The following is a 137,244-nucleotide window of genomic DNA, read 5'->3' as shown; positions in this document are numbered from 1 at the left end:
GTCTGTGAGTAGATATTGATGGGTTGTCCTCCGTTGTTTATAGATGAGTTATGAGACACAGGCGTCCCCCATGCACCTGGATGATTTGTATGGGGCGAGTGGTGAGCGACATGGGGGGATCGGTGATGAATGATCGCCCCGAGTTGAAGGTCTTCCCGTCCCGGTTTCACGTCCTGCTGCTCCAGGGGACTATTCGCCAGCGACGCTGTCCAAGGGCTTCCCTCAGATAAGCTGGTCACCCACTGGTGCCCGACTGGGTGTCCATTGCTCTGGACTCCCTGTAGGTATTCACTTTGGAGGAGTTTCTGGTGATTCCTAAAAGGACTCCCTTGTTGCATGACCGACGCGTCTGCATGAACCATGGAGTTGGAGCTGATAATGCTGTAGGGATTCGAGGCAGCTGTGGCCATGCTTACTGTAGATCCCCTACTAGTTATAATGTGGCAAAGGGAACAGCTTCAGCCTTTGACATCTACCAGACTCTGGAGCCAAATTAGCAGCCTGGTAATGACAGGCAGTCTCAGTAGCCAATCACATAGAAGCTCGTACACGTTGGTACTATGTCACAGCCAATCCTAAAGCAGGAGGCTGCAACGCTGATGCTTAAATTGGATACCCCAAAATTTCCAGAGTTAAAGCGACACAAAACAGGAAGTGAATCTATACATTGGCCGTTTGCCATGAAGAGAAATTGTCTACTTTGTAGATCATATTTATTAACTACTCTCTTAAGCATTGTTATTAAGTTTTTTCCCCATTCACACTCTCATATCAACACGGCAAATTTGTCTTCATTTGTCTGCTTAGTCAAGTTAATGATTCATATGAGAAATAAATTGTAATCTTTAGTAATAACACATGGTGTGTTGTGAATTCGGCTCTTCAGAAGAAAAATCGCAGTGCAGTATTTGTTCCATCAGCTTTAGTCGCTTAACTAAATTACACTTGCTGTTCGGGCAAAATGAACAACTTCCCTGTCAAACAGCAGTCAAATTAATAATGTTGGCTAAATCTGAGGACAAAATACTTCATCATCGAATATTACAAGTTTATAAACAGCTTCACACTTTAAAGATAATTTGTACTAGATACTTTTTTGTTTATTTTATTTAACATGTGAAATATTACTTTGGATTCAGATGCTTTTACAACCGCCGGTAATGTGCACTGTTTTAAAACATACCAAGTACACAAAAAGAATCTTTGTGGCTCTTGTCAACACTGAGCAATCTTGCACGTAGGTCTTTAAGAATCTCGACAGGTCTTCACCGAGTTGAAAAAATACGTATCTGCATATTTCAGAGGTTACCTAGCTGCGTAATTATATTTGCCATTAGAAGACTGCATCAGAGTCCCCTTATTGGTTTGAAATTCCATTAAATATATTGCAAGAGCTCCCAGGTTAAGCTTGATTTAAATTTGCATACATTTTCATACATTTAGCAGAAATAAAAGAAGGCTACCAGCCACCAGAAAGTCATTAAAGACTGCAGTTTCTCTAAGGAGAGTGATCACGAGGAAATTGTGAGGAAGCTCAGCCACGAACAGGTGAGCTATCTATGATCTTACAAAAAGATAGTGTAGATTTTCGGTTACATCGATATGTCATAAGGCGGGAATGGGAGGAGAACTTAGCGACACTTGAATTTCATTTCATTGGCTATGTTATAAGCTGTTTTCGTCCAGGGAAACCCGCGAGCCTACATTACGTTACATTTTCGGTTACCAGGAATAAAAGTGGTGGCAACCACTCTTATTTTTACAAGAAATTACTTTGTAGACCTTAAGGAAATGACCGTTTTATATATCCTTGGAAATTTCATTGTAATGTTTTTATGTAATGTTTTTATCACAGCACTTTAAAATATATTGCTAAGAAGGAAATGTTCATTTGTTTTCTCATCTCAGTCAAAAGTGATATTTGCAGAGTACTCTTTTACTAATGGCATCAGACTACTGTTTTCAAAAGTACAAACAATATTAATCTATTACGTCTTCATAAAAATGTAGTCAAAATACCTTTACAACTATCTGAAATCATTGCGGAGATTTTATTTTTCAGCCTAATTTAAGACACTGTTCAATTTCAGGAAAACATATTTTAATTTCTAGGCTGGCATTATCGAAAGCAATGTGCAAAATAAAGTGCTGTATATGTTCTGACATTTTGAATATATAGCTCAGTGGCCCAGCGGGTAGATGGATGGAGAACTTCTTTAGTTGTAGGCTAAATGCTGTTATATTGCAACATACTGTATTTTTAAAAATTGTAAATATGAGAAATACAGCTATCCGAGACGTGGGATTAGAGGAGAGGGAGCTATTTCTGTCGTCTCCTCTCCATAGTCTAAGTTTCCAAGTGTAACAGATGCTTCTCTCAAGCCGTTCCTTGTGCCGATTCCCTTTATTCAGACGCACATTTTTCTCCTCACGATCCTCGTTTCCATAGAGAGCCGAATAAAAGGTGGCCACGGCCACAAATCCCCGTCCCAACCAGAATAAAGGGACTCTTTCAAAAGAGGGCCCATGCTGGACGCTGAAGAAAATAAGACCGCCCCAACGCCTCATGCTACTGTTACAAGAGACGATATTTGGGGGAACGATAGGAGTATTAATCTTATAATAATAAGCAACAATACGAAGAGGCTACGTTTTAGGTTATCGTCTCTGCTCGACGTACACTTCCGCGCTACTTTATTTGAAAAACGCATTTCTTTCGACTCCCTGGTCTGCTAAAAATGTAATTTATAGCCAGTTGAAAGTCTGTAGTAGATTTCTAAGTATTTATAGTCGAAATACAGAATTAAATGCTTTTGAAACGCTTATCTTCTGAAATGTATCCACCAATAGGCTTATCTAAACACTTAGCATAATGATCACTAGGATAAACAAACGCTACCCCGTGCGTCTTCTTGCTATTTGTGTCTACTGTTCAGGCCTACATATATTTAATAACAAAACAAAGCAAAACAAAACGAAACAAAAGAACACCGTAAATACCCAGTTAAAATGAATATCGTCTGTAGCCTCTTAAGTAAAAATAAGTTGTAAACTATTGTTAGAATCTGGGTAAAAATTCAAAAAGAAATATTGAGTATAAACATAGACTATGCGGACAAACTAGCCCTAGAGGTGCGCTGTTAATAACAACTAAAAAAAAAAAAACATCCGACAGTACACAATCCTGTACAATATGAGTACAATATGACAGGCTTGTATAGTTTTAGCACTACTGTTTTTCATTCTAGCATGGCAGTTGTGATGGTGTTTGTATCGCTGTCTCAGTGTTCCAAGATACATTTGGCTTGCGAGCTGAAACAGCATGACGCCCGGGGCAGGACCTGTCATTCGCGTGTCATGACCTCTTTAACATTACGGTAAACTCACACTGCTTGCATGGGTTCAAGACCCCGCTGGTCCTACAACTAACCATTTAGATATCCCTTCTAAAATAAAAAAAAAAAAAGAAAAGTGAAATAAATGATAAAAACAAGCCCAGCACATTTATCACGCGTCATTATTCCTGGATAGCTACCATAGTTGTACATTTAGTTTTTTGCATAACTTGTTATTGACCTAACTACTTTTACCTTTAAATCAGGGTCATACATATGGTCATTAATAGGCCGACCTCTTAAAGGCAATTTTTCCAATGTTTTTGAAACATCTCGAATGACTCTGGCCGTATATCGGAGGGCATATAGGTTAAGTGTTTTCTTTACTAAAAGATGTTTTGAAAAAGTTTAGTAGCTTGCTCGACTTGTCTTTAATATACCGTAGTTTATACATTTTTTATCTAGTAATATAACTCGAATTGCTCATTTATAAAAAAAAAAAAAAAAAAGATTTCCCATAGTTATAAAAATAACGTGTCAACGAATTAACCCTTTATTTAATATTAGCCCATTTTATGTGAACACAAATGAAATATTTAAAATACAACAACAACAATAACAACAAAACAACAACAACAGTAATAATAATAACTTATATAATACATTTATTATAACAGTTTCATATGAAACTATGCTACTCTTCACAGAAACCGCAGATTCTGTTGCTTAATTCTGGTATTAGTTTTTTGCTAATTAAAATAGCTTTAGGGAGTATAATATGCGGTTGCACGCTTGCTTCACCTTAAACACACACACACACACACACACACACACACACACACACACACACACACACACACACACACACACAAACACATTATAAGTGCAAACAGTGCAAACAGAGTCGACTTGGTGCTTTTAGCCCAATGAAATGAGACCTCAAAGCAGTTTTGGCATGGATGCCATGGTGGAAGAAATGCATTAGTAACGCCAAAGCAAAGAGGATGTAGGACACATACTGGGGAGAGCACCAACGCTCCATCGGGCCATTTTTATATGTTTCATCGCCAATAGAATATATGGTGCTAAATGAAGGTACATCCATAATTTATGAAGTATCTGCTCTTTGTTTTGTCTCCAACTTAAGTCCTGGGGGCTCTGTGTTGGAGAATCACCATGATACATCACTATGATGCGCCACGCGGGTTTTACTGGGCAGGGTCGAATTCCCTCGTCCTTTTGCATAATAATGTTTCACTACAACAACGACAATGCATTTTCTAACTCTATGTCATTTAAATAGATACAAACTTGTTCCACTTTTTAGATTTACTTCAAATTGTACCAATACTACTACTACTACTACTACTACTACTACTACTACTACTACTACTACTAATAATAATAATAATAATAAATCTAGGCCTTAATCAAATAAATAATGAATAAATTAGTCTATGCATGGAGTCCGAGTTCTATGTTATTCATGCTCACTTCGAGTGTACAAAGGTTGGTGAGTTTAATCCTGCAACCACAAAATCGGTAATTTCTCTTTTTCTTCTTGCTGAATTGCCACTTCTATTTCCACGGGCCTATCTGAATTTCCAGTGTAGGTGTAATGTACATTAAGGCACTGCCCTAGTTCCCTTTCCAGAGTGAACTTTAAAGCATTTCAGGCACTCTCCCCATTTATGCTGCGGGCCCAATGGAAGAAGTATATTGTCAGGCTTTTTCTGTTACCAAATGACAAGTCCATGCTAGATTTATTCCACAACAATTTTGCACTTTAACATGCAGATGTTAGATAAATCTCTATTTGCCGTTAACGTATATGGAGTAAATTACTTAATGGGTGAGTACAACAAACTAAGCAAGTGGTTGAGTATGACGTAGTAGACTAATCTTTTCCTTGTCACTTAACGAAGCTTCATGATCACTGTAAAAGCACCCTTTTCGATTTAATGCTTCGGGTGAAAAGCGTTTTGACAAATTAATTATTTGAGCTGGAACTTGGGAACTAAAGCGTTTTTGACATAATTATAATTACTCATATAACAGTTAACCTATTTTATCAGAACATGCAGCAAAATAACAATTCTATTTACGCCTTGAATGTCCCGTAAGTGATTTAGTCGGGAACAGAGAATCTAGTCGGAATACATACATACATACATACATACATATATATATATATATATATATATATATATATATATATATATATATATATATATATATATATACATATATATATATATATATACATATATATATATAAAGAATTTATATTTACATAGACTCATAGAAGTACGATGCAACACATTGTAATACCTACCGTAGGATAATATTGTAAAAAAACAAAAATGTTGTTACTATAAAAGAAGACCATTGTTATAAGCAGAACAGTGCTATAACGATTAATACGCAGTTGTTACAACACACCAGTTCATATCAGCATATCAGCAGCCTTTCATTAGTAGAATTACAGCAAATATATCGTGCAAACAACTGAAAGTAAAAGTTTTTATAGTTTTCTAAAAAGTAAGATCATTTTTTACTTGCTTAATTAATATGCGGTGTTGTGCACGATTGCCAATATAAAAAAGTTTAAATCATCAACTTATAAATAAATGACTAAAGCATTATGAAATGCTATAATTTGTCGTTATCAGTTTGTTTCAGTAATTAAACAGCGGAGTTTAGCTTTAGAAAATTCATTAAAAGCTTTTATTATTCATATGGTGTTCCAAAATCTGTCAAAGGTAAAACTCATAAAATTCGATAGCCTTTACGAAAATCCTAAAAATACAACATTTCATCGATATATATACTTCCAGAACGAATGATCTGTTCAGTCATCAATTCAGCTGCTTAGGCATGGTCTAGGAAACCTTATACGATAAACCAGTTCAGGAAACAGCCACACGTGTCATTACGCCAAACTTAAAATATTACCATGCAAGGTGTGAGTACCAGGCACCTTTCACACAACAGACATTATGAACATGGCATATTAAATGCTAAATGTTAAATGCTGCTTTAAACTACATGGTAAAAACAGCAAGCCAAAAGAGACTGACATTCTTCTGCTGGTGAAACTAATAAAACGTATATTCATAACACTGTGCATGAAATGCCAGTGTGAAAACAGATATAGACCAAACATGGTATGGATCATCCAGTTTAGACTTTAGATTTTCTAGACTTTGTTTGCAGTGTAGGTGTTTGCTAAAGATTTCCTCTCAGTGTAAGGAGCACTGATGCTCTGATGACTCAACTGATTAATCACTTTAAGTTATGGCACACTGAATAAACTTTTGCTTCATTTCCAAACATTTTCTAAATAATCATGCTTCTTTTGCAAACTCTCCATGCAAGTTTCTACAGCTGCATGCCTTTAAGGTGCGGTGTCTCCTCACACTCGTACATATGTCCATTTGCTGGGGGAAAAAAAAGTGCTGAAATGCACTAAATTTAATCAGATGATCTGCTCTTATTCTTGAAACCCAAATGTATATCTAAAACGAAATCTCCAAGTGTTGTTTTTGTTGTCATTTTATCATTAAGAGAGCGTGAGTGTGTGTGTGTGTGTGTGTGTGTGTGTATGCATGCTAAAGAGAGGAAGAGAGACAGAGAGAGAGAGAGAGAGAGAGAGAGAGAGAGAGAGAGAGAGAGTTTATTTAAAAAACCAAGCCTCTGCCATGTCTTCTCCTCTGAGTGTCCCCGCCACTCTCTGTATGAGCTCATGGAAGTGTGGGAGTTTCTGATGTGCTCCACAACTCTGAAGCGTATTATCATGCCTTTAACTTCAAACAAACTCTTCATGCCTTTCCTCTCCATCCAGATACAAAGGACAAGAGGCCTGAGAGGAACCGCTCTGTAATGGATCTCCTTCCTTAGAACCTCTCAGGCAAACACTCTGAGCAGTGCTAAGGACTAGGGTCCAAACCCGGGGCCAGGAGGTGACAACCAAACAAGAGTTTTGCACCTGCAGTGGTTTGTTTGTGTGTGTGTGCTCCCCCCCCCCCCCGCCTTATATGTCTGAGAGAGCTGTGAGATAGGTAGTAAAAGAAGGATACAGAGAAAAAGCATACATGCTTTTTTTTGAGTGTGAGCTTAAGCTTTCTTGTTTTAGGACTGTTGCTCACACAGACATGCAGACATACCTATCCACTTTAACAAGGGTCCAACCACGAGTACATTTATTTTTGTTTAAGGAAGTTTGATGAATTCTGTGATTGCAGGCCTCTTTCCGAGTAAAGGCAGCAGTTCTACCTGTAACCGGCTTTACACATCCAAGGAGAAAGTAAACATTTGTAGAAGTTATTCATGTCCTCATCAGGAAACTTCAGCCAGCTCAAAGTCACTCTTCACAAATTCAAGTTCAAGGAGAAATTCTGGCTTTATGAAAGGGTGTGCGCTATGATGCAGTATTTGCATTTAGTGTAGGTGTATATAACCCACAGTCTTTCTTGACCTCTGCGTCTTAGTCATGATTTATTCATCAGCTCAAGCTGAACGCACCATCGAAAAGATAGGCCAGTGCAAGGTGAATGAAAAAAGTCTGGCACAGAATCGTCCAGCGCTTAGGAGTGACACATTAACGCAAAGCTATTCGACCGCAATAGGACACTAAACACGCAGGATTTTGATTTAACTTATCTTTAGCTTCAACCTCACTTCAGTTTCGCAATATGACGATTACAGCACTGCTAACAGTTCGAGTATAGAACTATTCTCCACATTACAGAAATAAACTGCACAAACAACCGAGGAATAGAGGACAGATGACCTAAACGTTACAATTCATTGAACTGCATTTTTTAAACATTATTTGACAGTGAGTTTCTCAGTCAGTTCATAATTATAGCTTCGTTTACAAACATTATCCGACATTTTGAAAAGGTATTGTAGCCTCTCTAGGTTCAACCGGATGTTTAACTCGCAGGCTCGTGCGAAATGACCAATGCAATAAAGGTTTGTCACGTAATTCTAGAATTGTCGATGAACTTGTAAATATGATAGTTGCCTATAAGAAATGATTTGGTGCGACTGCTGCATATATAACATATTACGTGACTAATATTCCAGTTACGCTTCTGTAATTGCGCCCTACTCTTCCTATTTGCGTGTTAGTTAAAATAATTCTGAATTTCGATCCAGAAATCTATCCTTATTTAATAGGCTTATACAACAAAAGCTTAATTGTTATATCACCCTCTTTATATTGATTTAGATAACTTATATAGCTCATATAAGTTATTTTTGTTTTTGTTCTTTCTTTTGAGTATGCGCGTTTTTAACAGACCGTTTTAATTTTAGTGAATATGTTTGTTTTTGTGTACTCCTGTTATCTTTTCATCTTTTTTTTTCCAGTTCAGGCTCATTCAGAAGACACATATATTACTTATCACAGTAGCATGGGCTAGCAAAAGCCATGTATTTGACTGCCTGTGCAATAACTTTAAAACAACGGGCTAAACAACGGGCTATTTGTGTCTCTTCTTCACACACTTAGGCATAGCAACTTCTGTATACGTGCACAGTTGCCTGGAGTAGTTGGTCTACACGTTCCAGTCAAAATTTCACCCACGATCCATCCCCCACCATTCAAACTCACTATCCTGTTCCTGAACTGATCCATTTGATCCTCTCTCCCCCATTTCCCCTGGCTGAATCAACCTCTCTTCCCTGCAGTTCTAGAGAGTGAGAAACTTCAAAGTGGGTTCAGGTAATTAGCGGCTGAGGGGAATCTAATCTAAACCATCAGCCTTGCTTTGCACCCAGGTCTACTACCCAAGCCTGCTAACATGGGAGCCCCGATTCCCTGTAGCTTCCAAATCTGCTTCCTCTGAAGCACCATGCCAAGCCTGCAGTTATCACATCTGCATTTCAAACACACAGTCTCTGGCATTAATTATTAATTAGCCTACAGTCACCCTCGAGGACTCAGGACCAGGGATTCAGCCCACACATACTTATTTGGTGACCTCTACCTTGGACCCCAATACCACACCCCTCCCTTCCTTCTTGGGAAACCCCTTTCTAGAAGGTCTAAGGAGGTCTAAGAACAGAAATGCTTTTGCTCACAAGCACAGATTCATCGCCTTGACACAATTCAAGACAATTGCGTCATGTCATGAACTGTACTTGCATCATTCTTTCAGATGCGTGAAATGTGGTTTATTCAAAAGTGCCTAATCTCAGACTGCTTTTTGAATACATTTCTCCTTGTAGTTCCCTGCACTAGGTTGATCTCCACGCTGGGCACACTTTGGTGGGTATGGTGTAATAGCTTAAGGCTTCTAAGGAATACATAATACCCACAGTTACTGATAAGCATGGGCACCTGCGCTCAGGCTAGTTCTCTGATGTTACTGCTTTTTGTAAACGCACGCTCGCATGCATGCACTCACGCACACACGTATGCATGCACGCTCGCATGCTCATACGCTCACATGCAGGTATGGTCTCGGCGCAGAAGGAGCAGGGAGCCTGCCTGGGCTGATGCCTTCATGACTCCTGAGGGTGGCTGGAGAGTGAGCAAGATAAAAGGTGCTTTGGGGGAAGGAAGAGGAGGAGGAAGAAGGGGGGGTGAGCAGCTCAGGAGCCCTGGGACCCCAGCTCCTAGCTGGCCCACGCACTGTACGTTTACGCAGCACACACATGCGTCTTCGCCTGTCCCACATGGCTGGTCTCATGTCAGAGGAGAGGAAACGGGACTTTCCAATGCCGTTCAGGCTGGGGCCGGTGGGGTCACGCCCCGTGTTCTGTTTCTGGCAGCCGGCCGGGTTCCTCCTGCTGCATGTGAGGCGAGAGGCTCAGCTGCCAAGAGCAAGGGCAGTCCTCCACAGAACACCTGTTACATTCAGTAGGTCCACCGCACGGCCCTGTGCCCTGCTTTTTCAGGCCTGCACTGAAATTGTGGATAATAAGCATTTTCCCATTCACGTCAATGAGCAAAATGCATTATCTTCAGGCAAGGTTGTAGGTATGCTTATTGAATCACACTGTCATTTTGCAGCTGATCTTATTTGCGGTCCTCTACACTTTGATACACTACGAATGTACTTTTGTTGAGGAATGATTTGTTGTTAATGACTAAATGCTTATAATTTAGTTATGCATAAAATGTTGGCTTCTGTATTTGATAACTGAGCTGCAGTGAAGCACTGCATATTCTGTGAAGTTAGTGTAACAGTCAGTTTCTAAGAATGATCAGTTGTTGACTATAATTTATTATGTTGATGTATTTATTATACTACTGCACTGTGTGGAGAAATAAAATCTATATGCTGGATATTTTGTGTCCGAGTCCTGTGTGAATATTAACCATAGTTAGCTCTTTGGTTCTTGGCACCTTCTATGTCTTGACACACATTGACTCTGTATTAAACTTAGGGTGCAGCTTGCCCTTCAGCCTCTGGTTTAGTGGTGGCAAAACATCTGAGGCAAGGCAGCCTTCTCTTCCCTGCCCCCTCACACTAACATGATGGACTAGAACAAGGCAGCGGACTCCTGCTATGGCTCACACCCTCCTGGCCGCATCTTTTCCAGCCTCCTCTCTGGTGGGGCGGCACGGCGAAATTTCTCACTTGATTGCTGATTCAAATGAAGTCGGCGGGATCGCGCGGGTGGGCTGGGCGCTGCCTCTGTGCCCAGACCTCATTAGTTCGTGCCAAGCAACAGCGACTACTTCCCCACCACTAAGCGTATGGACCTGTAAATCACCGGCAGAAAAAGCAGGAGACATGTTTCTTTTTTATATATACATATTAATCAGCAGAGAGATGGAGAGAGAGATGGAAGGAGAGACAGAGAGAGAGCGTATGAGGGAGAGTGAGAGAGTAAAAACAAAAACAAACGGATGCGAGCCCCCAGGGAGGTGGTGGGAGAGCGAGAAAGACTTCTCATTAAAATAAGTAGCAGTATCTAAAACAACTTGCGCTCACACGAGCGAGCCGTCAAACCATTAACACCAGCAACCTTGCCACGCGGATGTGTACGTGTATGTGTGCGTGCGTGTGTGTGTGTTGGTGGTGGGGGGTGTGGGGTGGGTTGGGCATTTGGCTGCAGCTTGATGGCCAGGTGTGATGCTTGTGCTTTCGCCTTCACTGTTCCTCTGTGCATTTCGCATGCAAGCAGTTCAAAAGCCATCTTGCACAAACACTGATTATGCATTTCAGATGTCTCCAGGGTCTCGAGGGAAAGCAACAACAACAACAGCAAGACAGAAAGAGGACACTTTGTCCACCGGACTGACAATGCAATTGTTTAGGATTGCTTAAGATTTCATGAGGGATGTGTCTTCGAGATAAATTATTTACCTTGCTTATATCAACAGGGAAAAGGCACAATAAATGTAGTTTTGAAAAGTGTCCTCTTTCTATTGGAAGCCTAGTAGCATATCCATTCGTTTAGCAGTATAATATGCAGAGTGAAAGACTCAGCTTGATGAGCTTCACTTTGAAGTTTTGCAAAAGGTCTCTCAGCCATAGACTGAGCGCAGGAGATGCGAGCAATGTGGTCCCTTGAGTTGTGATGAGGCCCTTATAGAATTTGGATGCCTGGGAGTAATTTGCACTGTGATTAGGGAGTTGTTCCAGTTTCAATTGACCTGCACATAAAAAGACACCATCATCAGACTGTGGTGTATCTTATTTTGACTCCTGAATGTCAGTTTCTGCTACTGAACCGTCAGACCTAATGCCACTATTATGTCAAGAGCATGATAACAGTAGGAATACCCTTTTGTTTTTCTGATGAGTTGCCTTTACTGCATACAAGGCACATCAACTATGAACTGCTCTAAACCAGCAGTGTGGTTAAATTGCAATTATGGTAAATTGAATATTATTGCACCTCCCAGGATGTAGTGGTACATGGAAAGCTAATATGCTAATTTTCTGTTCTTGTTTAGGTTGAACATTTTCTCTCTCTCTCTCTCTCTCTCTCTCTCTCTCTCTCTCTCTCTCTGTCTGTCTTGCTCACTTGCTCTCTCTCTCTCTCTCTCTCTCTCTCTCTCTCTCTCTCTCTCTCTCTCTCTCTCTGTGTGTGCCTGCTATCCCTGTGTGCGAGCATTTGTGTGTGTGTTCATGCATGCGTGTTGGTTTAGCTGTCCTGGTTGTTTTTACATAACACAGATAATCATCTTTTCATCGAGCTGGAATATCGCGGTATCTTTGACATTAGTCATAATTTTAGCTGTCATGTGCCCTGTAATGATATCTGGAAACAACACAGTCTGATACTGCAATGGAGTCCAGTTTAGTCCAATCCAAGTAACAGGAACACATTTGACAGTACTACAATCTATCCTCTACAGTAACGTAATTTGCAATGTCAGTATGACAGAACTGTCAGAAATATCCACCTCCCCTTAAGGAAAAACATACCTTATGGCTAGTATATGTCCAGGCGATATGTAATAGATGACTACTGTGAAAATTGCTGTAGAAAATTAAGGCTCTGAAAAGTTTTTGCTTGATATGAATAACTTGTGCATTACAGAGTAACTTACTTCACTTTTTTCCCCTTTAGCTAAAATTAGCCTTCAGCTTACAGAGACACGTTACCACTCTGTGTCCTACTTCAGTTGCCTCTCAATCCATCTAATTAGAGCCATGGCAGAGCTATAAGTCTAGGCTAGTCAACTGAGCCCTCGAATAGCTATTCCTTGTCTTCGGCTAACTCCTGACAGTTTAAAGGCTTTTCCCCTGAGTGTTTTCCTGTGGGGCCATGCCTTTCTGCAGAAGCCTGATGGGCTACCAACCCCATAAGCATGAGCTGTGCATCGTGTAAAGCTGCTGAACAGAAGGTAACCCGTATTGCTCTAACCTGTAGCCAGCCTGGGCTATGAGCCTTTCACCTCAAGGGCTATGTTGATTCCCATGAAGTGCCTTCTGCATATCGCCTCAGCCAAATACTATGATAATGTATGCTTCAAGGTGATGGCAATTGTGAGGTGAAGCACAATTAGCACTTTATCGACCCATGCTAGCCCTCTCTGTCAGGACATGGATGGTCACTGAAGGTTCTGATATTGCAACGACTTTTGGACAGATCGGCTGAGACCGGCCTGAAGTCACTCTTGCAAGACCTGCACAGTGTGAACAATGGAACACAACTTTGCTGTTTTTTCTGTCCATGAGCTCTGTCCATGAGCAGAATTTTCTACAAACCCCCACCTCCATTAAAATGTATTCTTAAATAATAAAGGCATTATCTGCAGGCCTCTTTGCATTGGCTAAGCTGTGTAGTCTTTGAATAAGCACCGTTAAACAATCAGGGATGAGTTTCCTGCAGCACCACTATAGCAATTATATCACCTTAGGCATGAGGTAACATTCATAATGTAGCTTTGTCTTCCTTATTATGATCTTGGGTGTCTTATCAAAACACACTCGAGGCTGGTAGTCTAGCTGCTCTTGAGGAACTAGTACATCCCATCCCCATTTGAACCATTTAGTTATACATCTAACTCAGCAGCTGCGTGTGGGAAAAACTGCGAAAATCATACTTTTACAGGCTTGAGAAACTTTAATAACAAACTAAACCGAGTTTGCCAAAAGGGTCGCAGGGTTATCTTAACTGTTAGAGAAAGTGGTCAAAAGTAATGTTTGGGTTTAGCTCCCATGATGGTCTTTGTTCAATAACATGCTGGGGTGGGGGTAGGAGACTCAACCCGGCACGTCCTGCTGCCCGGCCACTCTTGGTGCCACCACACCAGACGCACTGCTACATCTCTCCTGCTGTATATCCCAGCCTCGCCAGGTCCCAGAGAATGAGCCCAGTCACTTACTTCCTCATGCAACAGCGCATGTGCTGTTATAAGTGAAGATGGCGGTGTATGGGGCTGCTCCTATGCTCTCTACCTCCCCACTCCTCTGTAGCTAAACACCGGGCCCTATCTTTTATTCATTATCAGCTGTCCGCGCTCCCGCACTCTCGCACTCTCACCACCCCGCCCCCAACAACTCCCCCCGACACCCCCCGCCCCACCGCCTCGTGCGCTTATGAAATCAATACAGGAGCTGTTTCAGGCAGGCTCTATGTGAAGGCTTCCTCACTTCCCTCCCCATGGCGAAGGGAGGCAGCAGCTGGCAGCACGGCGCGGCACACTGAGGCCCATTGTGCTCCAGGTCCGATAGCTGCTCATCACGGGGGCAAGCGAGCGCTTCCTCTGGGCCCGGACGCTCGCCCCCGGCTCCTCCTGCTTCCCCGACCCCTCTGCGCCTGGCTCTCCTCTCCTCCTTTGCCCATGCTTTATTTCTCTCTCTCTCTCTCCATTCCCTGGGCAGTTTTTCCAGAGACCTGGAAGGTCTCTGACTCAGCCCCTCCCCTTGGCAGACAGCCGACGCAGTGGTGCGACTGCGGCGGGATCCTATTAATCCGACGTTTCCGTGATGGTATCGAGGGGGTGCCGGGGGAGTTTAGCAGAGAATTAATTTGACTCGACAACGTGATGCTTGCGAGATCGTAACCTGAGGATGTTCAGTGCACAGCTCTCGGAGGCAAATTGTGAAGAAAGAGAGGGAGAAAGACTGATTGGCAGGCTTGCTGGCTGGCATCACAAGACGGCCATTTTAGAGGCAGAATCCAAGTGAAGGCAATAGCTACTGGAATATTCACGCAGGTTAGCTATACTTGAAAAGTTCCCGCTAACCTCTAAAACTGCCCAAATGCTAACTGTAGTGTGCCTGCTCGCTTAGTGTCCTCGGGCCAGTCTCTTAACAGCTGTATTGTTTTTTGGAGTGGCAGCATGAGGGAGTGAGAACCATTCTGGCGCTGGCTTTTTCACACGCGTGGAGTGTGCTCTGTAACGAGCGCGGCTGTGGTGGCCCACCGCTGGGCTGATCAGCGTGCGCACGCCTCTCCGCCGGGCTTGTTTTTCGTGGAAGACATGCCGCACGCTGGCTCGATTGTGAAACAATTAATCAAGGAGGGAGATAGAATGAAAGCTAGAGCCGTTTTCCTTTTTAAAATATCTCTTAATTGTGCACGCACGTGCTCGTGCCACGCGTGTTTTTGTGTACCGCTTTTGTTTATAGTGAAAAAGGAGAAACCCACAATGCCATAGCACTCCGATGTTAAATTACAAGCTCAGTGCTTTGGGTGAACAGCACTTTGAGAGGCTCGAGTTTGGCTTCAATTCTCAATTGAAAATAAAGTGCGTTCTCATGGGAGATATCCTACTTCATTTTTATGAATCTTGTGTTTTAAGGCCATGAGTTCACGAGGTCTGGTCATTACCTGTTTTCCTGCCTTTTTCCCAGCAGAGGTTTGTTTGTTACAGATCCATGAGGGCTGAGAACCTGATGTGAGCTGGACAAGTCTACTTTTTGGCTCTTACAGGAGGATGAATGCTTTGCAATGCAGAGTCTCAGCAGTCTGGCAAATCGAGTGGGGGTTTCTCATGTTATTATGAACCCAGTCCCATCTCTGGAGGCGGCCTTCAAAGCAAAAAACAACAAATAGGGGGAAACATTTAATCCAGCATAATATGTTTGCTCAGAGATCTGTGGAGAGGCCTCAGAACGAGGCACCGTTCTGATGTGGGATAGCGGACGTGCTTGTCTGTGGGCCCCGTGTTTGACTTGGATGTGCCCGGAGTGCAGGAGAATCTCAGTGACCCTTAGGGGGCCAGGAACTGGCGGGCTTGGGGGGTGGGCAGAGGAAGTCAGGGCCGACAGTTTTGAGTTTCAGCTGGTGGTGGGAGAGAGTGGGGTGAAGTGTGAGTGAGAGAACCCCGGGAGACCTGTCTACACCCTCTGAGATGTGAGGAGCTGCAGACTCACGCAGCGGTAGAGAGGAGCAGGGTGAGTTTACCCAAGCCAGAGAAGCACGTTGCAGTTTCCAGCCTGGCTTTGCTAAAGTTCCCTTTCAGTGGCGAGTGAGGCCGAAATGAAGCAAGGTATACCCTGGGAAATGTATGCCAGATGCCATGTGAGGGAAAGTAATCTTTCACAGTCAGCTATAGGTCACTGTTTCAGTTCAGCATCTTCACATTGCTAAACTTGTTTAAACTTGTAGGGTGTGATCCTTGTGTGTTGTGAGGGCTTACAACACTCATTATGAGAACTGCTTTTAATTTGTGTATTAATCAATATATCCCTTCCAGCCAGCTGTAAATGCATAGAATTTTCTGCAGTTTTTAGTTTTTATTTATTTATTGAAAACTTTTTTCCTAGCCTGAAAAAAAAGAAAAAAAGAAGAATATATATATATATATATATATATATATATATATATATATATATATATATATATATATATATATATATATATATATATATATATGTGTGTGTGTGTGTGTGTGTGTGTGTGTGTGTTTTTCCATGTAATACATAGCTGAGTTCCTGGACTCTCTGCATTGATGTGCCCTACAAAGCAAAGCAATTAGTATCCCCTAATATTTTTTAAATACTGCTTTCTATACACACAGTATAACTGACTTATCAAAAAGAGCTTTTAACTTTTTCAAAATAAGCTGATTTCTTAAAAAAGAACTATAAATTAATGGGATGCGTTCTGTCATGCTATCTGTGTTTTCTTATGTTTCATGTGTTGCCAAAATGAGCTACAGGTGGCAGGAGTGGTGGCAGTTTATTTGAGAGGCATAGTGTTCTAACTGAGCCACTCTGTGCTGGCCGGTGCTGAGACACCTTTCGTCATGAGAGGGTTTGATGTAGTGTGAGTGCTAGTCTGAGACTCATGCATACAGATGTTATCAAGTGCAAGGCATGTCTGCAGAGTCTTGCTGTCACCGTAGGGCTCTCTGTCACACTTCTGAGGATTGTACAGAATGCACATGCACTAAGCCTTGTAGGACACTCACTCCCAGGCAGAATAGCAACAGTTCTGAAATTCTTCCATTTGCAAACTGTCTATCTGACTATGGACTCATGAAGTCTTCAGAAATTCTTTTGTAACCTCTTCCATATTGCACCATGTTGAACATGATATTGCAGCAGAATTCTGTTGTGAAGAGTAGATAACCTTTTCTGAAATTTCTTTATTTAGGCATGTCTGGTTAAACCCACATCTTAATTGATTGGAACAACTGACTTCAAATACCCTCTTTTGAGGAGACCATTTTCTAAGAGGTTCACATACTTTTCCAATCAAACCTGGATGGTTTAAAACATATTTTTGGTAAAGCTATAGTAATGTATAATGCTGCATATGAGGTTTGTTCAGTAAAACTGTAATTTATTATTACAGGGACTTAGAATAAGATCAGATGACATTTTAGGACCCTTTCATACAGGAGGTCCAAGCAACTAAAAGGGTTAAAACTGTGTTTATTTAGTACACCATAATCCTAAACATTATCTTAATGGAAAAAAAAAAAAATAGCAGAGAAAATTATTCCACATTCATGTGCATTGATTAAATGTTATACCTTAAAGGAATTTCAACGGAGAGTTTTACTGAACATTGTTACATGCTGGAGCTAGGCTTAATCTGGGTCAAACAAACCATTCCAGAGAACCATAGTCCTCCAGAGGTCTTCTGCCTATGCTCTGTGGTGATAGGCCTATAAAAAAAAATGTTCCCCCTCAAAATACTTTTCATAAAAAACAGCTAAATATAAGTAATCGTACAGGAGCCACCCTTAATTTTCAAATAGGGACTGGATATATTACCGTTCATTCTGCAGCCAGTATTCTAGAGCTCTGGCTCCTAAGGGAATGGCGTGTGGGTTATTCCATTAGAGGCAGTCTGGCTGTACGTGTGCTCCCCCCACCCATCGCCCAGCCTCCTGCTGTGTCGCCCCGTAATGAGCCCTTCCTCCTGTTCCGCCCCTCCATTACTTTGCAGCCTGTTCTATGATGGGGAGTCAGGTATGGAGAGAAGGTGACAAGGACCACCATAAAAAACCCCAACCACCCCCTTCCCCCCCAGATGTAATTGCACAATTAGAATCTACCTCGCCCCAAGGCCGGGTCATCTATAGGTTAATCAAAGGAAGCAGGCCTTAAAATGCATCCCTTTACACATGGAGAATATTTAGCCTGAGTGCCTTCAGTATCAGAGTATTCCAGTGTGCTACAGTTTACATTTTAATTTTTATGGACCTTCTTGATCTATTTGGAACATTTCCTTAAACTAGAAAGGAAATGATGTCAGGAGCAAGAGCACATCCCTCAAACAGGACCTGAGCTCAGTGGAGTATTGATTGATTTTATTACCTAAATTATCATGTGATCTAAGTACCATGTGACTACTGTGAGTAATTATGCTGTGGACAGTAAGTTCATGTGAGTCACGTTTCCAGGACCATGGACAGAGCTCTGTTTTCTGTAGGCATACAAGAGGATGATGCTGTACTATACATTTGAGCAAAACAAATATAATCCTTGTCAGAATTCTTGAACACGGATTCTGTATTTACTCTGATTTATATTCTTATGTTCAACCTTTCCCTTTGGTTTCATATCTCATTTACCAACATAGACATACACCTGGTATAATTTTCCAATAATTTTATTTATTTACTTTTTTAAATGTCAAATTTTCATAGAAGTAAGTATAATGTGATGGTGATGAGCTACGTGGTGATGAGAAGTGAATCCTTCTGTATAGAACTTTATTGTAAACGTGTCTTTTCCAGCCTGTCGGGAATATCTAGGAACTTTCAGGCAAAAATGTATAAATACATTTTATACATTTCAGTGTACCCTAACCCCACCCTCTGGGGCCATAATAATTACTCTGAATAGCAAAATATCCTGGTATTATTACAATATGGTAGTTCCTGCCCTTCTCATGAGACTTGGGTGCAGAGATTGGATGGAGAATATAGCCCAGGGTGGATGTGGTGACCGCTGCGACACACGTAGGACACACTGAAAGCAATGCGTGTAGTGACCACGTACACCAGGAAACAAACAAAGCTGGAGCAGACCACCGTGTGAGAGAGCTTGAGAAGTCTACCTTTATTACAAGATGCTATATCAATGTTATTTTTTAAAGCAAACAATGGTTTTTTTTTTTATCTAACAATGGTTTGTAAAGCAAAATGCTTAAGTGTCTTTGTTTCATGTGATTTTGTTAATCAGAAGATCTGTAATGTTTGTTTGAGAGCACTTGCATCTGATAAATTTGCTTCTGTCTATTCTGTTCAAGTTATGCACAAAGCTGCAATTACAATGATCTATTATTTCAAAATAAAAACAAACAAAAAAATAATAATAATTTACCACCACCAAACTGTAAATTAGTCAAAATCAACCTAACATGTGCTATTGATAAGTTGGATTACTTCAATATTGTCCAACTCTAATGGTCAATGACCTGACTGATTATGACATATTAAATGACCAGTGTCACTGTGTCAAAGCTGTGATTCCAGATGCATGGAATACAAGTGTTTTCAGTGAAAACGGGAAACATGGAGAAGACTACAGCACTACTGCAAGTTGGATGTCACAGAAGTTGACAGAGCCTGAAGATATTTCCTGTGAAGAATTAAAAACACCTGACAGGCTGATGAGCTTCTGTGTACCAGCCACATACATAAGCTGGCTAAACACCAGGTAGTTTACTAGCTAAATCAGAGATAAATGGCTAGCCACAATGACTAGGAAACCCTAGCCAGATTGTCCTATAACTGCATACTCAGCAATGTAATCAGATCCCCTAATGCATGCAGTCTTGCAAAGAATTCACAGGTCAGATACTTCAGGCATGAGAAAAGCTACAACTGCTAAATCGACCTTTGGGCCTAATATTTTCTGTTCATAACTATTCATATTCGTTTTCTCATGTGAATTCTTGTTCTTAACATTTCTGCAGTTTTTTTTAAAAACATTTATTATTTCTTTTCATACATTTTTGCATTTTTGTGGTAGTTCTTGTCTTCTGACTGGAATACTTGTGCTATGCAAAGCTATGCACCAGTGGAGGTCTAGCAATGCTGTCAGTGGATGTTCTGTAAATGTTTAGTGAGAGGTGCAATATCCAGCACTCCCCATATCACCTGTTCTCAGAGTGCCTACTGTAAGTTATCTGAGACTGCTACACACGGTAATTGCGTAAATGATTGATTGGCTGTGATCTAGTGCCTGTAACCACTGCAACTGTATCATATCATTTTTAAAAGCTCAAAATCCTGTTCTCCACCTCTGCATGTAATCCCAGATTTATGCCTTCATGGGGAACCAATAAAACTGGTCACAGATCAGTGATACGCTGCAGTGAGCTGCAGTATGTCTGTCTCTCTATGTCTCTTTTTTAAAACTTTTTTTAGCTCATGCACTGTGTCAGAGATCCATAGCTTGGGCTGGTGTGAGCCAGGCCCCGGGGGTGGCGGTGGGGGGATTGGTTAAGGTATGGTGCGCTCAAAGCCGTGCGTGGGCATGCTGCCAGGCCAGTGAGCACAGGGTACAGACGCGCCTGGCTTTGCACCAGGCTACTGGGCACACTGCCCAGGCACTAGCACACTGTCATGCCGTGTCCTTTAGGACATCCACATGTCTGGGGTGAGGACTAGACTAGACCGACTGGGACACACAAAAAGCCGCCTTCTGAAACAATACTTAAGGAATGCTGTAGTTTTGGCAATATTTCCCTACAGAAATTTTTTTACACATATTATATAATCCCCAAATCCTTTTTATATTATGTTGAAAAAAGTGTACTGCTTGTGGATGTTGTGTTTTGCCTCCATAGCATCCAGCTCCGCACCAAATCAGGCGATTTTTTCAAGCTGCTTGAAACCCAAGGTAAGCCCATCCATGTTCAGAGATGGCGTACTCTCTGCTTTTCCTTTACTCCCTTTCTTTGTCCTCTCTTCAGTGACATCTGCATCAGCGAATAACACTGAGCTTCTCAAACCCCTCTTCTAGTTAACAGCCATCATCAGAACAACATTCACACTTTATGATTTTGGACGACATACTGGCCTCTAAGCAGCACCTACTGGGGGGAAAACAGGACTTGAAGGGGCACATAGCCCCAGGGAGCCTGCCAGTCTGAGCCGCCCCTTCCAACTCACTGCTTCGTTCCCTGAGTTTCGGGGTTAGGTACCTGCGTTCACTGGCTAACAATGGGTGGCGTGAGTTTATGTTTTCCTATCGGGCTGAAGCCCCTGCCTCTCGTGCTCCATCGCTGCTTGGGTCTTGGTGCTCCTACCCTGCTGGTCACAGTTCGCTAGATAACTGATCTTTTCCCCCCATGGGACTCGCACATTAGTATTCTGCTCGGGGTCTCTTAGCATAATAGCTTTAAAGCCAGACTCTGACCCCGTTGTCATGGAGGCAGCACAATGCGAGTGCATACGCACGCACACATACACGCGTACACATACACGTGCACACACACACACACACACACACACACACACACACATACACACACACACACACACACACACACACACACACACACACACACACACACATGCACGCACACACACACACACACATACACACACACACACACACACAAACACACACACACAACGACCAGCTGCCTGCTTATATGTCAGACTCCTGTGTGGTGTGCATGTGTTGCGTGAGTTAGGGAGATGCTGCCATAATGCCTTCTGAGGAAGTTGGTCTCCCATAATGTCATCTCAGTGCTTTATTCACAATTAGAATGCATCTGTATTTGCTATATATAAACCCATGTGACTAATCCTTAGATTCTAATGTAAGCAGTCAATGGTGTGGTGTAGAGCAGGCGGACATTTGGCGAACCTCTTAGTAAGTTGTACACCAAAGACCTCAGCCAGAATCTAAAGGGTCAATCATTGACACACACACACACACACACACACACACACACACACACACACACACACACACACACACACACAGTCAGTGAATTGATTTTACATGTTTCTTCCTACAACTCTACTAATCACCTCCCCCTTTATGTTCATTCCTGGAAGATATTTCCTGTTTCTAGAAGTCTCCATGCCTTCTGCCACATGAAGAATGCTTTATGCAATATGGAAACGTGGACATAGGTGACCATAGCTGGCCTAGCAAGTGTGTCTTTTTAGCTAAACACACTTTTACACTATCTGCCCACTGTACTGTCTGGTGTACACATAGAACACTTCTTCCTCTCCATGTGGGGACTTTTGATAGATGACTGGAAAATGTGTTGAAAAGTGGAATCCCATTACTGAAGCTAATCTGTCACAGTTCTCGTCATTCCAGATTAGTCACCCCCGCAGAACTGCATGGGCATGAGGACCGCACGCTTTCCGGTATCCAGGTTTCCGTTGGCACCCATGACGCCAACTTCCTTGGATCCATAGGTGATGCTAATGTGCTAATGCTAATGAGAGGCAGTAGTATGAAAAATGTAGCAGCACCAGATCTGCAGATTTCATTCTTTGATCAGTATTGCAGCAGGCATGTCTGGCCTGCATGGATTTGCCAGCAGTAATTTGTCTGAGGGTGCTATGGCTGCCTCTCTCTCTCTTGCTCTCTCTCTCTTTCTCTCTCTCCCCTGTTTCTCTCGCTCTCATTCTTTCCCTCTCAGTCTATCACGTTTGCTTTACTCTCTTGCTGTTTTTTCCTCTTCCTCTCACACTCACTCTCATCTCTTTCACTCCAACTCCCCCCTTCTCTCTCTCTCTCTCTCTCTCTCTCTCTCTCTCTCTCTCTCTCTCTCTCTCTCTCTCTCGGGCTGTGAGAAAAAGGAGGGAGCGTGGTGAAAAGGGAGATTGTGTGGAGCCGGGGTGCTGAAGATGTCAGCTGTCTCGGGGCTCAAGGGCGTCCAGAACAAAGGCTCTTTTCACCCCCTCCGACACCTCCCTGAGCCCGGGCTCCCCTGTGCCATTCAGACCCAGCGCTCGGCAGCAAAAAATCATACCTCCATTCAGCCCTGCAAATCAATTTCCTGATAAGCAGGGGCAGAGGAGGGGGGAGCAGCCGGGTTTGGTGCTCTGCATTGGGTGGCAGGGGGTGGGGGATGATGGTGGGGCACGTCGGGGCCTCAGTTAATTGGGGAGCAGGGAGCAGATTGGGTATTTGTGGCCGTCTTTGTGCACGTTTGTCAATTGGCTGAAGGGTGGGCTGGGGGATGGGGGGGGGGTTGCTAGGAGTGGTAAGTGACAGCGGCCAGATAACCAGTCAAAGGGCCAGAATAATACAGGAAGCCGCCCCTGTGCGGTGGGAAAAAAAAAAGAGCACATCCGATAGGCCTCCTCAGAAACCCCACAGGAAGGGCCCGGCTCAAAGGGAAGGGTTGTTCAACAAAAAAAAAAAAAAAAAATGAAAAGAAAAAATAGACATGACTTCAGATGGCTGAGGGAGGTACGGCCTGCTTCTCAGCTCAAGTCTTTCTGGGTTTCTTTTTTTTTGAGGGGAGAGTGTATGGTGACCTGGGTGGACTCAGAAAAAGCCAGTCAGCAGAAAATTAGCATGCGGAGATGACCAGATAGTGTGTGTGTGTGTGTGTGTGTGTGTGTGTGTGTGTGCGCGTGTGTGTGTGTGTGTGAGAGAGAGATGGATAGAGAAAGCGAGAGAGAGAAAATATGACTGACTGCGTGTTTGCAAAGCAGGGAGCAAGTACATGCATACACAGGAGCAGGAGCAGAGAGTAAAAGAAGAGAGAAGGAGAGAGAGTGAGAGAGAGTGAGAGCAACAGAGACTGGGAGAGAGAGTGAGCTCACACTTAGTAACCCGCCTGCTGAAAAATCCCTTGGTGCCACAATATCAATTACAATTCCTGCACGTAAATGTGATGCAAGGCTACGGGGCCCAAGATTAAAATTCAATTTGTTATCGGCCAATAACAGGGTCTTGCAAGCGCTTCCCGCCTTTGCAGCAATCAGGTGCCACGGACTGAGCAAAGTATTGTGTGGCGAGATAATCTCGCTGCTAACACATAGGCCCTCGCCTGCCTCTCAGCTGCTCCACAATATGAATTACTGTCAGTTAGGAGCCTGATTGATACAAACGCGTGCTTTCCTGGCATTTTAGGTTGGGAGAGGGAGAGAGGTCGCTCATGCAGTTTGCTGCGTTTGAAGGTGCTCTGAACTCTTTCTGTCATGGAATCAGGGTGGGAGAGGGAAGAAAATGCAGCATAGCATCATGCCTTCTGCATGCATGGAAACAAGGCAGGGATGGGAGTATGTATTGCATAATAGTTTGGGCATAGTGTTTGCATTGGGTTTGGGGTTTGAGTAGTGGAGATGCAGTGAGATGGTCAAGATAGGAATCTGCTTGTGTGTGTGTGTGTGTGTTTGTGTTGGTGTATTTGTGAAGGGTTAGTGGGTGTTGGCACAGGGGCAGCAGCTGGGACATAAAGCTCAGATGGGGGAGAAGAGAGAGGGGGAAGAGAGAAAGTGAGGCAGAGAAAGAGAGATTGACAGAAAGAGAAAGAGAGAGAGAGAGAAAGGGAGAGGGAGAGAGAGAAGCCTGGCTTGCTTGCCCCACTCTAGCGGAGGGAGCACAGTCAAGCATAGCAAACAGGATCCACCTTTCTGCTTGGCTAATTTTCCCTATTAAAACAGCACAGCAGGAGACCCAGCAGGAGAGGGGGCTGAAACAAGGGTTATTTTAAAATGTGTGTCTGTCTGTCTGTCTGGTGGGAGGGGGGATTTTGTCTGGGGGTCATGTTTTGAGCTAGACTGATGCCCGCTGATATTAATTTCCCAGCTGCGCTTGCTTTGTATCGGGATCGCCCTTTTCACTGTGGGCCGATTTGTTTCTTTTCATTATCTGTGATATTATTTGTGTCTTTCATTTGTTTGCTGAGTCATCTTTTTTTCCCCTTGACTAATTTCATCAGATTCCAATTCCTCTCTGTCTGAATTGTGCCATCACTTAATCCCCACTCTGATATCTCTGACGAGAAAATCCAGCTTCTTAATGCAGGAACACTCTGCTCTGCTTTCTCTTTCTCTCTCCCTCGTTCCCTCTCTCTCACTTTCTGTTTAGACTACCCCCCCCCCCCCTTTAGTGCTCACTACTTTCAGGCTACCTGAGCATAACCCCTCCCTTCTCTCTCTCTCTCTCTCTCTCTCTCTCTCTCTCTCTCTCTCTCTCTAGCTGTTTCTGGCCATCCATGAGCATCTCGTATATAATGTTTGTACATGTGGCTTTGCTAGCTGGGTGGCTAAGAAATCAGAGGGCCACAATCATGGGTTCTACTAAAAAAATAAATAAATAACATGAATAAATATTGTTTTAAGAACAGATTAGAATGCATGGAGTGTGTAGTTCAGTTCTGATTTGGTACAGGGTGTGTGCCCTGCATATATTCTCTAAAAAGTGACAACTGTTCATGGCCTGCAAAAACCAGCTGCACATCTGTCCCAAGCATTCAGTAAATAATAACTGAATTCTTTTCAGATGAATCTGATTTTAGTGTAGCACAACAGTAACACAGGATCACTGCATCACGTACCTCTCCGATTTGCCGTAAATGTGGTTAATCAAAAAGCTGTTATAAATGAAACTGTATATCCTTGAAAATAGATGGCGTTATGGTGTTGCCTCCGGTATTGGTCTATGTATGTGAACGATGTGTTCTCACTACAACAAGATGTAGGATTCGGCCGTATAGCTTGATTCCATAAAAGTACTGCAATGCCATATCGCAGGTGTGTGCTGTCGAAATACGGAGCGAGACCATTGCTTAATCGAGTAGATGAATATTTCGCATACACTTTCACATGAGAACAGTTTAATATCGTTCCCTGCTATATGCCGTGAAGGTGTCTTTCTTTGTTTTATTCATTTTTATGGATTCGGTGTTAAAGAGGCTCTGAGGTAATAGATATATGCAAAGACGACATGAGAAACTAATCTATGAAGATAAGTAAGAACAAGAATGCATACCCACCACCCAAAATTGCAAGCTGGTGGCTTTCTTGAAAACACATAACGCACAGCGCGTATGTCCACACGCATGCACGCGCACATGCACACGCACACCACACCTCTGACTAATGAGGGGAAAAAAAATACATGACACAACCACAAACTCCTAGGCACTTTCTGGCTTACGCTGCGGAAAAAATAATAAAATTCGCTTAATCTGTTTTTAAATAAAGCTAACTTTTTGTAATCAATCCTATACTTAGAAGGCTGTCATTGATATATGACTTGTGTGCTTTCGCACACCTCTCGAGCTGCTGCGTCGGTTTTCATCCCGCCAGCTGAGCAGAATACTAATCGGGGGATAGAATTTATGTCGAGGCGTTATCGGAGACCGGGTCTCTGGAGAAGCCGCGGAACACTGGTCCTGTGCAGCAGGTTGGGGGTGGGATTGTGTGTGTGTGTGTGTGTGTGTGTGTGTGTGTGTGTGTGTGTGGTGGGTGCGTGTCGGGGAGGCAATGCAGTTGCAGAATAAGAGGGATCGTAGGGATTACATTTAATAATTTATTTACATGGCGGGAGCATCTGTCATTTGTATGCATGGCTTAAAAAGCACGGGGCGGGAGCGACGCAAGCTCGCACAGCTGAGGTTCTTTAATGTGTGGACTTCGCGGATGTCACGCGTGACGCTGCCTTACATTCTCAACTTTTTTTTTAGTTTTTCATAACTGTGTTTTGTGCGCGTTGACCCTAAGTACAAAGTAACATGTATATACGACGTCTTTAATAAAGATTTAAGTAAGGATTTTTAGCCGTTTTGCCTTTTGGTTGTGAGCTCTGTGTTGACTTTAGTGTTGCAGACCTCAAAAACTTTCATTTTACTTTAAGGAATGAAATATTGTCTTCGTCTGTTTCTTTGCTGTGTATGTTTGCTTATGTCCTTTCTCCCTGAATGCATAGTCATCGGTTACCTCTAGTCTACTCGCGGTTGTTATTGATTGGCTGACCTTGTAGGGCACATAGGAAGGGGCAGCCATGAAATCCACTTTTCATTTCAACTGTGGACCTCGCTCTGCTATAGCACCTTGTCGTCTTCCACAGTTGTGGAAGAACGCTGTTTTTAATCAATTTAAGGTATGCTCACGCCAGTATGAAACAATAAGAAGTAGACGAGATTTTTACGATGAAGATTATGCCTTCACCTTGAAAATAAGGATTTGCAAAATAGCAAAAATGTCAAAATGTCAAATCATCCTGCTCATGTGCGCCTCGTTCTCCTCATCCCAGAAATCATTAAATTACGGGAGATTATCCCAGTGAGTCTTAAAAATGCATTCATAAATTGTCAAAGGAAAACATCACAGTTTTTGTTAGGTCATGGTAGGTTACTTTGACTCAAACAGGTTAGTTTTCAATAAGAAAACTTTACAGTTACTGGAAAAAAGGAAAGAAAAAAAATGCTGCATTTCTTTAAGGCCAGAAACTAGTTGCAACATCTGTAATGGCATAATTGTTTGTAGCTATCATTAGGTTTAACTTATTGATTAATGGTTTCCACTTTGAGGTTGAATGGAATAGAAAACCTGGATAAGGTTACAATTCTTAGGACACAGTCCACTGTGGATGGGGGGATGGCAGTCAACCATCACAACCTGTCAGTCACATCACCAGCACCCGAGCCATAGATGCAAATGAGTGGCTTGATTTGATTCCTCAGATGGTGTGTGTGTGGGTGTGTGTCTACTCCGGGCCCTTTTTGAGGTGTCAGCCTCGCTCTTTGCACTCTCTGATGCCTGATGGGTCCCAGCGTCTCCATCAGACGGCAGAACGCTCGCAGCTCCGCTTGTTGTCACTTCAGTTTACGGCGACGTTCACATCCCAGCAGTGTGTGTGTGTGTGTGTGTGTGTGTGTGTGAGGGTCTGGCCTGGCCCGAGCACACCAAACTGTCAAAGAGCTGACGCCTCTCCACTGAAACAAGAGGCCTGTATCCTCCCCCGAGCAGCTGGGACTCATTGCGTTGGCTTTTGCCTCCTTGCAATCCCGTCTGGGCTGAACTGAATTAGCATAGCCATACCTGCGTCCAAGCAAAAGCACTGACCTGAGAAAACACCTCTGTGCAGAGCAGTGGGATTTTGGCACAGAACACCAGCTCTGTGTGGGCTAATATTGCTGCAATGAATTAGACTACAGCTGGTTCTCGCAGGCTTTTACTGTTCAAATCGGGACCTTATTACCAAGCTGAACAATATCAAAGTGGCTCCTCAATTACTGTTGACAGCTGCATTCATTATGTGGTACTGAGAGCATTACAAGCTATTCTATATAACTACATATATATTATATATACAGTGCTGTATGTATATATAGACAATTGTGCTACAATAGTGGGAAAAGGTTGTGAAACCTTGTATTTTTTTGGATTTCTACACAAATGGCTCCCAAAATATGATCTTCTTTATTAACAAACAACACATAGAGTATTTTACATTGTAATAACATTATGACTTAAACAAAGTCACTGAAAAGTATGTGAACCTTCTTTAAAGTGAAATCAAGGTAATTGGATTCAGATGTTCCAGTAAGTCAGGTGCATGTTTGACCTCCTCTAGTACTAGAGAAAAACAAACAAACAAACAAACAAAACCCCCCACAAATCTTTGGTTACCTGCTCTTCACAACAGAATTCTTTTGCATTATGTGCAATGTGATGTAATATGAGCCAATAACTGCAATCTTTGGCCAGAGCAAAAAAATTCAGATGATCTCAGATTTTCAGTGATTTCAGAAGAAAAAATTATGAAACATTCGTGAAACTGGAAAATGTTTAGGATTTCTACTGCTATGTAGAAGCTTATCAGTCTACAGCCAACACCGATGCTTCTGTCTCTAGCTGTGGGTGTCCTGAGATCATCAGTGCAAGGCACATTCTGGAACTCTTAAAAGTAACAGCCTTTGCCTTTCTCAATCATGTTCCACATTACTGGAACAATGTTCTATGGACAGAAAAAAGTTTAACTTTTTGGCAAATCTAAGACTCAGAATTGATTACACCATGCAACAATAATCTCAAATACAGGAATAAATCAACCACAAACAAAAACATCCATGTTTTAGAAGAGTCATATCAGACCTCAGTCCCCTCTGAATGTTGTGGCATGATCTAAAGCAAGCCATCCTCTAAACCAAAAACTGAACTAGTTTTGTATAGAGGAATGGGAGATATTACTAATTGCTGCAAAGAACTGCTCAACAGTTATAGTCTACATAATTGCCAGTAAAGGAGGTTCTACAAGTTACTAAATATTAGGTTTCATATATTTTATTCTACATAAATGACCTTGTATATTTAAATAGTTTGTTCAGTAAAGATATAATAAAATGTATGATGTAGAATAAGACTTTATTCAAATCACATTTAGGACCACTTTATATAGAAATCTAGATTCCAAGGGCTTACAAACTTGTCAAAGTTTGTATGAAGGCATGATATTGAGCAAGCCAGGTCACTCTGTAAATTGCTATAATTAGCTAAAACAAAACAAGGGAGGAGTCAGTTTGTGAATACTGACTTATGACCATGGAAGATATAAAAACTTTTGAGATGATTTTGCCCTGCCGACCCATTACCGAAAAAATGTTCCCCCACCTTAAATTCTATGGTAGTCCACTAGACAGCAGTTCTGTAGAGTATAAAAACTGAAAGACACTAACTAGATTCAAAGGCAGTCTCTGGTATTCCATACATTTGAATATGACGAATCTTACGGTCAGTGAAACCAAATTTTGCAAACAAGCAGTTTTAGGTTTTGCTGGCACTAGTGTTACTGAAGAATACTTCTAGATCTTTGGTCCAACTTATAGTCCTCCCTAATGGTCCCCCCATCAGCATAATTAAGAATGTGAGTTTTGTTAAAAGTTTAGCCTCCACTTCAGACATCAAGGTTTCTGTTTTCTTCCTATCAGAGGGTCAGCCTTCTATAGGGTCTTCTTTGTCAGGCAAGGCACTAGGCAGGAAGGAAGGAACCTCACCAGAGTCATTTATTGCTTCCCAGTGTATTTCCCCATAATAGGCACATTGATGTACCTGTAATTAGTGAAAGCTCAACTCATATGGGATTGAAGTGATAAGCATGAGCTGGCTCATCCTTTCAAGCAGAGGCTGTTGTAGGTATGGGGCATCCTTGGCAGTTTAATGAGCATATTCTAATAAAGAAAAATTTTTCCTAACTGAGATTGCTACTTGTTTCTTTCTTTCAGTAAAGCAAAGGTACTGAGTTATAGTTTCCAGTTTTTCTAGACAAGCTGAGCAGTTATTTAGTCAGAAGAAAAGCTGTATATATTTCATGAGTTTCCCAAGTCATGTGCTGACGCCTTGTTGTAATCCAGGATGAGAACCATTCCTCTTACCCATCAAAGGTAGAGGTCAGAGGTCAGACATCAAAGATATTAGCAGTCCTTTTATGAAGTAAGTATCCAAGATGAGGTTGGATGCATTTCATTTTACACATATTGGAAACTCTGTAGACGTTGCATGAAAGTGTATGCAGAATCCAGTGGTTTTAAACACTGTGCTGTGGACTGTTAGTTTTTGCTATTATCATAGCAATGACTTATTATCACTGATGGCAATGTAATAAAACTTTAAAGGAGTGTGATTTGACTATGTCTCACAATGGGGATAAACTTCTTTAAAACGTATTCTTCATTGTTTGGTTTCAGTCATCTTCAGTAGATCCAGTGAATATCTCTGTACAGTTCCTTTATACAATTCAATGATGAACTATGGTTGATAATGACAACCAGAAGCCCTGGTAAAACAAGGATGATGGCTGATCCAGTCACCTTGAATGGATTCTGCCCAGAGTCCAGCTATGACCCCAAAGCATTTTGAACAGCTGAGGGGCAGACTGAAAATGAGTGAAATGAAAGCATAATCATTTCAGTATGACTATACAAAAAAGCTCATATTTGTACTGTTGCGAGAGGAGAATTAGAGTTCACTAGAAAGTGTGTACATTTTTTTTTTGTAACGGAAAAGATAAAAGGGCAATCCCATAACCAATGTGATTAAAGTAGTGGCATAACTTACACATGAAATGTCTACCAATAGGACTCAAAATGTCCCAATGCCAAACAACCCCAATATTTTCCATGATCTTTTAGAAATTGATTAGGTATATCCAAAATTGCCCCACTGGTAACCAGTATGAACTGCTGCCAACTGCATAGCCATGAAAGTCCACATGCAGGACTGAAGTCCTTAACACTGCTGTCATTCAACATATCCCAGCTTCCCAGTCCAGTCCCATTAACCATTCCCTCCTTCAATCCAGTTCCAGCCCTGTCTGGCCTTCACTTCCTTCTTCTTGACCACACGCTGAAGCAATTATCACCAGGGGAGAAATATTCAAAACACAATATAAAAATGATTGATGGTGCTGTCAATAAGGCAAACATGTTTTAACATCTGAATAATTTACGTGCAAATATATTACATCCAGTGGATGAGGATTAAGTAATTAGTAATGGTACACCTACTTGTTTTGGTAGTAGTGGTGAAGAGTGGGAGGGGTGAATGGAGCATAATGGTCTCCATTGGTTAATTTTTTAAATGAAGGGAAGCCCTAGGATTAGCAAGATTTAGCTTGTATCTTTGTGATACATATTACAGTTATTATTATTAAGTTCATTTTTAGATCATTTTCCAAATTCCCTTTGTCCCTGTGTTCTACATACATTAATTTAATATTTGCTTCAGCAGGGAAAGATTAGAAAAGGCTGATGTTTAAACATTATTGAACTGCTCAAGCTTCTCTTACCATCAAACAAGTGCCTCACTAACACACAGTAATTAAAACCGTGATAAGACACAAAGTTGTTTCTGTGTTTCAGGTTCAAATGCATTCTAAATCAGCTCACTATTTAAACCAAAATTCATGTTTAAATATGTCTCATGCTGGCTATGTTGTTTTAGTTTAGGTTTGTTTGGGGATTTTTGGGCAGGAAAGCTGGGGTTTATTGAGGGAGTCTTTTTGGCCTGAAGAATCATGTGAAAGCCTTTCCATGTTTTTCGTTTGTCTTCTAGTGGAGCAGACGAAAGCATACAGTACACAATACTGCATTCAGAAGCTTCTTCCACCTTAATCCCCTTTACAAATTGGCGATCAGAAGACTGCCAGTACAATACCTGCCCTAAATTAAAGGAGAATGCCTCTGAACAGAATGGATGCCTCTTGTATTCCCATTTTGACAGAGATTTCTAATCATGCAAGGCAGCGGCAACAGTCTTGGAGGATTTGTGGGTATTTTGCTATTGTCTGTTGGCATGTGGCTTCAAGATTAATTTGGGCATATAATAAACAAAAGCAAAAACATTACTAGTGCAGTGGAGGAGACAAAGGGTTAAAAAAGCATGTTGATTTCACAGATTCAATTAAGAAAATGTGTCCTGTCTGACTTTAAGAAAATATTTAAGAAAATCTTAAAGTACTACAAATGTTCTCATCCCCCCCCACACACACACACACCCAGGTGTCAAATCGAGTTGAATAAAAGCTGGATATTTTTCTCATTTCTGAAACAATATATCTGCACTTCTCTTCCCAGAAATCCAGGGATAAATCCAGGGATAAAAAGCAGAAAGGTAAAGAGAGTTCATGGAAAACAATTGTTTTTCCTCATAGTGACACATCACATGTCAACTTTGTGAGTACAAATAAGATAAATCCGTTTATTTATTGAGGAGTGAAATTTCTTTTTAGAGAAAATGCGCACAATGGGAGTTGCATAGAACATAAAGCAGAGGTTACGATTAAGAATCAAAGAGAAATGAGAGATGGTTTACATTTTGATTGTAATATAGCCAAGAACAGTCAGTGCTATACACAATTACATAAAAGGTGTAACAAAATATCCTGCTAAACATTTGCATTTTTTCAAATATATACATATATGCATTTACAACGAATATATCACTGTTTATTTGGACACGTTTTATTTTTTGAATGAATATGAACTAGTTTCTCAAGTATGGTGTTGATTTTCATGGTAAGGACACATTGCTGCATTTCCTTCAGTATTGATGTCAATCACTTACCAGCTACAGCAGTTGTCTTGTGGGACTTCCAGTCACATACAGTAATTAACCAGGTAAACCTTCCATCAGAACGAACACTTTAGAGTTCTGTTTAAAAAGTTAAACAGTTGTATTCCAGAGAATCAAGTCAAAATGAGGTTGGTGAACAAGGAATTTGGACATTGTAAATCCTAAAAAATGAACCTTTATGTTACAAATGTGACGAGATATATTTCGACTTTTCAGAAAAGGTTGCTGTGCTTATCTCACATATATGTGAGCTAAGAACCAAAGAGCCCAAATTACAGAAGCTTGTAGTACATAAATCTACAAGAGTTTTATGGTTCCATTTATCATGCAAATAATTTCACAAATAATCACACAAATCATCATACATAATAATTGCATATTTCATGCACAAGATTTTTCTTAACAAAAACAGTCGTGGACTTATTTGATGCACTGCAAATTTGTGAGGCATGAAGAGCATTTGTTAAACTTCTGTTCACTGTTCTTTATGTGGAAAAACACAACCTGCATTCATTTTGTGAAGTTAGGCTAGATTCAAACCCCTTAGTGTTGGTACCTGTGGTATCCCCTTCATCTTCATAGATACATACCGTGTACAACTTGGGAAGCTTAACATATCCATTGATGCTGCCTCCCATCAACATTAGCAAATAATACATTAACAGGGCTTCATAGATAGTTTTAACACTCCCCAGTTTTAAACTTATTAAACTTTATATGTAAATGTTTTTTAACCTTTAGACACAAATCTCAAGAAGAACTCAACACTGATCCAGTACCACATGCTTAACTTGGATTTCCATTAGTTAATATCAGTGTCTTATTTCAGTATCCTTTCATCATAAGATAAACATTAATGCTCAGCAAATGCTGATGTGAAATATTATTAAAAGCCAACCACCAGCATACTGGTATAGAAGAGCTCTGAGATAAGTAAGCCAGAATACCAGGTGCCATCTATCTGCTTTTGGGCTCATTATTTGATGAAAGATGAAAGCTATTTTGTAACAGTCTTTACCAAATAACTTGTATAGTAGTATAGTGCAGTACTTATTGACAGACCACCATGTAGATGTAAAAAATCTGGATTGGATGATCTGATAACATAACATAAATAATATAAATAAACTCTCTCTCTCTCTCTCTCTCTCTCTCTCTCTCTATATATATATATATATATATATATATATATATATATATATATATATATATATATATATATATATATATATATAGACACACACACACACACACACACACACACACACATAAACTGTTTTGACATTTTAAATGGTGATGAGGTAAGCTTATTTACGAGGACAGATGTGCAACTGATACTGTAATTCAAAAAACAAATAGGCTACAAAATCGAATTTCATATATTACGTCTCTGTCATGCCAGTAGGTCATTCCAATTATAATAGCAAAACTTCCCTGTAAAAATGAAAAAAAAACAACTCCCATCCACATTGCATTGAATCAAGCATACAGTAAAATGTGCTTACTGTCACCACCCAGTCAGAAACCAAAAATGCCTCAGAGGTGTGTATTTTGTATTTTGGTTTGGAAACAATCCCACTTCTCAACACTGGAATATTTGCAGTTTGAAAGAATCTGAGCTGTAACAGTGGCTCTTGGGTGTTGTGGTAAACTATTTCTGGCCTTGTATTACCCATTTTCTTTCCCCCCTTTCTACATACACATGCACGCAGACACATGGGGAACAGATCTATCAACATGTCAGCATAGAGTGAGACATTCAGCTTGTCAGGGGAGACGGTTGTTAGGCTGAGTTATTGCTGAGTCGTTGAGAAGCGGCCCTTGCCAGATGTAAAGGACATCTGCAGAGAGGAAGTGGTTTAGAGTGACTTCAAAACAAGCAAGCGAACGTAGAAGACCGTGTGTATGTGTGTGTGTGTATGTGCATGTGTGTGTGTGTGTGTGTGTGTATTAGGGGAGTCGGGAGGAGGGTGGACTTGAGTTTTCAACTCTTTAAGGTGCTTGTGGCTGGTGATGACACAAGGCCAGGGCTTTAAGTCAAGCATCTCTCAGTCCTTCCAAATCGCCTGATGATCACGAAAGAACCATATTTCTGTCTGCTCCAGGCCTGCTTTGATTAAGATTATCTGCACCGCGTCTTCCTGGCGCACGCCGTCATCTGTCGTTCCAGCAATAGCAGATTAATTTTAATGTGCCATTCCTTTTCATCATGCCCATCAAATTCCTTGGCGGGAAAAGCGTTATGCACAGCAGAAAAGTTTGTACCTGCAGCCTTGCGTGTGCCCGTGCGGGTCCAAACGTGCATATTTGGATGCGGCACTGTGGGGGAGGGTGAATGGCATGTGGGGGTATTGGAGTGCACATGTATTAAGCATGTGACCCAGTCAGAATAGCCTTTCTCTATAGCCAGATGGGGGCTTTGAAATAACATAGCAGTATTCAATCTGATTAAGGTATATGGGTGCATCCTGACTAGTTGATACTCATAGTAAATTATTTCTATCCTTCAGAGACTCCACTGAGCTACTTGCTGCTGAACCGAGTGGCACAATTTTCCTTTCTTTTCTGCTCACACTGAAAGCCACTGCAAGCATTGCAAATATTACAACTCCAAAGCATCTGTAGCATTTTCTGCCATATTCTGTAAGTGACCAAATGCTCTTTGTAAGGTTAGCATGTCTGCTATGTGAAACCGACATGTTCCATGCCAACTTGTTCCTCCATTCCCTTTGAGTAGGTGAGAAAGTTTTCCTGAACAAGCCCTGGTACTCTTATGCTCCCTTTCTTCCTTTTTTCCATGCTCAACGCATGGGTTTTCTCCTCCACCACGACTCTCTATTGAGTGGGCCTTTCTGCATCATTAGCTGGGCACAAAGCGCAGAAACAGTAGCGGCGGGCGGCGGGCGGGAGCACCGCGGCCGCCAGTGGGCGGGAAGGACAGGGGGCGGGGCCAATGCGAGGTGGGAGGAGGTTAGTGAGTGAGCACTGTTCTGTTGTTTTTTGAAGGAAAACAGGGCCAACTGGCAGGAGAGAGGCGGGCCAAGCGGGAAAAGCTTTTGGATCTGTCACTTCTTGGGGCAGGGCAGGGCACTGAAAGAGGTCATGGATGGATGAATCCTTTTTGGGTGAAGGTTTTTGCCATAGCATCACTGTGAGAGTAAAGTTTAGAAAAGGTATATCACAGCCCATCACTGTTACCTCCAAGCACTTTTAACAAGGAAAGATTAAGAATGGGATTAAAACAATATTATCAACAGAAGCCTGTAAACTTGAACTCTGCAGCAATGTTTTAAAAGTCTTCTGCTGTAGGAGGAATGTCAGGTCATCATATGGCCTTAAAGGGGTTGCATTCATGCTGCAAAATGACCTCATCAGATTCCTCCCACACTGAGTCCATCTTTGATATTGCTATGCAGGATGTAAGCTTTTTTTAAAGAGAAGTTTCTAGAAGAACAATAGTACAGAGGCAGTACATAAACAACAGAGTTGCTCTTTGCTTGTATGCTTGCATTGTAAGTTGTGTAAGTTAATGGTGATCGTTTGCCACCTGCCAGATGCTCACTGTACAGCTTCCTGTCACTGTAATATCAATGTAACCCCCCCCCCCACTCCCCAACTACAACTTCCTCTGCCCAGCTCCCATTACTGATCTTTCTGCTTCTTCTCAGCTTTGATGCCCTCTCCCTCCACTCTTCCCTCCTACTCTGCCTCCTCCCTCTGTGGCGCAGATCAGCTGCATCCCTCACAAAGACGCATTCATCTCCACGTTGATAATTCCCCCTCTAGTGGCCACTTGGTTTGAAAGCTTACAGCCCCCGAAGACGCCCTCACCAAAACAATGAAGCCAATCGCGTGTACGCTGCAACAAAGTCTTTATCTGAATACCGCATATTACATTCATTTAATTAGCATGTTGGCATTTTGAACCCAAATACGATTACTTCATTATCCGTGTCCCAAGCGTCCAGAATAGCAGGTTACAACTGCCATTTTTTCTCTTGTTTTTCCTCTGCCTTTACTGCTGTATAATCTAGCTACAGTAAAATATCATTATTTAAACTGCAGGGTATATTAAAGACTGGAACAGATACTACTTTGTACATATGACTGTATTAATTGTGCTATACCTTGTAATAAACTGAGGCACCAGTGATACAAAGCAGTAGTTTGGGTTTAGTTTGGGTTCTTCTGTACTGTATTCTTAAGTATTAATACTTTAACCTACTGGATTATTTACACTTTTGGAGGTTTTGGAGTTTAAATGCACTCAATACCATGAAGATTTACTCTCATTAAAAATCAGAAAGACTTAAAATGATACATAACCAGAAAAACTCATCAAAACACTTAAAAACTCAGCACCTATCGCCTTTAATAAACAAATAACAACAATGAAAATGCAGTAAAAGTACATTTAAAAAGTGTTTAAACAATATAGATACTGGAAACTAGGCTTTTAATATTGTTCTCGTTTTAAAGTGTCTGTGTTTGTTTCCCATCACTGTAAAGGTGGTAGACAAAAGCAACTGATTTTGTAAGTATAAGGTAAACATCATGCTTCCCTGAAGGCAAGGTACTTCACAAAAGTGCAACCTAGTTTAGGACCTTGTTCACTACCACACAACTGATTGTTCAGCTGACTAAGTTTATAAGTTTATATGACAATTTACTACAAACATACAAATTGTCAGTCAGTGTTTAAAAAAGGTTTAAAAAACCAGTTGTGCTACTTGGCAAAAACAAAAACGTAATTACATACCATATGTTGTATACAGTAAACTTAAAAACACCACCTACGAACAATATCTCAAATAGCTAGAAAAACTAATTAAAACTAGGCAGTTTGGACTAAAGTTACGTTCTCCATGGTAATGCGTTTGTTTTCTTTCAGAGCACACATTTTAATTAAAAATCATTTGACCCCTTATATTTAGAAGGAAAACGACGAGAAAGTGACCTAAACAGACCCGGCGGTAGTCTGCTTCACCAATAAAACCATAGCACGTTGCGAAGCACTTTAGTAAAAGGTTGTTTCTTTTTAGGCAAATTAGCCATCCTATAATCTCACCGAGAGGCGGATGAATTGTGTGCCCTTGTGCTGAGCAGGCGAACGCGTGCTCTACACGATGTAAAACATTTACATGAAAGTACTCGACTTTGAAATGCACCGACATGAAAGGCCCCTTGCACCATCTATCAATGTAATTATTAGGGCAATTTTACCGCACATTAATCAACAGAGTACTGTGTGAGCGTGGTGCGCTGGCGACGCCTGCCTATTGCAGGTGGCTGATGGCACAGAAGAATGGGCTGAGGGGTGCGCTGCCTCCAGCCGAACCCCACTTTCAACAGCGTGCTCTTCAATGCAGTCTACGTAACAGCTGTGGGAGTGACATGACGACTGGGAGAAGATGGCCGCCTATGTTGCCATAGCTTTGATCTTCTATTAGCCTGAAGAAATATCATTGTTGAAGAGTCACAGTTGAACGTAGATGTTTTTGAGTGTAAACGGTGTGCAGTCAATAGTGTGTTGGAATGTCAAAGGCAAATTACATCAATATTTAGAAGAAATAAAATTTCACTGATTGTCAGTTGCTAGGTATTTATATCTGTGTACATACGGGGATTATCTCAGTGTCCTCTTTCCAAGTGCCATGGGTAGGCATTTTAATAGGCTGGTCTCTATGTGTCCAGGACTGCATCAGATCAATCATGCTGCCATTACTGAACTCATTCATAACCATTGATTACCCTTTAACAAGCTTTATTACTGGCAAATTTGTGCCTTAAAATTAGTAATTAATTAAGATTTTCCATTCAATTATAATGGTTATATTAGGATTGGCAATTTAGATGCCTGGGCTTGCAGACTCATCTAATGGCCTTATCGCTAATGAGGTGGAGTCAGAATGTAGTGTTTGATACCATGCTAATTGTCCATTTAGCAGCGGCCACTGGCTACCAGCTGGTCTCCAGCAGTGCTGAGCAGGCGAGCCTAATCTCCTGGATGCTCTGAAGGAAAACGTGGCTCGGGGGGAGAGGTGACTTTGCTATGTGGGGTCACAGGAAGCCAACAGTGACCCACTGCTTCAATGATGAGGACTCCAAATGAATCTTTTAGCGTCCACCCAGATCGGGGGTGGGGTGGGGGTCACATGACGCTCTGGCTCCTCATTCATTGGCAGAGAGCCCTGAACACAGTGGAATGACTCAGCATGGGGCAGCCATATTGTGTTTCTCATGGAGGGTGGGGGTTTTGTTAATGAACTTGCTCTCTCCTAATAGGAAGGAGAGTCATTTGGCACACAGTTTTGTGGCAGTGTGCTTTGTTTCCCCTGGTTGTATTAATGATGTTGGTTTTCTCTGTGGGCTCTCAAAGGGACGCAGCAAGTGCTGTGATAAACAGTGTGGCATAATTGGATATCTGATAGTGGCTGACAACACAAGAATTCCCTCCACCCTTTGTCCCACAGTGATGAGTCATGTGACCCCAAAGACAGCCAAGGACCATGTCATCAGGGGACTATTAGTTGAGAGGTGGCATGGAGGTTTACATAGTGATAGATCCTGTCGAAAGGACTGGATATTGATCTGATTGTTTGCTATTATAATCCCACCTGACAGGGGTTACCCTTTTAAATCAAGAATGATACATTTTAGATGCTTGTATTAAGTCTGGTTAACATATCCAAGGTCCAGATTACATCCAACTCTATCACTAGATCATATCAGATCATTTTAAGGGAACTTACAGTAACATTGAGTATGGTCAGTTAAAAAAAAACACCCTTTATCCCATCCTTCCTTCTCAGATACACATGCATGCATTTCTCTCACAGTTTTGTTCCCCTCAAGCTAACTAATTCTTTGTTCATTCGTGTGCCTAGCTCTCACAGGCCTGCTCCCAGTGCCATCAGCTGGCCTCCATGGCGTGCTGATGGGGAGGTGGTACTGGGTGCCGGTAGCCTGCCTGGTGTGCCTCTCACAGATGTGACTCCTGCGTGACATTGCTACCCTGGTGAAGGGGTGGTGGGCGGCTGAGAGCGCATCAGCAGGCTGTGCACGTGACTATGTGGAGGCAGAGGAGCGGCGGTCTCCTGGAGGAGTGGAGAATCCCCGCCGGCTCCGCACTGAGTAATTAGGCTGGCCTCCTGAATGTCACTCGCAGCTTGTTTATTCTCATTATTTTATCATTTTAAAAAGCCTCTAGGTGATGAGACATGCAGTATAATTACTGTTATTAGCATACTAATTGGACGTCAAAATAGGCCAAGTTACAAGGTAGCCAACTGCAACATTTTCACTTTAATCAAAAGGCAGGTCATGGGCAGGGTGATCTTGTGCTGGGCCACTAATTGGGAGTAATTCTTTAACCCCTTTACCTGATCCTAAGGTTTCAGGGTATGAAAGTTTAACTTAGTTGTGTTGGTGCACATAAGATATGGGCATAAAATGGTTAACACCTAAAAACTATAAACTGAGTTCTGAACGTCAGAGGAAATATTCTTCTATAAATCAGTAAAGGGTCATGGAAGCTGTTATAGATGAATTAAGAAGAATTACATATGGGTACAACTCAGTTTCCCCACAATGTGAAGTGTGACAGCTCCAGATTGTCTGGGCTAGGCCTCAGCCTGTGCTGTTTGTAATGCACAAAGGGAATTCTCTTGGGGTTTGAAGGGGCATGATCCAATGGGCATGGGGTTGCTGATAGGAAACTGATAGGACCAGCTTTGTCTCTTCTGGAGAGTGGCCACAAACCTCTCTTTTATGAAAACACGTTTTCTTTTTCCCCACCACGTAATTTGCATATGAAAGCCCAGGACAGAGCTAGACCCACTGGTCTCAATGGGGCCAACTTAAGACAGTGTCAACACTGAGACAGGAACAAAACAAAGGGGGATTTCACCCCCCCCCACTCCCCCTGGCCAGTCTCATTGTCTGTTCTCTGTCAGTTCTGCATCTGAGCTCTCCTTTACTCTCTCCCAATTGGCTTAAATCTTTTGAATAAAAACGAGCTTTTGAATCACTGTTTAAGAAAGAGATTGACAGGTAGAACAGCACAACATGATTTCATAATTTTTACTTCTTATCATTTGGAAGAATTAAAGATCATGGCACCATGGTATACTGGTTCTGACATTTCCTCTGTCAGTCATACTTGATTACTAACAAAGACCCGAAATTCCTAGGAGTGACCAAGACACAGTGATTCTTCAACTAATTATGGTGAAGCGTTACACTCTTCTTTCATTTAATAGAGTTCAAATTAAGGACTGTGTATTTCTTTTTGTCCCAGTCTTTACCAAATGTTCAGCCTCTTAAAAGACATAGCCATTACAGTAATTTGCAGCACATGCACCTAATTGACTCACTTAGGCTGAATACCTCTGTGTAGTTCAGTATTCAAACATGTGCAGAGAGTCAGCACACATGCAGTGGTATAATGTAGCCAGTGAGAAGCATGAGAGAACTTCAAAGGCCTAGTACACTTCATATGCCCCAGTGGGGTCCAGGTGAAGTTAGTGTAGATTTGTGCGTGTCAGCAGGGGAGCCTGTCTTTCATGTACAGTATGGGATAAAAAGTGGAGTGATGTCCACTTTATGTGTATGTGTGTGAATACAGTAAAACAGAATCATCAAAGCCAAGCTTCTATCAGTGAAAACAGTGAGGAACTAGTCCATTATGGAAGACAGATGTCTGTCACTCATGATTGATGACAATTACAAACAGGAACATTAAAAATGAGCATTGCTCGCTAACCTTTTAAATACACAGATGAACACAAACACACACACACACACACACACACACACACACACACACACACACACACACACACACACACACACATACATACATACATACAGAGAGAGACAGAGAGAGAGAGAGAGAGAGAGAGAAAGAGAGAAAGAAAGTATATTGAGTTCACAACCTAGCTCCAGCAAAGCTGTTGCTTTTTTGTGTTTTACTAGTTTTTAACTTGTGGAGTTGTAACATCTTCTATTCATGCTGATAAGCTAAAAAAAAAAAGCCTTGTCACATTCTTCAAGTCAGTCAGTATTCCCATCTAGAGTGGTGCCACTGACAACAGCTGATCCCATTTGATACTATCTGTTGTATTTTTGGATCTTGTTTGACTGGTTGTATTGACATCTAGCACACACTCAGCGAGTGGACTCTGCACTAGGAAACAACACTGTAATGTTATCCAGGCAAACGCATTAACTTGAACAGTAGTCATGGAAACAACCCATGTCCCCTCCCCTCAATCATATTTTCCACCTTTGCTTCTTGGTGTCAAGAATAGAACCAGATGCTTCTTGCTCTCTATTGATTTGTCTTACTGCACACTGCAATTCAGCAAAGGGTCAGGCAGCCAGAACCTTGGCAAGTGGATGTGCTGATAAGAATAGATTGTGTTGGTGGGTAGGTGGGGTGGAGGAGTGGGTGGGTAACAGGTGCTAGAAGCCCACACACTGCTCTCAGCGCTCAGGTCACATGTACAGCCAGGTGGCAGTCATGCGTCCGGCAGTATGAAAGCCAACATGATTGACAGGGGATAGCAGTCGGAAGACAGATCCAGGGTCAGGGACTCAAGGGAACACTGCATGCCTCTATTAGCAAAGATTTACAGTGGAGAGAGAGAGAAAGAAAATCAAGGAGAAAACCCGATTAATGTATGCAGAATCATGCACACGGCTCATGGCAGAAGACATTTTCTTTTCTTTTTTTTTCAGTTTCAAGCTTCAAAATATGTCCTGTTAATCCGCTTTCAGATTCATTTGAGAAGTAACATATTTTTCAGTGTCATCAAGTCTGGAATTTGCCTCTTATCTATTTGGTTTCTTTTTTCCCCCTATTATTTCAAGTAAATATGGGTTCAAATAAAATCTCATTTGTTTTACATAGGCTATGCAAAAGGGATATTTTGCACATTATGGCCCAGTGGTATCCAGGTTCTCAGTTTAGTAACATTACTAATATACTATCACTACATTTGAATCACTACTACATGTAACTAGAAACTAGAAATAGAGCTATAAATACTCTGGAGAACTAACAATACCCTGGAGAACTAACAATGTTTAGTCATATATATATATATATATATATATATATATATATATATATATATATATATATATATATATATATATATAATATTGCATATATAACTTACTTTTGCTTACCAGGATCGATTTATTTGGGAATTTGTTTTATACTTAAAATGTAACTGCTTACTTCTGTATTGTGCTAGTGGTTTCCTCCTATTTTCCCTAAAAGGCTAAACTTTTCACATTAAAAATATCCAATACTTTTCACAGAGAGATAGTGTTAGCTAGCTAGGTAGCTAAGTCAGCCAAGTCAATTTTACTAAATATCAAATACTGAGAATATCTGGTCTATATTTTACTAAATATTCAAGTATTTCAAAGGGAACCAAACCAAACTTGTGGTTAGTGAATAATTATCAATATGTTATTCCAAAAAATAATTAGCAATGTAACTTCTAACTGGTCATGTTTTGGTACAGTTTGATTTACACCCCGCTGCAAAACAACATTATTTCTCAGATAGCATGGCATGGCAGCATAAATTGGTCAGGATTGGTCAGTAACATTTCAGGGTGGCCCTGCAAAGGTTAAATTGTGGAATACTGTTACAGTGAAATGCTCTCAAGACCATTCAGGACTGCTGTAAGGCTTTCCACTTTTCCAGCACTCTTCCACCTATCTGAGCAAATAAAATGTAATGCTGCATGGTTGTGAACTAGGCCATAAACTACAAGGTTTCTCTTGATGACAACCCTTACTTCCAATATACTAGCCTTGAATGGCAGTTAGGAATGAACCATTATAGAATCAGAAATAACACTTTTGACCACAGCCAAAGTTTAAAATATAGCATTCTCCTGGAAAGGAATTGCAGCATAGTGTTGACAATTGCCTACAGTATCTATAACATGGACAACTGTTACTTTGTGTATACTGGTGATATTGTGGTGAACTCTAGAACTTAACATCAGGAATGCCCAGAAAATAGATTTATTTAATTGCATGTTTTATTCTTGAATATGGAAAAAAAAAAAATTTAGTAGAAGTTACTATTTTTTTCTGATATTTGGATATTAGCCATTATTCATTAAATTGTCCACTAACTATCTATAACTGTTCTAAACTGTGCCTGACACTCTTAGTTCCTGGCACAAGTTAACCCTCTATTGCATAACATTGCCCCTGGATAACAAACTCATTTTTCTCCCTGTACCAACACATAATATACACTGCCTGGCCAAAAAAAAAAGGTCACCACCTGGATATAACTAAGCAAATAGGTAAGAGCCTCCCATTAGATAATTACTGCATGGGTGATTATGTTTCGGCTGGCAACAAGTTATTTAACATATGCAGTTATTTAACTGATGCAGTGAGTAGCTTCTCATATGTTAAATAACCATGTCAAAATACACATTCTGTGGTCGTGGAAAAGATGTTAATCTGTTTGAGAAGAGTCAAATTATTGGCATGCATAATGCAGAGAAAACATCTAAGGAGATTGCTGAAACTACTAAAATTGGGTTAAGAATTGTCCAACGCATTATTAAAAAGTAGAAGGACAGTTGGGAAACATCATCTTTGAGGAAGGAATGTGGTCAGAAAAAAAAATCTTGAATGATCGTGATCGGTGATCACTTAAACGTGTGGTGAAATCAAATCGTAGAAAAACAACAGTAGAACTCAGGGATATGTTTAATAGTGAAAGTAAGAACATTTCCACATGCACAATGCAAAGGGAACTCAAGGGATTGGGACTAAACAGCTGTGCAGCCTTAAGAAAACCACTTGTCAGTGAGGCTAACCGACAAAAATGGCTTCAATTTGCTAGGGAGCATAAAGATTGGATCTGGAGCAATGGAAGAAGGTCATTTGGTCTGATATGACCAGATTTCAGACCAGATTTACCCTGTTCCAGAGTGATGGGCGCATTAGGGTAAGAAGAGAGGCGGCTGAAGTGATGCACCCATCATGCCTAGTGCCTACCGTACAAGCCTGTGGGGGTAGTGCTATGATCTGGGGTTGCTGCAGTTGGTCAGGTCTAGGTTCAGCATCGTTATGTGCCCAAAGAATGAGGTCAGCTGACTACCTGAATATACTAAACGACCAGGTTATTCCATCAGTGGATTTTTTCTTTCCTGATGGCACGAGCATATTCCAAGATGACAATGCCAGAATTCCTCAGCCTCATATCGTGAAAGAGTGGTTCACATGGATTGGCCACCACAGAGTCCAGACTTGAACCCCATTGAGAATCTTTGGGATGTGCTGGAGAAGACTTTGCGCAGTGGTCCAAATCTTCCAGTATCAATACAGGATCTTGGGGAAAAATGAATGCAACTCTGGACAGAAATAAATGTTGTGACATTGCAGAAGCTTGTGGAAATGATGCCACAGGGAATGTGTGCCATAATCAAAGCTAAAGGCGGTCTAACGAAATATTACGTGTGACCTTTTTTTGGGCCAGGCAGTGTATATTTATTTACAACAAAAGTGTTAATAATGAAGAGAAGAACTGGAATTAACCAAGAAATGAGACTTTTCTTGGTCACACCATTTCCTTGGTTCTATTTTTAAACAAATTTCTGGGATTACACAGCTTGTGAATGATATACCTTTCTGCTTCAGACAAGGCCCTCAGAAAAGCTATATTTTTATATATGAAAAATACAATTCACATGTACTGGTGTTCAAAGTTTAAATTCAAAATTGAAAACACTTTTAAATTCAGTATAATATAAAGTAATATCTGAGAAAACAGATATTGTGGAACAATGTGATGGATATAGCCTAGAGGAGCAGGCAAAGTGTCACTTTGGATATTTGCCAAGCTACAAATTGTAAAGGAATAAGATTTTCAAATGTTTCTTTTACTGACATCATCTCCTAAAGAATAACATGTGAATCTTTATCAATCCTGGGATTAAGACATCTTTGTTTAGAGAAATGGAGAAAGTGATTGGTTAAGAATAAAATCATTTAAATGAACAAAAGAATAGATAAGCAGTGTCCTATCAATGATATGTTGTTTTTTTAACTTCATGAAACATATAAGGCTGTACATACTGAGTGTGTGTGTGTGTGTGTGGGGGGGGGGGGTGTTGAGACTGTATCAAGCAAATTCAAAATTTAAGTTTTTGTCCAATGAAGTTGTGTGAGCAATATAATGTCAGATCATTTGGATAAAAACTGCAAAGCACTACGCCAAACCAATCTTTTCCTTGCTAAGTTCAGTAATCAGCAATGGTTCTTTATTAACAATTATGGCACACAACAGAAATACAAGTCACAATCAGTGGTGGTCAATGAGGTAAATCTGTGGAGAGGCTCATGGTGAATGAATACAAATCAATTTTTGTTACCTAATCAGACAATAATGGTATATTTTCTAAATGACAATGTCTCCATCCAACAACTTTGAAAACAGCCTGTAACACAGAAAGATCACTTGTTAACACAGTTAAGTCATTTTCTAGTACCTGCTCCATGTTCACAGCGACATTAGTTGGCCTATATTGTGAATGTAAAAAAAATAAATGACAAACATACTCTAAGTGAAGCTAATTTGTTTTACAAGATAACTTGGTTGACATAGCTAATGTTATTGTAGCCAAAATCATTGGTTATCAACACTGAAGGAGACCCCTTGAATCCCTGCATGTTGCAGTGGCTTTTATATGAAACACCTATTACATGCCAGAATTTGATTCTGATTGGTCAGTTTATCTGTAGGCTCTCAGCCTCTGCTGCCATTCAGTTTGAGAGTTGCTGTGATTATTTAATAATCTATGCTTACTGTTCTGGGAAGAAAGCATAGTGTAAACAACATTATCTAAAACTAGACATATAAAAGTTATAGACTGATTACAAATAAAACATGCTTTGATGGCATTGTTTAAATTTGAGCAATAATTTGAGGAGGCTGAGCCTCTCTTACCCCACTGATGAACGGCCACTGGTCATAAGGGTAATAAAATAAATATTACCAGTCGATCATTTTGGTAACCTTTAAGAGTGCTTGCTTGCTGGTTTTGCTGGTTGTACTCTGTATTTTAACTACTCAGATGTGGCCAGCTTTTAAATCACATCTTAATGACTCTCTTGCTATCATGTAGCATTGCTCAGTGAATATTATAAGCACTGAGGTACATTTCACATTGCCAAAAAAGCTGTGCATTATCCTCTTAAACTACTTATAAATCCCTGAATTTGCCCAGAACTGTGTGTGATTATGATGGATCAAATAACATATGTCCCATATTTCAATATTTTTCAAATACAGGATTTTCACTGAGTGTGCATAAATATTATTATACTGTTTCATACAGTGTTCAAACCCTGTCCCCGAGACATCATAGTGTAGGCTGTATAGATACATCTCTGGTATATCTTTGGTCTATAGGGAGGGAAAAGCACAGATGCACATCAGGTTGTACTGAAACACATGTGGATACGATGTGTACAATATGTTGCACCAGATATGAATAACTTGAAGCACAGAAATCTTGCTCTTTATATCTAGCTAACTGCTTAACTTGATGCTCCATGATACCTGGTCTTGTGTGAAGGCTCTTTTCCCTTTGGTGTGTAGCTCTTGGCTCTTGACTCATATGCTCTTGGTATTGCTGGCTATTATTGAATACATTGAATACATACTGTCTTAATTTTTGTTCATGTAAAGTCAGAAGCTAGGTTACATAACTAAAAATAGTAACAACAAACAACAGTCTTTTTTTTTTTTTTTTTTTGTAAATGAAAAAACAAATGAAAGAGGGGCCCATGACAGGAAATCAGGTACGAGCAAATGAGCAACATGGACTGTCTGCTGAGTCAGCATCTCTTCTTAAAAGTCACATTTGCTTATTTATAGCAAACTTCAATTTAATCATAAAATATCTTTAAGAATGTGCATACATATTATGCTACATTAGTATTAGTATCTTAGCATCATATTGTATTTAATATCATTAATAAAATCTGGTATAAAATATATCGAATAACCTTAAGTCATTCTTTTAGGAATTATTGCCCCCACCCTCAGACCCACACACACTCAGCAGTAGGCAGTGTGCAGTATAGTCACATTTGCATTTCAAAATATGACCTTGACATGGAAAGAAACAAGTTAATAAGCCTTCAGCAAATGATAAGCTGTTTGGTCGATTTGCTTAGTGAACTGTTAATTGTAAAACTGGAAGACATTATGTTCGGCTCCCCGCATTACATCCTTTCTGTTTTAACAGCGCCACTTCATTGGGTGCAATTAACAAAGCCTAGGAGATTTATTAACACACTTCTCCATGGTCAATGATCCATTACACCTAAGACATAACACTGTAAAATGCACATTATCTCCTTTTGGCACTTACAATAATGCTTCAGGAACAAGGGACACATATGCTTCCCCAGATAAAGTACTGTTATTAGCCGACAAATTATACAATTTATCAGAGATCTAATTTATCAATGGGAAGTGCACTAATGCTGCTGGGGTTTTAACTGCTTTGCCTACTAAAGTTATAGTCAATGAAAAGAAAATGTATAGCTATGTTGTGGAGTCCTGTCAAATCTAAAGCAATTTATGTGTAAGGGGTAACTAGAAGTCTCACTTCTGATCTCTAAAATCGAAACATCTGGCTCTTGTGACTCCATGGAATTTGCCCTCTCACATGTCTGTAGTGCTGCTTCACATAGTCTGGTTTGGATCTCTGTAACTTTACTTTTGTAACTAAGTCTGCTGTAGATGTACAACATAACTAAATAAAAAATAGAACTATATTGAAAACTTTTGATAACCCAAACTCTTTTTTTCTCAGAAATTGATCGAACTTTTTAAGATGAGTAATGTAGGAATAATTGCTAATCATTTGGGCAAACGTTTATGCATATTTTGTTGTTCAATTTGAAACCTCATCATGGAGTTTGCATGCTTCTTTTGTTCACTTCTCTTTGAGTTCTTTTCCATCTCTGACTATCCATCCCACTCGTCTGTCTGCTGGCTGTCTGTCTGTCCTCTCATTTCCAACCCAATGTCTCTCAAGTTTTCTCTCTTTCTTCCTTATTTCATTCAGGTGTGGATGAATTCCTGCAGTGATTCCTATCTGCCTCTCCCTCTCCTCCCCCGCCTTGATATGAGTGAGTGGCTGCCATCTTTGCCAGACTGCAGGGGAAGTGACGATTCTCCGAGGAGAGATAATGTGTCACCCCTGCTATCAGTGCCAACCTGACTGAATACAGCCACCGTCAGCACAGAATAGAGAAAGGAGATTCCCACTAGTGAGCTTGGCAGATACTGTAACCTTTGAAATAATCACCACTGTCTAATGGGCATATTTAATTAACCTTGCAAGGAAATTAATACCCGTGTTAAATGAAGAAGAAAAAGATTTTTGATTACCATTGCGTGCCTTCTGGGATCCTTTTCTCTTTCTAATTGCCCAGGAAGAAAAAGACTGAAATGTTGTTCCTCCCTATGCCCCTATGAAAAAATGGAGAGGCTGAGCCTTTTTACAGTGGATGACTGTAATTCATTTTATAATGGTTATTGAATTAGGGCTCCATTGCTTGACTCTAAAGGTGTGTGTGTGTGTGTGTGTGTCTGTCTGTGTGTGTGTGTGTGTGTGTGTGTGTGTGTGTGTGTGTGTGTGTGTGTGTGTGTGTGTGTGTGTGTGCGTGCGCAGGAAAACCCACCTCTGTTTTTTGAATGAGGTTGATTTTCTTGCATGCAAGGAAAGGTCACAAAGCAATTTTTTCTGTTAGAATTGTCCCTGATGTGTGATGCTTTGGATCTTTGCACTTGGTCTCACTTCCTGTGGCCTGTGCCCATGCATATTCCTCACAGCCTGAGGGGTCTAGCCACGCCTGGCAACCAAGGTCACAGTGACTGTTTGATGTGCGTGGAGACCCATGTGGAAGTCATAAGCCCGCTAACCTGCTCCTCATCAGCAAGCCCACAAAGCAGGTGCTATTCATCTCGGCACTCTCATGTCAAGCCTGTTACCTGCTAGAACATCTGCCACAGACAGCTGTGGCTCTCTTACAGGGGCCAGCCTATAATATGATGCTAATTTTAAATGTACACATGCCAGCAGTAAGTGGGGAAAGTAGCATGCTGTTCTCGATGACACATTTTGTATATGAAGTTTGAAGGAATTGGCTTTAGAATGGACAAAGGCTATTTCTAAGAGCAAGTAAGCCTGGAACACAGATTTTAATGAAAAATAACATGGAACTGACATAGTAACAGATACAGTATATAAAATGCAGCCATGAAATTTCACTTTGACCAGCTATAAAGCATTTGATAACACATTGTTACCTTTTCAGTCCAGAGGTGTCAGCTTTACTCAGGCGAGCAGTTGCGGAATGAAAGTTTAAAGCTGCGTCTGTGAATCATAGCTAAAGGAAAGCTGTTGTGTCATTAAAGCGATAAACCAAGCTGCCTCGATGACATCGCTGCTGGAGCGTGCCGGCCCTGCCCCTGGCACGCTGCCTGCTGACTCTCTCGTGTGCAAGTGTGTGGGGGTCCATCCGTAATGGCCCAGCTATTCGTCATCTCGGCACTCGTAAAGGCAGTGAAGTAATGCGGCCATGCCTGGTTGTGATGAGCTACAAAATCAAGAGGCAAGGTGACATTTGGTGGGGGGGGGAGATTCTTGGTGCCCATGAGAATGGGACAGGCAGGTCAGCCTCAGTTTCAGCAGCATGCTTGTCTAGGTTAATTTGAGGGGAAAAGAAAAGGGAACAGAGGACTTTGCCATCATCTTTACCAGCATCTTTGTTTAGACACAGCATCTTAAAAAAGGCTGATGATACTGATATGAAGTCTCTCCCTGGCATGCAGGAGGTGTCGTTAGGAGTATTCTGACAACATTCCTTCCTTAGAACAACAGGTTCTTCCAATGGGGCTGGCAGCGGCTGGCGGTTCTGTTCTGGCTCTTCATAGCATCTGGCCTCCGTGGAGTGAGTGTGGAGCATGAATCCTTCTCTGGGCAGCAGTCCAAACAGAGCTGAGAAGAGCTCATGGAGGTGAAAGAGGATAATTCTACACAGCCTGGGCTGCTCGGGTGAGTAAGGGGTCCACTGCCCAGTATAAGTAAGAAGGCAGTAGGTAGATAAGTGAGCGAATATCCATCCATGTCAAGCGGCAGTTCCAGAAACTTCATTGATGCCTAATAAGAAGACTAACAGCAGAGTAGAGTTGATGGAGGATGCTTGATGCGAGGCAGTCTTTTCCGGCTTGTGTGCTCCACAGGTGGGACTGCCACAGTCTCCTCTATTAATTGCTCACTGTGCTGGTGTTCTGCCCAGGGGGCTAATTTGTTTTGGTTAGTCGGTAGGGTCAACTGCTTTAAAAACACGCATTACAAGGCTACCAGGAGATTGGATTACATTATTTAAATAAATACAGGGCAATTTGTCAATGTCACGTTAGAGTAGCTCCCCGGCACACAACCCCCCCCCCCCTCCCCACCCCACCCCCCTCCCTCCAGCTCTGCGCCCCTCTGGCCAACAGCAGGAAATAGTAATCTTGATTGCATTAACCTCTGTTAAAGTATTCTGACCTGTATTCTCTGCCTGGCTACAGATAATGTTCTCTGAGTCTCATTTATCAATCGCCCATGTACGCACATTCGATTCTTAACTCCGCGTTATGCATATCAGCGAGTGACACGTTGGGACCCGGCCCATGCAACAGCATGGTAATTTTGGGAGCTGCCTTCGACTTTGTTTTGAAGCACAGGATGGAGGGCTGGAATATTAAGTCATGTCTCATGTCTCCTCTAGTGGAATGCACTGACGTTCTCTATAAGAAATGGCAAATGTGACAGTGACATTGTTATCAGTATAATTCACTGTGGAATTACAACCTTTGACAGCCTAAAGCCGATGCTTGTCATTGAAAAATGCACTTCCTTTGTTTTACATCCCTGTTGTTGTACTGATACAATTACACAAGGTTCAGATATTGCTAAATCTACTTCAAGGGGTGTTGATAATTTCTCATAAAATACATTTTAACAGCAGCCTGTTATAAGCCTAAATGGAAACAAAAATGAGCTAGATTACATGCATTTTTGTTGTAAAGCTCATCGTGTGGTGTTGTGGTTTTGGGGCAGTATATATCTGCTCTTGGCTTCCTTTGGACTGCATTGAGATGAGAGCAAAATAAAGAAAACTGAAAACATGTTTCATCTCTTCTTTCCTGGGGCTAGAATTCTCAGTCCACATATTTTCTTTGGCAAAGTGGAGCAGTTCCACAGAACTGCCTGAAATGACCATGGAGCCTCTTCGAAACAATGAGAACAAAAATCCAAACTACCTTTCCAGTCAATTATTCTGGTTAAGTTATCCCAAAATCTGAAATAGCGAATAGAGTGGTTTGTTTATGTTTTAATTTCCCCTCCAGTAAAAAGAATATCCCTTTATGGTCATGTACATGCTTTCTCTCAAGTTACACTTTACAAACTGCAGCCAAGACACTTCCAGCTTGATGAAAGTGGAGTCAACCACCTGCTTATTTAACTAAGCTTTTCTAAATGTACAATATCAATACTTATACATCAGCTAAAGGCAGTTATCTACTGTAGAAAATGGCAAATACTCCTGGTAATTAACAATAATCAACAAGAGTTGTCTTTTATTTTAACATCATTTTAATAGTGATTTATCCATGTATTGAATGGTATTTTCTTTTCTACTTCATAGGGGCAGCACCTCATATTTATTTAGTTATTTATCACACACAACAGTAAAGCTGCCCCCAGACTTTAGTTAAAAAGTATAAATTAAATCTCAAATACAAACATAGCTCCAATATTGACACTAATGTCACTTCCATCCATACACTAAGAAAATGTGACCCATTGCTTGTGTGCTGTCTTTGTGATTTGGACATAAAATGATTCTTAGATACCCAGCTCCTTGATGCAGAAAGTCTAGTGAAATCTCAATTTTATCTCAGAGAGTAGATAACGTAGTGCTAAAATGAAAGTCATGAAAAAAATTTTGCTGAACCTTTCTGGGGAGCTTTGACTCTATTTTGTTTTAGATTCTACTTTGTGGGGGGACTGGATTAAACTTTGAAAGCCCTGCATCACCTTTTTAAAACATTTTTATTACTTCACTCATGATCTCTATGTGCTTATTAGATGTAGGTATATCTATATTCAATATAGAAAATTGAAAACGGTCTTTAAATGTCTATAAACAGCTTTAAACAGAAGGCATTCAGCTTACAAGTTTCAGCATGGTTTAAGTATTGTAGTTAGGTTTAAATGAGTAACAGATTTCAGTTACAAATAAAAGCTACTTTGTTTGCTGCCATAAACTTTGTTTATTTTACATGTTTCTCAACATAGAGAGTTTCATTTTGGTATTGTCACTGAAGGCAGTGAGCACTATAAATGCGATGAGGCTTTTCCTCTACTTATTTTACACATTTCCCTCAACTTCTGTTGAAATCTGTTTGAACATGTGTAGAGTTCAATCTCTCACTGTTTTCGCAACCTTTTGCACTTGAACAAGTCCTCTTTATTAAGGCTGTTCACTTGCTCTTTGACCCAAATGTTGCTCCTCTGTATATGTTCCTGTCTGGCTGGGCTTCCTATTTGAGCATGGCAGCTTGTCCTTAAAAGTGGGACATCTCAGGTCACTCAGTTGAGAATTTGCTTTCTATATCATCAAATCCCCAGAGTCTCAGACTGGACTAAAGCAAGCCAGTGGAAAAAAAAAAACTACAGAGGAAGGCGGTGTGAGAGAGGATGAGACGTTTTATGTGGACTCTCCCGACTAAGGGATATTCAATCTGCTCTGCTAGGGTTCCGAAACCCCACTCTTCAAATGTTTTGCTTTCCCAGATGAAAGGGTAACTAGAGAAGCTGGCAAACTCTTTCCTTTACTCACCTCCTGTGCTTGTACCCAAAAACTGGCACAAAAGCATGTTGTTATTGGGGTTTCTTTTTAGGCACTGACCTTGCTGTTTCCTGCAATTTGCTTAGTTTTCATTCTGCAATTCCCCTTTTGGGAGTGGTCCCAGAATATTACCATGATGCACCCCACTTTCCCCTACTGTGAGCTTCACAGACATTCAGTACTATTTTACCTCAATAGGAAATCAATAGACAGTGTATAGAAAAGGTGTGTAGAAAACAGTTATTGCAATCCATAGCATGTGATCTTCCTTAGGGCAACTATTTACTATTACTATTTCTATTTACTCATTACAGTTCTAACTCCACAGGCTAGAACATAATGGCAAACATAGATCAGTGTGCATGTAATTTTTGATGTTTTTTTTTTCCCATTGTATGATCCAAGCTACGTACAAATGTGTTGACATCACCCTCACCCCCCTTTTAAACATTTGAATATGTGAGGCAATTAGCCTCTCAGATAAGCACCTTGCACCTGACAGCTACGGGATACAATAAAGTATGGAGAACAAAGTGGCTTGTTAGCTTTGTTTTAAATTCACCAACAGAGTTAGCCTGCTGTGCTCCGATTTCCTCTCTTTTACCACAGCTAAGATGCCTCTCATTCTTTATTGTACAGAACTTGGTCCAAAACTTTTTGAGGCCAAATGATGTCAGATATAATTTTCTAAGTCCAGCAGGGTGTGGGGTTTAATGTTTGTGCTGTTATCAATATGACACTAGCAAGCTAACTCAGCAGCAGATCACAGTTGGCTGTTAACTGTTGTCTTGAATAAACAGAAGTAAACATGGACTTTTGGTCCAGCTTTCTCAAACTACTGCTTTGTTCTGCATTACTAGCACAGGCACCAGCGGAGATGACGGCCCGCCTCGTTGGGTTCCCCATATCCCCCCGATCCATACAGCATCCTTGCAGCAGGAAATAGACCCACTCGTCTCCCTCTCAGACTCTCCTTCCCTGTCACACACAGATCAGAGTAACCAGCCTACCCAGCAATCATCACTCGCATAGTCCTGTCACCAGAGACAGGCATTTTTCCATCTGTCTGAAGGGGAACCACATCTCTGCTTTGTTCAGTACAGCAGGTGATGCGAGGAAGGTGTTCTGACATGAAGGCTGCCATAGTTCATTGTCTTTATACAGATCGCTCAAGTGCTGTGCTGTGCTGGCTGTGTCTTCTCACTTGACGCAATGTAACATGGCAAAGCCCAAAGCTTAATGTTATATATAGTATAAGAAATTAACCAGCTTGGCAAAGAGTTCTGCACTTACTGAGAGTCAGTAAATAAATAAATTAAATTTGAAAATGGGTTTGACTTGGCTAAATTTGTGAACCCCCCTGGAACCTTGGTTGCCTTTTGTATGAGGTTTCTTGGTAATACAGTATATTTGGTGCTCTCTGATGAGAGCTGATATAGAGGGACCTGAACCATTCTGCCCACTGATATGACCATCGGCTGTCTGCATATTTGCCTGATAATTTCTTTTAGCTCGGGAGTGATGAGATGGGCTTCTGCAGCGTAGGTGTGTGTGTGTGTGTGTGTGTGTGTGTGTGTGTGTGTGTGTGTGTGTGTGTGTGTGTGTGTGGTGTTTAAATGGAACCTTGCATTCCCTGCTGAGATATGAAAATCTAACGGCTCCGATCCCCGACCACTCAGCCGCTCCGATTCTGCCTCACCTCCCCTCACCATTAACGCTCTGCCGGCGGACTCCCACCTCCACCATCCAATCAATACCCTCCTGCTCCTGCCGCCCCCATGCAATTTCCCCCTCCAAAATTACCTGGCTGAACAAAGTTGTGTATTTTCCTCTGATCACCATCACCTCCATAGATGATGATGATTGTCATCATCTCCTCTCTATCAGTCCATGTCCTGCTCTCGCACACATTCGTACTCAAACTCACTGCTGGTGGGCTTGCAGGGCACTGTGGGGCGCCAGGCTTTTTCTCTGGGATTACGCTGTTTGCGTCTGGAGCTGGGCTGCCAGTACCCCACTGGCTTACCTTCCATGACACAAACCCATCAATACCCCCCACATGCTAAAAGACTCTCTCTCTCTGTTATTCTACCATTCCTTCTTTCCTATACACACATACAACTGCAACTCTTCTATGGGTGTGTATTTGTCTAACAGGCGTCTCGCTACTGTAAATGAAATCCTAATAGAATCAAAATCTGTGATCATGTAGTTCTCATTACTGAATTGTGGGTTCTTTAATTAATAGACCTCTAAGAACATTTCCCCCCTTACAATTTATCAATGCAGATTAATAGTGTGTATAACATTTTGCAAGGTAATGAGAAATTAAGCATCACTGCAAGCATTGAGCTTGGACTTCTTCTCTCCTCTAGACTCAGGTACCATGTATGACATTCTGATGACACTAGATACTTTTATCTTAGACAGGCTCAAGGTTCTAAGCATAAGAACTAGGGAATAACATTAGATACTGGGCACTGGTGGAGTGTTACACTTCTGATTCATTCTTGTCTCAACTAGGCAGCTTCTCAATACATAAAAAGAGGCAGCATAGTGTTATCTACACCTGCCCTGTCTCTATTCTCTCAAATGGTCCAAAATCACGGCCAAAGGCTGGCGAGGACTAAAGGCCATGTGCTGAGCTTTTGATGAATGAAAAGGATTCTGCCAACTTAATTACACTGTAACCTCTCAATAAAAGCAGAGCTGCCACTGCTTAACTGGTAAATAATTGGGCCCTGATTGATGGCTCTTTGGGGCTGGCTGCTGAAGGCTGGATAAATAATTATTTTGCCTTTGGCCTCTGCTGGGTCTAATTTATGGATGAGACCCCATGTCTTCCCCTTTTCCCCTACCCAACAGCTCGGGCACTTGGCTCATGTGATCCAAGGTGGGGAGGGTTCCTGTATTTGGCAAATATAGCATGGCACCTTAAGTGTGTGTGTGGGGGGGCATCAACTGGGATGATGGTGTCAAGTGATGGTGTCATAACTAACTGCAGCAGATAAGATGCATTCAGAACATCAAAACTGTGACTCAGTGGTTAAGCACAGAGAAGAGGGGCTATAGTCCATAATATCAGTTTCCTTGAATTGTACTTTAACATGCATAGTTTGATAATATGATGGGTTTGATGAGTCTTTTGTCAGTAGACATATGACCTTGCATGAAATTGCCTGAACACTGTTCTGTGTAAACACTGCAGATCATACAATGTGGCATTCTGGATGGACTTTTGAATATGTTTCTCATGTTGGGAATGACTTTTGCCTGTTTTTCTGCTACAGTGCATGTACTCAGGGCTCAGGGAAAAAAGGTTGTGACATTTTTTTGTAAAAACAAAGCACCCAAGGGAATAATTTCCATACTCCACCTCATTTGTAGGCTAAAATGCACAGTCACTGAATAGAGCAATGAAGATATGGGTAGAAACTAATGGCCTCATATTGAGTGTTTTTCTGTATACTGCAAAGGTTTCTTAATCTGGGTGGTGGATAATCAGAAAAATAAACACAGTCTTGTCTCAGAATCTGAATTCTAGTTTTGTTTACCACACAAATTGTAAATTATGATAATACTTGTGATAAGGGAAAATGATTATTAAAATAGTATTTCAGTTAGCTTGTTTCATAAATCGATTGATCCTTTGCCACTAGATTTCTGATGCTTGCACGGGCCAGATATGAAGCCTTACGGAGATGGAAGTGAAATAAATATATAAATGCTGGCACATACATTTGTGCTGCTTCAGTAGGCGCAAAAAAAGCATAGAAAGAAGGAGCGGAAGAAAGATAGAACGGGAGGGGGTTGGGATTTTGGTTTCTATTTTGCCAGTCCGGTCACCAAAATGTAGAAATAAATCTGTCACGGTACTTTATGTAATAAACATGATTAGAAATTGCAGTCTGTAGACAAATTCAGAACTCACGTGTATGACACACAAAGAGAAAACGAACCAAGTAACACAACAAAACATACATACATTTCCCCATTGGTCTAATCAAAAATGAGTCAGTAACACCATCACCCCCAACCCCGCGCGCACGCAGCGCACCGAACCGCGCATTTGGACGAGCGAGAAAGAGAAAGAGAGTGAAAATGAATGCCAAAGTGCACATCTGTCACGGCTGTCAGTGTGAGCCCAGAGTGGGTGACGTGCCCTCCAGTCAAGGGTAAAGACTGCCCACTGTTCACCAGGGAGCGGGAGGGGGAAGGGGGAGAGAGAGGGGTGCGGGCATTTGCCTTAGCTCGCACGCTCTTTAAAGGGCCACCAATTTTTTAAAAAATGCACCATTTCTGCATAGCCCTTATACTGCAGTGTTTTCTAACTGCATAGCTTCTGACTGGGGCTGAACAGTACATTGTTTCTGTCACTGCTGTATTGGTCTTTGCAATATCCATATCGCAGAAGGCTGCAGTATGCAAATTAGCTCTCTAACACATCGCACCATTGCTTCCTGTGTGCTGTGAGCTCCCTGGCCAACCCGACTTTGCAGATGAGTATCCTCTGGGTGTTCCGATGAGTCACCGCATTCACGTGATCCAACAAGCGTAAATAAACTTGGGGAAAATAATGTAGGCCAATCTTCAGTCATATTACATCAAGGTCTTGCCACTGTGTTTTTAATTTCAAATCCCAATCAACAAATCACAATTGCAATATGCTCACAATATAGTACTTTTCTCTAAACAGCTCTGTCATGATTGTACCACTAAAAATCAACTGTGATTTGAGTGAGAAATCTCTGAGAACGATCATTTATTGTCATTTTATAGTTAACCTGTACCTTACTGAAACACGGAAATGGAAATCCAATAATATTCACAGCGTGAGAGCACATTACACATTTCTGACATTATAATATCCCTTTAGGGCAGGTCCCCTTCCAGTCGACTCCATTGACCGCCAGCACAAGAATGAGAGATGGGGCCAAGCTACACATTTTGGTCTACACAGGCGATGAAATAGCAAGAATAAATGCTCAAATTAGCTTTTCGTTCTTGTCTCGCTTGATTCGTTAGGTTTAGAAACAAAAAGCGGTATGTGATTATTTCCACAAAGAAGTGGGGCCATATTTGAATGTGCAGTTCAAACTGATAAGATCTATTTGTTTGTGAAGAAAAAGATGACATACATGACCTATCGTGTATGTGAAACATTTTGACTCCCAATTTTAACTGACAGGCTGTCTCAATAAAGGGTAGGAACTGCTTCATGTTATCAGACTGTATTGTTAACCATTAATATATTATGCGGGCACAAATTGGTAACAAATGTTATTTACCCGTATAACATTTTCCTGAGTCACTCTGTAAGATGTGTTGAAATTAAGGATTCGGAAACTTATGAAACACAATGTAACACGGAGGTGTAAAACCTATTTTCTGCCCATACTACATTACCATTTGTGCTCTCAAAGGGCCATAAGCTGTAAGCCTAAATTCCTCAGAAACAAATCTTTCTCGCATTGCTGTGTCTGTGCTACTACCGCAAACATACACTGCGTTTCAATAGTATTCTTAACACTTCACATTGCCATTTCTGCTTGTATCCCTGACCGCCTTCTTAAGGGCTGTTACAATATTGACGTAGTTTCCGTTTCAACAGCGAAAGCAATGGCGGACCAAGCTTTTTATAGGTCGAAACCAAATATTCTCTTGAACTGCAGTTATTGGACGTTGTTTTCTTACGCTAACGCTAGCCGTCCAATTAGCGCAATATGGTTAACATAAAACTGTTTAGGTTATAAAATAAACTCATTATTGTGATCATTCGTTGAAATCGATGCCTTCTCATGACATGACTCTACAGACATCAAAAGTACAAATCGCCAAATAAATCAACTCAGTGGGATGCATGTTTGTGTTTACTGGCGTGAGCCAGTACGTACTGACTGAAGTTGCGTTCATCACGTTTACTCCTGCTCTCTTTATATGTTGTCAGAGAAACCTACCCTGGTTAAGTGGCCACTTGTGTGACGCAGGTGCTACGCACTTCCGAGTTGTCAGTTGAAGAAGACGAAGGCATTTTAAAAAGACTACTGAATCGGGGCTGAATCGGGGCTTTTTTGTGTGCAACGGCGATTTTTAAACTCTCCTACATTAAGATGTTTCTTTTCTTTTTTAAAATAGTGATAAGAGTGACTTCATAGTGACGTAAATTGTTTCTTTTATGACTTCCCAGCTGCTTTGCAAAGCAGACGCACCGGTTTATTTTCAATAAAATCGATCGTTCTTCCAACTATCTTTAAATGTTCACTTTCCATCACCTTTTTACACCTGTGTAGATAGCTACACCGGGTAAGATGGAAAAGGGAATGCTAATTGTCAGCGCTGTTTCGCGTTCGCAGCTGATGGATCTGGTGGTGCTTTATAGAGGTTTAGAGTTGATCATTACATTAAAATAATGCAATGACTACGTCTGTGTCTCCAGGTTTTGTTAGGCAGTTATAGGTTAGCTCTCCTCACCGGTGGGGCAACACTGGAGGGTGCTATTTTACACACCACTTCGAAACATCACCAGTTGAGAGTGAGTGCTGTGAACGCACTGGTACACCCATTTCCCCACTGCTGCGCTTCTTCGTGGGCGTAGGTGACTTCGCGCCACATCTAATTCCATTGGTTTGTTAGGTGGATTAGGAAATTGAATTATGAACTCTTGTCGGTCGATATTATTAATTTGCCACGCTGTCAGCAGGGTGCGTTGGGTAAACATCAAGAACTTTGCAGTGACACAGCAACATAATACCACGAGACTCCAGCGGAGGGGAATTAGCTCTCTTATGTAAACTGTAGTGAAATGTGTGACGGTGGTGCCAGTGGGAATAAGTGTATCAAGCGCACAACAAATGACGAACGTAGAGACGCGCGCACTCACACACCGCCAGTGATAGAGATATCTGCAGTAACCCCTCCAACGACGGCGCTATCGTTTGCTTTCTTATGACAAGTCGTCATCATCCAGCTTTGTGCGTCTCTCAAAAGAAAAGCGGCACCCCCCCCCCCCCACCGCAGCAACATGATTGCTGTTTTTCGTCACAATGAGGTTATTTTGTTTTGTCAGCTAATTTTTATCAAGAAAATTAACTCTCTCTCTCTCTCTCTCTCTCTCTCTCTCTCTCTCTCTCTCTCTCTCTCTCTCTCTCTCTCTCTCTCTCTCTCTCTCTCTCTGAGCTGGGATTGTCAGTGCAGTCATATCAGTAGCTCTGCTCTATTTTCATGCAGATCTTCCTCTTTTGCCTCGAGCGTCCAGAAACTGCCACAGCTAAACAGCTGGCAGTATTAGCATAAGAATGGAGGAAGGTCTTCTCTATCTCAGAGCTAATTCAGAAGGAATAAGGTGATAATCACAGACTCCCAAAATAAGCATAAACAAAGTAGAGCGGTCACCGGGCTTAATCAGTGGATATGGAAATATGGGTTTTCTATAGACGAGACAGTCATTCCAAATGACTGATAATTTGCGGGTCTAATGCTCCTCTTGAGATGATGAGAACAATGACGAAACATAGGCGCAGAGGATTTGAACGCGATCCGCTCAGTTGTGGCTGTATCCTTTCGTTTCCCAAAGAGCAAAAATCGATGCCACGGGCCTTTGATGGCGGATCTACTGTGAAGGCACGACTCCGTGGGTTTTATTTAATCACAATGTGGAGTCTCTTAATTACACTGCCGATGTATCGGTCCCTTCTTCTATACCGCACCCAATTCCTGGAGTTATTACTTGGACAGCGCTGTGCGAATTATTCTTCTTGAATGCCTACAAAAAGGCACAAGAAGTCATCGACACAGAAATAAACATTGTGGGAGTGCTGGCCCCCATGAGTATGAGGTTTCCTCTTTTGCCCGCTCTCTGCTCTAATTAATAGATGGAATCAAACGTTCATTACTTCTACTCATCACTTCTTTTCTGCGTCCATAAAAGATTACGACTTTCTCTTTTTTCCCTCCATCCCATCTGGATTTACTTGGATATACACCAAATCCTGTGTATCCATGCACGAGACGTAAGGCAAAGCGTCACCCCATTTTTAATCTTATTTATTTCCCTATCCAACCCCACCCACTTTAAATGCTGGATTATGTGTGATGTACTAACAGTCTGCAAGATTTAGATAAACAATTAGATTGGGGTGGGTGGGCGTGGCCTCAGTGCTGATGCATTGCGATGTTCCACATCCGTCCCACAACCGAGCAAAGGAAAATATCCACACATTGTGCGTTACGTCTTTGTCATAGTGTCCATTAACCGCTGGGTATGATCTGCCGCCAAACACAGCCAGTCACACCAGGTGTGCCGTAATCAGATGAAAAGAATAATTACCTCTTGTATGAATCTGTGTTCGTAACCTTTTCAAATGCACTGCATTCTATCCAGTTATGACATACAATATGAACTTTATCAACATTTTAACAATAGTTAGACCCCTAAATCAAAATCATCCTTCCAATTAATTATTCGTCTTCCAGGTTTGACAGGCCAGAATAAAGTAACAGCAAGTATTTAAATTAATTTATCAAAATCAAACATGTTCTATGTTTCTGGGGATATTCTGTCGAGACCATATATTTTAGTGTAATGGTAGTTTTAGTCTAATACTACGTGATTGTCGAATACACACACACACACACACACACACACACACACACACACACACACACACACACAGTATTAACAAGTAGTATTAGACTAAAACTAGCATTAGACTAATATATATATATATATATATATATATATATATATATATATATATATATATATATATATATATATATATATATGCGCACACACACACACACACACACACACACATACACACACACACACACACACACACACACACACATGCACACAGAGAAGGGTGTGTGCATTATTTATTAACTGTACCTTATTGATATGTTTTTAATTTGTCTATCTAATGTTTGTTGAGAACAACGTAGAGATGGTAATTAAGAAATAATTAAGGGGGCTAAAGAAATGTTTATCAAGCGAGGAAGATGCATGTGTAAATGTTAATTTCTGTCAGAATATGTTAATGTATGCACAGATGCCTGTTTCTTCTCTACTGCTCTGCATGCCAAGCAAGTTGCTTACCCCCTTAGTGTTGCCAAGTTTGGATACTGTCAATTTATGACGAATTTCCATTTTGCTGGTTATTCTCCCTCCTTTTGATGGATATGTCTTGCAGACTTTTATCTTTGTGTGTGAAGGCAAACTAATTAATATTTTCTCTCTCTCTCTCCACCTCCCTTCAGGCAAATATTTGTTTCCTCAGATCTAAATGTGGCCAAGTCTTCCTCTTGGCTCCATATGCTACCTCATGTCAATCAAAGAAGGTTCTGGAATTTTGAAAAAAAAAGGGAAGGAAGAAGAAAAAATTCCCTTCTCTTCTCACGGTGTCCTTCACACAAGTGAGTAAGAGGTAAAACTACTCAAAGGAACTCAGCTAAAAGAAACCTATGTGATATGAGCTGGTCCGTCAGTATTTTATATGTTGCATAGTTACCACTCTTCTGGTGAGGTGGCTGGTTCTATTGCACTTTACCTTGGTCTGCACATGGGTTATGTCTCATTGGTAAGCAGAGGAGAAACATGGATGTTAATTTATGCCTGCCTTGTACTCAACTGACTTTGTAAATGAAACAACATTAGGATAGTTTGTTTGGGCAATATTGGAGTGTTTTAGTTCCTGTGCAAATTCCAAAATTTAGGGCAGACTGATTTAATTCAGATATTTAATTCTTTGTTTGAATTCTACCTAATAATCTATCTTAGAGTCTCGTTTAAATAAATTTTTGGGTCTTTAAGCTCAAAGTAACCAAGCCCATATAAACTAGATAGAATTCTACACTATGCTAGATCCTTGGTGAATATGGACTGTAATTATTATCCCTCCTTCACTCTTTCTATCTTATCCACAAATTCATCTTTGTATCCATTAAGTGGTGCAGAAAATCCATTTAGATCAGGGATTTCTGCAAAGCAGGGTTCATTTGTACTGACAAAGTACTACCCATTTACAATTATGCTTAATTGCACAACGTTAGGGACAGTCCTTCTAAGTCCTTCTAAGAAGATTCTTTGGATACATTTTTAAAATGTTCTCAAGAATGTTTCACCAGGGGTCAGTGATAGCTCAGTGGTTAAGGTAAAAAAAATTGTCAACTAAAGGCCATACATTACATCTGTATGTTTAGGCAAATGTAAACATATAGGAATACATTTCCATGTATTCTTGTTCAGTGGTTGCAAGAACATACTGTTTGACTCACTCATTAAAAACATTACATCAAGTACCAAGAACATTGGCAACAGGTGTTGTAATACTGTTCATGACTTAATTTTGTCTACAAATGAGATTGTAGCAAAAGCTTTTGCAACTTCTCATATGAGTTTCTGTTGATGTAAACTTGTGCCTAATTGTGATTGTAATCTGTGCTTAAATCTTCTTTAAATAGAAGCCATGTGAATTATGAATGGATTCTCTGGTTGTACCTGTGACTGTAGATTGCAGTGACTGTAGATTGGCTGGATGTTGGTTGCAAATGCACTGGCACTTTTTCAGACATGTACAGGTTGGAGTAGATGCAGGCTGATGGCTCCAGGAGACAGCGGCAGCCCATGCTCGCACCCCAGGCCTTTCCACCACTCTTCCTCTGAGGTCATGCTCTGCTTACGACAGAAGTTTTATCACCACTGTAGTTGGAGTCCTAAGCCTCTCTGTGTGCTTCTTATGGGGGGAGGGGGGATGAAGACTGATCTGTGTTTACCAGAAGCTAAGGCAGAGGGCATAGACAGAGAAGGGGCTTTTGGGAAAGCGAGCTTGAGGGGATTAAGGACCCAGCACGTCACTCTGGTAAAGAGACAGGCCCTCTTTTCCAACACACATACACCTGCCGCACGAGACAGGGAAGTTGTCTTTGAGACTTAACAGGCAGGTACAAATTCACCTACTTCATAAGCTCACTGCACCTCCTGGATTCCTTCCTCTCCCCTTCCCAAATACACTCCCTAAATCCCTTCTGCTGCTTCTGTCTCCATCTTTTCACTTTTCTCTCGTCTGTCTCCCTCTAGCCTACCCCCTCCAGGTCTAATTTATGCAGGCTTCCTTTGCGGGGAGTGTATGTAACCGATCCTGCCTTTGTAAGGTTAATTAAAGCCAAGAGTTGCGGCTGCTGAAGAAATAATCTAGCCGCACCCTCACTGCTGTATGGCTTTTAATTACAGCTTGTAAGTCATTTCTGGATGTGGAAATGCACCAAAGCTGGACTCCCCTCCCCCCATGATCCTCCGGCACCCTCGTCGCCTGAGACCTGATTAGTCCGGGGGATAGGTAGTGCTCTTAACAGGCCTCGGTGCAAAAATGGGATTTTAAAGGGGGTAAGAAGAAGAAAGGGGGGTGGGGTGCAGTAATTCTCCCAGGGCCCTTTTATGTGTGCTTATCTGGGGTAACGTATAGACAGGCAGTCAGCCCTAATCAGAGTCATGGATGGTGTGCCCTCGTGCATGCCTCCTTCCTTCAGCTGATTTCACCCCTCTGCTTACACCATGCAGGTAATCTGCTCACTGAAGAGCAGCAAAAGGCCCTCTTAGGGGACAGGCTTTGGCTGCCTTCTCCCGACTTGCTCGACTCACACAACTCACATGATGCGCCCATCTCTCTTTATTGCTCCTCTCGATAAACTGGCCTCTTGTGTCCAGCTCTGCCTAAGTGGCATGCACTGGGGCCTCTGCAGAAGGGGATGCAGAGTATTCCTCTACGCCAAATCCAGCATCTGCAGCCACACGCTCTGCTGAGTCCCCGAATCCCATATGGCAGGACGGACTCTGAGGATGGGCTTCAAGGCCTCTGTGGCCCCTCCTCTTTTTCTCAGGGAGGCCTGGGGGAATGTCTGGAAAAGGGGTTCTTTTTAAGATTAGCACTCTAGCAATAGTGTTCCACCCACTCTCAGTCAGGGCCTGCTCCGGCCGGCCCTGAGGTCGCAAAAATGGAAATGAACAGAAACCTGGATGAAGAAAACACACATATTTGCATGTATGTGATGATTTCTTGATTATTAGAAACTATATATATAGAGAGAGAGTAGAGAGAGAGTGGAGAGAGGATAGAGAGAGAGATTAGAGCGATATTCAAAATTGTAGTGAAGTAATGAAGGATATATATATATATATATATATATATATATATATAGCTCCTCTTCCTCAAGTTTGATAGAAGATATATAATGTTAAATGTTCGTGTTGTGCAGTACAATGCTGGTGGCCATGGCAGTCGGAGTGCTTGGTGGCAGGGCTGTGTTTCTTAATCGTCTCCGTGGCGGCGCATGCTGTGCAGAGGAGCCTCTCCAGAGTGAGGAGAAGGCAGCCACTCCGCTGAAACGTGCAAATGGCTTTGCGTGGATTAATGAACTGGAAAGACTGTGGCGCTGCATTGTAAATGAGGTTTACTTCTGGCTCTGCCTCCGCACGGGGGAGCGGGGTGAGGGGGGAGCCATTCCGCATTACCTTTCTCTTTCTTTTTTTCACCCTCCGAGCAATCCAACCAGTAGAAATGTGTGTCTTTGTGTCAGGTTCAGGGCAAGTAAGTGCTGCCTGTATACCATGAGTGTCACAAAAGGGCAACTTTATCAATTGGTGATTTGGGGAGGAAAAGGGTGGTCACTGGCAGGAAAGGCAATTTCCATACAAAAGTAGATCGGTGTCGATTCGAGAATTATAGTATTATTAGTGGGGCAGGCATCTCGCTAACAGGAAAATGACTCGATTCATTATATTTTCAGGGTTACATTACCTCTTTACATTTTTTTCCTCCCTCAACCAGGGATGTTGATACTATTTAAGTGCAAATTATATTAGGCTTTTAGTAAGCACACCACAGCAAAAGTATGTACTTAAGGTATTCCACTTTTTTTTCCCAGCAAAAGCCCCTGGCTCAATAATTACTCCCAAGTGTAAGTGAGACTGGTGAGTAACTCCCTCAGTCACACTAGAACCCCTGAAGGACCCATAATGATCACTGGACTGTTTTTTTTTTTTTTTTTTGTTCAGTTTCACTGCAAGCCACTTAATGTGGATCATGCCACAATGCTTTGCAAATGTAGTCAAAGCTCTGTGTTCCACTATTACAGTGGTCAGTACTCTTATTGTTACATATGCCTGGGCAATACCAAATTTGCCAAATTAGTATTTTCAAGCAAACTGCTTAGTTTTCAGAGTCAATATTACATTAGAAAATGTCTGACCTAGAATTAAGCAGTATAATTTGACTGGCATAGTCAAATAGTGGAATGGGAAGGAAATTGAGTGGTTTCAAATAGTGGAATGAGAAGGAAATTGAGTGGTTTTAAAGAGTGACATATCTGGTTAATGTTTAGAATGACACAAGCACCATTAAATTTTATTGTCTTTCAGCTTTCTTTGTGTCAGACTCCTTTGAATTGGATCTTGTACCTGTGCTTTGCAGTGTAGCTGTTGATTAGCCATAGACTGTTTCAATTATGTTAATTCTGACAATAATAACAGTTCTTCCTCCAATTCAAGAAAGGTATGTAGGGACATAAACTAAGCTACTCTTTGAACACACCATAAAACTACTCATCAAACAGCTGTGCCATGACTGAATGAGTGACCATGACATGACATAATATGAAACATTGTAGGAAATTTGTGTTGAACCAAAGCAAACAAATTAAGCCAAACCAAATTTCTCTACAATACCACCCCCCTCAGAAAAGAAGGTCCTTGGTCACCAATGTCTGAGTTCCCTTTGAAGCAAATGAATAGAACATATCACCCCCAAATCCTTACATTGGCTTCAACTATGTTATAGAATTCACTTCAGTGCACTACAGTAATATAATATCTTGAAGTACTTTTCAATAAATTGCTAAATGGTTTAACACCAATGTATCTGTCTGATATATTCAAGCATATAGATCAAGTAGGACTCTTGGATCACTAGGAACTCATTACATAATTAAGCCTAAACACAGAGAAAAAACATTTAGAATCAGAGACCCTCCAAAGTGCCCTGACATTTAAAAAAAAATTGAGACTACAAACCTAATGTATTAAATTGAGCTTTCAGTTATGTTTCAGTTAGTACAGCACAGTACTTCCAATTTTCATTTACACTTATTTTACTTATTTACATCTTTTACTTGATTTTATGCATTTTCTCCTTTATATCTAATTTTTATTTGTTTCAAGTCAATATATGACATGTGCTATATAAATAATCTTGCCATGCTTTGACTTGACTTGCCTCCCCTTGCAATTTATTGCATTGATTCCTGCAAAACTGGAGAAAAGACATCCCCAACCTAATCACTCCAGCCCAATCTACCTGTAATGAAAAGCTGCCAGTGATGACAGCAATTACAGGGGCAGCGTGGTAGAAATCAGAGCAGGGGAGCCAGGGATTTGAAGAAGAGAGCCGGGCAACTGACGGCCCGAGAGCAGAGGCAGAGGCTGGCTGAGCAGCAGGGACATAGACCATCTCCTCTAATCATCTTGGACTTGATGGATGCTCACCGCCTCGCATACTAAGGAAGCATGCCCAAGCGAGTGCCCTCCCTTGGAACGCTGGGTCATGGCCAATGACCCCCTGGCCACAATGACAAACCTCCATTTAGATTCATGTCAGATAATGTTACCGATGCCAGTCTGTGCAGTGGAGGTATCATTCCGGGTGAAGACACTGGCCATCGGTCCAGGGGAAGAAGAGGAGGGGCTTCAGGGTTTCTCGTTCTGCATCGTTAATTAACAGACGACCCAGTTGAACAGAGGCATGGCAGTAGAGTTGCTTAGGTACTCCCCAGCAGTGTTGAAGCTTACTATGACAATAACTAGTTAGAAGAATTGTGTTTGGAAGCTTCATGTGCACCCGGGATGTGGTGATCTTCACCTTCCCAGACGTACTACTGGACTGGTTTGCTGTGGATAGTTAGTGCTAAATTGGGACTTAAAAAAAGAAAAAAACATTACTAACAACATGTAAACAAACATAGTAAAACCTGTTAATTGTATAAGTGTCCAGATTTGGAAATATATCCACTATAAATACAATAATATGATGCTTTTTTTCTAGGAAAAAAAGTTTGTTTGTTTAAAAAGAAAAGAAGAAATACCACAAATGTCCACAAAATGGGTCAACATACAATAAATCAAGTCAAGCAGTAATAAGCACAGTAGCTGTTTACCTTGCTCCGCAATCCATTCGGAGTCTCATCGCGACCACACTTTTCATTTCACCCCCCCCATTCCTGCACACCTCGGCCTCTAATGGAGCTATTTTGGTTTCGTAATGCAATTTCCCCCTTCGCTCATTTGTCCTCTGCGTGGTCGCATACAACACGCCGTGGACCCTGAGCTGTTAGAAAAAGTGCCCCCTGGCACAATCACTGTCAGGCCAAATAACACCCTCCATTTGTTTACAGGTTCTCAAGCTAGACTTATTACCAGCCGGCCACAACAGTTTGCTCCAATGCCCCCAAAGAGTCATTCACAGTCAGACAGGGTTAATTTGCAAATCATTAAGTTATATTATTCCATTGCTCGTGAATAATTTTTTTGGCCATTTCCTTTCTTTTTTTATCATGCGCTCTGGCAAGTTGAGAGCCATTGTGGTGTTGTAACAAATGAAGTGATATTTCTTTTGTTGCCATTGACAAGGGGGGTACATTAGAGGTTAATTAAAGATCCCTGACGAGCTTTACTTGGGGCTTGACAAAATGGTGGTTTGCAATGCTGGCTCTAAGTGCATGTCTGCACATCAGAAAACTTTGCATATTGAACCAGTATGATTTTTGTCCACTGCCCACATTCTGGATGTTAGTTAAAGGTTTGCTTAGTGCAGATGTCTTTCACTATACAATTCTTGTAAGTGTGTTATGATACAGTTTGGCACCATAAAAATGCTATTTTTGTGAAGTTGATAATGTCCCTCATATGTCCATAAAATCTGTTACTACAATGGAATGTGATATCTTAAATTTGAAGTCATATTTGGCCTGGGCGCAGCTTGAATTTTAGATTCACCGATTTATATTTAACTGGTCCATATGTTTAAATAGTCCATATGTTGTATTGGATAGATGTTCAGATCTGGACCAAATGTGGTTCAGGATTTTGTAATCACTGGTAGTTAATTGACAGCTAAAGCTGGATACTTTGTCATCGTCATCTCCCCTGACTCATAGGTAGATCAATCCCAAGATTTATAAATATCTCTCTAGTGGTATCTCTCTGGTGATACAGCTCTAGTTCTGGATCTCTACTGGTATCTTAGAAAGGCATTAGCATCATTACATTCATTTATAAACACACCATATCTGTGACCTACAAAACATAATTGGAAATATATAAGTATGAAACTCACCTGAGAGCATATCACTCAACTGTACATGTTAGAGGAACACATGGATGGCATTTCAGGTCAGAAGCGGTTTGTGTAAGGCATGCAGAACAATAGGGCCCCCTACTGGAAATTCTGTGATGTGAACACGTCCATTCAGATTTACAGTTCATTACTACTAATAAATCGAACAAAGGAACAAAAAACCTACAATTGTAATCATTTTGAAAACAGAATAAATAAATATCAGGGGTTTAAGTTTATTCTACGCAAATATAGAATTGAGCGAATATGCACTTCTATTCAGTGAATTAGCTCGTAGTTGAATGGTCTGGTGGAAATATGCTGTCTAAGGTGAATGTGTATCTTTAGCTTAGTCACTTATGCTGAAGTCACTGTGTAGCCAGCGGAGGGTGGAAGTAGATCTGCCCAGCCCGCGATATCTTCGTGCTGCAGTAACAGCCCCTGTCAGTCGTCTAGCAAGACAGATCAAAGTGGTTCTCTTCTGAGCCACCCAGCAGACAGTGATGGTCATGCACCGGGCTTTGACGACAACCACTTTCTGAGGATTGGACGGCTGAGAGACTACAAGCTGTCATGTCGTGAACCTGAGAGTTAAGTAGCCTTCAGTTTCTCCTCGTCATGATCTAGCTGTAATGGTCCCCAGCCGGTCTCCTACTCTAGAGTTCCCTTGTTTTTTTCAAAGCCAATTTGGCTGGGCAAGCGTCGAGTGTACAGGGGAACCCCAAAACATACACAAACAATTTTCGTGAACCAATGCTCCACTATGTCCTGCGATTATATATTTTCTCTGATAGATCACTGTGAGTGCTCACTGGTTCGAAAGTTGTAAATCACGCCTACCTAATTATTCCACTCGCAGCTCAGACGTCCTTCGTGACTACGGCTTTTCTGCAATTGCGGGATGCGGCAGAATTATAATTACAATGGTACCGACAACAATTACGTGTCACGGCGAGGCACTCCAGCGACCTCAGTGAGTGGAGAGTGCTTCGCGCCCCATTCGTATGGATATTTGTCAGTGCGCAAGCAAGCCGCCGCTGTGGATCAAGCGATAAGTGTGTTTACGGTACGGCCGTCTGGCGTGAGTGTGCATATGGATGGCCCGTGGAAGGGCGCTGAGAGCCTATTAAAACCAGCTCTTCAGTAGCCATTAGCATGCCTTTCATCCTCTTACTGGTTTGATCACTTGGCACTTTGAAGAAGACAGGACTGTCTTTTTTCCCTCGTATTTTATCAGTTGAGAAAGGATGATGGGATGTGATTCGGAAAACCGAATCACATTGTGTCTCTTCCTTTTGCGAGGATAGGGTACTTGATTTAAGGTTGTTACAGTAATCATTTTATCAAGGGTCCTGCCTATGTACCTCCTGGCATTGCCATTTTTGCTAACGGGGTAAAGAGCTGAAGAGAAGGACTTCGGTGGGTGGTGGCCCCGAAATTCGTGTCCGGGCATGAAACGGAGCAGTGGGGAGCGTTTTCGCGCCACTGAGGCCTGCTAGTTATCACCGCTGGATTTACACATTTGTCAAACCGCGTATGCCAAATCACAAATGACGTAGGTTGAGGGAGAAGGAGACCGAGAGCAAGGATCAAAGGGAGTCTGGCGCGTTTTTCAGACGAAGTCATTTAATGTGATCACCGTACTGTAAAGAAAATTTAATTCGGGGCAACAAATTAAGAACAGGCGATGTCAGTCGGATCCTAGTTATTAATTAGATTGTATTCGAGTTTCAGTATGATGTGAAGTCTAACAGGGCTGCAGTAGAAAGAATAAGTGTACAGTAGGGTTTACTGAAAAAAGCTGTAATGGAAATCATACTTTGATGGTGGTCTAGTGAAGCAGTGGGGCATTGCAGAACTGCAGAATATGGATATTATGAACGTAAGTGAATGGTTGAAACCCTAAAACAAGGAAAAAAAGAAAAATAAAGGGAAAAAAATGTTGAATGTCTTATTACATCGCAATGGTTTTGGTGAACAGAAAAATCAACAGTTAAAAAACTGGAGCAGGAAGTGGAACATCTAATTTAAAATATCTGCACATAATGGGTAAGAGACCATTGCCTATGTATACAGGAGTACCTGTGAGTTTAGCAGACAGGGCAGTTTTCATTCTTCTTTGTTGTTGTAATTAATACATAGTTCCCTGTATATAGTACTGTGTATTCTAATTGAATCAGTATTACCATGTGCTTTTTACAATCAATGTGTTAGACCCCAGAGGTTTAAGAATATTTAGGATTATCATAATTTAATTGGTTTCATTAAGTATTTACTAGCTTTCATAGTGTTAATATTCTAAGCATTTTTTGCATCTCTGCCTATGTAATATTCTTTCCTAACAAGGTGGTTACACTTCTACATGGTTTGCTGTACAGCTAAAGGAAGGATCAGATGTGGAGAATGTTACCTTCTCAAATTTGCAGATCAATAATCAGTTACCTGAAAAAACTAAAAAGAGAAACTTTTCAAAGAGATGAAGACTAATTTTTGTGAAAAGAACCTAAATCTTAAATCTTATTAGGTCCTTGCAAGAAATGTTTGTATTTGCACTTAACCTGACTTGTTTAGTAATTGCTCTTAATTTGTGTTGTATTCTATACAATTGAATTGTATTGTTACTCTCATTCTAGGCCACAGCACTGACACTTGGTTGTGGAAGTGTCATAGTTAAGGGTATTTTTGGACTCTAACATATTTGTGCTAGCTAAGGATACTTTTTGTAGACTAAAGCACTTTTGTAAGTCTGCTAAATTCCATAAATGAATGAAACATGTCAAAGCTCTGTTTGTTTTGGCTGTATTATAATGATCTGTGAACAGTGAATTCACAACTATATTGACTTCTTCTAGCCTCAGAACCCTGCTTTGAGCCCTTGAGTCATTAAAGGAATCAATTGCAGCAAATAAATATGTATTTTCTCTAATTATATAACACAAATGTGATGTGATCTAAATGGTGACCAAACGTTTGTCCACAGCTCTGTGTATGTGTGTGCACTCATATGTGTGAATTCATGTGTGCTTGAACTCTGGGAGAGGGAGGTTCTATCCATTCCTAACATTGTTTACGTGGGCTTCCATCCCGTGCAGCTGTCTCTGCATCACAAGGGATTTGCATTCTTTTTCAAGGTCATCTGTGCATGAGAGCTGTCACTTTCTCTTTCTCTGTGTGTGTGTACATGCATGCATCTCTGTGTGTGTGTTTGCTTGTGTGTGTTTGTGCTTGTGTCTGTATGCATCTGTGTGTGTGTATGTTTCACAGAGAGAGAGAGAGAGAGAGAGAGAGAGAGAGAGAATGGGGGGGGGGGGGGGTTGAAGATTAGCTCACACTCATACACCTGGTGTGTATAATGAGCCCATGAGCATTGCATTGACAAAACACAGCTGATTATGCAATTGACACTGGATCCAATTCCACATATTTTTCCTTCCTCATATTGTGTACTACAGTAATCCCCTTTTCCCCCTTTTCCACATTTTCTTACTTTTTCCCCTTTTTGAATGACAACTTATGGTGCTTTCTTTCTAACTCTCCACATTAAGGTGATTTGCACATGCGCAGGGCAAAGAGTCGACTCGGATATGCAAACGATTGAGGTAAACATCATGAGCAATCTTGGCCTTAGTCACATGAGGCACTGTCCTGGGATCAGGTGACCAGTGCTTTCTGGGAGTGGGGAGTAGGCAGTGGGTTGGGTAATGGGGGCAGGTGGCCCGTCCACTGTGCACAGGCTGTGCCATGGAGCCGACAGCTGTGCGATTATCAAAGTGCTCCCTGCTTTTGATCCCCTTTCAATCAGCTATGAATTGGGGGGGCACCCTGCTTGCTGGTCCAGCCACCTCTGCACCTCCCTCCACTTCTACCTCCACCAACATTGCCCACTGCAGGCCTCTGTTCATGGGTGACATATGTTGTATAATGAATGTATGGTCTGCCAGAAGAACATGCTTGCTGACCAAAGAAGGCCTCGGTCTGGATATGGTGCTCCCATGGATTGGAGTCATGTGCTTGGTCTGGTAAAAAAAAAAAAAGGTAATTTAACAATGTCCTTGCCCTAGAATCACAGTGTTTTATGAGTAAATGGTGGTGGCATGAAGGTAAACAGAAATGATTAATGATGTTTGAGTTAGAGGGAAGAATATACAAATTATTTAGTGTCAGACAAATATATTGCATAATAATTATTACATTATAGGTGTCATTCAAGTGAACAGTAACGTGTTTTCATAATCTGTGAATAATCTGTGTTTTTCATAAAAGAACACTATTTTAGCATAAACCTAATTGACATGTCTTCCCAAAATGTTCTGTCTTGTGGAAAAACCTTCAAAATGTTTCATAATAATTGAAAGGGAATACATTTGGGATTAATATGAAGGAAGTACAATTACTTATTTGACTTCAGGAAAACTATTTGTTTAGATGTTGATCTTAATGAAGCCAATGCTGTGTAACCATTTTGTTTATTTCTTATAAAAGAAGACAGAATTAAATAAAAATTAATTTCATTATGATTTTTCAAGTTTGGTTTATTCGTGTATGACTATGTATGTGACGAATAAACCAAACTTGAAAAATCATAATGCAATTAATATTATCATACCAAACATCTTTTACATAATTTATAACTTATCAGCTAACAGCTAAGCTTATTCACTGTCTAGAATTAGAGGGCACCTAGGATTGTTAATTTAATGCATCACTCTTCATTTATAAAACATTAAAAAGAAAATAAAAATAGTTACATTATATTATAGATTAGGGTTCTGTATAGCACATTGGCATAATAATCAGAATGTCTCATATAAATGTTGCATTCATACATGTCAACAGTCATGCAAATATGGGTATAAATAATCAGTCATAGCATTGTATGGTGTGGTAGCATCTTTTACTGTTTGTAGATATTTATTTTAGCATTCACAAATGTTAACAGAGACTAATAATTATATAAGGCTGTTCTTTGGTATGAGACTAATGTTCTTGTACTAGTTACCATTACGTTTCCCTTTGCATCTCGCTGTCCATTTTATTGCATGCGTGTCTCACAGTTGGTGCCACCCATTCTGGGCTGTGCACGCTTGGCTGTTCACGTTGGGCTGATCATGCTGGGCTGTTCATCTTGGGATGTTCACGCTGGGCTGTACATGCTCTGCTGTTCACACTGGGTAGTTCATGCTGGGTTTTTCCCTCTGGGCCATCCACCCAGGTTCAGCTCTGTGTGAGGCCTCGTGCTCTGGCCCCTCATGTCCGCTTCTGGAGGCACCTCCCTATCCAGAAGATAAGGAGGCCGGAGTGAAGGACCAAAGGGATTCCAGCTGCTGCCGCCATGGAGCTCCAGCCGTAGTGCGCTTCCAGGTGGGCCCTGGGACAAGCATTGCCCTGCTCCTGCAAGATGTACCACTTCATGTCAACTAGCTCTTTCCACAGCACAAACAACCCCACCAGTGCCAGGAAGAGTAGTGCTAGTGGAAGGTGAGAGAAATTGAGCACACCGTTATGGCTTCTCTGTTGGCACACGTGTCTCTTTGGCATTCTGTATCCACTTGAGCTTCCACTTGAATTATGATTATGATTGTGTCAGGTCAGTTATTCAGAAATGTTCTGAATTTGACCATAGTGCAGGTTTAATTTTTCTTGTGTGTTATCTTGTGCAACATTAAGAATGATGGGAATTTCAGAGCTGGTGGGATTTTCTGGGAAAAGCATTCCAAGGAAAATCACAGTAGCTAAGAGGGACTAACCTAAATCCCAGCAGGGATCAGTCAAGATGACGCTGATGACCTTTGTGTTGTGGTGGGTATTTTCATTTGACATTATCAGCCACCAGCCCAGGAAGCTAAAGAAACCTCTTTTAGACTTTGCGGGGATTGACTGTGAGGTGTCTTGAGTGACCTTCACAATTGTGGGGCATTTAATCATTTGTTTGTAAACACCCATAACCTCATAGTCTTTTAAAATCTAGTTCCCTCCTGATATGAATCAGTACATACCTATGTCAGACATTTGCAATTATGGATCTTTACAAAAGAAAGATCTATGGCAGATTTGCTAAATCTCTACTATCTCAGCTAGCTACTGATAGCTTGGCCACCCTGTGTGGCCATAAGCATTCTGTGATCAGGCCCTGTTCTGCTTGTCTCTGATGAGATCCTTAGATTTCCTGCAGGAGCCAACTGGTAGAGTCTAGTTTCAGTGGTCTGTGCACTGGCATTCTAAGCACACTGGCGATTGAACTTCCAAGGCTATTTCTGTTGGCTGCAGGACACTCACGCATGCACAGACACAGGCAGAATAAATGGCTAGTGTTATGTTGTTGCTACCCAAACACATGTAAACACAGGCTAGCACGTTCAACCAGGGAGCACCTGGCTTTTCCATATTCATGCCTGGTTCATACCTACTATGATGAGGAAGGCTCCACCCACCTTGTAGAGCTTGGGACTGATGAAGGGGACTGCACACACCAACAGGAACCCACCGGTTATGCTAGCCACAATGGCGAGGACTGTAAGCATAGTCCAGAAGCCACGGAATACTGAACACACACACACACACACACACATACACACAGTTCTTGTATTAGTCAAAGCTCTTGTTTGTAGACATTACATATTGATGATAACAGATCTAAAGTACCAAAAGATGCAGGATAACAGAAATGCATTAATGGAGCTTCAAAGCAAAGTCCCACACAATTTCCAAACATCTAAAATGGGTGCTGCTTGGGGGAAGATCTTCCTAGAAAGCACAAATTATGTAGCTTTTTGTTTAGGTTAGGTTAGGTGAGGTTAGAGCCATGAATATCAAAAAGAAAGCAAACTATTTTTAAAACAGTGGCATGTGTTATGTGTTGCAAATCCTTTGCAAAGTTTTTTACATCAAAGAAAAATAGGAATGGATTACATATTTTGATATTCTTCTTCTTATTATTATAAGAAGAAGAAGAAGAAGAAGAAGAAGAAGAAGAAGAAGAAGAAGAAGAAGAAGAATTTGTGTTGCTGTAATCAAACTATATAGGTGGATAGAAAGATTACCGCAAGCGCCTACTAAACCCTTTTACATGATATTGACATATTTCTTATAGTATGGAATTTCAGAAAAACAAAAATAAATATTTTTATGTAAAAGTAAATAACAAAAAATAAATAATTTTATGTAAAAGTAAATAAATAAGACTGCCCTATACTTTTAAAATGTACTCCACAGTTCGAAAAACTGTGAGAACAAACAAAACAAACAAAACAAGAAATATTTTTCTATTTTCACCTTTCACATCATAGATCAAATGTTACACTCTGTTGTATTAGTGTTCTTAATGGAAAGACAGGGTCCCGGTTGTGTTAGACTCTTCATATATGATGGATTTCATAAGGCACTGGACCAGAAAAGCATTGTTTAAAGATCATGTTAACTATTAGAAAAATTGTTCAAAGTGACATTTGCTCTTACCATGTAGCAACAGATTTTACACTACAAGGCTTTTGGAAAATTACTTCTGGAAAATTGTTTTTAATAAAGGGCATTTCAAATATTTGATCCCTATTCCCCAAATCTCTGCTCATTTATTCTCAGAATTCTACAGTATTTTTTCATCATTTGGACTACACACTAATTTGTTCACATATGTTCGCATATGTTTTTACTGGGCTTCTTAATGGACTTTAAAATATACTTACAGACAGAAAAGCCTCATTTTTTAGGTCTGTAAGGAGCATGCCTTGTACAAAGTGATCATTAGTTTGAAGCCTGATATCAGTTCATTAAACAAGTGGAATCAGGTGTGCTCCTGCTTAGCTGGAACAAAATAAGATTAAATGCCCCCTTGCCATAAGTTGGCACACAAGTTCGATTTGGTTGTATATTAATTTAGGTTTACAGGATTCATCATCGATGTTTGGATGACAAATCTAGACTCAACCAAATTGTCATGGCAACGCATTCCCAGGCCTCCACTTCCCTGGGTATGTCCCTAAGATAGCTGTCACTCATTTGCTATGCATCACCTAGGCATGTACACCTAGCTAACTTGTATGTGTTGGAGAAGGCCTGCTTTGTCTCCCTGTGCTTTGCCCTTCCACTCTCACTTAGAGTTTTACACACAGTTTGACCTTTGTCTTTATGCTCTGACCAAATAGTCATTGTAGACTATGACCACTTGTTTTGGCCTCACCTACAGTGGCATCATAAATGTGATGGGGGACACGTCCGACAGCAACAGGCAGGGGAAAGAGGTAGCCACGAACACAGGTTTTGGATTGTGGCTGGTTTGCTGTAATTGGGCCCAGAAAACACCCATGTTAGAAGAGTCTGAAAGCACATTGCTTTTGATCTTTAGGAGACTTTCCATCTCCTAAAATTTCTGAAAACTGATCTGAACAATGATCGAAAATTAATACAAAACTTTTACTCCATAAAAGTTGGTACAGCTTTTTGTACTCACTGAACAGAACAGCCCACACAGTGTGCAGTGAAAGGTCAGCCTGGAAGTTATATCTCCAGAAGAAACCCTCATGATGCAGAGTGAGTGCACGCAGGCTCTGTCACCTGCGGTGCCTGTGGAGAGGCAGAGCGTGTGCGTCAGAAAAGTTCGTGGGTTCATCAGCACTTCATCAGACACGCAAAACAGCTTTCATAAGTAATGCTTTTGAAGCTTGTTATTTGAGCCAGCCCGATGAAGTGCATGGAAGGTTGGACGGTGTAATGATCCATTTTTCATTCATGTTGTGCTCCTTGTGCTGACATCATGTGAACCTAGTGGGAAGCACCCATGGCCATTTGGAATAGTATGAAACATTGCCACGTTGACTACTGTGGCAGTCATTCTGCAGGCATGAGGCTCTCTGAAGTGAGCCACTGGTTTTGAATAAATGTCTTTTTTTTTTGTTTTGTTTTGTTTTGGGTTTTTTTTGGATAGGTGCAGTAGAGTGGTGAATATTGGCCTCTGCCAAATGCTGCCTCTCGAGAACCTGTGGTCTGTGGCTCTTTAAGCATACATATTAAATGACTTTGCACACTCTGATGCTGTCATAAATATGATTGATGGGCCGAGGAACCATATGCTTTTTGTAGCTTCTCATAGACTGAAAGGAAGAGAGATTTAGCAGCGTTGTTATGTCTGGATGATGTCTTGTTGGTACAGAAATTGCTGTGTTGGTAGAAAGGCACTTCTGAATGTTGTGAATGGTGAATGATGCGCTGTTTTGAAGGATGGTTCTGTGAGGGGGAAAAAAGATGTCTAATTTTAGCATAACCCCAAAACAAAGTGAGCAACGTAACAAACATCCTGTGTGAAAGTGGCTCAAATGCAACAGCAATATCACTCCAAGTACATTTCAATTTCACTCACTTCTGATATATTGAGGTGACTAATACACTTTAAAAGGTAAACCTGAAGCCAAACCTTAAGAGTGATTCTTCTAATTCAGGTAATACAAAATATTTGTTTGGCTGGTCTAAAAAATGTGTTCAAAGGTCTCAGACCAGTTGTCAAAAAGCACTGAGATAAAAAGCTCAGTAAACATTTCAGTGATGATACTAACACAGCTATGCTATTAAGAAACTAGATCCCCAGTCATTATCTCTCACAGAGCAGGTAACAGCAGTCATGAAAGTGAACATCTAAATCTCTGACAGGGATGTTTAGAGGGAAAATACATTTCACAAAAACTTTGATTAAGCTCTCACATACAGGTAAAGAATCCAAAACCCTAACCAGCCAGATATGAAAGCTGGAATCATGGATTCTCACCAGTAAGGCAAAATCATTTAAAATCATGTAAAGAAATTCTTCATTAGGGTATTGTATAGAGTTACTTAGGATATGACTCATTTTTATTCAGAATAATCTTGCCCAGAGCACTTCAACTCTCTTTTCTGTATCTGGTTTCCAAGCCATTTTGGTTTATTCAGCCATTAGCCTCTCTAATGGACTCCTTTGGCCATCATTACTGTGTAGCACTCTGGCCTTCTCTTTCTTTGAGTTGAAAGTCTGTTTCAACACCCATCCCCATTTTTTAAATAGCTGTCTACAGATTCCAAACAAGCCTGACAACTGAGCATACTCTGACACGCCCCTGTAAAACAGTTCAGCTATTTTCATCAATTCCTAACTAAAAAGTTCATTTGGCAACTGGAAATTCACTAATCAATTATCAGTTATTTAGCATACTGTTTACCAGATGGTTCATTACATTTATTTTCACTGCATTTCTATTATGCTTTAACACTGGCCAATGTTTATTTCAAGATGTTGGCTCATAGTGAGAGTTTAGTTAATAGTATTAACTTGTTTATTTCATTGATTCAGGAAGTCATTAAGTACTTACAAAAAAGATATATTTACCATTTCATGACATTTGAAAAGATGAAAGTACAGTTAAATATCCATAAATCATAAAGACAGCAATGTGGAATTCTTAAATCTGACTTCTTCTTCTTCTTCCAATTATTATTATTATTATTATTCTTATTAGCCTTATTAGCATTGTTAGCATTATTGCTAAAATTGTTTTGGTGTTTGAAATTGAATAAAGAAAACCCTTTTGAATTACATTTTTCACTTAATTCTCATTTCAACTTAATATTATACATTTGGACTTGAAGATTTGTAAAAAAAAAATAAATAAAAATACTGTAGATATTTTATTTCATACCACAGGCAGCAGAATTTGTTAAAATGTTAACACTGACAGTTTGCTCTACCCATATGTAAATGCAACTATAATGTGTCTCAAAATCATACTACCAGCAATGCCAGCGGAATTCCCAGACATGTTCTCTAGGCCCTGTGCTTTGTAAAGCTCTCTGTGATGACATGCATGCTGGCTTTCCATTACCTCTGTGCTGTTGGCCTGCTCCTTGATGCCCACCATAGAGGAGCTCTCCTTCCTCAGACCCACGCATTTGTTGCTTGCCAGCAGCCAGTAGTCGGTGCTGAATGCCAGCAGGAAGCAGAGCACCCCCAAGCCCCCCACCAAGCCTGCAGCCAGGGCGGCCACCCCTGTCTTCATGTTGCCAGGTGGCCCCGAGTGAGTTCTAGTGATGAGGCCAAGGACGGTGAGCTGAGCCCCAGACTGGGAGGGTAAGGTGGTGGGTGAGGATACAGGGAAAGTGAGGGAGGGGTCAGAAACGTGCTGGAAAGGGAGGGTAGTGGGGGCAGCTGTCTATTTTAGGATATGAAAGAAGCATGTCAGGCTATGCTATGGCATGGGTTACACTAGGTGGGCTCAGCAAAGGGTGTGGAGTTCCATGCTGAAATCATTTTAAAATCACTGTTGTATTAGAACATTTAATAATAAAATTGTATTTAAAACTGATTTATTATTTATTGTTGATTTAAAAATTGAATTATATGGTGTTAGATTTTCAGGATGCTGGGACTTCTGTGTGTGGGTGGGTGGGTGGGTGTGTTAAGTGTATTTAGCACTGGGCCACCACTCTCTGAGTAGTCTGGCTCTGGAATGTGGGGAGCTATTAGCACATTGGGTACGGTTTATTGATCCGAGCATGTAGCCCCTGAGTGTGACTCTCGGGATGAAAGCCAAAATCAAATTAGTCAGAGCGTGTCAGTTGCATGCCCAAACTTCCTGGCATTGTTCTCCTCTGTGTGTATGGATGCAGGTGACCCTGAGAAAGACGTGTTTGAGCATTTAATGGTTATGATCTCAGTGTTATTTTTCCAACAAATGGATATAATAAAGCAAAGGCTTCATGAAAAACCTCCCTCCAAAAAAGGCCAGATAAACATGCCTTCAGAGTCTGTTTTGGTGTCATGTTTATCATTTTGGTGTGCTTGCCTAGAATGTGACATTTTGCTGGTTTGAACCACCTTATTATACAAGCAAGCCATGTTCTGTCCAGCCATTACACTGACATACTTCTTTTGCCTCAGTCAGGAGTTACTGAATAACCATCACAGCCACTACAGCTGGGGTGGTGAGTTTCCTGCCAAAGAGCACATCTATCTTCACATGCCACCTAGTTCTTGAGGTCATTTGGACCCTGTGCCCTGAAGAGGCAATTTAGTTGAGATGTTGCAGCACACATAACTGATCTGAGTAAAATTAATGTATCTTGTCTTAGTGCAAGATGCAGCAAAATAGGATCAGTAAACAGTAAGATGAAATTTAGCAGAGATTAATAAATGATTCATGCTCTTGTCCTTGTACTTTATCATATAAAATGTATGATAAACTATATGTAGTATATACCAGACTATATGTAGTATATAACTATATGTAGTATATACCAGAGTAGTACAAATTTGAGGATACACATACTTTTAATTTATGGATTTTAAAAAGATCCGTGTCTACCAACCCAAGTTCTTTACTGTACAGAATTCATACTTACACAGAATTCAGAATAATATTTTGTTATATACTTAACTATGCTTGTTGTTTGTTTTTTTTGGGGTTTTTTTGCATGTTATAAAGGGAGTATACTTTATAAATAAATGTAATGCCCCACAGATCTGTATGTTTCAATATTTATGTTAAGTGGTTCAACATTGTACACCTTTGGAGTGAGAAGGTAACTGAGAAGGTAACTTTTCGCCTGGGGTGAGAAGATAGCCTGTCTGGGATTTGCTTTACAATTACTCAATATTGAACAGTTTTCCAAATCTCAGATATATAAGGAGATGTTCCAGCTATAATATCACAACAATGACTGAAATATTGATGTGTATATAAAAATTTATGCTGTCAGATATAACATTATAAAATGTGTTCAAGGACCTTAGCTTAGATGGGCTCACAAGCTTGGTCTTTGTGTTTGATGTCAAGCTTTAAGGTGTAAAAACAGCTATTCCTTTTTTCTTCTTGCTTCTTTCTTTCTTCAGCTTTCTGGAGCTGTAGATCTGTAGGTGCCCAGGAAGACTGGCTGCTCCATTCACAATGACAAGTTGGCCCATTCAGATAGGCCTCCGCTGTGCTGTGAGGATTTCTGTGCACTTGCCTGGGGCTTTGGTTAACTGTTAGATGGTAAAGAACACATTAACTGACATAACTAGACTATCTATGTGACCGTCGATTGGAGCTTCAATTTTGCCTTACATGTGCAATACTGTATCAGTTGGACTGTGCCATTTTCATTATTACTCAGTGTGTATTTAAAGAAAAATAAAACAGTCTAATACGGTCTACAGTATTTACACATGCACTAAAATGTAAGTGCAACAAAAATATTATCCATTATGACCATAACAGACTTCCTAGTTTTTCAATTTCACAGAAGAATGCATGTATGGCAAAGTTAAAGCTTTGAATAATTTTTCTCACAGAGAGATATAACTGTCAGTCTTAGCAAAAAAAAAAACACATTCCAATTGCAATTTTGTCAAAATCAGTTGAAAATTAATTTATACTTTTTTTTTTTGCTAAATATCTCATTTATTTATCAAAAATGTCTACAACTCAGATATTTACTGCCAAAACATATGTTTGCCACAAAATAAATACTAATCAAATATGTAAAAGGTCATTTAGTTGAACTCACTGATAATATTCTCACTTTCTCTCTGTTTTATATAAATTTACAGAATAAATAAACAACAAGAATGGATAAAAACATACAAAACAAGTTCAATCAAAAGTGGGAGGCAGACCTGTTAGCAGAAAGACCCCTGAATGTATTCTTGCTCTCCATATCATCTTACTGATAGAAGCAGTTACACAGGTTGGTCAGATCTAATCAAAAACTCTAATCACTCTTTGCTCATAGCAATTAAGAGACTATGGATTTGAGGGTCCACTGATGTACTTTATGAAGTTCTTGCATTGTTACATATGTTTCTATATCAGCACGAGTATTCATAATGTGTGTGTTGGCGTTCTTTCACGCTGGCGGTGATCTCGTTTTCTTGCACTTGTTATTCTCTCCCAACTGTTCTCAGTATTACAGTTTCTGGTAGAGGTGCACAATGCTGGATTTGGGTTGCTTGTCTTCCTGGAACAGGATCCTCTTCAAGCATTTGGTGTTGAACTGCTCAAACCTGGTAATATTCTGCCCCAAAGCCTTTGCTGTAGTACATACAGCAGGGGTCCATACAATGTCCATTAAAGCTTATCTGCTGTTTAGTGCTGGGACCATTTTTCCAATATTCATTTCAGTTGGAACTGCGACTCTAAGATGGAAAATGATTTCCCACAGAAGTCCTTCAAAGTTAGGTGTGTAAAATCTTAAAATACTGGCTTTAAACAAACAGTACATGAACAGAATATACAAACAGATCTATTTCTCATTTAAATAATGTTTTCCTGAAAACAGTAACATTTTATAACATGATGACTTACAGTTCTTTGTAGAGGACCTTTGGACCCCTCTGCTTGCCCACCGTCAATTTATGCTAAATTCTGAGCTTAATTGATAACTATTAACTGAAGGACACCGTTTACACACACATAGGTCTACTTCTCCCTACCTACTGCAAAAAGAATAGCACATATTAATTTAAAATGTGACTGACCACACATCCTCCAAATCTAATTTGGTTTCCTCCACTCATCACCTCCTTCACTTTCCTCCACACGGGTCTCTTCCATACCTTTGAATCCAGAAAAAAAAGCTCTAAATTCTCTGTGAAGTACCAATTGGAGATGTGTGCAGAGTACTAAAGTTTTCTGACGGTATGTCCTTCAGTGGGGTATGTCAAAGGACACCCAGGTGTATCCTATGCACAAGAGAATTACACCTTTGATATAAGAAAGTTGCACATGACTGCTGCCCAGTTTTCATATAACCAATGCAGTCCTTTGTTCGAGTATTGTCTGTAGAGCAAATGATGATGGGAAGTTACTAATGTAATTTGTGAATGAAAATTATGTTGTATGAGTTGATCTAGCTTATGAGGCTCTGCACAAATTCAGTTTAGATTGCACAAAAACGTCGAGGGTGTCCCTCTGCTGGTGTCCACACTTAGTCTCTCATCTGCTTCATGGAGTTTCAGCTGGACAAGTGGGGGAGGTAAGGAAACAAGTAGAGGAAATGAGGAACCACTTTTGGGCTGTCCCCTGAGACTTAAAAAGAAAATTCAAAATGGCTTGAAATAATTAGATGTGTATGCCAGTGTGAAGTTCTTTACTGCCCTCTATTGGGTAGATTGTACCTCCACAACAAAACCTGGGGCTGCACTGTGATAAACAGCTATCAACTAATCAAACACTCAGTAAAAAGATAAGCAACTTCCTTTCACACACTGCACCCGTGCAGGCCATTGTTATGCTCGATTACAGATCCATCTCTGTCAGTGTTATCAATTAGTAGTTAGTCAAGGAGTGCATAACAGAAAATACTTCTAGTCCTTCCAGGAATGCTGTCCCCAACAGCCAACAGCATCTTCAATCGCTGACAGCAAGTGGTCTAAAAGCTGTGGAGAAGATGGTAAGCTAGGGAGTTAGAATTATCGACAGCAATGCTAGGCTTAGCATTTTACCTATTGTACAGAAGTGGAATTTGGAAGTAGCTTAATGTTTCACTGAGTTACCTATTGAAAAAGAAAACAAATGGGTCCTTATATGAGGGACATCTAAATCAATCAAATAAAATAATTCAACATGCACATGTTAAACTGGAGACATTACTTATCATTTATTATGAAATTGTAAAGTTCTTACTGAAAAACTCTACTCATATTATAAGGGCTGGGATTCATTTATCAAATAATAAAACAAGCCAAGAATTTCCTAATATGTCAACAATGGGCATTAAAACCTCTGACTCACCATATAATGGATCTATTCACTGTAAGAAATACTCTTCTTTTTATATTCCACCAGAGGCTTGATGGTTGTATCCTGAAGAGCAGAGAGAAAAAAATAACTGATTAAATCAATGGTTGACTAATTTAAATGCACATTCAGACACTTATGCTTCTTTTAACTACTTTTGTGTATCTAGAAGAACACTATATATTGTGGGAATTAATATACCTGTACAAAACAGTGAACAGAAAAATCTAGATGGAGGTGGTAATGAAATGCCTTTACTTAGGAAACTCATCAATAAGAAAATCCAGGGAGAAACAGATTGCCTCTCGAAGGCCACCGTAGGCAATGACAAATTGGTCATGGTAGGGAAAAAGACCACAAATTAGTGACATGTTGAGGTAATCCTGACTTAATGAGGCTTGATTTCACAAGCCATCTTATCCTTCTTTGCTCAGAGATCTTAAGTAAGCAGCGCACTTGTTGAAGGCAGAAGACACACACTTACCAATGGATCTCCAGAACAAGCAGAGGATTAGTATGGAGGTGATGTCCTGGATGGTGGACACGCCTATGAAGATCAGAGTCTTGCTCACACTGCTTCAGATCTTCAGGAAGTACTTGATGGTGGTGTTGGACATCTCTCATGACAGCTTCCACTTACTACTTCATAGTCAAAGCACAGGTCATAATGCTATGAAGAGAATGGTACAGACTTTTCAGAGGGGTGCTATGCACCTGTTTTAAAGCCCATGTGTCTTTTTAGGTTTTGAGATTCCTTTAAAGTGATCTTTCTTGTGTCATTTTAGTGTAAGAGCTTGGAAGGAAGATGGTAGGTTTTGCTATTAAGTTCCAAATTACATCGAAATAGCCCACAAAGGAGTAATACACACACCAGTCTTAAGGCTGAGGTTCATACAACTAAATGGTTTGGGATTTTACAGGAGATTTTGCTGCTTTGGGCTAATCCAAGACCATTTTAGCAGTTTCCTTTGCCAAGGTTAATATTATGTTTTGGTCCTGGGTCAAAAGAAGGGCAATGTCTGTTCTGAGCCAGGGTAGTGCAACGGGCTATTCACAGATAACTATTATGCGTTTCCACTCACATAGTGTTTTGTGTTACATGTCAAAATCTTTCTGGCCGTAAGGGCAACTATGATTAGTGTTGCTCAGATTACCAATGAATGACTGAAGAAGAATTTGATGGACCGTGAGTTTACCAAGATCTCCATCTTGAGTGGATGCTGCACAAAAAGGCTACTGCAAAAAAGGTTGTTGCATATCAGTTTGGCACAGTAAGAGGAAGTCAGATGTTGGTTAACCATATCCTGAAACAGAATTTGAAATGCTACACAAAAGGATATTCCAGTCATACTTCCTTAACAGAACAACCAAAGTCTGTCTTTTCTTTTGTATGGCATGAATTCTGTTTCTAGTTTGGCATTATTGTAAAAGTATATGGAATTTCACAGAGGAAACAGCTTGGATTTCTGCATCTTTCTTAACATGTGATCTGATTTTCATCAACATCATAACAGTAAATCAAGTTTATCTTTATATATATATATATATATATATATATATATATATATATATATATATATATATATATATATATATATATATACACAAAGTGTCAGAATAATAAATAATTAATTAAATAAATAATTTAATAGATGAGTGTAATATTTTACAGTGCTATATCTTTAGGAAAAGGTTTATTCAATTAGAGTCATTTCTGCACAAAAAACACTTTTCCTATCTGTTGATCAATGCATTTACACACTGCATTTAGAAGGCATTTTAGAAAACTTCTCTGTTTTAGTTCATGTTTATTTTTTGTTTCATGTTTATTTTTGGGACGGTCTTGCTTGAATACCCTGCTTCACATCTCAACACAGCATATGAATGGGGTTGGGGTCAGGGCTCTGAGTACTCTTGTGTTCATGTGTTAATTTCATAACCTGTTAAAAAGTAAAATGGTAAGCAAAACAGTGTTTGTTTTCTATGCATGGGCAGACCAAACACATAATCCAAATTAAATTGACTAATTTTCTTTTAAAGAGGTCATTATTCTGGAGGTTCAATACTTTTTCCATAAACAATCTTGATAATTAAAACTATCCTCTTAATACAATGGTATTGTAAAATATATTTGTTGGTTAAATAAGATTGTTTGTATATGTTCTCATGTCTTAGATGAAGACAACACATTCCATAAGGATTACAAACACTGTAATGTGATGGTGATGAATGTTACTTTGTAGCATTCAGTTCTGAATCAGTTTCAGAATGCTAGTTTACTCTCTTGTGTAACTCAGCACATTCTAAGCAACATTATCTGTAAAGTTAACTTTCCCTCTTTTTTTCAAGCAAAACAGGAACCTGACCTTCTCAACCAGTGTCCCCTCTCTGACACAGAAAAAAGTTAATATCATGACACGGTTTTGACCCCACTGCTGCCCTTAAACTGCAATTGTGTTTTCGTACATTCAGAGGCATAATTATGTAGTCTCGCTATGATGCCACAGAGGTCAAGCATTTCCAAAGTGAGGTAGGACATGTAGCTGTAGAGGAAGACGGCCCCAATGACCTGTACCCTGACAGTGAAGAACATGGTAAGGGGCCGCCATTATCCAAAACAACAGGCCCACCCAAGGCTGCCCGAACAAACCACCACAAACTGACATCCTCCTGTGAGCATGGAGGGCATGTGGACGGAAGGACTCAAACAGCTTCTCTGGCATCTAGGAAGGCTGAACAACAGTGCAAATAAAAGTGGATGCAAGTCCGATGGAAAACATGAATAAACCTGAATCTGCCTCTCCTCCTTTAATAGATCAGCTGATATTGTACATTTCACCATAGTCTCCTATCATGGTGGTATCATGGTTGAGCAGGGATTCTTCAAACACCAAGTTGTGCAGCTGCTCATTCACATGGATCTCCTGAGAGCACTGCTACTAGGGAGCAGGTTCACCTCCTACAGGCCAACCAGGAAGTAGCCGGCAGCCAGGATCTTCCGTGGGGAGGATGGATGGAGAGGTGTGGCTGTAAATGGCCCCTCCCACAAGCAGACCCACCATGATTACCAGAGAGCTATTGGGAACAACTGCAGGGATCCACCCAGGGCAGTGGGACACTTGACGAAAAAAAAGCAAGCACGTCCTGGAAATTACTCTTTAAATGTTTTATCTATGTTAAGTCATTTCAGCATAATTTTTAGTTTCATTCCGATCGCATCTAGTTTTTGCCATTAGGAACTGATTATGTATGGCATGGGAGTGATGGTCTGAGCACATCAATGCCCTAACAACTCATTTCCCTTGAAACATTGCTTTGCTTAGGTTGGAAACTAATGTATATTCTAATGTAAGTGACTTCTGCTTATTAGTGACCCTATTCATAAGTTTACACCTGCCCCACCGAGGTAAGTCTTAGTCCCTTTCATCATATCTAAATACTCTATCAGACATGCTTGGTCAAATATAATCTCTGTTCACCAAGAACATTTCTCACACATTATCAAAGAAAGCGTGCATGATCAAAGTGCTCCAAAATGCACCATGCCATTAGTACATACAGAACAAGACTTAAAAGAAAACAACCATACACTGCCTGTAATGTAATATTTGGCAAAAAGATTCCCCTGCTATTTCCCACCCCTTAAAAGAAAAACCTTTAAGCTCCCTGCTGTATGCACACAGCACCTCTCCGTGCTATGGTTCTCCTGAGGAGGTGGAGATGCTTGGGTGGAGGTGAGGGATCCCGTTGTAGGAAGCAGATCAGAACCAGTGAGACACGCGTGTGTGTCTCTGCCTGCCTGTCCTTTCCCCATCCTGCTCCAGCAGTCACTGGTTCCATAGCTAATGGATGCACTCAAGCACTAATGTGCACAGGAATCCCTTTTAAAGGGGAGATACATCAAGGGCAGGTTATGAAAGACCAGTGTGATGTGAATAACATTAAGATATGTTAAAGAGGTCTGACAGGCACAGTGTTTCTCATTTGTTAATTTAAAGCACAAAATAATGACAAAAATAGTAGCTGGTTAAATTTTTATTGTTTAGCATAGTCCTACTTTATTTGCTAGTTGTACTATACCATATTATAACAGCAGGGGTCAGACATACAGATTTGTTCTTTGTGGAATATAAATTTAAGCCCTCACCCCATCAAATTATCTAATATATGAATACGTCTTGCTAATTTTACATTTATTTATTTTATATTTATTATGTATTTATGAAAAAAACATTCAATTTTCTGGTTGCTACTCTTTGCAGAAGCCATGAATAGAAAAAGCAAATCAAATAAAGAAATGCACTTTGAATATGAGGAAGAAGTTAAAATGTCACCGAAGAGGTTATTAGCTTTTCCCCACACTCACTGATAGTCAGATGGTCTGGAGTATTTGGGTTGCTCTGCATTGGAGATCCGCAGTACTGGAGAGCTGAAGTGGGAGCTGACCTTTTGGCTGGGGATCCCCTGACCTGGCTCCAGGCTCAACTCCAGGTTCATCTGCTGGCTGAGCTGAAGCAGGCTAGCCTGGGGAAGGGGAGGGAGCATGCTGCAGGCCAGAGAAGAGCCGAGGCACACCAACCTCTCCTGCAGGTACTGGCTGTACACTTCAAGCAGCTTCCTGTCCAGGTAACCGTTGAGCATGGAGTTGGTGGGCGGTTCACCGTTCAGCATGATGCTGCTGTCCATGACCAGGTATCCATCATCGGGCACACATGCCTGCTCAGCCGGGATGGACTGGAGCTGCCTGGGCTCACAGTCTGTGGAGGAATGGGGGTGAACCTGGATCTCCGAGAGGCTCCTCGGCTGGAGGTCCAGGTAGGTGGAGCCGAAGCGCTCCAAGAGGTCGCCAGGGTCCTGGCTGTGCCTTGGGCTTAAGTGAGACTCACAAATAGACGAATGGAGACCAGGACCAGCACAAGGAGCCTTGGACCTGGACTGTTTCAGCGTATGCCTCACAGCAGTCACTGTTGGCTGGACAGATGCCGGTATGTCTGCCAGAGGAAGTTAGAAGGGAGCACTATGAAAAATGTAAATTTCAGCAATATAAATTCCCTTCACTAAGGCACTAGGACCTACCTTCCTGGGTGAGTGGAAAGGAACTGTAATGGTTGTCAGCAGGCGGATTGAACGAAGGCCTGCTAATATCTGGTAAGTGTGGCTCCTCTTGTCTGTATTTTAGCACATGTATGAAGCTCTCTCCCAGCATGTCCAGTCAACCCTTCAGATGCAACAGTACCATTGTGCCACAACAGAGACCATATCAGTATCCATCCTTACTACAATAGAAGATATTTATTTGAACCTTTATTTGAATTAAAGGAATACTCCAAAATTAAACCCCTAAAAAACTTTTATTCACTATTCAAACTTTAAAATGGTTAAAAATTGTTAAAATGGCTTAAGACTACATTTTGTACATTCATAAGGCATAATTGGAGACTGCAAAGTGCTTTTAGAAATGTTCTGCTAAAGCAGCATTGTAATATTTATTCAAACTCATATATGGGCAGCACAGTGGCTTTTTGGTTAACATGTTTGCCTCTCAGTGCTAGGATCTTGGGTTTGTGCCACTTCTCACTGGTTTGTGAGTGATTGTAAAAGCTAATATATATGTCTGTAAAGCATCCTTGAGTATGAGAAAAGGTGCTATTGTAAATAATATATATTGAGCTATTACCTCCTTTTTATTAAGACCCAGTAGAAAATACGGTACTTGTATATTTTATTATTTAGCTGGTATTATTTCACTGCTCCACGCTTGACAGAATGCTGTGGCAAGTTGTGCATTTCTATACATCATGACTTTTGCCTGCAGCTGAAAACATGAACTAGAGTCTCTCTATCATTGTAAGTGAACTGATGGAAAGCTGATGCAGGACAGCCTTTGGCTTGTTGGAACAGCACAAAGTTGCATCATTTTGGCTTTCTGGTAAATTCTACATGCTCTGGTTGAAATGTGCAATTGTAGAGGGAAGTAATGACATGCAGAAGCACATGATCACCCACAACATTCAGTCAAGTGCAAAGTAATGAAATAATACCAGTTAAATGATATAATAGCATTCTAAAAAAAACAAAACAAAACCAGAAACAGTTGTAGAGCATAGTGGGATGAGAGGTGAGGCAACAGAGCCAGTGGTAGATCATGACTGTGTTGCCTCCCATTTTCATTACTGTAGATAATGTTTGGGCCACCAAGAGTGCACATCTTTGAGAATTGACATAAAATGGCGTACTGCGCTTTTACAGACAAATTCTTAAAAACCTCAAACAGTTAGTGTATGATTTCTTCGGACACCTATACCATATAAAGCCCGTGCATGCACTGATTGTTTTGCATTAGCAGCTTCGGGTCCAGAGGTACTTTTACAATTTGCAGTATCTGAATAATTTCAAACTGGAAATTGGGATGTATATACAGGTCCTATACAAGTAAATAAATAGGAGTGGGGAAAACACAAATATATATGAATATATATGAATAATCTGAATATTCATCAAGATTTGGCTATACTTAAATATTATTTTTCAATGGACTAAGATTTGATTTAATGCTATTTCAGTTACATTCTGAAGTATTTAAGAAATATAAATGGAAGCTTATGTGCTTCAAACACATAACACGTCAACCAAAAAAGCTGTTTTGACAGCATCAAAAAGACAGGGTGCTTACCAGTATAATAAAGATTTTATAAGGATATTGACACCAGCAGTGTAGGATTTTCCAAATGCACCACAGACTTGCTAAACTTCCAAAAGCATTAATAACCTAAAGTCCTTGGGTAGCTCTTTTTCAAAGTCAAGATAACACGACAACAGCAGAATCTTTGATTTATCTATACCATCGGCTTTCTAATCACTAGAACAGGAACTTGGTGGAGCAATTCCCGGAGGTCATGCTCAGAGCCAAAAATGAAACTTGTGTGGTGGCAGGTCATGAATGAGCAGATCCCTTATTTCCAAGGGCTGATACTTTTTTATTTCATAGAAGTAACTTTCACTTTTAAAGAAATGTAACTAGAGTTTATAAGGTTATTTCCAGGAAAGTACATTTTTAAAAATTCTGAATTCTTTTGTGAATCTTACAGGAAAGCCAATGTTGCGCGGTACGCTTGTTACTGGACATTCAGAATTTCCACCTAACTCTTTTTATGAAAGAGTGCATTGGCCAGTATTGAAGATACAGATGGGGTTGTGGATTAACTGGACTGACTGCTTGTACCTGATAATAAAGAGCAGGAGATCTGTGATAAAATCGACAGCCTGGTGAGACCAGGGACTATGTGGTGTAGGGAGGGGGAGCAACTTACCGGCAGGTGATGTGCATACTCAACACATGATGCAACATGCTTCACTTTGTCCTTGTAAATTGTCAGCCACCAATGCTGTCAGCAGCATTGGGGTGCACATAGAACCCAGGTGTCCTGAGCCTAGGGAGGTGTGTGCCCAGGTGTTGAGCACTGTGGGTGCTAAAGGACCAGATGAACTGCCAGTAGACGTTGGCAGACTCCAGGAACCACTGCAGCTTGCGGCACATCTGTGGCCATCCATTCACTGCCTCCGCCATACCAGGCTGTATCTGCATGCAGTCCTTCCTGATGATGTAAGTTCATGTTGATGATGTAAGCGATGACCAAGGGTGGATGTAAAACTGGCGTAAAGCCTCCTGGATATAACGCTCCATGACCTGCTCCTACCGCTGGGTGGAGTGGGAAGACCTTGCACCTAGGGTGGACAGCTCCCTCCTTTACGTTTTATGGCACAATCATAGGCACGATGGGGAGGGAGCTGGGTGGGCTTGGAAGGGCTAAAAACCTCTGCTAGGTCCCGGTAAGGAGCAGGAATAGGGGTGACGTCATGGGCCTCCAGGCTCTCCACAGAATTCCATGATGTACTCCTCTGCTGAATGGAAGCCCTGCCTCACACACACCAGGGCTCGACAACCACAGACCCTAGCCCGAAGTGGATGATGGAACACCGCCTTCAGTTCTTGGATGAACTCAGGGTAGTGAGACAGCAGCAGAGAAGAGCAGGACACAAGTGCAGTCCCCCATGAGCCTGGAGATGATGAATGCCACTTTAACGTGGTCAGGCAGGTGTGGCTGGTAAGCAGAACAGAGCTTGCACTGAACCACGGACCTCTCACAACATTTGGCATCTCCGCGTAGTGATATGACATAGCATTCCCTTTGGTGTGCTCACCAGTCCGGGTGGCCGAACTCTGGCGAGATGGTCAACTACAGACCTGAGCTCCATGTTTGCTTACCCCGAGTGGCCATCTGGACAAACAAGGGTTCCGCCCAGTCCAGAGCACTCGCTGCGCTCCCCTCTTGTGGCTTCTTATTCTGTGACGTCGGCAGAGAGTGAGTGAAACACAAGTGCAGGAATGGAATGTCTTTATTCTCCATCGTAGTACAAATAAAAGAAGTACAGCGGCGAGGTAAAAGTCAAAACCGCTGGCAGTAGTACTCGAGGAACAATGTGCAGCACTGAATGAGTGTTCCTTTGGTTGGGTGCTAATTTTGTATCAAAATGTTTGAGAGAACATAGATATGTTTTAAAAAGGAATATTACACCTTGAGAGGACAACGGTGCTCTGAGTGTACAACTAATAAGCTTGAATTACTCAAACAAACCACTCAGCTTTCATTCAAAACTTAAAAACCTGCTAAAAAAAATAAAATCTGATCACAACCACCAAAATAACATTAGCTAGCTAACAAACTTTAAATTGATAGTTTCAAATTAGCTTTAGTTAACACTAGTTAGGTAACTGGGTAGGTTAGGTTAAATTAATCTAACGCTAGTGTATTTCCTTTGCAAAATTCCCGTTTAGCTAAAATGTCTTACCCAAGCACATACAGACGTCTCGTTAATGCATCGATTAGCCGTAACATTAATAGCTAGTTACCCCAGATGAAGCGATTAGTATTAATTATGTAAAAACAGGCGCAATTCCAATGTCTAGGATCTATTAGACACTAGATTAAGTGCGAACTCGATTCTCCAAGACGACATGTTGGACACTGGAGAAGAATATGCATACGTGCAGACCCTAGACTCTTTGACAAGGGCCAAATAGATGACTGGGTCTTCTCATCTCCGAAGTGGCAAAAATTGTGGCTGCTCTTGTTTATTACAAATAAGGCTAAAACCGTTTTTAAGGCCTATTAATAATCATTATCATTGTGCATGTGTATGCTTTTCATGTATGTTGATTAACATTGTGTAATTAAATAATAAATAAGAAAGGAATCTGAGTCCCCATCAGCACTCTTTAAGAAGCTCTGTGAATAGGGACCAAGTCAACTCAATATCCTGGACACCATAGGATTATGCTAATATGAATACTCAATATCCCAGAAGACCCGAGGATTAATTAAAACACTCTCTACTCGAAGCCCATATAACCACACTGAAACGTTCTTATTTTGGACACATTAAGAGGAGAACCAATTCTTTGGAAAAGATGATTATGCTTGGAACAGCTGAAGGTAAACAAGGAAGATCAGAAGAATCATTACATCTTAATAACTCTACTACAGGTCGAGTTATGGTAAACATTTTGCCAAGGACATTTTTATTCTCAATGGAGCAATGCCAATGTTTTATTCAGGCTATACTGAAAAATCCAATAGTCCACTGCATTACACCAATACAGTAATTAACCAACATTGATTTAGAGCACAAAAACTGGAGTCAAATGCAATTACGTGACATGCACACGTAATCTATATAGGTAGTATACTTTTTGTAACATTTATTGTGTTTTATGACATTAATTCAGCCTTATTTTCAGTGGCAAACAGTTATGCCATAACAATTTAATACATAATACATAAATCAATGCACATATACACATTTATGTAGATAGCTTTTTAAAATTGTGTATTGTCATGGAGCAATACAGCTTTAAAATGGTAAAATTGGGAATATGCAAATTACATGCAAATTAAACAGCACAAATTACACAGCACAGCCTTCAGCTGTCAAACTGCAGGCTGATCTCAAACCTTCCATTTATTTCCAAGATCCTAGAAAAAGCTGTAGCTCAGCAGCTGAACTCATATCTGAATCAGAACCAGATAGATGAAATCTTTCAGTCAGGGTTTAGGCCTCATCAGAGTATGGAGACAGCACTCTGCAACTACTCACAATAGTTAATGATCTGTTGTTGGCTTCTGACCAGGGTTATGTTTCTTTGCTTATATTATCTGAGTGCAGAATTTGATGCTATAGATCACAACATTTTACTAGATAGACTCGAAAATGTTGATTAGGGGAATAGTCCTTTCCAGGTTTAAATCTTATCTAGCTGGTCGCTACCAGTTTGTTTACATAAATGGAGACTTCTCAGCATACAACAAGGTTAGCTATGGTGTTCCACAAGGATCTGTTCTAGGACCTCTACTTTTTTCTTTATATATGCTACCTCTAGGTGACATTATATGTAAACACTGTGCTAGTTTCCACTGCTACGCTGATGATCCTCAACTATATGGATCCCAGGCTCTCGCTTGAAGCTCATGTAAATATTTCTAGGACCGCCTTTCTCCACCTCAGGAACATTTTGAAGATTAGCAACATGCTCCCTTCACATGATACAGAAAAGCTAGTCCATGCATTTATCACTTCAAGATTGGACTACTGTAATACCTTACTATCTGGTTGTACCATTAAGTGCCTAAACAAGCTCCAGCTACTTCAAAATTCAGCAGCCAGAGTTCCTACTAGAACTACAACATTTGAAATTAATGAAATTAAATTTTTGTATTGATTATAAAGTATTTTTAATGACCTACAAAGCACTGAATGGTCTTACCCCACAGTACTTTACCAAACTCCTGGTGCATTATGACTCATGTTTGCTTAGACCAAAAGGTGCAAGCTTTTTACTGGTATCAAGAATAAGAAAATCTACTACAGGGCGCAGAGCCTTTTCCTATAAAGTTCCCAAACTCTGGAATAACCTTCCTGTAAATGTTTGAGACTCAGACACAGTCTCAATATTTAAGGCTAGTCTGAAAACCTATCTGTACAGTCAGGCAGTTTATTAACTACTTGGCATCTTAGGTAATTGTGTACATCTGGGGGATCATGGGTATCGAGTTATGGTAAACTGGGGTATTATGATACTGCCACTTCACCTCTCTTTTGTCACTCAAGTTTGTTGACTGAGAGTGGCGGAGTGCTGGTATTCCAAGGTGCCCTCATGCCTGTCTCCTTCTGGCTCTATCCTTTTAGCTGTGCTGCCATAGATATATCTTCTGCAATCCACTATACCGCCACCCAAGTCAGCTACTCTGTTGATGTGCGTTCCTATGCAGGATGGGTTTCGGACATACGCACACCCTTGAGACCAGACTAGGACTTCTAGAAAACTGTACTAGACATTGATTGCTTATTTCTTTATTTTTATTATTTCTTTATTTTTCTCTCTCACACTATTTATTCTGCTCCTTATTGTTTATATTCTTGCTATTGTAGTGTCTGTTGTTAGCCAGAGGAGGATGGACCCCCCCCCCCCCCCCCCACTTTGAGTCGTGCTTCCTCTCAAGGTTTCTTCCTCATGCTCTAGGGAGTTTTTTTCTTGCCACTGTCGCCCTTGGCTTGTTCACTGGGGGTTTGGACTCTTGACATTTGTAAAGATGCTTTGTGAAAACAGCTGTTGTAAAAAGCATTATATAAATAAATTTGACTTTGACAGCACGCGAATTCAGGCAGAAAACTAACCTACTTATCATTGTGTATAATTTGCAGATTTTCACTTAAAGTTTTTCTTCAGAAGGCAATGCACATGCATTACCCACCATATCTACCTAGGTAAAGTTGCTGCCATTTCAAATTCAGACAGAAAACTAGCAAGCCTTATGAACTAGCTAGGTTAACAGTCGACCACTCTTGCTTGCAGTCAGTGATGTACTATATTGACTTTCAAGGCGTAGTAATCAGTAGTTATGACGAGTAATTAGCTAACCTACATTAATAAAGCCAGTTAGTTAGAGAGATGATGAGACTCAGTTATCAACAATTAAACAGCAATATGGTCAAATTAATAAGCACCCACCAGCAAATCAATAACTTATCAGAGGTGCCCCCGCAATCCTTGGCAAAGAAAGCAAAGCACAAGGGAGAGAACTGTTTGCCCTTGTATTTCCACCAATCATCAATCATCACTCATTGTATTAGTAAACCAAGATGCAAGTGGTTAGAACAACAGGAAATTTCTGACTGGCTGGAGTTTTGGCACAAACATTGCAGTGTTTGTAAAAGTTGAGAGAGATTTGTGGAACTTTGAGTAAATATAGTTCACAAGCACGTAAGAGTTTTAAGTACGTTTTCACATTTTGAATGAAACCAGAGTTTTTGTGCAGGTCTTTAAGTTTTTATGAAAGCAGGGTGTCTTTAGCAAATCAAGTTTATTAACTGTATGCTCAGAGCACCACTGTCCTCTCAAAGTGAAATAAAAACATATCTATCTTCTGTCAAACATTTTGGCACAATATTAACACCATACTGTGTGCTTTAAATAGTGGGAGAAACAAATGAGACAAAACAAGGCACAGGTGTACATGGTCTCAAGTGATTGAGAGCATGGCAGGTGTGTGCATGCACATGTCACTGTGAGTGTGTCCCTCAGGCAGCATGCCTGGTGCATTGTGATATTATGTGGCTTCACCGTGATAAACCTGGCTTCTATTGAAGATTTTATGCATTTCTCCACAATGTGCCTCTTATTTAAAACAACATTCAACAAATGTAAATTATTGCATTACATTTAACCTATAATTTTGATTAGAATATGAAAGTAGTATAAACCTGAAAAATGTTTTTAAAAAGTTGTATAAAACTTGTATAAAATATTCATGTGATCAGTTTCTGTGGATTGTGTTGCCCTGCATATGGGTCAAGAAGTTCTGCTCTAATAAAATACATCTGTAGTTTATTATATATAAATAAATATAATATGCACTTCAGATGCACCCCCCCCCCCCAAAAAAAAAACCAGGATGAAACATTTTACTCAAACAATGCTTTATTTTCCTGCTCCCTTTAACAATATCATTCTTTAAATTTTTTGGCATGAGTTTTTCCTATTTGCTCACAAAACAGAAACAAATAAACGTACTCTATCAAGACACAGAATGAGGTATGGGTACACTAAATTTTTTTGTTGTTTTTGTTTAATAACACTGAATGACTTCAGCTAGCCATGAGAACCCCATTTAACAAATGATAATACAAATGATGGCAACATCTACTTCAGATTTATTTGAAAATACATGATGTTGATGTGGACTGACTATAGCGAACTGTGAAAATGAAACTAAATCAGAAGCTCGGTGCATTGTATCTCTCCATTGGTTATCAGCACTAGACCCTATACTAGCAAACACCAGAAACATTTAAAGGTGAACAAGACATAACTATTACTCATTATAGCCCTTTAACATCATTTAACAGGGAATAAATGTTTTTTGCACACACATGAATTTATGAGCAAAATTCAAATGAATTCTAAGTGCATTCTGTGTGTTGCAATGCAGATAGTAATTAATCACCTGCAAATGGCACTTCATAAATTCCACCATACGAGTGTACACTTGACAACGGGCTCGTGTTTGGACTTTGGAAACAGCAGGATGGCACACAACTGGAAAGAGCAAGCAGTTCACTGATGCGGGGCACTCACATTGTCTCTAATACATACAGAAGCAGGCATGGCCCACATGCCTCTTCTGGAAGGGACAGCAGAGACTAAAAATATGGCAACGGAATGTTGGTTGAAAGGGCATAACAGGTAGTTGTGTCTGGAGTGGCTAGAAGTGAAGGGTGCAGGGTGTGAAGGGGGCAGGGCGGGGCAGGGGAAGCACTGGAGCCCAGCTGCAGTCCTGTAGCCACAGAGGGCGCTGGAAGACGCTGAGCATTACTGCTGCTCTTTCTTGGCTTGGGCTTCTGCCTCCTGAACAGTTAAAAAAAAGATAATTTTTCAGCTCAAACGATGTGAAGAATGAGGAGGTTTGCACCGTGCATTACTTGCCAGTGCTACTAATGACCCAGACAAATAGAATCTTTCTCAAATGATCATTTCATATAGGTAAAGCCTGCTAACACGCATCATCCATCATAATTACGTAGCAGGACATCAGAATTAGGCTAATTTCTTCTTTTTTTTAACGAATAAATCAATGAATGAAAGACATGAATGCATCTGGCTAGATGCTAAATCCTTATAACACCCAGCTGGGATTACCATGAAGTATATTCAGATCAGAATTTAGCATTATGAACAAACCCTCTCGTCTGCTTGTCCATAGTTTTTTACTTTGCCCCACCACTTCAATTCACCAACAGGCAGCCAGGGAGCGCTAGAGAGCCAACAACAGGCAGCTCTGCCTATGATTCACAGGACTGATGCTAAAGAGTGATGCTAACCTCATGCCTTTTTGTTCAACACTCCTGATCTAAGGTCAGTGCACTCTAAACACTAATCACCTCCTTTAGGGCTCAGGAACTGAATTTAGATGTGCAGTGAGAAAGAGGGGGTTAAGCAGGGCATGCGGAACAAAGCCAAGTCCCATCCCACAGGACTTGGGGCCCACTGAGGCATGCCGCTGGCCTTTAGTGAGGGCAGCCTAATTAACAGCAGTGCAAGCCTGGAGAGGGACAGGCCCATTACTTTGCCATGTCAGGGCAGCCCTACAGGGGTGGGAGACCAGCCTTGCCAAATCTGATAGGGCGGCTGGAGGCCGTACCGCTACCATCATTTGCACCAGTCAGATTCCAGTGAGCGAGGATGTTAATAATTTGTGAGGTGGGAATAAAGAGTTATTTTCACAATGGTGTGTTTTTTTTCCCTCTGCATTTGTTTTGCATACCTTGGAACCAGGGGGTGCGGTCAAGCCTAGAAATGCATACACAGCATTGTCTTCCCGGGCATCGAAGAAGGCCTCGTAGTTCTGTGCAGAGGGGGTGCATACCATAGAATTACATTAGGCAAATAGGGACGGAGTCTGCATGAGGGCATGACTCTTCCCCATAATACATTCTCGAAGCTAAGCCAGACAAGCCCAAAAAGAATACTGAATGTAATATGCACTCATTGTGACATTGGCTGAGGTACAGACAATACCACGAAACTGATACATTTGGATTGTCCATGTTTAGGTAGGTGTGTGTGGTCTGTGCTCTTAGAGCAGGGCAACTGTGTGCTGCAGTCTTTCACACATACACACATGCACACACACATACATGCACACGCACACACATGCACACAGAGTGTGAGCCATGCAAGAATAGGTCTTTTCCCAGCCTCTTGCTCTTTGTCCATGGAATTTAATGCTGCTTGTTTTTCATTTGCTGAAATATGTCCTGGCTGCATTCAAGTTTGACAGGCGTCCATGCTATTGCAGCAAAACATAGAGGAGGAATTTGCTGTGGGGGGAATATGGGAGATGCAACACTAGTCTGCTGTTTCAACAGATCAGAATTATTAAATAGCAGCATACAAGTTGGGCAAAACTTTTTGGGAGTGGGATGTCTTTTTCTTTCATTCTTTCCCAAACCTATGCAATTAAAACAAACAAAACAGATATTCACTTCAACTCCATTTTCCAGTTATATACTTATAGATTTATAGTTAATTAACTGAAATCTAGGTAAACAGGGGGTGAAAATTCATGTCATTGAACTACAGAGTCAAGTTATTACACAATCCAGAACTAGAGTTTGGTTTCAAGGTCTGGAGCTGAATGCTTTTGACCCTAATCCTAACCCTGGCCTTGATCTCAAGTGTGGTTCCAATCAGATGATTACTAGGGCCTTAAAATGGTGCTTTAGGACTGACCCCACAGTATCTCTCCTCATTGAAGATCTGCGGCGGAAGGGGATTCCCTGTTGCCGGTCGAGAGTCTTCTGGTATATTCTCTCGCATCCATTTCCTGTTCTCCTCGTTGGCAGCAATGTCACACTCTTCAAACTCGATCTTATTGGCTGCCAGGAAACCCATGACATCCTGCTGCTGTTTCTTGATCTAAGTGGATAGAGGCGGGAGGAGGATTAGGCTGGTGACACTTAGCGAATGCTCTTGTGACGATGGTCACTGACTCCAGTGCCCCTGAATTCAGGACAAGATGTTCATTAACATCTTAATGTAAACACTGTTTGAAAGAGGAAATGGGTTCTTAGTTTTTGGGTTTATTCATTATCGCACTTCCTCTAACGTCTGTACTTAAAATGCAGACACAGAGGAAAATTAACATCCCTTTGTTTATTATTAGTGGATCTAATTTTCAACACGGAAAATTTAATCACTCTAAAAAGCTTAAATTGTAAAAGTTTATAGGTTCACTGCTTATCTTATTTGGATGTACAAAGCTCACATCAAAACAGATATCTACTATTGAAGGTATACAAAACAGTGCCAACACATGCCCACAATTCTAAAACACTATCCTTAAATTGTCTCCTTTGATTTAAAAATCTAATTAAATTTTAAAAATAAAATCTAGGTGCTTTACAGTAAATTAGAGAACTCACAAGCTTTTTTATTTGGAACATAAACAAAAGCAGCTAGATGGAATGCAAAATATTACTAAATCAAACACAATGTAACCTGACCCTCTGAGAGTTACTCTGCATTGCATCTAAAGTGAAAAGCCTCCAACTGCAAAAACAGAACAAGGCCAAACTGAGAACATACTGCACAAGTTAGTGGGTGTGATGTTATTGATTACTGGTGTTCAACAACATCTATAGCTTCAGTGCTGAAAACAAGCCTGCCTCTGACAGTAATCTGAGCATGAAAGGTTCAGAAACATGACTGCCCAGTGTCAGTCATGCTAGAAACTACAGAATTAATCTGGGATTAACGGACCAGTGGCACACTGTAATTGTCTTCATTGTGGGAGAGGCTTGCCGATAGCAGTGAGCCAGAGAGTTGGCCTTTGCTTTTCCCTTTGAGGAAGCGACTAGAGTCAGCCTGATCAGTCAGAGGTGGCAGGCTTTAAGGTGCTGTGCTTGGTTTGACCACAGGGGGCGGGCTCTGAGAGAGAAGAATGACCCTAGAAGGAGAGACGGAAACCAGGAGATCTGGTGGGACTCGGTCTAGGGAGGAGGGAGTTGGTCAAACGCACACCAAAAAAGGCTTGCTGCGGGGGGAAATCAGCTCCGGCCCATTTCCAACTGCTACACACCACCAGGCAGAAAGATGGACAGGCAGAGAAGAGCCACGTAGCTCACCGTACGTGTGCACCAAAACAGCTATGCTTTTTTTTCCCTCTCCAACAGGCCACCTGAGGACCGACCATGTGCTGAATGATAATGATCTTAGGCAAAGTGGCCCAGACGCCCGTTAAGAAGTAAATGCTTCACTTTGCAGATGCACAGTGCTGGGAAACGTGCAGTGCCAGCTCAAGACCCACTTGTCTGCTGTGCAGAACTGACCTATGCAGAGGCTGTTTGCAAACCCAGCTTGTTTCAATGCGTAGTGTACAGGGATAGACCACAGACATGCAAAACCTGGCCCCTGACAGCTCCGCCATGTGCTGTGTCGCCTGCGGAAGGCCTGGAAACGGGGCTGTGCCACTGTGCAAGCACTCCCAAGAGAGCGTAAGAGGATAGCGGCCTTCCCCTCTGAGTGCGGATTCTGCTTAGGAGCTTTCACTCACAAACCCTCCATTGTATGGAGGCCAAGCTAAATCAAATTTGTGGAGGAGAAGAGCCAAATGCCTCCTTTGGTTTGAATACAGCACAGATCTGTTGAAATCAACACTGTGCAAACCCAGGGGATCCTACAGGTGGCTGCGTCACCGCACCCCTGCTTGCTGCTGATTGTGGGTGGAGGTCAGAGGTAAATAACTTCCAGAATGCTCTGCCCCTTCATTTATCAGGGAGCAGGGAATGTCTAGAGTCACAGAAGACAAATGTGATGATATATAGGGGCCAAAATATGAGCACAGGAATTCAAACAATGCTGGCAGCAGAATATTAGAAAAACAATATTTGCCCTTCCAGTTATAGAATTTTAGTTAACTGCACAGCTCAGACACAGCTCATACAATATTAACTTATGATAAACTAAGGGAGGCATTGTGAAATGTCCTAACTGAGGTTAATGATTGATTAGTGTCAGAGAAACCTGTGACTGATTTGAGAGAATAGAGAACATTCTTTTGTCTGTTTATTACTGCAATCTCTCATGGCATTCATGATAACAATAAATGTTTAGGCATGATATAATCTCACTGATGTCCCTGCCTGATTTACCTGATCAGGGTCTACTGTCATAGCTGTGGGGTCTACTGTCATAGGTGAGACTGAATTAATACCAAATCAGTCTTCTATAATGGCCTGCAGCATCAATCCTCTGTACTAATAAGTTTCTACTTAGACAGACAAAAGGACAAAATCATTAGTAACTAAAATATTCAGCAATTTAAAATAGGTGGATTATTTTGAACACTGACTAAATACAACTTTTCTTCAGTTGAATATCTGGATTATCAAGACCCAACGGGTTTGCGTGTACCCAAGGTGATGCTGCCTAGAGAAAAGAATGACACGAATGGGAACTGCAAACACTCCCATCACCGCTTTATTTTTTTTTTTTTATCTCTGTATCTCCGAGTCTGTAATGTAGTGTGAACTTGCTTTATGGGTGAAAGCTGATATGTGGGCAGTAAATACATGTTAGGCTGTACAATTGTCCTGGCTTGTTATATATGGTGAATCTGCTTTACTAATGTTAGAGGTATACAGCCTCTTTCCATAAGAACTGTATAGCTGCAGAGCAGAGAGGTTGTTAGCTTCAGTTCCTGGTATGAGACTGAGGGACAGTTATGAAGGACCCAAGGATCTGGACCTCAGCCCAAACAACACACCTTGACGAGAGTGAGGTCACTGCTTTCTGTCCAACTTCCCTGTTCTAGTTTCTCACTCCTCTAAGGTTGCAGCTGCTTTTAGCTATAATTTTGAGCTAATATTTACTGCAACTTTACTAACTATTTTAAACTTACATTATTCAAGCAGTGCATTGTTGCATACTGATACTTTCAGAAGTAAGACTGCAGCATTGTTATTACGTAGTGTTACTATAAGATAGCTCTGTGAATCGTATCCAAGAGAAACAGCAGACACACTTAAGATAGGCCTAGTAATGGTACATAAATGGGTCTATTTGATGGCTGTAACTGGGGTAAATGCTCAATTAATGTCTGCATTAATATCTCTCCAGAACACCAATTGCTGTAATCAGTTTGTAAAAATGGATTCTTGCAGTGTTTCAGTTTTTGCAATATAGGTTCTGCCTAAATCTTGAGCTCTACATCTTTGGGATATACACAATTATCCCTTTTGATAACAAATCATTCTGTCAAACTACTTGAACACTTTAGTTACCCTGATGATTTTACTGTTTACTGGTCAGAGAGTAAATTATGAGCTAACAGAACACTTAAAAACAACATGTGCAAAGAAAGATACTTTTATTATGTACATTTTTGCAGGAATCAGCCATGACCAAGTTCTAACACCCCCTGATAAAATATTAAAAGCAATTTCTAACCTCAGGTTCTGAGTATAGATTAAGAAACCATTCACTACATGAATTAATTAATAAATTAATGTATGAATAATCAATCGGAGTCAAAGTTTCGGCACACTTGGTGGCTATGCTATTATAATTTATAATTCACTCAAAACTGGTGAGAAAAGTCCTTAGGAGACACTGTGTTTTTGATGGATAGATATGTCATTTTCATTTAACATTTGATCAAGAAATGTAGGATGAAGTAATTGAGCAAACTTGCTTGGCCATATCAGAGTAAATCATGACTGTTCCAGAAGAAAAATTCTTAAAATGTACAGCCATCCAAAAAAATCTAAAAAATAAATTCTAATCTGTGAAATTAGAGTCGGTTTCTAAATATAGGCTTTTAAACTCCTATATCATGTATTTAAGAGGCTTTCTGGCCTGTGCAGTGTGCCGTTTTGTGACTTGGTTTATAAAGCAATAAGCTCATACCTAGTTACTCTGTTATTCTGATGCCATGACCCAGTTAAAATATAATGATGTCTATAAACCCTTGAGAAATTATTGCATTTTCAGAGAAACAATAAGTGAACATTCCTTAATGGCTAAGGCCAGGGAGAATTTGGTACCACTTCTAATTTCATTTGATAAAACATTTTCATGTATGCGGGCCTTACTCTGAAACATTTTAATAATTTACTAAAGAGTGAAATGATTTCAACACAGTAGGCCTACTGTGAAGCCTAAAAAACATTCTATATAGTATATAGAAATACAGAACTGTATCATGAACACTCACTTGTGACTCAGGGTGAGGAATGCTAAGTTGAAAACACATTTGCAACAGGAAACATGTATTTCATAAAAGTTAACCTCCCTGACATATGAAGGAGTTTTTTTTTATATCCATCATCCATCTGAGGAAGAATTTAAACATTTTTACTTTTGGAAATGTATACATCTATTAAAATATTCCAAAATGTCAAATTATCAGAATAAACCAGATTCAGTCTGCATGGAATTCCATGGAGCTCAACAATCCATGGGCTGATCACAATATTTTGACATTTGAACTCTCAGAACTCCCAAAGGTCTCATTCTGTCCAGATTCTAGAAGGTGTGCCATGATGTTACATAACTTGGGCCCTTGAACATAGCATCATCAGTTAACTTACCAAATTAGGAGGAGCTAGCTAAACTCAAGTCACATCTGCAAACTGTGGCTTTGGGGAATAGATCACTTAGGATTGTTAACACTATATGCACATTTTTATAGCTTTTTTAATTTTTTTTTTATTTTAACAGATAAAAATAAGCATAAATATGCTAACTGAAACTGACCTACTGTTAAAAAAGTACTTGGCGAGCAATTAGCAATTGGACACTTTAATAGCTTTATCACCACTATAACATGACAACCTCCCAATGCCGTCATTTGAAAGCATTGTTCCCATTTGTAGCCAGTTTTGTGGCTTGAACGTAGGTGACAAAGACAGACACATTGACGGATCAGGAAATGACTGCATAACTGAAAAATAAATAAATAAAATTGCCATTTCAATGCCATATTTAGAGTTGTTTATTCATATTTATATCTCGATTTCCTATGTTGGCAATGTTTTAAAAGGGTGTGCGTGAATCGCCATTCGGGATGGTAGCTAACGATGTGGAACAGCTGGTCTGCTTCTCTTACTGCTAGCTAGCTAGATCATTTGAGAAGAATGTGAGAAGATTCTCTCGACAACATCCTGTATCTAGTTCCTACAGAAAGCAACTAGTTAATAACGCAGTATGCCTCTGAAAAGATTTTCAGCAGCGTTTAGATCATGCCACGACATGATGCTAGCAGCTCGTGTTTAATGCGCATCTTTAAATTGCGTTCACTTGAGCTGGTAAAATAAACTTCTGACATCAGTTACTAGCATCATACTTCCCATGGTTTTACATGTAACGTTTCTCAACGCGCTTACCGAGGTTGATCCAGAGGACGACGCAATGTAAACTTTGATCACCATGTTCTCACAATCCTTACGAGACGGTAACGAAGAGAAATTTCCAGCCAATCTTTCGAGCAAAGCACCGGTGGTAAAATGCCAATGAGATGGAATGTGCACTTTCCTTATTCAAACTGGAGGCTAGTATGCATGCAGAAGCCTGCGTAGATCTCGCTGCACCGCCCCGTCTCGACATGGACTTCACAAGTTCCCCGCCTCTTACCTACCCCTACCCCGCCTCTTCTCCACATTACACTACTAAAGTCATTCATTGTGTGTGTATGTGTGTGTGTGTGTCTATATCTATCTATCTATCTATCTATCTATCTATCTATCTATCTATCTATCTATCTATCTATCTATCTATCTATCTATCTATCTATCTATATATACACACATACATACATACACGTTCAATAGTCTTGACAGTGTGAGCTCATCTACAACTTGAATTACTTGTTGACATTACTCGATATAAATATCATTCAGTTACGTACTATAAGGCCTAGTGTTTCAGGCCTTAAAGGGCTTATGGTAAAATGTATTAAGGCAGAATATCAGTTTCCTTCCAGCGAAATTACTTATCGAGAGACCAAATGATGCCACCTACAGGCGTCTCACAATTCCTCACACAATAAAGGCTTTTTGCTGTGAATTTGGCATAAGAAAACACCGGCAAGAATGCAGTGGGTAAAGGAGGGCGCCATTTTGAACCTAGGCTAAATATAAGGCACGGCATTAAACTATATGAAGACTTGCTTTCAAATGGCTATAACTCTGCGGGATTTCTTACACCATATTTCCAATATAACATAAAAATAACAGGAATATACTAATCTTAAGCACAACATCCCATTGCTATAATAATAACAACTATTCACTGAGTAATGGGATGACTTTTTTCTACACTTCTCTGACACTAAGCATTTCGCGCGTATGAGAAATACCGGCTCGGTTATTCTTCTTGTTATGCAGCTCCCTATTCTCGGCACTGATTGGTTTAGACGGACGTCAATCATGTCTTAGCCGCACCCCTCCCCCCATTCAGCCACTAGCTTTAATGTTCCTGTGTGTTTACTACTGTAGCTAGCTTAGCATATTTAGGAAAAGGAGACGGTCACGTATATGCTGTGAGTCCTCATCAAAAACTCTTGGTTTTGGTAGTATTGCAAAGACTCTTCAGGAATCCAGCATGCCCAAAAGAAAGGTATGTAGTATGTTTGTGCAGATAGTTTCACTATGAAATCAGAGAAACAGTTAGCTATTGATGGCTCGCTGTTTATTGTGAAGCCATCTCTACAAGACTTGGCTTTACGTGTATTGCCTTTGTTTGCAAAATATGTTGTATTATAAAAATAATTTGTGGTTAATTGTGTGAATTTGTTGCGATACATAGAACTTTATTTTGTAGTATTATTCAGAGTGCACTCGTACTCCAGTAAGCTTGCTCGTTGGAGTCTGAGCTTGGTCTCCATGCTGGTAAACCTCAAGCAGCCATGCTTTGCAGCTACAACTAGCGTTAGTCACTGTGAAAATGGCCAAGAACAAACGCTATTTCTATTGCCATACGACCCTAAACAGGCCTTAGAACGACTCTTAAAAACGACAAATCAAATGTATTTTAAGTTCCCCTCAGCGAGATATACTCTCACTGCAATAAAAATATATATTTGTTATTTTTTCTCTTTGTTCGTGCTGCCAGATGGCTGTAATTGCGCCCATTTTACTGCAGATGGCGCTGTGGTCGTTTGTCAGCCCCTCCCCCTCTCCCAGATCTCCCTCCCTGATTTTTAGAGATTCTATAGGGGTTGGTTGTCCAGAAGGGTCATACTAATAAGGGGTGTTTGAGATGTCAGAGTTACATTGTGAACTGAACACTCAGACTAAAAACTCTCAGACTGATAAAATGTTTGTGACGTCTGCTATTTATTTGTTGATGCTATCCAGGTGAAACCCATTGTAATGTAAACAGTAATTTTGTAATTTTTGGAAAATATTATGATTTAATTCTTTCTGATGAATGTAATGTAATCATATCTCTTATAGCAACAGGGAGCCGAGGCTGATGCAAAGGAGGAGGTATTTATTCCTTTTGATTTTATTTGCATTTCGTTTGCTCATTTAACCTTTCCAGATGAAGTATTTGCTTTTGTACCATATCTTTGAGGATTTTGTTAAAGCTATTTTTTTTTAAAGTTATTCTATAAGAATTTGATGTGTTTTTCTGTCATTTCAGCCCCAGAGAAGATCGGCACGATTATCTGCAGTATGTAACCACATTGAAAATAATATTCCATTTTTTATTAGCCAATTAGCCAGCTATTATTAAATAGCTGTGTAATTGCAGTTTTCCCTTTGCTGTATTGTCCTTATTATTTGAGTATGTTTGGTTGAAATTGACTGTAGAATTGTAATAAACTTTCACTAGTTATAAAAGTATAGTAAACCACTGTTTCATTCACAGCGACCAGCTCCTCCTAAGCCTGAGCCTAAACCAAAAAAGACAGCTAAGGTAAATACAAATCAATAATGTGAATGCATTTATTAGTCATTGACACTTCCTTTTCCAAAGACATAGAGGAATCTCCTATATGCAATCACTGTAAAATGCACGGTGCAGCAGATCTGTAGCCACTTTTGCAAATAATAATAATCAAAAAACAGTTTGAAGTAGCGGTATCTTATTCTCACCATACCATTTTGAAAATTGCCTGCTAAAATACATTGTGGTGAGTGTGAAATTATGACCTGCATCTATTAAAATGAACAGAAGCATGTCTCGGTTAAAACAGTAGCAACAATCATCTTAAAGTCAGAATTTAGTCCATGTTCCACCCATACGTAAGTCTGTTTTTAGATCACTTCAATAAAATTGACTAAGGTAAAATTGTGTGTCTTTAGCATACTGATCACCAAATAATAGTTGGTGGATATAAGTTTCCCTTAGTTGTTGGGTACTTCAACACTGCAAAACTGAAGAAGCAAAAATTTTACACTAGTTAACTACAGTTAGAGCAAGAGGACAATTGTTTACATTTCTTTCTTTTACATTTTTTTTTTACCTGAATATGCTGGGAGGGGTGACTCTGTCTTAAAGTGCTCTTAATCATATTATTTTGCTTTGAATGTCCCTGACAGAAAGACAAAGTGGTCAAAGACAAGAAAGAGGACAAAAAAAGCAAGGCAAAGGCCAAGGAGTCCACAGAGCCAGACGCCAACGAGGAGAACCACTCTGAGAACGGAGAAGCCAAGAGCAACGCGGTATGTTTGCTTCTCTCTGCTCCATTAAGTTCAACAGAAGTGTTCTACTTCTAATGCTTATTCATATTGACTATCAGTACCATTTTATGTTAGCTGATAGCAGTAACATTGGTTCTTGGTCATTGGTCTGGGTGACCTCTGCACAGTACAGATTAGTGCCCTTCAGACAGAGGTTACTGTACAGTTTAGTAACCTACTGACAGAAGTCAATTTACAGATCTCTGCACTGTAGAGCATCCATCTTGCTTGGATACATAAGTATGAATAATTGCCAAACCCTGTTTTAAGTCAGGTATGCTAAAGCAGGGTAAACACAAAACTGTCTTTTAGGAAAATGGTGGAGAAGCACCAAACATACATACCAGGGCACAGGCGTTCTGTAGTTACAATTCACCCTTTTTCTTTCTGGGACCCTTTGTAGCCAACAGGTAATACAGCTGTGGCTATTTTCACAAGTAAAAATTTTGCTATAGCTCAGTTGACAAGCTTTGAGCTTCTTGTATCACCAGATTAATAAGGAAATACTTGGTGTAGATACGTACCCGAACACTGTTATGTTGCTTCCATTGCATAATTGTGCAACTGCAACTTTAACATCCTTACCATTTAAAATTTTCCTGTTTACGATAACTTAGAAAAACACCTGACTTCTCTATGGTCTACACTTAATGAATATCATTCCTCAAATTTATTATTACACTGGAAAATGTAATTGGCTGAGCTGTCATAAACAAATAACTACCCAATAATTAACTAATCTCATGCATATTGCATATTCGCGTCTGACATGATCTGTGCCTTTCTCTTTCCTTAGGTGGAGGAGACTCCTCAAGAAACCAAGGAGGAAGCAAAATCTGAGTAGCACCACTGCCACCACCCCTCTCCCCCAACCACCAGCCCTCTCTTTCTGTCTGTCCCAGCCACCCCACCCTTTCCTCCTGTGCCCTAAAACACTCCTGGTCTCATGTTGTTGCCCCTCTTCAAGGCATATTGTTAACAGAGGAATATTTTTATCAATGATTTTATAAGTATCAGTACAGATTTTTAGCACAAACTGAAGCTAAACGCAGAGTACCTTGCAGATTTGCAGTGGTCATAATAAAGGTCTGCAAGACGAACACACTAAAAATCTTTTTTTATTTTAATTATATTTCGTGAGTGTTGACAGCTTGTTCGATCTAGTAAGAGCATATCTACTTATGAAGTGTTAGTGTTGTCGTAGTTTTTGTTTTCCTTTTTGTTCCTCTCTTCCCAGCCTGCCCCTCTTCTCCCTGTCTAAACTATATTATCGTATAATGAGTGATTTTTTTTTTCTCTTTTTTTACTTCATGTATGTGCAGTGAGTCTCTTTGCTCTTGTCTCTTGTACTAGATTTTTTTTCTTCATTTCAATGTATTGTTCATAAGACAGAGGAATACCAAGAAAAAAAAACATCTAAAAACATTCCGGGGCAGAGTTACATGGGCTAGACTTTATTTCAACGAACCCTGCAATTAATAATTACAATAAATAAATAATAATATTTTGTTTAAATTTAAAAAATCAAGAGCAGCTCATCCAAGCTATGCTGTTATGAGATTTTCTAAACAATTACATTTTTTAGGATGAAATTCTAACGTTTATTGAAGTGCGCAGGTGTCCATGTACCCTATCTAATGTTCTGGATGTCTCTTAATAAAAGAAAACCTTAGAATTTTCCTCATCTTTGCTTCTCGGAGCTTTTCTTTATTGATGTATTTAAAAATAATTCAGTTGAGGGTAGTTGAGTGATCAGTTTTTGAACATAAAATTAATTTGCATTTTTACCATAGTTTTAATCATAATGAACAATACATGGTCTGGTGTTTGGAGCCTTAGTTTTGAATTTTCATGTATTTTTCTTACTTTTGTTTTGTTTCTTCTCTTCCACTACACCTTTTGAAGTATTTCTGTTATGCACCTCTTTTTGATGGTAATGGAAACTGGTGGGTTCAAATGGTGTCAATGGATGTCTGACTTCTCTTGCTGATCTGAGGGCATTTTAGGTGTATTTTGTTGCAGCAGCTCTAATTAGGATTTGAAAAGGGAGGCTGATCCTGTATCAGCATGAAGGACAACAAAGAAGTCTCTAGAAAAGTGTAATCGATCAGTGACTCAAAGGTGGATGGCCACATGCTATCCTTACCGTCGTTATTTCATGGGTACAATCACCCATCTTCAACACACTGGTAATGTGCTCTTTGAAAAGGGCTGTTCAGCTCTTGCTGTCGTTTCAGCTTGAGCCTGGCTGCCTGTCACTGGGCAGTGCTAAAGCGCAACATTACATGCGTAATGTATGACCTCATCCCGGCACTGACTCGTCTCTTCATAGCCAGTGAAAACCAGGGCCAGCTCTGCTACAAAGGGAGACGTCAGATGATCGGCTCCTGAGCCAGAGGAATGGCTGTCACAAGCTCGCTTCTGCTCGGCTGTGATTCAGCCTGTTGACGGTGTTAAGTTTGAGCTGCTTGTATTGCTCAGGGGGAAAACTTGATGTAATGTGAGTTGATACAGAATAATGAGAATTAATTATTTAAAACTGCACTGGCAAGAAAAAATTAGTAACTTTATTGTTGAAAGAGGAGCCAAGACAATAGAAATCCTTCTTCAGCAATCTTAATATTGATTGGTGTATCTTAATGTAACTCATGTATTTAAATATGTCTCCCAATGGCAAGTTTATGATAGCAAATCTATGGTACTTTAATTCAGAAGATTTGGAATCCACTTCCCCTGCTGTTTTTTTAACTTTGACAATGCCTACCAAGACTAAACCAAAATCAGTGGTGAATACCTTAATGACCTCAGACTGTTGGCCGCAGGTGCAGAGCTCTGGTACATGTTGGAGGGTCATGCTGCCCTGTGGTCCTCACAGAGTACTGCATGATGGTATTTGTTGTTTCAGAGGTGAGGAGACCTAAACCTGAGCTCATGGGTGTTACCCCTGTCACTCCATTGCAGCACAATGCCAGAACTGTGTTGCAGAACTGAGTTAATGAAGGAAAAGTGATACTGAATTGCTTTCATGTTATTGCTTTCAGAGATCTAGTTATCTACAGCCAAGATGTTCCTGCAATCACTAGGTTCAGTTAACTTCATGTTGGCAAGCAAATATGGATTTGTGTGTGCTGTTTTTTGGTTCATGCTGATAGTTTGTTGGACCAGTGTGGTTGGCTGGGCGACTTAGCCTGGTCCATGAGCCATATGAGTGGAACCAGAAGTAGGGCATGCGGACTATATCGCAAAACCCCAGTAAGCAACATGTCTACCTTCTGCACCTAAACTGTTTCTACAGTGAGGGAGGTACATCTGGCTTATCTCCAAGTACAGTGGGGAAACATTGAAGCATTGTAGGTAAAAGAGGCCATTTAGTGTACAATGTTAGCCATAGGTTTTCCCTGCTCCAATTGTATGCAGATACTAAATAGTTCACTTGCATGTAACTACCATATATACATTGCTTCTTGTCTCTGTCCACTGTAGATCTGGCTGAATGTAACAGCTACACTAGTGATGTTATATTCTCCAGACATGCCTGAGAATAAAGGTATCAGAGGGGTACTTACCAGCCCCTTTAATGCTGCCATGCTTAATGAGGAAATCCAATGGCCTTAATGTCTAGTGGCTTTCAGTGGCTATAGTCTCTGAAGGAGGCCCATTAACTCCTCAGCTTTTTCAGACATGAAAGAGCACACACAGGTGCCATCTAAATCCTCCTGCCTCGAAACCCATTACGGAGCCACGTCTCCAACCTGCGCTCTGAATAGGAGAAGGGTTTATCTGGGCTGTATTTGTTGAATTAGCTATGAGCTAATATGCCAGTATTTCATGCACCCCTCCACTCCACTCAAAGCTGTATTCACAGAGTGAAGTCAGGACAACTCTTGAGTGCTCGCAATTAGATTGGCATTTTGGAGTGTGTATTGTTGGTGGCAATGCAAAATTCTGGTTTTACCAAAGGACGGGTCATTTCCTTTGACATAAGCTCTGACTCACTGTTCAGTGAAAGGCCATCTGCTAGGTTGCCCTTTGACATGTGCCAACTATATATACCAGGTGTTTAAAGGCTCAGCAGAAACGATAGCTTTTGTGTGGAATAAAAAAAGTCATACACTGAGGAGTTTCAAAATTGCTCTTTAGATGTGGGAGGGAGAGACATAGGGAGATTTAGTTGTTTTAACAGCCTCAGTGGCTCAGTGTGAATCCTTTGAGGCCTTTATTCTAAGGCAATATCAGAAATTGGTGCAAATTCTATTCGGTATAGGCTGTTCATATAGTATGTGATTGTGAAAATGCAATTTTACAAACAACCTACAATGTAATACTTGTAGGTATATCAGGTTTAGTAATGTTTCATATAATCAGAGTCAGTCAGAGTTAATGTACATGCACTGGTATCAAGGGCATATCATAGCTGATGGAAGTATGAATGGGCTCTGCATACATGTGGATATAGCTTTGTCCCTGCTGACATGGTGATTGGTTCAGCTGTAGCTATCTGCCATGTAATTGGCTGTTATCTTCCTGTTGGGCTGTAACGTCATGAGTCACATGTCCTCACTGTCAGATGCGTGAATCACTGCTGGCCATACCTGTGCTCTCTGGGTTCTGGCACGCACAAAACAGTGAGTCACTAAAAAGTATCTGCTCAAGCACCACCGATTTCCATTTACCTCCATGTGTTCACATCTCATCTGGAAATTATTCACTTAGATGGATAATACTGGTCCTTAGCCTTAATGACTAAAACTGGCAGATTATTATTATTAAAAAAAAAAAAACTAGACATCGAACTGACTTTTCAAAGTGATGAATCACTGAAGTGCACATTTAAATTCACTTCCCCTGCTACAACATTTTGTGGCAACATTTTGTGGCAACATTTTGTGGCAAGATTTAAGCATACCAAGGAATTTTTCTAGTCAGTTGTCTGTAGGGGGCAGCATTGTCATAGCTGAAATTGCAAGTTCATCCCTCTAGGTGCCTCTTTAGAGGAAATGAGGAAATTAGAAGATAGTTAGGTCAATGTCTTTGAGAGAAAGGAGTAAACTCCATTTCTCAATATAATATCACATATATCACACCTTGAAGTCAGTGTCACTCGGTGTTCACTTCGTGCTCTGGAATGCCACAGCACCAAACAGTCTAGTGTTCCAATGTACCAGTTTTCACTCACTTGATAATTACTTGACTACATTGGTTGTGTATATTTGATCAAAGGAAAAAGTACAATATGTAGTGATATGGCCCACATCCACTGTGAGAGCAGAACACAAAAGTAAGCCTTTGAAAGCAGACAATCTACACAATCAATTAAATCTATGAAGAAAGTCAAAGGGGGAAAAGAGATGTGCATATTAAAGCTGTCTTTAGGAAAAAAAAAAAAAAAGATTTCAAGTAAAATTAATGTAATTCAGCAACGGGTCCCTTCCTACGGTTTATTAAGAAGCCTTTAATCTACCCCAAAGTAGGAATCATTTGCAGATTGATCCCAGAAGCAATTATGAGCTTCCTAACACCACTAAAGTGCATGCCCATTGATAAACCTGCTATTAATCTTATTGGTTTAATGGACATAATTATGATCAAGGCCCAAGCCGAATTATTAAAATCAGAGTAAAGTAAAATGCAGATCCCAACCGCAATCTTGTCTGAGCTTAGATTTTGGAGGTCTTCTTAATCAATGGTAAAGATTGAGTACTTTGAAGTCTATCTCAAATAGACTCCACAGAGACATCCTAGTAATTGCAATTCACTGTTTGAACCCACATATTAACTGTCATATGTTCAGCCACAAGCTTCTAGACAGAACTATTGTCAGAACATCATACTTCTCTGTTCCATAATGAATGAGCAGTGTGTAGTGAATACCAAAATAGATCATGCAATATATTCTAATTTGTTGACATGATTCAAATGGATTTGGGGAAATTTTGGTATTGATTGAGTAGGCCGCTAATAAACGAAACATTTACAATTTAATGTTGTGGTCAACTGTTCTGAGTACATTTGCTTTGTTCACAATTCTGTGGTAGCTTAGTAAATGGGGAAAATGCTTCCACACTCACAAAGGGGTTTGTTCCTTTGTGTATTATGGACTATTTATTTACAATTAATTTCAGTCGTAATGCATTCTGGCAAACACATTTTTAGAAATGTATTGAATTTTGCAGGCATAATTTAATATTGAAATACATCTGTGAATTCCCTTAGTAAATTAAATGCATATTAAATTCAAATGCTGGCTGTTGCTTACATTCATGAAAAGTTGTTTTTTACAAGTAAAAATATTACATAAACATAGTTTTAATTTTTGTCATCTGGAGCTAAATTAAAGAAGAGCTAATATGTTTTTACAGCTTTAGGGCTGCATGCCTTTCCCATCATCCATTTCTTTAGGCACTGTATGGCCTCGCTGGAGCCCACTTAGTGATCATGACTTACGTCTTCTGTGGTTCGGGGCCACATACCTCTGGAAAACACCCCTGGATCTCTGTTGGAGCTAAAGCTTTATGGCCCCTCTGCCCAGGGCAATACTGTGTAGGTGGATTAGCCTGGTTGTCAGGTGTTTCTATCCCTCCATCCAGAAGGGGCCTGACCTAGCTGTGATGAAGTGTCCCACTCCTGGTATTAGAGATGGACTGCCAGAATCCAACAGCAGCTATAGCTCTCACCGACAGGCAAAGCACAGCTCTGGTGAATATGAGACTGAAGAGCTCCAGGCTGGCTGGAGGTGATGACTCAGGCGATAAACCTGTGCTCAGTACATCACTCCAAAGAGGTAGTTCTCTCACCATTCTCCCCCTGAGCCCTACTGTGATGATAATGCATTGTCCACCATTACAGCAGACACACTTTTTCAGCACAATAGATGCCCAGCAGGGAACTTGTGTCATGGAGAACTTTGACGATGACTCTGCTGGTACCATGGGTATATTTTTGGAGCTCTGTTGTTGTTACACCTGTGATAAGCAACACATTCCATCACTGAAATGACTGAGGATTTGTTCCAGGCCTGAATAAAATTCTTCTTCTCTTATAAGCTCACTTCCTCTATAAGGAAGTCAAATTAAATAGTGAAATTAAGCACTGTTCAAAATTCACATCAGTTCATCTGACCCTCATTACTCTGTACATCCTCACTTTCAATTTTACTGATTTTGCATGATTAAATTTAATAATACAAGTCTAGTAAGACCTAATATTCTTACACAGTGCCTTGCTTAAATAATGCTAGTTATGACAACATTTAGAAGAAATGCATTTTAAATGATACCTGCAAACTGACGTCTTTTGCCGTAAGGAAGGGTTTCTGGAGCTTGTGTTCATTGCACAGGTCCTTTCCATGCCTTTTTCCTTTCTAGAAGAAACAAACGGTTGTTTATTTAAGCAGAGGAGAGTAATGCTGTCTGAAAAGGTACAAACATTTTTCTGAATCATGAAACCACGAACCTGTTTCCACCATGTGAATATTTTTTAAAGTTATGCTTTAGTATCTCATAATAAAAAAAAATATTGCCTGTCCTATAATAATGAGAATTTTTAAATTATTATTGAATTATTTTAGGGATTTTTTTTCTAGCCCAAATGGGAGTCAATGGAATGTTTTAGTTGTAGTTAATTTTACACCAACTTGAGAAAAACCTGGAATGCTCACAGTGACCAGAGTAAAAGCATCTGCAGCTCACAATGACATCATCAAGCCATAAAGCATCTTTACATGATTGTCCAACATGGAAGAAGTGCTTGGATTAACTTTGCTCCTTTTGAATGATCAGCCATTCTGTTAAGCAGCATATTTCCATTTCTACTATTCTCATTGAACCAAAGATCTGTCTTCTGTTTCTGAAATGCTGTTTTTTAAGTGGAGGTTCTGTGTTTGTATGAGTGATTACTGCTTTGTCAAAATGGTCATCTTTGTACTGAACTGTAATAATAAATGCTTGTAAAGTGTACTGAATCCAAACATGTTATTGCTGTCTGGCTGCTGCAAGTGAGTGTAATATATTGAGGGTAAAGCTATAAAGCGGTGTATGTTTCAAGTAAAGCACAGAAGTTTCAAGTTTCAAGTTTGGTTTATTCGTCACATACATAGTCATACACAGTATAACTCGCAGTGAAATGGTGGAGAGTGCTCTGTCCAAACTGAGGAAAAGAAAACAGGGGTGCATAGAGAAATATAGATATTCTCTATATGTGAAATATATATATATATGCAAGATAAATATATATATTCTATGTATGTACAAAATACATATTAACAATGTATGTACAATATATGTATATTATGGTTATATACACAATGTACAATGTATATGGTTGTGTATATATGTACACAATCTACAGAATGTACAGATCCATTTCATATAATAACATATCTACAGTTGTTGTGTAAAAAGGTAATTGAATATAAATATATATATATACAGATATACAGTTATGTTATATGGTGATGGTGGTCCCCACAGTTTATCAGTTTCCCTGATTCAGGGCCCGAATGGCCTGTGGGAAGAAGCTCCTCTTCAGCCTCTCTGTCTTGGTCTTCAGGGAGCGAAAGCGCCTCCCTGACCTCAACAGAGAGAAGAGTCTATTGTTGGGATGGGTGGGGTCCTTCACAATTCTCCTGGCCTTGGTCTGGCACCGCTTGTAGTAGATGGTCTGCAGGTCAGGAAGTTCCGTGTGAGTGATGCGCTCTGCTGAACGCAGTACCCTTTGGAGTGCTTGTCTGTCCTGCTTGGTGCTATTCCCAAACCAGACTGTGATGTTCCCCGTGAGGATGCTCTCGATAGTGCAGGTGTAGAAGTTCCGCAGTACTTTGGAGGGCAGTCTGAAGTCTCTTAGGCGTCTGAGGTGGTAAAGACGCTGACGAGCCTTCTTTGCCAGGGAGTTGGTATGGCGGGACCAGGACAGGTCCTGCGAGATGTGAACACCAAGGTACCTGAAACTATCTACTCTCTCCACCGTGGTTCCACTGATCCTCACAGGTTGGTAGTGCCGCTCCTGTTTCTTGCTGCAATCCACGATCAGCTCCTTTGTTTTACTGATGTTTAGGAGGAGATTATTTTCCTGGCACCAGTTTTCCAGGTGTTTAATCTCCTCCAGGTAGGCCCTCTCGTCGTTGTCCGAGATCAGACCCATGAGAACGGTGTCGTCAGCAAACTTGACAATGATGGTGGAGCTGGAAGTGGCTGTGCAGTCGTAGGTGTACAGTGAGTAGAGCAGGGGGCTTAGGACACAACCCTGAGGAGCTCCAGTGCTGAGGGTGAGGGTGGATGAGGCGCAGTTAATGTAACTTAATCATTTTGAATATGCATTACTAAATAAATGGCTTTCTGTTCATTGTGACTCTGCATAGGTAAACTCAGCATTCAGAACGTCTTTGTGATTCAGATTAGACATAAATTGGCAAAAGTCAGTAATAGTGAATAGACATAATTTGACTTGAGTCAATCAAGGCAGTGAGTTTACACAATGTTAGTGAGTAAACTTTGAAACATGAGTTTTTTACAGTGCATACTGTGCTGGCTTCCCTGTATGAGATGCTGAGTACAAATCTGCTGTCCTAATGAATGCACATTCACAGATGATGCCGTTCTATGAGTTTACAGTATTGGAGTGCACATGGGATGCGCTGACGCGTCTGTCTCGCACTTGCATTCCTGCCAACTGGCCAAACATCCACGGGAGCTTTGCTAGAGTTCATCACTGCACACCAGTGTATGATCCATCAGGAACCTTTAGGATCTTCAAGACAGCGGGGCCACCTCCCACATGTCTTGGAGATCCCAGTTGCCACCTTTCCTCATGAAGAGTGGCAGGCATGTTTGGCGTGGTCCCCATCTCTGCTCTCACGCAAGGGGTGCACAATATGCCTGCATGTTTAGGCCATCTGCTGTCGAGACAATGGAAAGGAATGCAGTTCTTGCAAAGCCCAGACAAGAGTGTGTGTGTACGTACTGGCCTCCCAGCCTTTCTACCTTAAGTTTCTTCTCTGATGCTCTGGTGATGGCTCATCCAGGAATAATCCCCTAGATTGCAGTTTTCTTAAAAGGTTCACGACCCCATAGGGGACCATCTGTGGTGTCATTTGTCCACAACTCTGCCCGTCCCCCTGCGTCGATCACGATCTGAAATGAAATCGACTTATTTGAAAACTGCATTTGTGATGATTATTGGGAGTTAGAAGAGAGTGGGGTTCTGACACACCATCAGTCCTGAGGTGAAAGTTTGAAGATTACTGCATCAGGTCCCAAGACAGAGTGCTGCAGACGGACCTGTCGCTTCACTGAGAAGGTGGCTTTTTGTGACGAACATGATGACCGGCACATGATGACAAATTGTTTCGATGCCCCAGTAAGTGACATGTCATTTTAACTTGAGTGACCTCTCTCTGTCATCTGTACTACACAGTCCATGCTTTGAAGTTTCTCAAGTTCCTGTGAGGTCAGCTTGCTCCTGTAATTCAATGAGCTCTGTGATACTGGTCCAACCTGGAACTTTACTTAAGAGCACATATATCAGCACTATCTCACCATATGTAATATACATAAATAAATACATGAATAAAAATAAATAAATAAAACCAATATGATTCTTAGAGATACCAAGCTGTTCGCCTATATCAGGACAGAAAGGTTGTCCTTCTTTATTAATTTTGGAACTGAAGCCATAATCCTAGACCTGGTTTGACATGACATTTGCCCATTCATGGTGGAGCGATGACAAATAGTCTGATTTGTTGTGGAGCTTCTCGTGCTTCTGGCTCAGCTGGTGGAGTCTGTAAGGAATGAGGCTGACCTTTGGGGAGAGCATTTAATTGCTCGTGTTGCCACAAAGCACCCGATCGGAAGCGTCAGTTCTTTTATCAGAGTGCTGATGAGCACCTGCTGTGCGTGTGTGTGCATGCATGTGTTTAAGCAGGAGTAAATGTGTTTGTGGGTGTTCACACATCTTTTTGTTTGCTAGTGCCTGCTAGTCCTGTGCATTTCTGCATGCACATAACAGTTCCTGGCCTTGCACATGTCTTGCTCCCTTTAACAAAGAAAAGAAAAGGAAAAAAAATTAGTTGAAATAATAGCTGGGAGAATCTCAACCTGAGCCTAAATGCTCCAGTCACAGAAATCTGGCTTGGGAGAGGCAGAGGTCAGGTTTTGGCAAAGGCACCTGCTGCATGCGGATGGCAGCTGACAGCTCTGCCCGAGGCTCTTTTCATCGCGTGGCCTTGTTTATCCATTTGTTGCACTGCATTCTCATCTATTTCAGGAGGAAGAGAAGGACGGTGGAGGGAGAGTGGGCGTGCGCTCGTGCGCCAAGCTCCTCGCAGGTGGGGATCTGTTCTTTTCTGCCACATAGGCAAGAGACGGAAATGAGTAGGCGTAAGTGACGTCAATCAGTGCAAACATGGTCCCTCCCCCCAGTGACCCATCCCCACCTACCATCCCCCCACCCCTGGCAGCCCATGTGTGTCATTGTCAGCAACTGCCAGGTGGCAACACCAGCCTTAGCCATCCTCTTGAAATGCAGCAAGATAGGCACACACACCAGCACTAGTCACTGACCTCACTGACTGGTCTGGGGTCAGTCAGGAGGCGGTGTGAATAATGCTCAGGAGTGGCATTTAAGGCTTCCAGCAGCTATCCGAGACCACTTGTTGGGAAGCTTAAGTTGGTGAAACAAACACTCCCTCTAGGTAGTGTAGTTCCTGCTTCCAGCCTGTATAGAGGCTGGAAGCAGGAGCTACAGGCTGCTTAACAATGGAGAAGTGGGTTGTGTCTGTCATTGCAACTATCAGAGCTTAGCTGGCACATATTTAGGTGTCATGCAAAAAAATAGAAGGAAAGCCTAGTGTGAAGAGTTCTTCTACTATCAGTCTGTTACAGACATATTCTGCTGAGACAGTGGAGTGATATAATATCTCTGGATTTTTAAAATACTTTATTACAAGAACATCTTCTGCTGTCTAGACCTTGTGGGGGAAAGAGACAAACTGCAAACATGTGGCAGGCCATATGCATGTTTGTTTGTGTGTGTGTGTGTGTGTGTGTGTGTGTGTGTGTGTGTGTGTGTGTGTGTGTGTGTGTGTGATGGTGCATGTGCTTATTACCTAGACATTTGATTAGCATAATTCCTGGGACAATCAATCTTGACGAAAGTAAAGATGTTTGAAAATTCACGTTGGACATTGAAACACATTAATTACACCACTTGTGACCCACTGACATTTTCAACCCAGTTCTGTGGCTACTTCTGAGGCTTTAGTGTCTGACCTCAAAATCCACAGTCATAAATCAAAGATGACTTCACAGTGGTCTTTGACAGAAAAAGCAAAGTATTTATAGGATAAAAAATACAAAGCCATAACACAAACAAAATTGGCAGTAGGTAAAAATATCTTAAAATAATTTTAAAAAAGAGAAGGATTTACTTAATAATCTGTTACAAACTGGTTGGCTGAGAACAGTTGTGGTACATAACACCAGTAATGTTAAAATAATGATAAAAAAAAAAAAGACTATCATTGAAACCACAGCTTGTAGCAAAACCTTTGCTTTTTGCAGTTGAGACGTAATAAGGCTACACAACAAGATATAACCCTCTCATAAGAGTCAACAACAGACAGGAGCGTTGTAAGCAGCTAAATGTGCAGATGAGATGAAGATTAACCTCTAAAAACAACTCTTAAATGGGGGGGGGGGGGGTGTTTAAACAACCTAATCTGTAAAACATGGTGGAGGTAGCATCAGTTGCTAAATTAACATCAGCATGACTTCAGACAAATGTGTACAGTGAATTGCACTAGCATGTTTTATGAGTGTTTGCAATAAAATGTGTCCAGTTAATGGGAGGAGGTTTATTGTGCAGAATGACAAAAACACAAGGTAACCATAAAGGTCATCAAGAAAAGAAAAGCCCTGTGTTACATTTATGTTTAACCAATACAATCACTTGCTGTTGTCAGAAACCCATATATACAGACACAAACTGAAAATGTTTTTTGCAATAGGGAAGCATCTCAATTATGTCTGTAGGAAAACCACCATGGTAACACCAGTGCTTTTTGGCTATGGTGAAGCTAATGTGTGAGTTCCAATTTTACACAATAAGTAATATTTTTGCTTAAAGTTTGTTTGTTAGTTTTTCCTCATACCCAGCTTTAATCATTTGAGTGAAATAACAGTGTTTTCAACACTGACATATAACGTCACAGGTGGAAAGTAATGGAATATATCTGTTTTGTCCCTTTTTTAAAGAATCTGTACTATACTTGACTACTTCTATTGTACACAGCTGCTCAATTTTTTCTTTCAAATAACTTTTCATGCCAGTACATTTTTCACTCCAGTACATTTGCTGCAGTGTAGTGACTTTACAGATTTGTTCTCATGTCTGTCATGGAAGTGAAAGGTATTATAGCAGAAAGGTGGAGCAGCTTGGTGTTTCCGTGATGGTGTCTTTGCTAGTTTTTGGAAAGTGCGGGTCATAAAAAATTCTAAAAGCCATGTTTTGGGATAAACAGTGCACAAAATGGATTTAAGGTTAGATGTGCATAATCTCCAAGTTTGTGCTTCTTATGAGCTTTGTATGCATAGTTAACATTAAATAATAACTGGATTATTTTGAAGTAGTTTTAATGTGTTTAGTGTGAACATGAAGCTAATTCTTTTCCATAAATACTTTGATCAATAACACACACAAACATAAACACACTGAACTATTTTTTTTTTCATGTTCTGGGACACAGGCTCAGCTTGTGTGTTTGTGATGAGAGACAGTAGAGAAGCCCAGATATTAGGTCAGGAAGGAAAAATTAAACAATGAAGAGCCATTCCCAGAATTCTGTCCCAGAATTATCTGTTGGTGAATTGTGGAAAATGCTTTCAAATTTGTGCTGTTTCAATGAAACATTTGATCTGAATAAAAGCAATACTTTGTTCAGATGAAAAAATACTACAATCATGCAATGAAATTATGGCCAATCTCTCTAGTTAACAAGAAAGAAGAGGTAGAAGGGAGGGTTTTCATGCTTATGGCTCTAAAAAAGGTTTTTTAGCCTCATTCTCGGAGAAGGGCAAGAGAAACACTACTTGGGCTGGGCTGTATGTGTGGCACTTATCCTAATGACTGTCTGTGCCATTTGGCTCAAAATGGCACAAGCCTGTGTCGTGTTTTATATTGTTGTTAATGGGCAGGGAAACTGAATGGCTCTTTTGCTTCTCTTCTGGAGTAAGCACATTACACTGATGGAGGAGAGATGACGGTAAGTCGGAGACACGCTGGTCTCTAAAGCCAGTCTAACAAGCTCATTATCCTATAAAGAGAGGGACAGTCTTTAATTTGCAGCTCGGAGAGAGTCTACACCTATCATCGAGTCAGCAGGAAGTTGGGATTCAGAGTGGGAGCTGTCATATTCCTCTTGTACACCCCCTCTGCAAAACTCTGACTGCTGCATGCTGCTATACCTGCTTTCAACAATGAATGTTGGATGAGGTTGTTTATGACAACAGCTAAATATGGGGCTTTTAATAAAGTGGCTATATTCAGAGTTTCTTTTACAGTAACTGGATGTCCAAAACATGAGCCTTGAGTTCTGTTGTCAAACATCCATGAGTCATTCTTTTCTCAGTGTAATTATTGTGATCAGAATGGAACTTAATGAAACAAAACTACCCTTAGCCTCTAAATTTACTACACAGTAGACATATGACATGACTCAGAAAGAGGTTTGGATTCTACTTCTTTTTTAACCAGAGGTGTAGATTGAGAAGTGAATGTTCTGACATAACTGTGAAATATTAACTAATTAATACTACTCTCTGGTTTGAAGTAATTTGCAAATCTTGATGGTTGGAACCAAATCCTGATGAGAAATATTACTTCCTGAACCTCTGCATTTCATAGTAACTTTATTTAGACCTCTACTTGTGGGAGCTACTGTGGATACCAGACTGCTGTAATTTCATCTCTGAAAACCTGCATCCCTGTCTTTATTATTTAGCCATAAGGTGAATCTGCCACTGCTATATCTCAGAGATAACAGCAAAGATGAGAACATATTTTCTCAAGTCTTTCATTCCTACCACAGTCCAAAAAAGAGGATAATGTTGCAAGAACTTGGTGAATTTGTTATTAAATAAATTAACTGGCAAATTCAGTTAAGGGTGAGAAATGGTCTTCAGGAAAAGTAAAACATGGAACATGTGGACTTTGCACATAAAAAATCTTTAATGATATGATAGTATCAGTGAGTCATTGGTGGAGAAATCAGAAAAGAAATCAAGCAGATTGTGAACACAAGAGAGGTTAAATGAAAAACAGTTTCCCAGATGTAGGAGTCGAGGGCCCATCAAGCAAGTTGTCGTAGCAACCACGGCTGACTTTTTGAAAAGGGATTTTAGCATGGACAAAACATTTTACCACCAATATACTTTATGACAGATTTCTCCTGAGAGGAAAAGTTCAGATATGCATATGGGCAGTATGATATACAGTTGAATTTGTTAAAACCTCATTTCCCTGTGCTCCATGCTTTCTGGATTAGGAAAAAAGTAATCTGCATTAACATCAGCATAAGGGTGGATGGACTGGTTGGGCATTTAGAATACATTAGCAATAGGGACATGATGGTTATTCTTCAGCTGTTAATTGCGTTCTTGGCTTGGTCCTCATTAAATGGCTTTTTTATTTCAGTACCTTGTATAAGCAGTGGAAGCATCTAGAAGAGTTGAGTCATCTTGTTGCCCGAGAACAGTTAAACATGCCAGGTGCTGTTCCCGTTGTGGAGGAAGCGGCAAATATGGTTCACTTTTATGCATGAAAATAGAAAGCAGAAGCCACAATGAGGGATTTCAGAGCAGCAAGCTTTCACCCCAGGCAGTGCATTTTCTAATATCCTAAATGGATGCCTGTGGGTGTCTTCCCATCTGAAACTTCATGGGCCCAGCTCTGAATGCAAGACCATATAATAGTAAAGCATTTTGCTTCTGTTGTAAATAATTGTAATGATAACTGTACTTGAGAGATTGGATATTCTATAAGAATTTTATGAACATGGAAGTCCATCTGTATTAAGCAATCACTGGTACATGTTCAAAGGCTGTATCCAAAAGCTTTTTTGTTTAAATCATCACCAGCGCATCCATACACATTATGCATAAAGGGTTGGGACAATCCATTAAAAATAAGAGGCTGCAGTAATGAATCAGTATCTTCTTAGCCCATCATTATATTTGTCCAACAATTGTGTTGAACAGGCTATCTCTTATACATGAGGTAAGGGTGGAGCTAGGTGCCAGTGTTACTTTACTTCTTGTAACCAATAACTTTCAATAAAATGTTTCACAAGGTGGCATACTGAACCTGTTACTCTACTCACTTTTCACCCATGACTGTACACCTGTTCACAAAACCAAAACTGAATCTGATGAGTGTATGATAAACAATCTGACATTAACTGCAAAGATGACCAAGAGAAATATTATTGACTTCAGGAAATCAAATAGCAAAGAGCATTCTGCCCTCTTCATAAACAAGGTGGGGGTGGAGAAGTTTTCTTGGAGAGAGGACATCTCTTGGTCATGAAACACAGCTTATCTTGTAAAGAACACCTATTTTTGTCTAAGGAAGCTGAAATGGGCCAGTTTATCACAGCAACCCCTGGTCAACTTCAACTTATGAAACTTTGACTTGGTCAGGGTGGGTTTTCTCTCACCCCTGAGCCATGAACAAGACCCAGGACCCCTCTGACGCAATGATGCTGAGCAACAAAGCCATAAACAGCCTAGCTGGTAATTTACCACACTTGCCTGGCTCTCTGACCCTTCTCCCTCTTCCTTAGTGTCATAAAACCCACAGTTTCAAAGGTGGGATCCTCTTAACTGCCTGGTTATTCTTCAAGGAGCTGTGACAATAAATTCCATCAAACTAAAACCTTTACCAGGACTAACTAACTTTTCTCATCCCACAGATTAATGTTCACAAATATATGTTTCTCTTTCACACAAATTCACAAAGTAGCAACTTGCCATTTAACCTACTATGATGTCAAATGATAATCAACTAGTAATGTGTGGCTATTTTAATATAATCTCAAAATTGTGACATTTGCTCCTTTCATTTGTTAAGTTTCAATTTTTTCATTATTCTGTTGCTTCCCTGTTCCTTATTAATCTGCTTTATTCATCCAGATCACTAAATTTGTATGTTGCTTATCTCATGCATGTTGTGAACAAATTGTTAAACACTCCTGGCTCTGTTTCCTAGAGATCCTATATGAAACAATTAGACAATATATTAAAGTCAGTAGTAATTAAATTGATTATTCAATTTCTCCACCCATCCTAGGGTTTGTTTTACAAACTTCATTCTAAGACAAGGAGGTAAAAATTGGTAGTAAATGTATGATTTTCTTTATTTAATTAATTCATGGTGGATCCTATGTATTCCTGTATCCCTGTGTGTCCTATAGAAATTTTCCCCATCATGAAAATAAAGGCTATTGAATATACATGAACCAGATGTGCCCTGTCTCCCAATATATAGCTGTAAAATGTGTAACCCTTTTCAGCCTGGTACAAGGCATGAAGCTGTAAAAGAGCCCCTAATACTATAAGAGCACCCCCCCACAGGACTTTATGAAATGAGTCAATAACCTCTCACTAAGCAATTAGAAATATTTGAATTTCATGTTATCTTAGTTTATTTAATTTTTTTTTAATAATTGCTTATCGTTAGTTTGTATTCGTTGGAATTTGTTCATCACATCTTATATCAAGCTACTTGTCTATTTTGTTGATTAAGACTAGAGTTCCATTGTGCTGCCGGTAACAAATCCAAACTCCTACTTCGGAAAGGGCTGCCTACGAAGGCCTATGATTCTCTAACTGATCAAGCTCTGAAAAGCCAATCCCTCGGTCTGACAATCCTGGTCTTTTCACTGTCACTGGGGAAAATGGACACTCTCTTAGTGCCATCCTGGCAGTTTGATGGAAGATGGACAGTCTCTCTCAGTGCCATCCAGATGACTTTAGTGGAAAATGGACACTCTCTCTCAGTGTGCCATCACAGCAGCTGGAAGGAAGATGGACACTCTCTCTCAGTGTGCCATCTAGACGGCTTCAATAGAAAATGGGCACTCTCCCTCAGTGTCACCCAGACGGTTTTACATAGTTGAACGCCAGTGAGTCATAAGAACAGGCATTTCCCTTTTTACATTACCAGTTGGTATTAATAGTAACTTTATTGTTTATAAATCAAATTGGATCAGTTAATACCTTTCTCTCATCTGTGATACAGCCTCCTCAGTCCTGTAATTAATTCTCCCTCCAGTTGTTTCAAAATGGTTTCCCCCTTTTCTCCTGATTCTTCTATTATACAATCCCCTAGTTTGGCCCAGATCACCTGATTATTAGAGTCACCTGTTACTAGTTATTGCTCATACATTTACCTATATGAACCCTATTTGTCCAGCCAGTCATTGTGAATTCTCATCTGCATCTCTTACAGTTCTGATCATTAGGGTTTGTTATCACTTGTCTGGTTCTTTGATCTCTTTATGCCTGTTATAGGAATTTACTCTTATGCCTATTCCCTGTTAGATTTGTTTGCTATTCGCCTGTTTACTGGATATTACCTCTGCTTGTTCTCTAACTATGCATTTGGATTGCCCCTCTTCAACATTAAAACCTTTTACCTACATTCGCCTCCGTCTCTGCTCGTCATTCTTGACAGAATCTAGTTTGATTAATAAGTTTCCTTTGTTGGTCTTGTTTGATTGACAAGTTGAGTATCCGGATGGTTATTCCCATAGGCTGCTTAAAACAGTTTTCTTTTCTTTTTCTATATTACTCTTTTCTTTATTACCCTTATTTTATTATTACTCTTTTCTTTATTACCCTAGCTACTTTTATTCACAATGATTCATTTGTGTTAATTTTTGCTTTGCTGCATTGTTATGATTGCATTGTTATAATGATTGTTATTATAGTGATTATAGTAAACTTGATTCTTCTGGTCAATAGTAGAATCTTAGTCAATGATTGTTGCGCATGTTTTTCCTATCTCTGCTTATTCAATAACCATACCTTAGTTATTACTTCTGTGAGTCAAAAGTTATATTCCAACATTAAGTAGATGAGAAATAATCATGTATGGAATTGGTGACTTTCACGAGTTGAGACTGAATTATTAATCATTGATAAATTAATTAAAATTGATTAAAAATGTTCCCTGTTAATCAGGGTGTTGCCCCAAATAACCTTATCAACTGTGATTGACAATTTATTAAAATGTTTAACCCGCTACACAAATACCTACATTACTTGCTGCAGTTGTGTTGACTGGAGAGACCTGTAATGAGGTTTAAAGAGCAAAATTTAGAGGAAGTCTACATCAGTAACACTTGTGATCCACACCTGTTACCAAAAGGTCTTAAGACTTGTCAGAGACCCAGTGTTGCAGTTTAAGACTTTAATAAATTGTCGATCATAGTTAATCAGATTAATTGGGGCACCACCCTGATTAACAGGGAAAATGTATTAATTTTAACTCATTTATTAATATTTATTAATTCAGTTTCAACTCATGAAAGTTGCCAGTTCATAATGTGATTATTTCTCATCTGCCAAAAATTTGAATATCAAATCAAATCAATTTATATAGTGTTTTTTTTTAATTTATTTTACAAAGCAGCTTTACAAATGTCTAAGTCCATTTATTTCATGGTTGTGTTTGTATTAGGTTCATTGTGTTTGGTTTAATGTCTGGATTCTTGAAAGCCTGTGTATGCATGTATTTAAGTTTGTACTCTGAGCCTTCGTGTTTCTTAGCCTTTGTTATAGCCTGCTTCCTCTGTTTGCCTTGTGTTTTGTTTGTTTAATCATGTGTCCCTGTGCTCTCCATGTTTTCTCTATGACCCTGGACTGCTACAACGACTCTGATTTTGGATTTGCCCATAATAAATCTAGCTCTTCTCTGCAAATGTGTCTGCCTCTGAACCACTCAAACATTACAGTGACAGTGGCAGGGAAAAACTCCCTAGAGTATGAGGAAGAAACCTTGAGAGGACCCAAGACTGAATGGCTCCTCTGACTGACAACGGTCACCACTATATTAAAATTTTTAAGAGAAAAATAAATAAATAATAATAAAATGAAAAAAAAAAACAAAAAAACAATTAATGCCTATTCCAGCTTTCTGGTCTCGATGGTGTGCTTGTGTCCAAAACCCATCCCGCACAATTACATCCATCAAGGGCAAAGGAGAGTACATGACTGGGTTGGAGTGGTGGGCTACAGCAGAGGACATCAGGGGTGGTGGGAGTAGCCATGGCAGGTTGAGGCTCAGTAACATCATGACATCAAGGGTAGGTGTACCTCAGCAGAAAAAGAGATTCGATTATTAGGCATGTCCAGGTACGATGGTGGGTAAATTATGGAACTATAATGTGCAAAGCACAGCTAAAAGGATAGAGCCAGAAGGACACCACAGGCATGAGGGCACCCTGGAACATCAGCACTCCACTGCTCTCAGTCAACAAACTTGAGTGAGAAAAGAGAGGTGAAGTGACTGCATCATAACATTCCAGTTTACCATAACTCTCAATGCCCATGGACCCCCAGATCTACACCTTTACCCATGATGGGGAGTAGTCGAGAAAATGCCTGACTGTACAGATAGGTTTTCAGCCTAGCCTTAAATATTGAGACTGTGTCTGAGTCTTGACCATTTACTGGAAGGTTATTCCATAGTATGGGAGCTTTATAGGAAAAGGATCTTCCTCCTGCGGTAGATTTTCTTATACTTGGTACTAGTAAAGAGCCTGCACCCTTTGATCTAAGCAAACGTGATGGGTTATAATGCACTAGGAGTTCGCTAAGGTACTGTGGGGCAAGACCATTCAGTGTTTTGTAGGCCATTAGAAGTATTTTGTAATCAATATGAAATTTTACTGGGAGCCAATGTAAAGTAGCTAAGATAGCAGTGATGTGATTTTTTAATTCTAGTAAGAACTCTGGCTGCTACATTTTGAACTAGCTGAAGCTTGTTTAGGCACTTAATGGTACAGCCAGATAGTAAAGCCTTACAGTAGTCCAATATTGAAGTGATAAATGCATGTGAGGAGAGTATGTTCCTAATGTTTGCAATTAGAAATATGGTCTTAGAAATATTTACATGTGCTTCAAATGAGAGACTGGGATCCATAATAACTGCTAGATCTTTAACTGTTAAAGAAGATGTGATTGGGAGACCACTGAGGTTCATTAAGTAATTAGAGAGCGATGACATAGCTGTCTGTGGGCCTAATAGAAACACCTCTGTTTTGTCGGGATTAAGTGAGAGAAAGCTACTCAACACCCAGTGTCTGACATCATTTATACATTCCTCAGTAATACTAAGCAGATATATGTCCTCTGATTTGTCTGAGTATCATCAGCGTAGCAGTGGAAACAAGCACAGTGTTTAAATATAATGTCACCTAGAGGTAGCATATATAAATAAAAAAGCAAAGGCCCTAGAACAGATCCTTGTGGGACACCATAGCTAACCTTGTAGTATGCTGAGAAGTCGCCATTTATGTTAACAAACTGGTAGTGACCAGCTAGATAAGACTGAAACCAGGAAAGGGCTATTCTCCTAATCTCAACAACATTTTCAAGTCTATCTAGTAGAATGTTGTGATCTATAGTGTTACATGCTGCAGTCAGATCAAGTAATATAAGCAAAGAGACATAACACTGGTCAGAAGCCAACAACAGGTCATTAACTACTTTAATCAGTGCTGTCTCCGTACTATGATGAAGCCTAAACCATCGCTGAAAGACTTAATGTATCTGCTTCTGATTCAGGTATAGGCTTAGCTGCTGAGCTACAGCTTTTTCTAGGCTCTTGGAAATAAATGGATGGTTTGAGATCGACCTGTAGTTTGACAGATGACATGGGTTGAGGTTAGATTTTTTGATAAGTGGTCTGATTACTACTAATTTTAATGATTTAGGAACATAGCCAAGGTTCAAGGAGAATTTTAATAAATTTAGTAAAGATTCAATTACTTCAGGTAGGATTTCCTTAAGAAAGTGTGTGGGCTGTGAATCTAGTATTGGAGGATTTTTATGTATTATATTTTATTTATTTACTTATATATTTTTGGTATTGAGCACTGCAAATGTCTAAGTATTTTTTTGTTTGATTGTGTTTTTTGCAAAGAGCAAAAGCAAACTGGTCACTGTCATTTGGGATCATTTCAGTCTTCTGGAGCTGTGGCTCCAGTGCTCTTATTGTTATCTCTAATGTGCTTAATTTTCTCATTGAAGTAATTCATGAACTCATTACTACTATGTGATGCTGTAATCTGAGCATTAATGTCAGTTTTATTCCTAGTTAGATGGGCAGTTGTACTAAATAGAAATCTAGGATTATTTTTGTTTTTTCTATTAGGATAGACAAGATGTTCGAATGGTAAGTGCCTTTTTATACTTGAGAAGGCTTTCCTTTCATGCAAGCTGGAAGACTACAACCTTAGTGTGACAGCATTCACATTCTTTTTTTTGTTTGTTTGTTTTAAATTGCGAATGTAATCAGTATACCAAAGTACTAATTTTTTGTCCCTATTGTTTTTATGCTGAAGTAGAGCAACATCATTGAGTGTGCAGTGGAATACTGATTTTAAGCATTCAGTTATTTGATCAAGTATCTTAGTTGCAAATGCTAAATCTGGGAGATTTGTAATAAATCTCAATGCAGTGGCCGACATGATTGTGCATCTGGTGTGGTTACTTTATTGTGGCTCATATCTAGTTCACAAAAATAAGGGAATGTCTGAGATGGCATCAGACTGGGGTAGTATAACTATGTTCTCTATGTCTACTCCATATGTCAGTACTAATTTTGAAGTGTATGTCCACCAGAGTGTGTGGGTTTTCTTATACATTGGGTGAAACCAATTGATTCTAATATAGAACTAAAGGCCAGTCTCAGAGGGTCTTGGACACTATCAATCATGGCTCATACGTGGTATAACTAGAGTATATGTATTGAATAAACAGAGACAGGAGAACATGCACAAAAATCAATCTTTAAGATTCTACTAATGATGAAAGGTACTGAGTCTTCTAAAATTGCTATAGTATAACAAATGTAGCAAACAATGTAACCTAACGAATTAACACAAACTAGATTTGTAGTGGACCAAAGTAGCTACCTAATAAAAGAAAGGAAAGAATGAAAGAAAAGAGAAACTGTTTAAGTGACCTGTAAGAATGATTGTCACGGAATGCTCCTCCCCCCACAATTCATGTGGTACGGCCCACCGCATGCAGGGGAAAAAACAGGTGTACTGTTTTGTAACCAGGCCCCCCGGGATTGCACACATGTGCACAAGGTTTAATGTTGTATGTTAGTTTGTCTATTTAATCCACTGTCAGTGTGTACTCCCTCATTGGTCATTGTCGCTACTTTGTATAACTGTTGACACATCTAAACATTGCTGTAGCCATAACGTCTGTTTGTGTCTTCACCATTTCTTGTGTATATGTTAGTCCTTAAATGTTAAATGTGTTATCAAGTTCATCGTAAGTGTAATATGTGAGTGCTAGTTTTGTTGTATGAGTTTAATGTCAATAAACGTCTTCCACTGTTGAGGAAGTCCTGCCCCGCGCCCTGCGTCACTCGGCCAGCAGCCTTACAATGATCAATCGGTCAGTCTATTTATTAAATGAAACAATGACCAACCAAACTTATTTAACCAAATAAGATTCAGGGTGAGAGAACAAAAATAATAACAGGAAAACTTAGGAGAGAAGGAGAAACTTGTGCAAGTGAGAATTAATTATAGGACTGAGGAGGCTGCAATACACTTTGGAGGAAAGAGTTGCTCATCTAATTTTGATATATGAACAGTTACTAATGATACCAACTGGTAATATAAAAGGGGAAATGCCTGTCCTCATGACTCACTGGGCTTGACCATGTCAAGCAGTCTGGTTAGGATTAAGGAAGAGTGTCTGTTTTCCACACTTGGTTCCATTCTTGTTTATGTAAAAGCTTATATGAACCATGCAGCATGGAAAAATTTGAACTGTCCATTCTCTTGCATATTACATAATGCATATCTCCTAAACACTGATCTATAACAGTTGCAGAATTGCAGAGATTACGTAGAATTCAATGCACGGAATAGAAACATGGGGAAAGGTAAGTACTAAACATAAACCAGAGCAAAACACTGTTGCAAATGAACATTCCAATGCTGCTGGATGTAGATGTGACCCTAACTTTTGGAATACACATTTCTGGACTCTTGATGTTAGGGAGGTCACATACTTGGTTGACTGAGAGTAGTGGTAATGAAGAACAGTGCATAGAATATCCTGTGATCATTGGGACCATCCAGCCTTCTGTCCCAGTGTTTATAACAGACCAATAAGTGCCATCTGACAAACAGAGCCATGTAATTGAGGGGCTGGTCACAACCCCAGATGACCCCATAATCCTTGTCAAACAGCACTCGACATCACCAGCCACTGATCACCTGCATCAGTTCCTTGTTATAAATTCATTCCTGTATCTCAGTTTTTGTTGCCAGTTCCCTTTGCAATTCTAAGCCTTTGGCTAATTCCATATTAACTTTAGAATGTATAATTTGCCCTGCCTTTATACTTCTGTGGGCTGTGCATCGACTTAAACCTGTCTATTGTGCTTCTTGTCTGGCCCTCTGCCCTTGAATAAAAGTGTTCCTTTCCTTTATGTCCAACTTGTCATTGCAAGAGTAATACCATATATTCTTCAAGAATACCTCTCCTGCGTATATTTTGCACAAGATGATAAACTGTAGTTTGTTGTAAGAGTTGCTTAGTTGCCTGGAAGCTCCAATGCAGTCATAATGAATGACAATAATGTGTTATGATTAAATATGTTTAAAAAATTAAAAACCAGCCTGATGGGAAAACAGGTGTTTGGGTGTTATCATTTTTATATATTCTGGGATCACGTTCATAGTACGTGACTTAGCTGACATTCTGTAGCAAGACCTTTAATCTGAAGGCTGAAAACATCTGGGTAACCCTCTCTGAAATATCATCTCTTAAACATTGTCCTTTTTGCTTGTCATACAGCCCGGGCAAGCCCACATCAGTGGATATCCACTGATTCTTGCATCTATACCACAGTTCACCAAATGGACACATGGTATTTTCTGTGCATCTGTGAATTTCATGTTGTTCCCTGTTGACACCTGAAGATTAAGAAATCACCAGACATCCAAAAGGAGGACTGTCAAATCGAGCAGTGGTTCCAGTGGTTATTACCCATGGTTATGATCAAATCAAATCAAAATCAAAATTTATTTATATAGTGCTTTTTACAACAGATGTTGTCACAAAGCAGCTTTACAAATGATCAAGTCCAAGCCCCCAGTGAGCAATCCAAGGGTGACAGTCGCAAGGAAAAAGTCCCTAGAGCATGAGGACAAAACCTTGAGAGGAACCAAGACTCAAAGGGGGTGGCATCCTCCTCTGGCCAACAACGGTCACCACAATAATAACAATTTTAAGAGAAAAATAAATAAACATTGAAAAAATAAGCAATTAATGTCAAACTTTCTAGAGGTCACAGTCTACTAGAGGTCCTAGTCTTGTCCCGATGATGGGCATGTATCCAAAACCCATCCCAAGAAAATGTCCATTAAGGGCAATGGAGAAGTAATTGGCTAGGGTGGAGGTGTGGTGGGATACAGGACGGGACATCAGGGAGTAGCCATGGCAGCTGAAACAAGATCTGTTCCATTTTTTATTAGTATTAGTAACATAATTTACCAGGAAATCAAGAAACGGAGCACCTGGTTAGCAAGTGCTGTACTTTGAACTGATATGAACTTAATAAAGTACATGTGACTTAAAAGATATATGTGACTCATAAAATACACATTTGTGAATAACGAGTTGTTCAGGTGCAGACAGACACTTTTGAGGGCAAATGAAAAACACTGAAATTCATAAGGGGCCTTTGTACATAACCTGTTCTTAAAAAGCAAACTGGTACACACACGAGACAAACACGCAAGAACAGGACTAAAGAAAACAACACACATCCGGGTGTCATCGTCAACGATGGAAAATGACTTCAGCTTGTTA

General features: G+C 40.4%; 5 protein-coding genes and 1 long non-coding RNA gene across 10 annotated transcripts in view; 2 read left to right on the top strand and 4 right to left on the bottom strand.

Moving 5' to 3' along the window:
- The window catches only part of LOC113574162 (POU domain, class 3, transcription factor 4), a 2,448-nt gene extending 1,989 nt beyond the window's left edge, over nt 1–459 (bottom strand). The window contains exon 1 of the mRNA XM_027004876.3: nt 1–459. This exon is cut by the window's left edge and continues 1,989 nt beyond it. Within this exon, the coding sequence (XP_026860677.1) occupies nt 1–410 (410 nt within the window). The 5' untranslated portion in view covers nt 411–459.
- A 73,516-nt stretch (nt 460–73,975) lies between these two features.
- Nucleotides 73,976–87,830, top strand: LOC113574166 (uncharacterized). 3 transcript variants are annotated; one of them, XR_003410290.3, is made up of 8 exons: nt 73,976–74,182; nt 75,796–75,944; nt 83,431–83,572; nt 84,130–84,266; nt 84,484–84,585; nt 84,701–84,757; nt 85,457–85,553; nt 86,752–87,830. It is a non-coding gene; the product is annotated as an uncharacterized LOC113574166 (long non-coding RNA). The 3 variants fall into 3 exon arrangements; XR_014117661.1 differs by having other exon boundaries at nt 75,796–76,061; XR_014117662.1 differs by lacking the exon at nt 85,457–85,553.
- On the bottom strand, nt 75,005–81,656 carry LOC113574165 (transmembrane protein 182-like). The gene is made up of 6 exons (XM_081699217.1): nt 81,415–81,656; nt 79,556–79,568; nt 79,030–79,124; nt 78,760–78,858; nt 76,987–77,124; nt 75,005–76,051 (listed from the first exon to the last, which is right to left on the bottom strand). The coding sequence occupies exons 1-6, from the start codon at nt 81,596–81,598 to the stop codon at nt 75,831–75,833; spliced, it is 750 nt and encodes a 249-aa protein (XP_081555343.1). The 5' UTR covers nt 81,599–81,656; the 3' UTR covers nt 75,005–75,830.
- Nucleotides 87,831–90,327: 2,497 nt separating the features above from the next.
- Nucleotides 90,328–93,225, bottom strand: LOC113574200 (uncharacterized). 2 transcript variants are annotated; one of them, XM_081698457.1, is made up of 3 exons: nt 92,991–93,225; nt 91,394–91,593; nt 90,328–91,308 (listed from the first exon to the last, which is right to left on the bottom strand). In XM_081698457.1, exons 2-3 carry the CDS (start codon nt 91,521–91,523, stop codon nt 90,680–90,682), a joined length of 759 nt encoding a protein of 252 aa, XP_081554583.1. In that variant the 5' UTR covers nt 91,524–91,593; nt 92,991–93,225; the 3' UTR covers nt 90,328–90,679. The 2 variants fall into 2 exon arrangements, with proteins under 2 accessions (XP_081554583.1, XP_026860755.1); XM_027004954.3 differs by having other exon boundaries at nt 90,329–91,308; nt 91,394–91,535.
- Nucleotides 93,226–99,335: 6,110 nt separating this feature from the next.
- Nucleotides 99,336–108,046, bottom strand: sh3bgrl (SH3 domain binding glutamate-rich protein like). Of its 2 annotated transcripts, XM_027004960.2 has the most exons (4): nt 107,819–108,039; nt 102,165–102,350; nt 101,197–101,277; nt 99,336–100,280 (listed from the first exon to the last, which is right to left on the bottom strand). In XM_027004960.2, exons 1-4 carry the CDS (start codon nt 107,861–107,863, stop codon nt 100,245–100,247), a joined length of 348 nt encoding a protein of 115 aa, XP_026860761.1. In that variant the 5' UTR covers nt 107,864–108,039; the 3' UTR covers nt 99,336–100,244. The 2 variants fall into 2 exon arrangements, with proteins under 2 accessions (XP_026860761.1, XP_081555478.1); XM_081699352.1 differs by lacking the exons at nt 99,336–100,280; nt 101,197–101,277 and adding an exon at nt 101,289–101,883 and having other exon boundaries at nt 107,819–108,046.
- Nucleotides 108,047–108,890: 844 nt separating this feature from the next.
- hmgn6 (high mobility group nucleosome binding domain 6) lies at nt 108,891–112,805 on the top strand. Its single transcript, XM_027004952.3, has 6 exons — nt 108,891–109,049; nt 109,889–109,921; nt 110,079–110,108; nt 110,307–110,354; nt 110,981–111,103; nt 111,918–112,805. Exons 1-6 carry the CDS (start codon nt 109,035–109,037, stop codon nt 111,963–111,965), a joined length of 297 nt encoding a protein of 98 aa, XP_026860753.1. The 5' UTR covers nt 108,891–109,034; the 3' UTR covers nt 111,966–112,805.
- The last annotated feature ends 24,439 nt before the right edge of the window (nt 112,806–137,244 follow it).

This window comes from Electrophorus electricus, chromosome 16, assembly GCF_041902795.1.
Source record: "Electrophorus electricus isolate QZ-2024a chromosome 16, ASM4190279v1, whole genome shotgun sequence".
In the NCBI taxonomy this organism is placed as follows: domain Eukaryota; kingdom Metazoa; phylum Chordata; class Actinopteri; order Gymnotiformes; family Gymnotidae; genus Electrophorus; species Electrophorus electricus.
This window is presented reverse-complemented; position numbering and strand designations above follow the sequence as displayed.

Bases quoted from the DNA above. Each gene is read 5' to 3' on its own strand.
- LOC113574165 (XM_081699217.1), bottom strand. From the start codon at position 81,598: ATGAAGACAGGGGTGGCCGCCCTGGCTGCAGGCTTGGTGGGGGGCTTG. The intron at 78,859-79,029 runs GTGAGTACAAAA...GCCCAATTACAG, and splicing joins TGTGTGGGCTGTTCTGTTCA to CAAACCAGCCACAATCCAAA. The intron at 76,052-76,986 runs GTATGAACCAGG...ACCTTCCACTAG, and splicing joins AGCCTTCCTCATCATAGTAG to CACTACTCTTCCTGGCACTG.
- LOC113574200 (XM_081698457.1), bottom strand. From the start codon at position 91,523: ATGCTGGGAGAGAGCTTCATACATGTGCTAAAATACAGACAAGAGGAG. The intron at 91,309-91,393 runs GTAGGTCCTAGT...TTCCTCTGGCAG, and splicing joins CTTTCCACTCACCCAGGAAG to ACATACCGGCATCTGTCCAG.
- sh3bgrl (XM_027004960.2), bottom strand. From the start codon at position 107,863: ATGGTGATCAAAGTTTACATTGCGTCGTCCTCTGGATCAACCTCG. The intron at 101,278-102,164 runs GTCAGTCCTAAA...CCCTCTGCACAG, and splicing joins ATGAGGAGAGATACTGTGGG to AACTACGAGGCCTTCTTCGA. The intron at 100,281-101,196 runs GTATGCAAAACA...TTAACTGTTCAG, and splicing joins CCGCACCCCCTGGTTCCAAG to GAGGCAGAAGCCCAAGCCAA.
- hmgn6 (XM_027004952.3), top strand. The intron at 110,109-110,306 runs GTATGTAACCAC...TTTCATTCACAG, and splicing joins GATCGGCACGATTATCTGCA to CGACCAGCTCCTCCTAAGCC. The intron at 110,355-110,980 runs GTAAATACAAAT...TGTCCCTGACAG, and splicing joins AACCAAAAAAGACAGCTAAG to AAAGACAAAGTGGTCAAAGA.